The sequence below is a fragment of the Cupressus sempervirens genome, chromosome 3 (genome assembly GCF_028749045.1).
Source record: "Cupressus sempervirens isolate cs-2001-9-10 chromosome 3, ASM2874904v1, whole genome shotgun sequence".
NCBI lineage: Eukaryota > Viridiplantae > Streptophyta > Pinopsida > Cupressales > Cupressaceae > Cupressus > Cupressus sempervirens.
The window spans coordinates 121,785,755-121,929,933 of NC_143120.1; the positions used below are offsets into that span (position 1 = coordinate 121,785,755).

At 35.5% G+C, this 144,179-nt stretch overlaps 1 protein-coding gene across 1 annotated transcript; it reads left to right on the forward strand.

Annotated features, from left to right (window-relative positions):
- The first annotated feature begins 19,705 nt into the window (after positions 1 to 19,705).
- On the forward strand, positions 19,706 to 108,556 carry KEG (protein kinase KEG). The gene is made up of 17 exons (XM_089818630.1): positions 19,706 to 20,139; positions 21,588 to 22,372; positions 50,260 to 50,631; positions 50,762 to 50,992; positions 51,495 to 51,620; positions 51,710 to 52,046; positions 52,216 to 52,373; positions 65,943 to 66,100; positions 77,291 to 77,412; positions 77,601 to 77,735; positions 87,864 to 87,988; positions 88,076 to 88,180; positions 88,305 to 88,538; positions 105,585 to 105,918; positions 106,011 to 106,199; positions 106,508 to 106,813; positions 106,954 to 108,556. Exons 2-17 carry the CDS (start codon positions 21,672 to 21,674, stop codon positions 108,193 to 108,195), a joined length of 4,875 nt encoding a protein of 1,624 aa, XP_089674756.1. The 5' UTR covers positions 19,706 to 20,139; positions 21,588 to 21,671; the 3' UTR covers positions 108,196 to 108,556.
- Positions 108,557 to 144,179: the final 35,623 nt, after the last annotated feature.

The window sequence follows — 144,179 nt, forward strand, 5'->3', positions numbered from 1 at the left end:
CACATTTGTAGTGTCCTTGAAAGGTTGAGGGAAGAGAAAATGTTGGTTAATTTGAAGAAATGTAACTTTGTAAAAACATGTTTAGTCTATTTGGGGTTTTTTGTATCATCTAAAGGTCTCAAAATGGATCTAGAGAAGGTAAAAGCCATCTTGGAATGGCCTACTCCAAGGTCAACTACTGAGGTGAGATCATTTCATGGTCTGGTTAGTTTTTACAGGAAGGTCATTAAGAATTCAGTAGCATATGTGCACCCCTGACTAAAACAATAAGGGGGGATAAGAAAGAGTTCAAATGGACTACAACAACTACAAGGAGTTTTGAATTGTTGAAGAAGAAGGTGATAGAACAACCTGTGTTGGCACTTCCTAATTTCAGTAAAGTGTTCTAGGTAGATTGTGATGCTAGTGGTAGTGTTATTGGGGTTGTATTGAGCCAAGAAGGTAAGCCTATTGCATATTTTAGTGAAAATTGAATGATTCAAAGAAGAAGTATTTTGTTTATGATCAGGAGTTCTATGCAATCATTCAGGCCTTAAAGAAATGGAGGCATTATTTATTGCCAAAAGAATTTGTCTTGTATACTGATCACCAAGCATTACAGTACCTAAATAGCCAAGGTAAATTGAACCAGAAACATATGAAGTGGGTAGAGTCCATGGAAAGCTATACATTTGTGTTGAAACATAGAAGTGGAAGGTCTAATAGGGTTGCAGATGCATTGAGTAGGAGACAATTGTTGCTAGTAGTAATGTAGGTTGAAGTGGTTAGGTTTGATGAACTCAAGAATCTGTACCTAGAGGATCCTGATTTTGCTGAAGCGTGGAAGGCTTGTAATGAACTTGTTACTATAGACAGAACCAGGTGGCTAGATTATTTGATTCGGGATGGTATGTTGTTCAAGGGTAGTCAATTATGCATTCCAAGGAGTTCCATGAGGGAAAACTTGATCAAAGAGAAACACAGTGGGGGAATGGTAGGACACTTTGGTGGAGATAAGACCATTTCCATTCTTAAAGAACAATATTTTTGGCCTCAAATGTCACAAGATGTGAAGAAATTTGTGCAGAGTTGTCAAGTATGTCAAGCAGCCAAAGGATTTAGTCATAATACTGGACTTTATCAGCCATTACTTGTTCCATCAATGCCTTAGGAGGACATAAGTATGGATTTTGTTCTTGGATTGTCGAGGACACAAAGGGGTAATGACTCAATATTTGTGGTGGTTGATAGGTTCTCCAAGATGGCACATTTCATCCCATGCCACAAGACTCATGATGCTATACATATTGCAGATTTGTTTTTCAGCGAGGTGGTGAGACTACATGGTCTCCCAAAGAGTATTGTTTCCAACAGAGATACTAAATTTGTGGGGTATTTCTAGAGGAATTTATGGAAGAAGTTGAGGACAAAATTGAGGTTTAGTTCTACACATCATCTATAGTTTGACGGACAGACTAAAGTGGTAAATAGAAGTCTAGGCAATTTGCTGAGGTATTTAGTGGGAGATAAGCCCAAGGGATGGGATTTTATTCTGCCACAAGCATAATTTTCTTACAATAATTCTATAAATAGGAGTAGTAGTAGATCACCATTCCAAATTGTGTATGGAAGTAGCCCAAGGACTGCACCAGAATTAAGGAAAACGGAGTAAGGGGAGAGGACAAGTGCTGAGGTGGAAGAATTTGTTGAACATATCAAGAGCCTACATGAAGAGGTCCATGCACATATCACCAAGATGAATCAGTAGTATAAAGCCAAGGCAGGTCAAAGGAGGAGACATACGGAGTTCCAAGTAGGGGATCTGGTTATAGTACACTTACAAAAGGAACAGTTTCTAGTGGGTATGCATATGAGGTGGAGTTTCGAGATGGGATTCATATTTCTCCTATCTTCAACATTGCAGACTTAACAAAATATCATGATAATGGTGCAAATGAGGGGTTGATGCTAGAACCATGTCCAATTCCTACTTCTAAGAAGGAGGAGATAGAAGAGATTCTGGATAGTCGTGTGGGTAGGAGTACTAGAAATAGACAGTATGAAGAGTACCTAGTGAAGTGGGAAGGATGACCAATAGAGGACTCAACTTGGATATCAGCAGCGGAGGTTGCCCATTTGGGTTTTCCTCTACCATAAAGTGACAGGGTCACTTTTCAATCTACCTTGGGTGTCTGATGCAGGAGCATCCAATGGTGTAAGGGCAATCCTGTATCACCCAAAAATATGTTTAGAGAGTTTCTGTTTAATATTTCTAGATACCCATTTGGGTTAAATAAAGGTTCCAACTCTCACAGTTTCACTATTAGTTTTCTGGGTTAGAGTTTTTAAGCACCTTAGGATACGTGTAAATGCAAAAAATGGGTTATTTTGTAATAGAGCCAAAAAATGATGATTTAGAGGGTGTAATTTGGAGGGATGATTGCACTTGTAATTTAAAGCACTCCAAAAAAAGAATCAAGTTAAAAGACTATACGATTAGAAAGTTATTATAGTTTTAAGTTTCCTTGAGACCTCCTAAGAGTGCTTCAAAGTCATATTTGGGGCACTAAACAGCCTCATACGAGGCCAAAAAATGGGGGACAAATAAATCTAGTCCATAAGACTATAGAACACTTTGAGAGCTTTCCAAAAATGTAAACGGTTTGTCAATCGGAGTCTCGGTTCAAAAGTTATGCCTCCTAGAAGTTGGACTACCTTTTCTGGATTCTTCTAATTTTACACTGACTTCTAACGTGACTTTTGGAACCTTCTATTTTGGTGGTGGATGCCAACTAGTGTATTCTAGAATGTATTCCTAACCCTAAATGAATTGAGGTCTATTTAAGAACATTCCTGGCATTGTAAAGGCAGTTCTTAGTGGAGTTAGAGAGAAGGTACTCTGTGGAGGATTTCTTTCTCCATAATCATACTATTTTAAGCCCACAAGGTATTTTTCATAGATAATAATATGTCCCTTCTCTTGTGTGATCATTCTAGTCTTTAGTTGTGTCTCCATCACATAGGAATTTGCTATATTTTAAACAACCATAGGTATCTATAAATTTGTTCACTGATGAGGATGTGGGTCTTCCATTCAACATTCTTACACAAGGTAATGATCTCATGAAGTAAAAGGCCATACACATGATCAATGAACCAAATATAAATCCATAACCTTCCTCAACAAACATATTTACATCCTCGAGTATATTATCGAATAATATTTTGCACAAATCAAATTGAGTAATAGTTCTATCCTTTGTATGAATGATGTAAACAACCATAATGAAAGTGGTACCGTCTTGATTCCAAAAGCTGCATTTTCTAAGAGATGCCATAGGTGACAAATATTACCACCAAATCTTTAAGAGTATTGATCAAAAGCTTACATTGATCATGACAAATTATAGTTAATTCTTCCACCTCCTTATAAATTTTCATCATCTTTCGAAGTAAATATCTAATATTACACAACCCTGTAATGACTTTAATTTATTCCTTATCAATTGATATGATTTGTCAAAAACTTGGTTTGCCTCTTGAAATTGACTCAATAAGAACCTATTGAACTCCTTGTTGCTACACCAAGGAAATTCTCCCCATATACCTAGGACAAGATTTATTATCCTCTATAATAATTTTTTTGACAACCCAATCTCCACCTAATTGATCCTACAATGATCAATTACTTCCATCTTAGCCTTCTTTATCTTCCTTGAAAGAGATGGATTGACAATTTGAACTATCACTTGGGACTCCATTATTTCTCTACAATTTATCTCTTCAATGTTTCCCTACACTTTTTTTTTTGAATTTTTTCCTTTTTCAATTGTTCCAAATTACTTCAAAATTTTAGCTTTTTAACCAAAATCCAACATAATTGATACTCACCTCAAATTTAACTATTGTCTATGAAATCAAAATACACTGTGTACATCAATCAAGTAAAACATATACAATATTCAACCAACATACTACATAAAGTATAGTTTCTACCAATATCATTTTGGAGAAAAAAAAGTGAATGATATGGCATGTTAATACCTCCCTAAGGTTCAGCACTCAACTTTCTTACTAGAAGAGTTAGTATTAAGATCCAGTGCCACCAAAATGTCCACATTATCAGATTTATTCCTCCATTCTATCTTATGCTTCTGAGATTAATTCAATGTTCCACCATGATTATCATTTCTAGTATTTACTAAAACACCACTAGATCTACATGAGTTGGCATAGAGACCAATCTGGCCACATTTGAAACAATTAACATTTCTCTGACCCGATCTTCCTATTTGAATCTTAGATATTCATTTATTAGCCGTGTGACCATAATTATGTCACACATAGTAATTCCCATGAGATGTATTATTCCTTGCACTTCTCTTGTCCTAATTGGAAACTTGAATTTTGCACTAATATTTTTGTGAATACACTTATATGAAATAATGTATTGAACCTTTTATTCCTTTCACATCTTACATTCAACTTTCTTATGAGAAAAAATCTTTTAAATGTACCAATAATTGTTAAAAGATAAGCACCTTGGAGAATTCAATTGCCTTGCCAAAGGCCTTCTTTTGTAGATATACTCAAAAGTTTGACCCTGATTATTATCTCATCCTTTGCTTCATCCACAATTACTTTCTCTTTGATTTTGGTTTTTAAATCGAAACATTCATTGGTAAATCCCATTCCTTCTTTATCTTTATGACCTTCCTACAAAGTTGGAAGTTGATCTAGAATAGTGTTGCTTTCGCAAATATTTGCTTCAAATACTAGCATCTTCAATTCCAATTCCATCTTCTCATTTTGTGTTGAACTCTGCTTGATGATTCTTTGAGCTTGCCTTCTATCTTCTTCTATTCCTCTACTTTCTAATTGATAAAATTATTTTAGTCTTCTTCAATCTTTGTAAGCCTTCTGTTTGTGCTTTAACCCATATTTGACAAAATTCTCAGTATGTTCTTTCACTCAACTTATTTTCTAGATCTGCCACCTTTTAGTTTGATTCCTTCAATTCTTGATTGACTTCCTTATATATTTGTATGAATTTCATAATCTAATGTCTTAGCTTTGTGATAAATATATTTTCTTTCTTCATATTATCTTTGAGATCCTCATTTCCTATTTGGTAATATTCTCAATGATGTTCATAATGATTATCTATTCCTCATACAAGTAATATTATCCTCCCATCTGTTAAAACATCTTTGATCTCCCTCATGCAGTTAAGTTGTCTACAAGGGACCAAACTTTGATACCAAATTTTGAACATTTTGAATAACTAAGAGGAGAGAGGGGATTAGTTATTCCAAAAAAATTATGATTTTAGTAATCTCATAAACGATATATATGGTTATATTAAATTTCATTCTATTGATAACTGCATGAAAACATTTTGAAAATTATAATAGGTGCAAACAAGAGAGAGAAGGCACCAACATAATGAACATCAAAATTTATGTCAAAATCTGAATTGGGAGACAAACATAAAGAAGCCAACTCTCATGAATGAAGACTAGTAAAGTTTAGTTTGTATAGATGGCTAAAATTTGGTTTTCTCATCATGATTTGACTCACTCCTAATTTTTTCACTATGATTTTGCTCACTACTAGTTGGGATAGCTATCCTTATAAAATAGGCATATAACAACATAAATATTTTATGGATAAGACATGGACTAATAGAGTTGCATTTGATTATGCATGAAATAATTCTACTTTTTATCCTAGTTATCACATTCAATAATAATTTTGATTGCCTTCTCACTATAATTTAGCTCACTATCAATCAAGATAACTACCCTTACACACACACACACACACACACACAATCAACAATAGATGTGATTATTGATCTTCTCACTATATACCACTACTTGATCTATTGCAAATCCATATGTAAGACCCTTCATTAATTTTCTCCTTACATACATTACCATCAACTACTTACTTACAAACTCACACTATATCACCTTCAACAACTCTCTCATATCTTTCCATGTACCATCTCATATCTCTCACACCAAGGATACAAAAAAGTGTTCTTTATTTGCATAGACATCTGATCATACATTTGTCATCCACACCAAAAGAGTGTCATACACAATTCAAAAGATATTAAAATTATATTTAATGCACTACTATACTATTGATCCTAAATCTAGGTCATACTAAATACATCTTTACAACATGTTACTGCAAGACCTAAATATAGGTAACTCTTAAGATGCAAATGCACAACATTTATTGAGATATAGGATAATTATGGAGCCAAATTGTGTGATTTTTGACAAAGGACTATGAACAAACAAACCTATCTATAAATGAATATACAATTTTTTTGATAACTGTAAGAATTTCTAGTTATTATAAACTCCTATAAGAACATTGTAAGCATAGAAATCAATAGTTACCAATAGAAGAAAATCATTTAACTCTAATTACCCAAAGTGTACAAGTGTACCAGAACATGTCATTCATAAATTAAATCAATTACACCTAACACAAAGTACCAAAATTGTACATAGTTAACTTATTTATATAACCAAAACCTATGATACTTTACCGACAACTTACAAGTATCCAAACTGATACTGCCAACAACCAACCAACACCACCAAGAGTTTCTATGAAGGTTTTGACATCAATGAAAACAATGCCAACAACATCTCAATATGTCTAATAGTATGAGAAGAATATTATAAAATCTACTTATTCATGCAAACTATGATTAGATAAGTTAAGTTAATTTGTTACATTGTCCTGAATTTAAATAAGATTTATTTTAATTGATTAATTTACTTATAATTGAAGAGGTCCTAAAATAAAATAATAAATCAATGTTTTTTATCAAGGTAAAATCAAGTTTTAAAGAGGCCCCAAAACTACGTACGTAAAGGAAGGTGGAGAAATAACCCCACAAAGGCAAAATGATGACATTGATAGAACAAAAAATGTTTAGTAGCCAAATCACCCCAATAAAACATTGCCAATGATAATGCCACCCTAGAAGACCATGGTATGAAAAACAAGACAAATATATAATAAACTCATATTACACCAATGGAATTTGAAAATAAGGTCCCACAACTTGAAAAGAGAATCAACTAAGATTTTCTTTTTGTATCCTTCTTCTGAAATTGAAGGGTCATGTCAAAAGGAGAAGAATTCTTGGAGTATTTACCTATACCTAGAATCCAACCCTCTTCCACTTTAGTAGCCTCTCCTTGCCATTCAAAAAAATCCAAAATAGAGGATCCAACACCCTTAGAGAAGCCAATAGCTCTTCGAGAATAAGAGAAAACAAACAAGAATATAATAGGTCTTTGGCTAGATCCAACAGACTCAATAACCAAAGATCTAACAATAACACCATCAAAGATAACCACCAAAGGAGATTGAAAGATAAAAATAGTTGTATTAGAGACACAAAGAGACCCAACAATATTCATATGGTCAAACCCAACAGTCTCATTCGCAATAGGATTAGAGATTTAAAAAAAAAAAACTATAGATGAAGTAAGGATACCTATTAACAAATTTTTTTATCAAATACATTAGCGAGGGATCTAACATGGGAAGACCCAACATATACACCAATAGCATCAATAAGAGGGAAAATGACTACAAACTCACCCCCAACCACCAAATTTAGTTCATAGACATACGCAAAAGCCCCCAACATTGAATAAATACCTACCTCAAGCTCTTTCTCCTCCACTTAGGCATAAATTTTATACACCATAGAGTGCTTAAAAGAGACCTAGGGTTTCCTAGAATTAATCTCTCAAAATTACAGTGGCTTCCACATTTTTGTATTTTTAAATTTATGAATGCAATGAATAAAATAAATATCTAATTACCAAGATCAAACAAAAGGAGTTCTCACGTCAGTTTCACCAAGATGCTTAGAGGGAAAATGACACTAATGATAACAATGCAAACAAGACTAAGCAAGTTGAACACTTTCTCCTCGAGCCATTCAATAAAAGAGCCAAGAATAACTCACGATTAGCCCTAAATTTGATTAGCAAAAAACCTAAAGAGGAGAATGTTAATACAAAATCTAGAAACTTGTCAAGGAAGTGTGCTAGCAAGTTCTCTTTCATGCAATGTAAACAAGAGATATGACAAATATAGATTTGAAATACACATAAATAGCCCAATATAGATCTAAAAGTAAATGTATGCTAAGAGGAAACATAAGAGACAAGGTACTTACCTTGAAATATAAATAGGAAGATGAGATTTAGCTCCAAAATTTACAAATCTAAACTATTTCTAAACTTTCAACCATGAATCTCGCAATAAAACAATGAATGGAATGAAACCCAAAAATTTCCTTGAAAATGGAGACTGAAGGAATAGGTCAACTTGGAAAGACATCCTATAACTAAGTTAACGTAGTCTGATGAATTGAAACTGATTTCTCCATAAAGCTCTCAAAAAGTAGATTCTAGATCCGTAAACCTTTTAGTGATATCCTTCAAATCTATAACAAGTTTTGTGTGTGTGGGTGGCTATAAAGGGGTTTTCCTTAGCAACCCCCTATTTTGGTAATTTCCACCTCCATGAATAGCTACTAATAAGGATGTCGTGTGTATGTGAATATCCTATATTTATAGATCCAAAATGCAAATATGATAAAATGCTAAGAATCTAACCCTTGAGTAAAATCCTAGCATGTAAGTGTGTGTGTGTGTGTGTGTGTAAAATGCATGTAAGTGTATGAAGGTGCAAAAAATTAGATCTGAAGTGTGATGTAGAAATCATACCAAACCCCCAAGGCTAAAGTACTCTAACCATCTTTGAGATCCCTTTGCAACTCCATGTTTGATATATTCACCTTTGAATGCTTGTTGAAGAAAAATAACTTCACTTTGCAATGAAGAATAAGAAACCAACCCTTGCTTTCACCTTGAAATTTCTCTAAGTCAGATTAGGGTTTCCACATGTGCTTTCTCCTTGCTCCTCTCATGTAAGAATGAGGGAATGAATTCCTTTTTATAGTGGATTTTGAGAATATTCATGAAATTACTTTGCAAGGGCTGACTGCACAAGTGGGATTTTACCAGAGGAGTTAAATGTTACCAAGCCCATAATCACCAGAAGCTCTAGGACTAGGCCAACCTGGGTTGACCTAGTTTGGACCATGTCAATCTGGGTCAACTTAGTCCATGAATTCAACCTTTGAGGTCTCCCTATTCTAGATTCTAGAATAGTAAGGGTCAGGAGTGGAATTGGTGTGCCAAACTATCAATCAAAGATCCAATCTAGGATTTTGGGGTCCTAAGAGGAGAGGAAACTCACAAATTAAGTCCTATAGTAGTGAATGTGTGAAGAAGAAGGGAATTTGAGGAGCATTTTTTAGGTCCTTCTTCAGTTTCATGTAGGAGAAGAAGGAGAAAATAAGTGACATGTGTCCTTAAGGTGTGAACATGAAATGTAAACACAAAAAAGAGGAGTTGGAAGGTCTTAAATCAAAGTGCATCAAATTTAAGATGATACAATTTGATCAACAAATGTCTTACATAACAGTTCATTTCCTCCAATTATAATGTTATTTACGAATATTTCAGCAATCAACACCATAGTATCAAATTCACAATACAAATACAAATTATTATTTTCACTTGTTGTAGCAAATCCAATCTTAATCAAATAATAGTGTAACCTTTCATATCATGTTCTTGGTGCTTGTTTCAATCCATACAATGCCTTACTAAATTTGCAAACCATGTTCCTCTAATTAGGTTTAATGAATCCTTCTGGTTGTTTCGTGTAAACTTTTTCTTCAAATATTTCATTACAAAATATAGATTTGACATCCATATGATATAATTTGAATTTCTTGTAGGTAGCATAGGTCAACAATATTCTTACACCTTCCAATCTTTCTGCAGGTGCATTTCATCTTGTTATCTTAGCTTTCCTTATTTTTTATTTCTTGCATTTCATCTTATATTACTTTGCATTTACATTCGTCATTGAGATCTTCGACACTTACACTCTCATTGCTTGATATCTACTTAAATCTTTCATTCTATTGTGCACCTTGTAGGGATCTTGCTTATTGGGATAATTTGAGAGCCACCATCTTTATCTACATGATTCTTTCATGATATAGATGGGAAGCCACAAGCTGCCTTCTAAGACTCCAAATTCATTAGATATCTTAGAAATAAGGCTTAAATATCCTACATTTTTGGTATACAACTATTAGAAAACCTTTGATGTTTTGAAACTAACAAGAATCAAATCAAAATTTACTGTAATAATTAAGTCTCCAAAATGCTCATTTAGCAAAAGTCACAAAATCTTCAATAATGTTTGTTGCTTTTGGTAAAATGGTTGGTAACTAAGGAGGATTAGAATTTGAAGTACAAGGAGAAATGTTGGCTTAAATCATATATCCTATACCATTTATAGTGGCTTATGCAGGAGGATCTATAGGAAACTTTATTTCTTGATCTTGAATGCTAGTACCTTGTTGTCTTTATCCTTGTTAGGAAGCAATATCACATCCTATATTATAATAAGTCTTGATTTGAAGCTTGGGGAAAGATTTTATCTTGAAGTTCATGAAAGGTGCTAACTATAGAGATTAATAGGTGGATTGATCTCTTAAGGGAGATGTGTAACCTTATCATCATTAGTTACATCCACTTTAGGTTGGAAAGAAGAAGGTAAATCCATCTTTACTTAATGGTATGTCAGGAGATAAATCATGAAGAAAATTCATAACATCATCTTGATTTTAAACTGTTTTGATGACGAGGAATCACTTTGTGGTTAGCTGGTTGCCTTGTTAATGTTGCAAATAAAGTTCAAATCCTCAGTTGGCCCAAATGGTATTAATGCTAGTTTGGGCTCACCTTGCTGGTTCTATGGGAGATTGAAGGAGATAAGTGATAATGAGACAAGTAGAAGGATTTGGGTTTCTCTATTGTTATCAAGGAGGTGTTGATGCCTCTATTTGTTCTTGGGGATAGGGTCCCTCATTTTAATCTCATTGGTTTAAAAGCTCCATCAAAATTGATTATCATTGATAAAGAAAAATTGATGATAATATCTAAGAGAATGAAGACACTAAAGAAGTACTTAAATGAACACACTTCATCTCTTACACCAACCAATATTTGGGAGGAGAGGACCTATTCATGTCTAATTTATGATACTCATAATAGGAACATGGATTGTATCCTCATTAACAAAGGATGACCTAAGAGAGGTACTAATGTTATTTATTTATTTCAATGTTATCTTTAAGATTATCATTTTCTTTAAAGACACTTATGTGATCTACACATGTCATGCATTTACTTAAGAATATTAGAAAACCACATTCAACGTGGATAAAACCTTTAAAAACTTTAAGAAATGATCTACAAGAATATTTCAAAATGTAATCATGTCATATGCAAAACTACCATGAATAAATGTTAGTATTACATGAAGTGGAAGGAGCCATTATCTAGCACATTATTTGCATAGATGTGACTAAGATGATATGTAATCACATGTGAAATAACAAACTAACGATATATGTATTAGAGTAAAGCATTAATTTCATTTCATTTATTAAATTCACTTTATTCCCTTCTTAAGATTTCACTTTATGCACCTTTTGCATTCATATTTAATAATTAATTAGTAATTATTAAATAACATTTACCTTTTAGGTTACCCTTTTCAGGTTTCGATCTCATTCTATAAGGATTGATCTTTTGTAATTATCTTGCATCTTATTCATTTTTGAGAATATAATTTACATATTTTCAAAGAAAAACCAGTGCCTCCTCTCATCTTTTTCTTTTGTGAAAGGTTTTTACATGCAAGTATTTAAGGGGTTTGTGGATTTGTATTGATCAAATCCTTCATGGTATTAGAGCCAAATATGTTGTAGCTTGTTTGTTATTTGCAGAAAAAGGAGAACGAGGGTTTGACAAAACATATCTTGAGTTTTTCAAGTATTTCTTATGAAAATAAGGGGGTCTTTGATTTTTGGAGCACCTTGAGGCCAAACATACCTCACGGTTGGATTTAGAAGACATCGAAACCCCCATTTTCATATAAAGTTTGTCAATTTTGGACAATATTGATCTGGGAGACAATTTTTTTTTGCACAGCAGGGTCATATGACCTCTGCATGCAAAACAAGATGATTTAAAAAATAATAATAATAAAAATTGCATTTAAAAATGCGCTACAATTTTAAAACCACCATGGTTTATAGAAACCCACACAACCTTTACATTCAAACCACAATGGTTCTCTCCATCGACAGTTTGTTTTTCTTGACAATTCTGCTTTTTCTAGGTGGTTCTATTGTTTCCTAGTACCATTGTGAAGTTCCTAGCATTCACTCCACTCACGCCCACCACTTTGCTCACACCCGCTACTCTGCTCTTAGCCACAGCTCCTTCGAGTGACTCCTCCTTCGGCGATGCCTCCTAATTTCCACCACTACACCACCAACAATGGTGTAAGATTTTTTCTTTAAATTTATTCATTTTAAGAAAACAAAAACTTTTTCAAGTCATTATGGGGGCCTTGTTAGTTTTTTTGAGATATCTTGAGCATACGAGGATCTTTAAAGAAGCGCCATAAAGTTGGTTCCAAGATGGAGACGATGGATTAGGTATTTTTGAGAAATTTTCCCACTTTGATACCTTTTTTGGTGCTTAAAGTTTGTTGATGACTTCTATCTTCTAGGGGGCATAACTTCTTTATTATAGCTCTATTTTATGTTATGAAAAAAGCATCGAAAAACTCTTCTTAAGCACTTTCCAAATTTTGTATCATTTTACCAGTATTTTGTAACAAGTATTTGTGATTCATATATGAAGATATTTTTCTTTTTTCTTGTTTACGCTTTCCTTCTATAAGTTGGAGTTCAATTATTTGCATTGTGGATGGTGTTTTTATATTATTTTTTGTTATTATATCAACATATCAGAAAACTTTTAAAAGCCCTTTCTAAAATAATGACCAATATCTCTTCTAGTCTAGTACTTCTAAGCCCACACAACTATCATACATGGAAATCCCATATGCAACGACTTCCCTATTCAAAGGGTTTGTGGTCTTGTCTAGACATAGTGCAACTAGTTTTTCAGAGTTAATACCAGACTTTGCAACATAGGAATAAGATGGATAAAGCCATGGGTTTGATTTCTTTGAGTGTTTTAGATAGCTTATACATTCATCTTAAAGAGTGTTCCACTCCTCAAGAAATGTGGGACAAGTTTAAAGACTTGTTCGCCACCATCAATGAGTCTAGAGCACTTGATTGAGGTAGAGCTTACTTCTCTTGTACCTAATGCTTTCCCCTCTATTGAGGAATTTCTTATGAGGTTCAAACAATAGAGGACTTTGTTATAGGGATGTGGGAAAGAGAAGACAAATAAGGAGTGCATCTACCTAATTCTCTCAAAGCTTCGAGGAAACTTTTAGATTTTCTCTTCTACCTTCCATTCCATTATGGATGCCTTGGGTCCCAGATTTACCATGCCCACTTTTGAGGTCTTTTGTGATCGATTGACTAGAGAGCAATCCAAGCTTACGCAGTTGGATATTATCACTAGTTCAAAGACTTAGGCATTGGTTGCTCAGACATCTACATGGAAACAAAAGAAGAAATTGAAGCCCAAGATAGCTTCAGCAAGCAGTGAGAGTTCCTCTAAGACTACTCCAAATTAGATGCTCGGAAACCCTCTCAGAAGGGTAATTCTTCTAAGTCTGGTGAGTCTTCCTCCAAGACTAAGAAGTTCATAGGTGATCCTTGCAATTTTTGTGGCAAGGAAGGACATCTAGTTTCCAGGGGTTGGAAATATCTTGAGGCTTTAGAGGAGGCCATGCAGTAGCATAGTATTGCTTCTTTGAAGCCACCACCTCCTCCCTCAAGGAAAGGACATGCTCTTTCTGCACAAGAATTATCTCTACAACTACTTGGCTTCTTGATTCTAGAGCTTCACATCGTATGACATACTCACCTAATTTGGTTACCTCACTTGCTTAGAGTGTTACTATATAGATTACAGTTGGCGATTCTTCTCAGCTTTCAGTCACAAGTTCAAGAACTATCTCTTTAGAAGGTGGTTCACTACATGATATTCTCTTGGTTCTAGCCATTTCTATGAACCTCCTATCTATCTTTCAGATTTTTTATTTAGGCTTTAGAAAGACAGTTGAGTTCTCACCATATAATGTGGTTATTTGAGACCTCCACTATCTTGACTTGGTTATTGGTACAAGGAGTGTCGATCTTCAATCTCACTTATATCAGTTCAATGGCTTCGAGAGCTCTGATTCTACATTTGTTTCTCTTATTGCTCATGCAAACATAGTGAGCAAGCTTTGGCATGAGCGTTTTGGCCATGTCAACTATATATATCTACAACAAATGAGTACACAGGAACTAGTGATTGGGTTACCTCATATCTCTTGTACTAACAGTGTGTGTCAAGGTTGTGCACTTGAAAACATCATAGAGATCCTTTTTTGGTAGGTAGATCCACATGTTTAAGGCACCATTGGAGTTGATACACAATAATCTTATGTCATTTCCCACTCCATCCTTTTCAGGTGCTCGATATGTACTCACCTTCATTGATGACTTTCAAGATGCACATGGGTGTACTTTTTGAAGTACAAGTTTGATGCCTTTGATTCATTTCAAATCTTTAAGGCATTTGTGGAGAAGTAGTCTAGTCTTTTAGTCAAGCATATACGCACTGACAATGGAGAGAAATACATGAATTGGTCTTTCAGAGATTTTTGTACTAGGCATGGTTTGCAACATCAGTTTATAGTTTCCCACACCCCACAACAGAATGGGGTTGTAGAGAGAAAGAACAGGACATTACGGGATGACCAATTGCACGATACAATCTCAAGCTATGAGTTCTTCGTTTTGGGCTAAGGCTATCAATTGTGCCAACTATATTCAGAATTAGATGCCTCATAAGGCACTGTGACACTTGACTCTTGAGGAGGCTTGGACTCATGTCAAGCTTGATGTTTCTACTTTCTGCATTTTTGATAATGAGGCATAGGCATTTATTTTAGATGCTCAACAAAAAGCCATGGAGAAGAAGAGCTGAACACTCATTTTTGTTGGCTACTGTAAGGATCTAAAGGCATACAGGTTGTTTGATCTTGATTCCAGAGATGTCTTGTTTCAACGAGATGTTCAGTTTGATGAGCGTTATCCTCCATCTTTAGCTTCTTCCTCACTACCCAGTACTTCCTTTACTCCTCCACTAGATTATGCATCCTTTGAGGAAGATCTTGATATTGATCCCCCTTCACCACCTCCACCAAATGTTCCACAAGTGCCCAAGTGGGCTCGTGACATTGTTGATGTAGCTGGACCTTTGGTAGGCGATCCTATAGATACTTGTCGTACTCGTTCTTAGATTGCAGGTAGTGGCCTTTTGAGTCATGCTATTTTAGATGATCCTTAGAGCTTTTCACAAGCGGTAGGACACTTAGAGTGGGATAAGGCTATGGATGAGGAGTACTCTTCTTTGATGAAGAATCACACATGGGATCTCTGCCCTCTTTTGAAAGGAAGAAAGTTGGTTTGGTGCCATTGGGTGTATTGTACCAAGTATGCTATAGAAGGTTCTATTAATAGGTACAAGGCATGTCTTGTTGCAAAAGGGTTCTTCACAAGTTGACAATATTGATTACTCTGAGACCTTTTCCCCTATTGCCAAGATGAATTCTATTCACCTTGTATTCTCTTTAGCAGCTTCATAGGGATGGACAATTTTTTCAATGGACGTGAAAAGTGCTTTTTTGCATGGAGACCTTCATGAGGAGATTTATATGGAGCAACCTCATGGTTTTGTATAGGACTCTTCATTGATATGCTAGCTTCAGAGGTCTTTATATGGTCTTAAATAGGCCCCTAGGACTTGGTATGAGAAGATGGATTCCTTCTTGCTTGCTTCATAGTTTACTTGGTGTCATCTGATCCTACAGTTTACATTCAACGTCATGGGGCTGACTTATTGATACTTGTGCTATATGTTGATGACCTTATCATCATAGGAATCTCAGTCTCCATGATACAAGGTGTTCAACAAGCATTGAGAGAGAAATTTGAGATGACAGATCTTGGACTTCTACATTATTTTTTGGGCCTACAGGTTGTTCAGTCTTCACATGGGATAGCCATACTCCAGCAGAAGTATGCTCTTGATATGCCTCAGAGATTCAACATGCTTGATTGCAAGCCTGCTCCCACACCTTTTAAGTCACCTGTTGTTTTATCTACCACTTGCTCTACTCCTACAGTGAATTCCACTTTATACAGATACTTGTGGGTAGTTTGTTGTACCTAACACACAAATGTCCTGATATTTCCTTTGTGGTTGGATTTTTCTCTCGATTCTCTCATGATCCTCATGAGAGTCATTGGCAAGCTTCCAAACGTATCTTGAGGTATATTAGAGGTACAAAATGTTATGGCATTCACTACACATCAAGGGATCCTCACATTGTTGGTTTCACAGATTCAAATTGGGCTGGTGATATTGATGATTTCAAGTCTACTTCTAGTTTTTTATTCTGTCTCAGTTCTAGTCCTATCACATGGTCTTGCAAGAAGCAGCATGCTCATGCATTATCATCTACATAGGCAAAACATAATGCTGTTGTATTGGCTAGTTTGGAGGTTTTGTGGCTTCAACAATTGATGATAGAGTTTGGATTTTCTCCTAATAGTCCCACCTTTCTATGGTGTGACAATCAGAGTGCTATACACATTTCACGCAACCTAGTCAAGCATCAACGGACCAAGCACATTGAGCTTCACATGCACTTCATCAGACATCTCATTTAGGATGGTGCCTTGAGCTTGGAGTACATTCCTATTGATGAGCAGGTTGCAGACATCTTCATTAAACCTTTTGCATCCCTACGGTATCTTCAATTGCGTTCTATGCTTGGGGTGAAGGAAGTTGTCCTTGGGGGGTCTTAGCAATGAGTTCTTCCTTCCTTCTTTTTTATGCTATCTCTTTTTGGAGTAGAGTTTTCCCATGGGGTTTTCTCCATTTCTCCATTTCATAGAGATTTAGTTGTGATTGGGTACCTCATTAGGCCTTGTTGCGGAGACCCAAGTTTGCTTTCAACATTGCATTATAGTTTCCTTGCTCTTTCAACATTGTTGCTCATCTTAAGGGGGGGTGTTAGAGTAAAGCGTTAATTTAATTTAATTTATTAAATTCACTTTATTCCCTTCTTGAGATTTCACTTTATGCACCTTTTGCATTCATATTTAATAATTAATTAGTAATTATTAAATAGCATTTACCTTTTCAGTTACCCTTTGTACCTTTTAGGTTACCCTTTTTAGGTTTCAAACTCATTCTATAAGGATTGATCTTTTGTAATTATCTTGCATCTTTTTCATTTTTGAGAATACAATTTGCATATTTTCAAAGCAAAACCCTTGTCTCCTCTCGTCTTTTTCTTTTGTGACAGGTTTTTCACATGCAAGTATTTGAGGGCTTTGTGGATTTGTATTGATCAAATCCTTCAATCTAGTGATTTTCATTATGGAATTAAAGATACTTAAAAAAATTATCAATCAAAAGTGTAAAATAAGTGTTAGGATCAACAATATGTAATGTAGGAAACAAGGTTCACTAAGATGCCTAAACAAACTAGGAACACTAAGCCTATCTCCCACTTACATTGAAAGGAATGTGATTCACCAGGCCTCAAGAAATATGAGAGAATATAAGATTGAAAGTTGCTATAGAATTTTGGATGAAATACATTTTTATGTATAGAGAGACTAAGAACAAAGATTTGTTTGGAAAAGGCATGAAACCAACAAAATACTATTGACCTATGATTTAAGTATGAGACACAATGACAACAACATGGCACCCTACTTGACATATTCCTAAGAATAGGGTGTCTACCTCAATTAGGCCCCAACAAAATTTGATGAAATAATTTGCAAACTATAGCTCATCACTTGATATTTTTGTAGCTTTTTGCGTACATTTGTCACCTATGATTGCACAGAGAAAATAAAGAATCTATGTTATGTAGAAATGGGTTTGCCAAAGTCAAACCTTTATTTAGAAAATAACATTGAATTAAAACTAAATATGCTTCAAATATAAAAATATGGATATCTCACACCTTGATGATGTAATGCTCTTTGGATACAATAAAAAATGTTGGTGCAATAACATGACTTCATAAACATCTCAAAGGAACTCATAAAAACATGCATGCACGAAGGTTGTTGAAGCTTGTCAGGATGAAAAACAATTGTGGAAAAAAATGCTTTGAATACAAAAACTTGCTCCTTGAATGCTTAGATGTGAAATTGTAGTTGAGAGCTTCAACTGCACTTTAGAGATATCTCCAAAATGAGAGAGGGTGACTTGCTTTTACACCTCTTACATCATTTTACAGAGTAAAACTTGTAGTAGGTCGATTCAAGGTTGGAGTTCTTGCTCAATTGACCTAACCATTGCGTGGTCTAAATTTGAAGTGGAATTGGTAGGAACAAGGTGCCTTGATTGGCCCATTCCACCCAATTTGACTCAAAATAAACTTGAGGTCCAACATATTAAGTGACATTCTCTTTAATATGTAATTGGTCAAGATCAGAGACGACTTATGTCAAAAATAGGGCCTAGGCGAGTTAAAAATTGACGAGGGGGTGTAATAATTAAAGGGAACACCTATAATTAAGGGCCCATGTAGAATTTGGAGGTATTTAGTTAAAAGATGACTCATAGGACTTAGAAACTTTATAATGTGCATAATTTTAAAGGCAAACTCTAAAATATTGATCTATTTATGTTAGACAGTCTAAAATTCATAAAAGATAGGAAAAACCCAATTATGATTTGGGAAAAGCTCAATGAACTAGTTCACATCGGAAAAATATTATAGAGTTGATTTCAAAGGGTGTTTATATACTTGTTGAAGACAATAATATAAGATACCTGATTGAAAATACTCGACTTTAAGACAAATTAATGATATTAAATAATTTAAACTATATAAAAACATATGAATATTACAATATAATATTATTTTAAAACAAAGATCTTAAACCATACCTTAGCTCCCAATCAAAATGACTTTTGTAAAACAAAATTGAATTTAATATAAACCCTTCAAAAGAACAGATCTATTTAATAGTAGAATGGTAGAAATTCATGAAAGATGACACGACATTAAAGTCATAAAATAGTAAAATGGTCTCCCAATTATGACCTGGTAAAAGCTTAAAGGAGCAGTTCACACTGAAAAGCTATTAGAGCTATTTGGAGGGGGGTTTTTGATGGAAAAACAGAAATGCAATGGGCCGCAAGATACGGAGTGCTCATATTGAAGGCCTAGATCAGTTAAATAACTCTTGAATCCGGGTAAATAACTCTCTTTTACTGCGAGAAGGGAGCAAAAATAAAATAATAATAATAATAATGATAATAATAATAATAATAATAAAATCTGTCTTTCCCTCAATGGCATCGGATGCCCGACGACCTACACGTGGCCTTTTCGGCTGTAACAAACCGGGCACCGCCTGCGAAGGCTTAGCACTGCGGGTCCCATAGCTCCTCTACGATTGACTGACGTGGCAATGAGAAGTGGGAGTGCTAATCCTACACGCGTGGAGCGGATACTGAATTCACTCTAACCGCACGTGCTAGGTGAAAGGCTGGGAAAATAATTTACCATGGATCAAATACAATCTGGGAAGAACAGCAATTATTTCACGTAGGTTTATTATTATTTTGGTTGTACGACGAGGGTTTGAGGACTCCGATCTAGTCGCAGAGTAAATTGCACTGATCGTACCCCTTTTCTGCTGTTTATTTCGAGCCCACGGCGTTGAGGAGCCGTGGAGAATCCTCTGCAAACCGAGGCTTTGCGGTTTTACCAGGGCCATTGTCTGGAGGGCCATCAATTTTCTGCTTCCTTGGCTTTCAGGCTGCGGTTTCTCAAGCGAGTTACGTATCTGATCTAGTAATTAGGGATATTAGGGTTTCAGCTACGTGAGCGTGTCTGCAAGTGGCAGGAGGAGGAAGAGGCGCCATGACGCGGATCTGGAATGATCGCGATCCATGTTCGAATCCAATCACTGCTGCTGAAACCCCAGGAAAAGGAGCAGTAAGTAGTTGCAAGTAAAAGTCATTGCTGCTTGGCTTTCAGTTTATGCCTAATTAAACACCGGCGTTACAATTAGGGTCAATTTGAGACAGGCAGAAGACCTTTCGTCATTGTTGCTTTGCTTTCAGCTGACTTCTGGTTACATATTTTTGGGGGCAATAGGGGTTAACAGAGGAAGAGTTTGTCATTGTTGCGTTGCTTATTCTTTCAGCTAACGTAAGGGGCAGTTGGGGCTAACATAACGGAAGAAATTCGTTGTTTTTGTTTTAAATATTGGGGAAGATAGGGATGCTTGAGGCCAACTTCACAGATTAAGGTCTTCGTTGTTGCTTTGTTTTCAGGTAGCGTCTGGTTTAATATCGAGGATAGATAGATGCAGTTGAGACCAATTTGTCGTAAGAGAAATTTATCGTTGCGATTTTGTTTTCATATAGTATGATTAAATAATGTATAACTGGAAGTTAAGTTGCTGTAGAAGTAGAAGCTTAATATTGCTGCTGTCTTTTCAGCTGGCCTATGATTAATTTTTTTGGGTAAATAGGGGCAACTGAGACTAAAGTCGAGTGCACAGAAGAATTTAGGTCATCGGTACGTTGCTCACAGCTAGTGCCTGACCAAATATTAGGGATAAATGTGGGCAATTGGGGCGTATCTGCAGTATACAATGGAAAATATCGCGATTTCTATTTAGCTTTTAGTTAGCGTTTCAATAAATATTGGGATAAATGCTGGCGGTTGGAACTAATCTGCGGTATGCAGTAAAAGTCTGTCATTGGTGCTTTGCTATCTGACAATGACTTGTTAAATATTGGCAAAAGTAAGAGCGCTGGGACAAAGTTCTACCCAACGTCATTGATGCTTACTGTCTGCTGATATCCAGTTAAATATCTCATTTATGCTCGTGTGGTTGGGATTAATATTAGGCGCAGAAGCGTTTCGTCATTGTCCTTTTGCTCCTGCTAATGTTTATGTCAGTATTGCAGTAAATGGAGGCAATCAAGGTTAATTGGAGAGACTGCGATGAAGTTCTAAAGCACATATTAATTAAAAATATAGATTAAGAAGGAGTAATTAGGATCAACTGGGGAATCCTGGCAATGTTGCTGCTGCTGTGCCTTGTTTTCCACAAAAGTCTGAATAAATATTGTGTTCGTAAAGGGGCAATCAAACGCTAAAGAATCGTTTATTGTCATTTGCTTATATGCATTTTTTTCTTATATCTAATTCTTTCATGTAGTAAGGGCACTTTGGAATAGCTTGAGATGTGGAGTAGTACTAAATTAAAAATATTTAATTTAATATTGATTTAGATTGGATAATTGGGGTTGATTTGAGATACTCAGGAGAAGGTCCGAGTTTGTGTTTCTTTTAATTAAATTGAGACAATCATCACTGATTTGGAAGCCTCACAGGAGTATCTGATGTCTGAAGACGTGCTTTGGTTTCAGGGATCACTCATTTAAACATTGAAATTGAGGAGAATAAAGGCAACTGGGGCTAATTTGAAATACTTCTGTGAAGAAGTTGCGAAGATGAAGCCCCCATCATGTTCTGTCTGTCAGATGACCTACAATGAGGAAGACAGGGTCCCGATGATGCTTCAGTGCGGGCATAGTTTCTGCAAGGAATGCCTATCACACATGTTCTCTGTAAGCGTAGACAACACACTTCCATGTCCTAGATGCAGGCAACTGTCAAAGGTAGGCAACAGCGTGGAAGGTCTGCGCAAAAATTTTGCAATGATTTCATTACTTCATCATGCTAGTGAAAATTGCACACCAGAAGATGAATCGGATGAAGAAGATGAGCTTAATGCAGAGTGCGCATCCAACTGCAACAATTTGACCAATAATGGGTTAGGATGGCCTTCAACCTGTGGAAATGGTATGGTGATGGACGTGGGTTCACACTCAATGCGACTGATTCGACAATTGGGGAAGGGCCCTCGACCTGGGCAGGATTCTTGGTCGGTGCTCATGACTGGGCCAAGTGGATGCCGTCATAAAGTAGCAGTGAAGAGGATTAAGGTCTCAGAGGGGATGGACTTGGTTTGGGTTCAGAGCAGGCTTGAGAACTTACGTAGGGCATCCATGTGGTGTCAGAATGTCTGCACCTTCTATGGGGCATGCCAAAAAGAAGGTAAACTTTGTATGGTCATGGACAAGTATATGAGCTCGGTACAGGCAGAAATGCAACAAAATGAGGGGCGACTTACTTTGGAGCAGATCTTGAGGTATATATTATATGCTTTATTGCCCTGACTGTTAGCTACCAATCAAAGTACTAGCTTTGTTAGTTTGCATTGCTTTTTACAGATAATCATTTGTTAATAATAATAAAAAATGCTAATGAAGCTCATATTATCTTCTATGGTATTGTGTATTTGCATTGAATGATTCCTAGTTCCTGCAATGAAATGGCACAAAGTGCTGGCCTTTCCTTACTCTCACTGTTTGGTGATTAATTGCACCTGTTTAACCATTTTAAAATTATTTTTTCATTTAGCTTAATTTTGAAGCTTATATGATCTCAAATACAATGTCTATGACCTTCAATAAGATGGTTATTAAATTTAGGCCTTTACTTCGTATGTTCCTCAGTTTGGTTTAATCAGCTGCACTAATTCATTGAATTTATATCGACTTATGTTTGAGAGAATTATCTATTTATTTCTGAAAGTTATATTTTTGAAGTTCAAAGTAATCTCTTTTCAGCAAAACAAGCATGGAGTGCAGACCTCTAGTTACTACTAACTTTACTGTAAAGTGACCAATAGCACTAGAGTAATGAATATATTGGTATTTAATATTGGGAGAAGCATCCTTCTGTTGCCAATTTTGTAAATTTTTTTTGAAGACATTATATTTCTATAATGACCATTGCCTCCAACAAAATGGGCAAGCATTGCAGGCTTTTTATTTCTCACTTTGACCTCTGTAGTAAATTAGATTAGGAATATGCTATGGACTCTCCTGAAGATATATAATATTGTAAACTGGATTGAGAGCTTTCTTCAATTTGTGTTTGTCTGAAGATTTACTATAATTGCTCTGGTTGTGCAGACTATGTTATTTTGTCAATTTTGATAAATAGTAATCTATATGTAACACTTGAAGTAATACAAATTATTTATTTGAAATGCTTTTTTCCTCTAAAACTCCTGGTTCAGTTTATTCTCACAAAACTCAAGACTCTGCAAAAGAAGCTGGCCAAATCTATATATTCTCAAATATGATGCTTACGACCTCCAATAAGATAATTATTTAATGTAGGCCTTCATTCTGTATGTTCCTCAGTTTGGGGTAATCAGCTGCACTGATTCAATGAATTTATATCAGCTTCTATTATGAGAACTTCTATTTATTTCTGAATATCATTTTTTTGATGTTCTCTTAATTTTAAGTAATCTATCTTCAGCAAGACAAGCCTGGAGTGCAGGCCTATAGTTGCTACTACATTTATTGTTAAGTGACCAATAGCACTAGTGTAATGAATATATAGTATTTTGCATTGAGTGAAGCATCCTTCTGTTGCTGATTCCTTTTAATTTTTGAAAATATTATATTTCTATAATGACCATTGTCTCCAACAAATGGGTTTTGCAGGCTTTTTCTTTCTCCTTTTGACCTCTTTATTAAATTAGATTAGGAATATGCTATGGAGTCTCCTGAAGATACACAATATTGTAAACTAGATCTAGAGCTTTCTTCAATGCTTGTTTATCAGAAGAATTACTATAGTTTCTCTGGATGTGCATTATGCTATTTTGTCAATTTTGATAAATAGTAATTTATATGTAACACTTAAATAATACAAATTATTTGTTTTCATTTTTTTTTGATTGGTAAGAGGCTGAAGCCAAGATTAATTGTATTGTGTTGCAATTAATTATTATTATTTTAAAACTCAAGTGGACTCGAACCCAAGACCTCCCAGATAAGAGAGGCTCACAATTTACCGTTGCATTGTGGGCTTTTGCCTAAATGCTTTGTTTTCCTTTAGAAGTCTTGGTTTAGTTCATTCTCACAAAATTTCAGACAGCAAAAGAAGCTGGTCAGATCTTAGTAAAATAATGTCACTACTTCAGGTAGACCTTTGACCACACATGTTGGCTTTTATTCTTTGACTTTTGATGACTGATTCTCCTCATCAGAACTTGAGGATTCTCACCTGAACTCACTGTCGAAGAGTCCATGTATGTAAGCTTGTTTTGGGTCATTGGCACTCAAACTCAAGATCTTTATGACTGTTTCAAAGAGTCCCACAACTCTGGGTAAACGAAGGAAGCCGATCCCAAATAAACCAAGGTATCCAAAATGTATGCTCAAAGAAAGAAGAGTACCATGACTATATAAAATTTACGTCCAGCTGCAGCAAAATCCTTAGTGTAAGTTTAGCTTTTTTGTATGTAAGTTTTTGCAGAATTAAATATGGGTTTGTACATGGGATTCAAATCATTTTCATATCACAGGGTTGAAGGTCCGTGGGTTTAGCAAAAATATTCATTGAGAATAGTAGTTTGTCTAAAAAGGAAATACACCAAAAAGATCTGTCTGCAGCCTGTTTAAAGAAGTTTTTGGGGATTTGGTAAAATATACAAATATACATAGAAATTACAAGTAAACATATTCACAATCTATATGAACTGTAATGATATAACAACATACATATATGATATGTATATGTTAATAGGTTATTTTATGTGTCAGCCCAGTTAATAGTAGTCAAATGTAATGAAAAATGGCTTTTGAGTTGACTGCATGGATGAGATTAATCATTAAACACATCCCCCATTACCATCATTCATATACTAGTTCCTTTGATACTTTGATCTTCTGAAGAGGAGAGTTTTTAAATTTGAACCTGCATATCAATAAGGTTGCCATGTTAAAAATAAAAGAACTAAACACAGGACCCAATGGATAAGAGTGAATGCAACATCTAAATAGACTGACAATCTTGTCTTCATATTTAATGATATCAATACGTAATTAATTGCCTTAAGAGATTCTCACCATGTTTTTTTTGCTTCTACTAAACTTTGAATCAGAAATACTATAACCTTTGGCTGGAGATGTACTATAATGCGTTGCTCAGTTCAGTTGGGAACCATTATGAATCTTTATTAATCTAAATTTAATTTCATGCTTCACAAGAATTTCTGGAAATGATGCTTCATAAATGCATTTATTTGAGAAATTGCTGGATAACTTGCATGGTAAAGATACTTTAGAAAAGTAAACATATCATCAGGGTTATAACATAGGACTTAAGCTGGAGAAGTCCATAAATTTGCCTTCCAGAGTTCTAGACTTTGAAACTTTCAATGATGAAGCCTCTACATCTAAAAATCTTAAGTGTCATATCCCTGCCGTGACAGAAGGAAAAATTGTGTTGCCGCAAGACCACACTATTTTTCAAGGTTGTACAGAGATGGGGGTACTTGAAAACTCTGTAGACTGGTACTGATATTGTTATGACTGTTTTTTCAAGATAGAGATGGGGGGTACTTGGAGATGCCGCTATTTTTTTCAATCTAATATAATAAATTTATAGAAAATTTGAAAATATAGTGAACTGTAACTGAATATCTTAATGATACTTGGAGACTATAACACCAAAATCCCTTACCGACACTGAAATTTCCACTCATTTCCACTGTCATAGTTGCTATTAAATTCTTAAACCTCAAAATGGCATCCAAAACCATTAGATCTTTCATCACTAAACCAACAAAGTCTCTGTGGAAGTCTCTGGTACATGTACAAGGGGGGTTGGGACATGCCTATTTTGCAAACTCTCCTAGTGCTCCTGGAAATGCTGAGCACTCTCTATTTTGTTTTTTGCTGGGCACAAGTTTAACTATTGTGTTTATACACAACAAAACCATAGGTAAATTTTTGGATAAATCATACAGGTAAAACGCTGGTTAAAATGAGTATTTAACATGCCATTTTTGCTATTAACAATGCATTTTCTCTTTCAAGATGTCAATTTTTAATTTAGAATTTTGTAATTGAATTTTACAAAACAATTGTGTTTCTTTAGTAGATTTTAATTTTTATTTATTTCTAAGTTGCTGGGTTTTTGGTGAGTCCTCATCAAGTTTTCCCGAGTTGAAAATTTTGTGCTTGCCGAGTACTCTCTGAGTCCGAGTTTGCAAACAATGGGGACATGTTTCTGCGCAACTATGCTATTTTTTCCTAGAAGACCAACAGAAGTCGGAACCAATGAGCAGCAGCTGGATTATTAGACAGCATGCAATTATCTCTGTTAGTAGCAACCATTTACAATAACTGGAGCAGCGATCATTGCCAAAACTGAAGTAGCGATTATTATTAAGACAGTAATTATCATTATTATGTATTAGTGTAAACAATGACTAGCAATTAATTGAATTAACTAACAATTAATGAGGCAGCGATCTTGAATGCTTGTGTTCGTTTGTGGAGAGGTGGCTGTTTCAAAGGACATAACCCTTTATAAATGATTAGAAGATATAAGCATGGGGAACTGGAAGGAGAGTAAGGGCGGCAAGCAGACATAGATAAAGGATCAATCAGATAAAAGAAGAATAAATCAATTAAGCAGGAGCACTTATAGCAGGAGATTTACCCTCCGCATATAGATATAAGCAACCAGATCATAGATTGTTGTCTATTGCAGGCTGCGGCATTGCTGTTCAATTGTGATTTGCATAAATTTGTATGTGTTACGTAGTGTTGATATATGGGCTATAATATATGTATAATGATGTATTTGATGAATAATCCTTAATAAATTGATGCTGGCATATTGACAATTATGTGGAATGAGTGGAATTTCAATCTGTCTGTTGATTTGCTGTAAGATTAACCATGAGGTTAGGTAAGGAGTTCAAGGAGGGAGAAACTGTTATGCAGTCCTCTTCTAGGCATGCCACCTCATGGCGATGACAAATAGTCTCATGAGGCCGAGGGGGGAGAAAAAAGTGCCCCTCACGAAGGACAATTAGAACACTTTATTTTGAATTTCTCACCAACCTCAACAATGGTCGATGATGAGAATGGATTCAATGTGATCTCAATTTTCGATAGTGAATAAGGTGGCACGAGTAGGTAGAGCAGATACAAATGTCTCTGTAGGGTGGAAATAAAGGCACTAAATTCTTACATAAAGGCACTAAATTCTTATTCTATTTGTTCACCCATTGTGTTGTCTTTGCTTGTCACAATTTTCTTTTTTTTACCTCTTTAAAGCCCTTTGACTATGTTGCATTAATTCATTACCTGTGGCACAGGTTGGCGAGAAAATTGCTCTAAACCCCCTTATAATGTCCCCTTTTGGTTATCCCCTAATTTTTTCCCTCACAAACACTATTCCTAGCCAAGAAAGGAATGAAACATAATTAGACATATCATTTATCAATTAAATTGTTGAACAAGATAGATCCCGGATGAGATCCTGCAAATCATGTTAGGCAATCAATAAAAATACATACATAATATTAATCATTACTATTAGACTATCGTAATCATGTAATATCTATAATTTATTTTTTAGGTTCAATCATAATGGCTTGGAAAAGGAAACAAGACAGAGCGTCAGAAGTGATTCTACCCTAGGCCAAGAGTAGGTATACCATACCTCTTTGCAACGTGGCCTTCTGCCATCCATTGTTCATATGGTGATCTACCTACTGAGACCGTAGTCGGAATAAAGTAACTATTGTGCTTAGTACTTGTTAAAGCTTAGTTGCGCTGGGTAGTTAGGAGGTGAGGGAATGTGTCGGTTGGTTTTTCCAACCAACTGACCCTTCTATAAGTACTTGGAATATTGTCAATGTACTCATGATGTTTTTGGTATTAATAAAGAAACCATTTCCTCGCCTACTGGTATTGTGGTATTAAAGGTATATTCTATATTTTACTTTGTGTATCTCAATTGCATTATTTTGTATCATTTGCATATCTTTGTGAACTTGAGTCATATTTCCACTCTACATTTTTGGCGCCGTTGCCTAAGTCCGGACCTGGAGGTCGGTAGGATGGAGTAATGGGAAGGCCCTTTTTACTACTAATACAAGTAACAAATAGTGATGGAGAAGAGGAGGAAATAACTAGGGAAGATTAGTTGATACGTGATCTGGTGAGGCTTGGGAAGTTGTGGTCGATTAGTACATACAAAGGGAAGCCCATGAGAGAACAGTCCCTGAAGGTACTGTACGTTATGCGACAAACTTTCGGTGCCACTAGCGGTGTACGATCTCTTGGGAGAAATTCCTTGCCTGTTAGCACGCATTTTGTTACGGGCAGAGGAGGAAAGAGATGAGACACAAAGGGAACGAAGGAGACAACAAGTACTCCAACAATTTGTTGAAAGGAGGACTAGGGAACGCGACGGGGAAGAACATGGAAATTCCAAAAAGGAAAACCAACCGACACATTCCCTCAGCTCCTAACTACCTAGCCCAACTAAGCTTTAACAAGTACTAAGCACAATAGTTATTTTATTCTGACTACAAAGCCCTATGAAAGAAATTTGCCACAAGTACTACTAGACCAACAAAGGAATGAGAGAGATATCATTCCTTGCCAATCGAAAGTGAGAATAGAACCACCTTAGCATCAACATCAAGAATTGTTGAGCATCTCTTCTTAACTAGGAAAAGACTGTCAAGAGGAAACACGAAGATTAATGCACCCAATCCTAATATGAGTGAACTTGTTGAAGCATACACAAGGCTTGACCTTGAAGTGAAGAAGAACATCCAATTTATGGTATATTGTTAGGTTGAGACAAGAAGTAATTGTAGAAAAGAGAGGATTCAAACTAATCAAGATTTATAACTCAAAGTGGGGAGATTGGTGTCTAATTTTGACGGGTTAGGAAAAATCTTGGCCCATGCATGGATCTAGAAACTAGACACCTACTTGACCTTTAGACCATTGTTAGAGGAAGATGCCATTACATTTTCCCTATATCATCTAGGAGTAGCTAATGATTGGTGACATTGTGACTTCATCACCCAAGATCATTGAAGCATAAAGAAATATGATTCCTTAAGGAAAAAAACTCATTGAGCGATCTCATGAAAGATACCTCAAAGAATTAACAAGGATAAAACAAATAGGAACCCTTGAAGTTAATGTTGCCTTAAGAAACAAAACTCATTGACCGATCTCAGGAAATATTCCTCAAAGAATTAACAAGGATGAGACAAATAGGAACCCTTGAAGTTAATGTGGTGGAGTTCCAAATGTTGGTTGTCCCTGTTCATGAAATATTGGATAGAAGGCTCACTTACCTATTTGTGGAGGGATTATTGGATGCCACTTGTGCTCTAGTAAGTATCTAGAACACAACTTGATACTACTTAAACAAAGGAAAACAATCACTCTAGAAAGTATACATCAAAGTATAAGCACTACTATGCAAAGGATGTGCTTGAAAGAACATTCTTTCTCAAAGCGCTTTACAAGAACTTTAGAAGAAAATCTATGCTTTGATTACAAAGAGTAATGCGAGTGTGGATATTTTTGTGAAAAAGAAAAAAACTAAGAGAAGTTGTGCTTCTAAGTGTAAAGATTGGTGGAAGCTTGGGCATATGTAGAACCGATGGGACCTTAAAAGTAAAAACAAGTGTTGCAAGTGAAGAAAATTGGGAACCAAGACACTCATGGAAAGAAAAACCAAACATGTCGTATGTAGGCAATGTGCGACAAAGAAGCAAAAGGAAATCGAAGCAAGAAAATAAAATGTAATGAAAAAGATCTTAAGTCAAGAGAAAAAGGGACAATAAACAAATGAAGCTTTTTAGAGGAGATCTAATAGTGACATTGACAAGACCTAGAAATGGATTATCTAGCTAATCTACGTAGTAAAAATTGTAATATGTCAACTTAAAATCTCTTTAGAGAGCCCCTAAAGTTCCTTTAGGGACGATCTTCATAGAACATTGCATAAATGTGAGTCATGCTTCAAGTCTCTATTTCAAAATTTTTTGAAGGAAAGGGAAGATCTCGTTTATTTTGCAAACATGGTTAGTCCAAAATGGTCTTTATATCTACAAATGAATTGGAAAACAAGCTTAATTGTCAAACCTAGCAAATTTCATTTACACTTTGAACTTCCCACAAACCACCCATCCCTTATACACCCTAAACTTGCAAAGTAAAAACTTAATCTCACTTATATTTTGTTGCTACACTAGTTGTTGGTGCCATTGTTTTGTTGTTTCAAGGTGGTGTTTGCAAGTATTATAAAGGGGATTTGAAAGGTTATATTGAGGATGTTAGAAATAGATAGTACTGAGCGCAGGGTGGGGGGGGGGGGGCTGAATCAGTATTCTACAAACTTTTGCTTACAATTGAATATTATTGATTACTTTATAACTTGCATAAGAAAGTAAACCAACAATACTGAACATTAAATATAACCATACAAATAGAGAACTCATAACACCATTATTTGTTAACTCGAGAAACCCTGGCCATGGGAAAACCCTGGTGGGGATGATACCCACAAGATGATTCACTAAACAAAAGGATCCTATTAAGGATATTGACCTTGTTAGGAGTCTATGAAGTACATATAGGGTCTCAAGTCCTTGTTAGAAGCCTTAACCCTGTTAGGGGTTGCTTCAACCTTGTTAGGAGTTGTTAGATCAAATACAATATATGCAAGAAGAGCCCATTGCCCTAACATGCAGTTATACAATTAAGTTCTTCACAAGAGTAGATATACACACAATACTTTCTCACTGTTGCAATTTGCACTTTCTCTGATCATACATCGTATCTTGCATCGCATAAGGTTCATATATCTTTCAAGCTGTTTGTACAATAGTTCACATGACATATCTCATCTCATCAACTTCTCATGTCACACTCTCATCTGCGCAAGATAAGATCTTTACTTATACCTCGCAAATTAATAATTCTTTGCATCAACCTTCATGTCGTCACACGCTTGATATAATATAAAATAACTTATGGATTAATATCCACAAAGTTGGCTCATCATGACTTGGTAATTATTTTGTTACCAAAATGATTCCTTAAGTGGTACAACTCAATTCTCTGCTATGCTTTGTTCTGCTCTGTCAAATACCTGTATTGGTATTTCTACTATAACTTGCGCTGTACTGTCTGTACACATTTGTGCACTTAACCACGTCATCATGACATTGTCATAAAGCTATCCTCAACTGGGCATAAGCGAATTCCAAGTGTGTCATCTGTACACATCACATCTGTCTCTGTGCTGTTGCAAATTGTCTAACACTTAGACAATTTTGTAACTCTAAATGCATAAGATAAATGACAACACTCAAGACATCTAAATGACCATATTGCCAATAGAGGGTGCCTCTTCATTACATTTGTAAAGCTTAAGCATGAATACCAATTACAAATTTGAAGCCTAAGTTGAAGCTTGATGACAAGAATATACAATAGTGCCTAGGCATGCCATTTCTCCTCTATTTATTTATTTTTAGGCTTATTAGAGAGGGTTTGTAGTTGTAACTAGTTTTGTTTTAAAAAATGTGTTTTGGTTATAATTTGTGATGACAAAGAAACATCACAAAATGAACATCAATAGTAGAGGCATTGATGACAATATGAATGTATGTAGTGAAGAAAATGAAGTAGGTAGATAGACCTTTCTTTTCATCCTGAAAATCCAAACACAAGTTCTTTTGGAACTTCGCAAGACCGTTTTGAATGCCCTTCACCTTGTCTTCATAAATTTGCAAAAGACCCTTTCAGCCCTCAAAAACCCATTGCTTTGATTCGACACCAATTCAATTGCCAATAATTGTCAAAATACACGGGGAATAGGCACTGGCTATGTCATATTTGCAACATCGATTATTGTTGGAGCTATATTAGGGTTAGAAACCATCTATTGTCATGTAGTTAGAGTTTGTGCATACATAACATTGGAACAAGTTGAAATGACAAAGTTGGTTGGAATGAGTGAGGAATTTTTTTTTGTAATACTTACAATATGAAAAGCTTGTTTAAAACATTGCAGTCAATTGATTAGTGTGACTGCCCCAATGTATTGGTTGTAGAGGATTGTGATAGAGGAAAGAGGATGGCCATTTTTGGTAAATATTAGCAAGTCAATGATTGAGTGGCCAGATTTTTAATGCCCATGTGTACCTCCTTGACAAACAATAGCTGAAGGTGAATGTTTTGTTGGTGAAGATGAGACAAACATGGATTGGAATTGGCTGTTCCATTGTAATGGAAGGGTGGACTGATATTTGACGTTTGCCACTCATTGATATTGGTAGTCATATGTCCTATTAGTTCATACTTTTTTAGAGCTATTGATTGTTTAGGGAAATGTAAAGATGCTGAGTACCATTTTGAAGGAGGCCATAAAGGAGGTCAAGTCTTCAAATGTTGTGTAAGTTGTGATAGATTCAACTCAAGGTTGTATGTTAGCTTGTTTGATGGTTGAGAGAGCTTACAAACATATTTTTTGGATTTAGTGTTATGTGCACACTTTAAATAATACTTTGAAAGAAACTGGCAAAATAGACTAGGTGGAGGTAGTAGAGGTTGAAGCTAGAGACATACTAGTGTTTGTATGTGTATATGAGCAATGTTAGTATGCTAATAGAAACTAAATTTAAATAAAGCTTCTACAAACTAAACAAAATTCATAAACTTCAAGATAGACTAAGATGAACTCTCAATTGAGAATATGAGCCATTAATAGACTCTCTCAATGAGAAGCTCTCTTGTTGAGTGGCTTTGTCTAAATAGATAGGATGTATGCTCAAGCTTATGCTTCAAAAAGTGCTTCAAATGGAGTTGGAATTTGAGTGTGAGTGTATGGTTTTGATGTAAAATGGCTTCTCAAAATGGCATTATGACTTTACTTCATGGATTGTGTTATTTTGCAAAGGGGAAGGATCCAATTTATAGGCAAAAGGCTTGAGGGATTGAGGGCTAAGATGCAAGGATGGGAAAAAGCTCATGGAGGGCTTAGATTGCATGAGAGGAGAGCACATGGATTGTGCTTCCTTACAGCCAATCAAGGAGTGACACATGTCACATGGTGAGAGGATGGAGGAAAGGGGAAGGATGAGTCAACAAAGGAGGCTCAAAGGATAAAATCTTCATAAAGACCCTCATAATGACTTGTAAGAGCAATAAAAGGGCTTGTAAGAGTCATTTATGACCTAGTGGACTTCATAAAGTTTTATGGTTGAGATATTTTGAGGGTGATGAGAGCAATTTCGACTTGGACTTGATTAGGAAGGTTTTAAGCTTGTTTAGGCTTGTGCAAATGATTAGAGGATGGATTAGGATGGTTTAGGATTAGCTTAGGGATAGGCAAGTGGATGGCATTTAATGAGGGTGGGTGAAGGAGGAGATATTTGTTAACTTTGGCTTGGGTTAGTAAGTCTTAACCCATGTTTAGGGAATGTGACAAGGTTAGGAGGGGATTAGGATTAGGTTTAAAGATATCTTCTAGAAGAGTCTAGACTTTGGATGAGGATAAAGACTTTCTAGAATAGTCTAGAATTTCCTAGGATGAGGATGAAGACTTTCTAGAAGAGTCTAGAACTTCTTAGGATGAGGATAAATTAGATTTTTAGGAAATAAATAAAGTTTTATTTATTTCAAGGGTTTGGGTTGAGGAGATATTTATTAAAACTTTTTTAAATAAACATGAGGATTAATATTTAATCTTAATTAAATATTTTGAGTTGGGATTAGGGGTAGGAAATGATGGGATTAGCCTTTAATCGAAATTAAAGAAGGATTAGAAGATTTTGGAAGAGGTTATTGGTCATAAGGAAATTGGCCAAGTTTTGGGCAATAAATAAATTTTTTATTTATTTTAGGATTTTTGGTCAATTTATTAATTAAATAATTAATAAATAAGGAAATAATGTTTAAATAATATTTAAACATTTTGGGAGGGATTCCTTAATTAAATATTTTTAATTAAGATAAAGGGATTTAATGGCATAAAAATTAATTAATTAATTAATTAAATAATTAATTAATAAATGATGATGTCATCAGGAATTTTTGAGAGTGTGCCTGATCAAATTTAGTAGGCAATTCTTGTTAAGGATCTTGGATTCCAATACTATGAGGATCATGTTAGGCCTTTTGTCACAATGAGGTGGAACCCTTTTTCATATGGTTGCTTGTGCTCTTAATTCAAAGTAGTATGCACCTAGACTTGGCCAAGTGCTTCTTTTTGAGTTCATAAAATGTATTGCATTGAGGAGGCAACCACATTTTAAGAGAAACTTTAGTTTTCTGAGTTTTTAGGGTCCTATATTCAGTAGAGGCTAGTATGGACATGCTCATATTGAAAAGAAAACCCTAATGGATGGTTGAAATTTCATGGGAAGGACTCATTAATGTCAAAATGATTTGCTATTTTTTTTGGTCTCATAGATTATTGGTTCTTTTGCTATAGACAAGAGTTGGTCCACCTATGGCTTCATCCACTTGATTAAGAGTTGGAACATGCTTACATTTAAACAACCTAAAAAACTAGTTGTAGTTCATCGTACCCTAAGACTTTAGGATTTGTAGACTACCAAGTATTGAGAAACTTTAACATGTTGAGATTTTGATTTTGAAGATGTTAGGAAGATTGACGAGGAGGTGCAATTAGGAATGGTTGGGTTTCCCTTGGATGTTCTACTTTAGGTAAAGAGTGATAGTGACATGGCTAGCTCTTTTATATTGCTTCTATTGTATCTTGAAGTTTGAGAATTTGAGTTACATTATGTCTAATTTTAATATTTGATTGGCAAAATGCTTAAATATTGCTATAGCAAATCTCATGATTACATTTTTGTTGTTTATATTGTTGTTTTACTAATGTTATACTACTTTGTTAAAAATTATATTGCTGCTATACTACTATTGTCATGATTTATCTACATATTGGTTTTGTTGTTATCCCGATGCCATCTCTAAAATGCAACCTCTATGCCCCCCATTACTATTCTCAAAAGATCATGTAAATTAGTTGTTTAAAGTGCTTATTTTATTTTACTTTTATTATATAGCAATACTTGTATTTTACTTTTAGTAATTAAAAAATACTTTTTATTGTACTTTTAGTAATAAAAAATACATTTTATTTTAATGTGTTTAGATATTCTTTTGTTAAGTTAATATGATTATTTTAGTTGCCCCTTAAATTGAAAATTGCTAGGCCCAATGTAATATGTAATATAATCATTAATTATTTTTGTTAAAAGAAGGGGGCATGGCATCACATTCCAAAGTAGCATTTTGTTGATATTTGTAAAGTAATGTGAAATGCTCGTCTTTGATGTATAAAAGTTGTATATTTGCGTCTGTCGCAATTCTTTTAAAGCATTGTGGAGGATTATGTAATATCCCTTTCCGGATATTTTTACTAAAAAACCTTGATATAAAACTAACAAATTTAAAACCGAACAGTAAACCAATATTCCATATAAGTTCCAAAACTTAAATCGATTTGTAACCAACAGATTTGCATACAAGAAACTCAGAGAAGATTATTTTATTCCCCCAATATTGAGAAGTTCATACATAAACCAGCAATTAACACAAATAACTGCCTAGTAACATTACTGTATTATACATCAGCAATACAATAACATGCAACAGTCCCAATGATCCAATTTTATAAACAGAAATAACAGTTAGATTGGCAATGTAGATAAAACCTGTAAGAAGGCTAGGTTTGCATCCAACCTTCAAATGCTTCTTCAAGGGTTTGCGTCCTCGAAGAAATAACCAGCAAATGTTTCCAGCTCCCAGATTAATATTTGTTTTAAATATTATATTTTTCATGGCTTCCCATGTGGAGCCTATTGTACCTTTATCACTTTTCCCAATATGATGCACGTTCTTTTAAGCAATGTGGGATAAAGCACCTTTTTTGTCCTTTAGTCACTACCTTTTAAAAATAAAGTGACAAGTTAAATGAACTTTAATAGTCACTTAGTCAGGAAACCATATAATCATCATGCATTAAAATAGCTGACCAAATGAACTCAGATAAGCACGTGCAATAGCTTGTTGGAAAGCTCTCGGCGAGACGCTTCCAAACCAACACTGAAGTACCGAAAATACTGTGCTCTGTTTACTTATTAAATATAGTGAGCATCTGGACAACTTGCCAAAACTGCTCTGATGGGTTTGAAACTGGAAATGTCTAGGCCAAACCTCGAATTGAACCCCGTAAAGAACCGTTTTGCCCCCGAAACCTAGGCGAAGTGAGCTGGCAACACAGAATAATAATGTCCTGGAAAAAGGGGACATTACAAAGCCTCCCTTCTCAAAGATTGCTTCCCGCTCATACCTGCAGAAACCAAATGCCAAGATCCCATGCTCGCCTTGTGAATGAGATCCTACTCCTCAACCGATGTAACCCGGCATGCAACATCCCAAATCTGGAATGGTGAAACAGTACAATAAGAATCAATGTACCCAATAACTGAATGCCAGGATCCCAAGTCTCTGTAAAGTTTTATTATGCTGTGATCTTGATTGGTGTAAATCTCAATTTTATAAGTCTTGATAATGTAGATGTTAAGATATTGTTATTTTATTTCTGGGTGTTTATTGATGATTTAAATAATATATTGAAACAGTATGTATATCTCTAAATTTTTTATGTATTATCTCTATATTTAAATAATATATTGAAACAGTATGTATTTAAATAATATATTGAAACAGTATGTATATCTCTAATTTTTTTATATATCTGCAGTGTGAGAGTACGATTTCCACTGTGATTGATCTACTTCACATTGCAGATCATAATATATATACAGTATGGGCACAGTAAAAGACGTGATGAAAGGTCACGTCCAATATAACCCAACGATAAAGAGTTGGGTCACGATGGTTCGCAGCGGAAGGTAATATTAGTTTATACTCTTTTCTTAACGCTTCCACTTGCGGTGGTAAGCATGCACCATAATCTACGATTATAATGTGAGTATAATATGCCATTGATAGTATATGACAATAATTGTTTACGTGGACATTGATGGCAAAATATAATAATCAAGTGCTATCGGCAGTATAAGATAATCATCAGTAGTATAAACTGATTACATTACAATATATAAATGCTTAATCTTGAGTGTATATATATATATATATATATATATATATATATATATTACTGTAATCAGTTATGCAAAATTTATTTGATAATAGTCATAAAAAATTACAGATTCAATTTCACACAAGCTAACATTCTTAACACTCCCTCTTTAGCAAGGGAAATTGAAATAAGTTTAACTTACACAATAAGATGTAATCATCATTATGTTTTAAACTAAGGGAGGGAAAGAAGAAAGAAAACATAATGGATTTTCATGGTGTCCGGCTATTGCCCAAAAGACCCATGAAGGTTATCAATGTGTCCGGCAAAATCCGGCCCAAAGAACAAGGATAACCCAAACTTTTAAAACAATGGGTTTTCATGGTGTTCGGCTATTGCCCAAAAGACCCATGAAGGTTATCAATGTGTCCGGCAAAATCCGACCCAAAAGATAACAAGTTCAACCATTGTTTGAAAATGGATCAACTAAAATAAAGTCGTCACTTTATCATAGGATCAGAACACATGAAAGGTCGTCACCTTTCTCAAGAAAAGTCGTCACTTTTCACAATACAAGCTTGCAAGCAAAAAGAAGAAAATAATTTGTATTCATTAATAAATGCATTTATAATAATATCATACCAAATTTTTCTCGGAAGTACACAATTTTCAACTTCGCAAGAGGTTTGGTGAAAATATCAGCTTTCTGTTCATTTGTATTGATATAACTCAATTTAATGATATCTCAGCCGACCATGTCTCTTATGTAGTGATAGGGAGTCTTAATATGCTTTAACTGATTGTGGAAAATTGGATTTTCTGATAGCTTGATACAACTTTGATTATCGCAATGAATCACAGTTGGTTTTAGAGGTTTTCCAAATAGCCCAAATAGAAGTTTTCTTAACCAAACTGCTTCACGTGCTCCCATGGAAGGGACTACATACTTGGCTTTGGTAGAATTCAAGGCAACAACTGGTTGTTTTCTGCTGAACCAAGATATCATCGTTGACCCAAGACTGAAGCAACAACCTGTAGTGCTTTTGCGGTTAGAGGAACAATCTGCCCGATCTGAGTCAGTATATCCTTCCAAATTTATCTCAACATTTTGATACTTTAATCCAAAACCAATAGATCCTCGTAAATATCTTAACATATGTTTTGCAGCCATAAGATGGATCTTCTTAGGTTTACACATAAAATGACTAAGAACATTTGTAGCATAGCATATTTCGGGTCTAGAGTTCACAAGTTACATAAGAGATCCAATTATTTGTCTGAAGAGAGTAGGATCAATGTCCTCAGATTTTGATGCTTCTTCTTTTAGCGTGTGTAAGTTTGTTTCCATCGTAGTAGATAAGGGCTTACTATCCATCATTCCAAATCTGGTCAGAAAATCTTGAGTGTACTTTCCTTGATGTAAGAAAATGTAGTCTTCTTTCTGATTAACTTCTAATCCCAAGAAGTAGTGTATTAACCCTAAATCTTTCATTTCAAATTCAGTTATCAGACCTTGCATTTTTCAATTAATTTATCATCGCTTGTTATTAACAAGTCGTCAACATATAGAACAAGTATTACCATTCCATTACTTGTGGTTTTGAAGTATATGTTAGAATCGGCTTCATTTTTTGAGTATCCAAGTTTGGAAAGGTAGATATTTCATACCAAGCTCGAGGAGCTTGTTTGAGACCATAGAGTGCTTTCTTGAGTTTACATACATATAATTTTTTATCTTTTATGGTGAACCCTTCAAGTTGTTCTATGTCGACTTCTTCATTAATGACCCCATTTAGGAAAGTAGTTTTTTACATCCATTTGATGAATCTTACATCCTTTTGATGCAGTAATTGCAATAATTGTTCTTACAGAAGTGTAATGAGCTATTGGAGCAAAAGTTTTTTCATAGTCAGTGCCAACTTTCTGAGAGAATCCTCGAGCAACAAATCTAGCTTTGTGTTTTTCGATACTTCCATCAGTGGCGTGTTTGATTTTGTATAACCATTTTGAAGATATAACTGTCTTGTCTTTAGGCCTAAGTACAATATCCCAAACATCATTCTGAATTATGGAATTATATTCTTCTACCATGGCATCTTTCCACTCTTGTGACTTTGGGGCTTGCTTAGCTGTAGGTGGTTCGATTTTGTTTATCTCAGTTATAAGAGCAATATAACATGATTGATTTCGAGTTCTCTTGTTTTCTTTTGAGATCTCATCTAGTTCCACATTGTTTTCTTCAAACATCTTCCTTGCCCATAATGGTCTTTTCTTCCCATTTGTTATATCTGGTTCTCTCTCTTTAGGTGTATGCTGCCTCTGATTTTCAGTTTGTCTAATTTCCTCATCATCTGAGATTGGTTCATCTTCTATGCCGGTTGAAAGTTTAAAGCAGAATCCTCTTCAAAAATTAGATCTCTACTTATTTCAATTGATCTTTGTCCAAGAATGTAAATTCTATAACCCTTCGAATTTTCACAATATCCTATAAATATACCTCTCTTCCGAGAAGGTTCAAGTTTAGTCCTCTTTTCTTTGGGTATGTGAATGTATGCTAGACATCCTTATATTCTAAGATGACTTAGATCTGGTTTGATCCTTGAGAAGACTTCTTTAGGTGTGGTATTCTTTAGGAATGAATGTGGACATTTGTTTTGAATGTATACTACAGTCTTAGAAGCTTCTGCCCAAAATGAGGCATGCATATTTTGATCATGTAACATAGCTTTTGCAGCTTCAATGATGGTTTTGTTTTTCCTTTTTGTGACTCCATTTTGTTGAGGATTATAAGGTATTGTATACTCCCTCTTAATCCCAACAGAATTGCAAAAACTTTTAAAGATGTCAGATGTATATTCTCTTCCATTGTCTGATCTTAATGTTTTAATCCTTTTACTTGTCTGATTTTCTATTAATGCTTTGAAGTTTTTGAATTTTGATAGAACTTCATTTGATTCTTTGACTTTCAAGAAATAGATCTAGGTCTTCCTAGAAAAATCATCAATGAAGGATATGCAATAAAGGAAACCTCCTAGAGAAGGTGTAGGCATGGGTCCACAAAGGTTTCAATGGACTAGTTCCAAAACTGATTTTGACTTATGTTCACTAGAGGAAAAAGATTTTTTTATGATTTTCCCTAGAGCACACCCTTTGCAAGTTCCTCTATGAGATGAGTCTAGTTTAGGAGTACTAGAAGTTATCTTGTCTAAATTAGGAAGTGAACTAAACCCAATGTGCCCAAGTCGTCTATGCCATAATTCATTAAGATTGGATGTTTCAAGACTAAGAGCTTGAGTTTGAATATTGCTTAATCTATATAATGTTCCAAATTTGGACCCTATGATAATAGCATTTTTCATATTTGTGTTATTATGCCAATAAAGTACTTTGTCTTTGTTGAAGGTGACATGATATCCATCATCGGTTAGACTTGAGATAGAAATTAGGTTCCTTTTTATGCCTGGTACAAATAAGACATCTTTAAGATTAAGTGTAGTTCCATCCTTTAATTTTATATAACATGTCCTAATACCTTTTACAGGATAGGTAGATTTGTCTCCAATTGTAACTCCTTCAGTGATATGAGTTCCAAATGTATCAAACATATCTCTGAATCCAGAGATGTGACGGGATGCACCACTGTCTACGATCCAAGCTTCTTTATTTGAATTTACTTCACTTGAAAGTGCGGAATAGTATAGTTGATTTTCATCTTCCTTTGTTTCAGCAAGGGAGGCTAGAATTTTCTCTTTCTAGACAGTTTCTGAAGGTGTGTTCTATTTTTTCACTCTTAAAACACTTAACATGAGAATGATCTTTATTAAACTTCTTTTTATTATTATTATTGAATTTCCTTTTTCTTTTGTTTGAGACGGTGTGAAGAGCCTAATTTTCTCCTCCTTGATTTGAAGTGATCCCTCTGGAGATTAGCCTTGATTCTTCTGCTATGCTTTCATTTTTCAATTGATCAAAAGTAGGAATTGAAGGTCTGCTTACAACTTGTATGAAAGTATCCCAAGACATTGGAAGCCCTCTTAGAGCTATTAATGAGAGTTCTTGATCTTCGATTTTGTTTCCAATGGAAGATAATTGTTTCTTCGTTTCAGAAATTTTCTCAAAGAAAGAGTGAATAGAATCTCCTTTTTCCATTTTAGTATTCAGTAATTGGGATTTTAAGGTGATTAGTCTACTACTTGAGTTATTTATTTGAAATGTATTTTTTATGGTCTTAAATACTTCATATACACTTTTGATCTCTGATATGAAAGGAAGGATGTGATCTTTAACTGAATCAACAATGATTTTCCTTGCTTTATTATTACGTCTTTTCCAGGTGAGTTTTTCGGTTTCATCTTGAGGTACTCGGATATTTTTTTCAATGTATTCTTCAAGTTCCAGTTCTTTTAGAATCGTAATGATACGGGTTTTCCAAGAGAAAAAATTTGATGCACCTTCAAGTCTGTCTTCCACCCTTACGTTATTTGCCATTATTTCTTCTTTCAAAAAAAGTTGAGATTTCTCTACCAATTTGGCTCTGATACCATGTAAAGTTTTATTATGCTGTGATCTTGATAGGTGTAAATCTCAATTTTATAAGTCTTGATAATGCAGATGTTAAGATACCGTTATTTTATTTCTGGGTGTTTATGGATGATTTAAATAATATATTGAAACAATATATATATCTCTGATTTTTTTATGTATTATGATCTGCAATGTGAGAGTACGATTTCCACTGTGATTGATCTACTTCACATTGCAAATCATAATATATATATAAGTATGGGCACAGTAAAAGACGTGATGAAAGGTCATGTCCAATACAACCCAATGATAAAGAGTCGGGTCATGATGGTTCGCAGCGGAAGGTAATATTAGTTTATACTCTTTTGTTAACGCTTCCACTCGCGGTGGTTTATTCATCAAATTTGGATTTCTTTTAGCAAGTTAAAGGATTCTACTTTGTTGAATATTTTTTTCCTTTGTTCTTTTTCTTTCCAAGAGGACTATTATTCAAGGATTTGTAAGGCTCTTGGTTTTTGGGTTCAAATAGTCTTAGCCTTCAAAAATTGGCCTCCCAATCTCAACTAGTGGATGGAAAAACTGTTGTTTCTTGTCTTGGTTTGGTTTCTTGGGCTGCCATTGGAGTTTTGAAATGAAGATATTTTCAAGATAATTGGCAATTCTTGTGGAAAGTATAGTGCCATGAATAAGATTTATATGTTTAAGAAGCACTTTTATTTGTGAGATTTTGTGTGTTTGTGGATAAAAACTAGACTCTTCCTACCTATATCATCCTATCTTCTAAATTTGGGAAGTGGGTGCAACGCTTTGAGAATGACTATGCATTAGTTATTTGTCAGGCTTGCAATTTAGTGGGTCATGGCTACAATTCTTAATAAGCAAGACACAATGCTTTGTTTGGACAAAGGAGACAAGTAAATATGAGACTTGTATTTTTCCAAGGCTCAAAATATTGATCCTAACAGAGGGAGTTACCCTTTGGATGGTTCAAGGATAGATAATGCTTTGGGGCCTAATGCAGGATGTGCCAGTGGTTTTATGTCTTCTCATCTCAAGAAAATGCGATTTGTGAAGGGTCCTCAATCAAAGAGCTTTGGACCAATTTTTTAAGCCACCTCGATTTTAGGTTGATTCTTGTTTGCTTAGTTTGTTTTGTTCTTGTTTTGTAGCTATTTTGTTTAGTTGCTTGTTGTTATATTGTGCTTAATGCTCAATCTTTCTATTTGTTCAAGGGATTAGGGCCCTTTCAAAATCCTTTCTTAACTAATAAAAGGCATGTGTATAACAAGGCTAGTCATTGTTGTGAAGAGCATGAAACATTCTAGACATGTTAAGTTTCGAATTTTAGCACCTCTTGACAAGCTATTTGTTGTTCAGCTGGGCTTAATGCTTCATCTTTCACTTTGTACAAGAGATCATAGCCCTTTCAAAATTCTCGCTTATCTAATAAAATATGTCTACAACTAGGCTAATCAAAGTTCCGCATAGTATGAAATATTCCCAACATGTTATAAGCTCCAAATTTAAGCCCCTCTTGACGTTATTTTTGGTTTCCATGTTGTGCTATAAATAAGTACAAAGGCCATTAAATTGGACTAAGTGGAGAGATTCCTCCAAAACTGTTAACAAATGAAACATTGGATGAATAAGGGTTTGAGATACAAAAGGGTTTAATAGTCCATGTTGAATGTAAATGGTGTAGCCATCAAGTGGTGCATGATTTTTTTCATTATGAGTACATTCTGAGTCCTTACCTCTTGGTCATGTTGTAGTATTTTGTATTCCATTTGCACAAGTGTTACCAAAATCACATAATTTGATGCATCAACGTGTGCATGAAATTCTTGACTCTAGTTCAGGCATGTCAAGATTTAAAAACTTATTAGCCTTGTGTTCAGTTTGCTAGAAGCCTTCTCATGGTCTTTAGTCCATATAAATAGTTGGCCTTTTCTCATCCATATGTCTAGCAGGTAAGAAATTTGAGTAGAGTTCCTAATATATCTCCTATGGTAACTAGCATGCCCAAGAAATGACTTGACTGTTGGAAGTCTTATTGGGAAAGGAATCAGGATCTACAAAAACTCTTAACTTCTTGAAACAAATAATAAATCAAATGCATTCACCTTTAACCCATCTCATAACTAGATCATAAACCATATAAACATAAACTGTAATGATGAAATAAATACTAGTGTGCATCACATCCATAAACATGAAAGTAAATGTAAACACATAACACACAAGATTTGGTTACCCAGAAACCCTCCAAGGTGTAGGTAAAACTGGGCTGGGGATGACACCCACAAATCTTCGCTATTGCAGCAATAAAGTGTGCCTGTACTACAATGTTTGATCACTTCTGGTGATCTACCCTATGAGGGGTTTGCCTTGGTAAGAGCTTACAAGACTTATTTGGTCTACCTTGATTAAAGGATTTGAAACTTACAACTAAGCAAGCACTCTGTTAGGAGATTTATATAGGCATGTTAGGAGTACTCTGTTAAGAGATTTTCCTTGATTCACTTGCTAGAATGTATCAATACCCGATCCTTCAATGCGCACTTTGATGCTAGATTATGGATCTCCTCTTTCCAATTCTGGTTTGATCTCTTTATCATATATACTTTGTTATGTCCTTCACTGCTCTGCTTAGCTGCTCTGTCTGGTCTCTTTACTTCTAACATCCAAACATAGCTTCCTTCACTATCTCTTCATTTATCTTTGCATCTCTCTTGGTTTAGGGTTTTGGCCCTCCTTAAATACCCAATTGATGAACCTTCTAGATCAAGATCAACAATCTATATTCATCCCTTTTGCCATTTAGTCCTTCCATTTTTTTGATTGGCTGATGACCTAGTGTAGGGATCAGTGATCTCTAACAAAATGCGTAATTAACTCCTTGATCACCTAAACATGTGTGGAAGTCGACCAAAACAGTTTACCTCGTTGTTTGTGCCATTCCAAACATATATGTCAAAACTAGTTCACTCGGCACTTGTATACCCTAACGCTCGACCATAACTAAAACTCATGTTGTCACTTGACTTCTGAATGCTCCACACATATTGTGTAACTTGGTATCCATTGACTTTTGTCTTACTCGACCTGTACCGGAGTACTCGGCACATACTGGAGTACTCGTCAACCGAAGACTTGCACAGTTCAAACTAAAATGTGAACAAGTCTATTATACATCACTCGACCTTTACACTAAGTGTTCGACATTAATTGGCAACATGGCTTAGATCTCAACATTGACCCCTATGATATTCTTAGGTACTTTTATCTGTACGATCATCCTTAGTTTTTCTTGGGATTTGGTTTTAGTACGAGCGTGTAAACAATTCGACCTAGTAACTTACCCTAAGATACCATGAATTTACATGTCTTTGGTTTGAGTGCCAATTGTGCTGTTCTACACTGTTTCATACATTTTCTGAGAGCTCTAAAGTGATTTTCTTGACAAGTAAATGTTGATCAGTGATAAGAATTTCCTTGAACTTCTTATGGGCTTCTTGGCAAAAATCTACAAGATTATTCTTCGAAATGTTGCTAGGGTGCATAGATTGAGCAACATTCGGTTGTATGCATGTACACCATCTTCAGCCTAGAATGTCATCGTTTTGGGCGATTGATTTGATTGTACCTTGAGAATCCATCCTTGAATGAGTACGTCTTTTGACCAATCAATTCCTCAACGATTGTATCTGTGGACGGGATTGGTAAAATGTCTTTGATAGTTGCCTTGTTTAAAAGCTTCAAAACTTGATACATTCTAAATTGTTCTATCTCCTTCAGTGAAATCATGATCATTGAAACCAATTCACTTACCTCTGGAAATTATTGCTGCTTTCAACATCTTCTCAATTTCTTCTTGTATTTCGCTGCTTAGTTCTTATTCATTCTATAGGGTCTTTCTTTTATGGCCTGTTCACTTTGTACAAGAGGAAATCCTTGCACTCGTAGATTTGGAGGTATACTCTTAAGATCCTTGCACGTCCATGCAAAAGTGTCTTTATCATCCATGAATATTTTGAAGGTTATTGTCACGACTGTGATCACTTAACTCGCTGTCTTCGGCTTCTAGGTTTACTTATTTCATACTCAACTCTTCATTCTTTTTTGTCTTGTCTCATTGGAAATGATGAATCGATATATCATTCACCTATGCTGCTTCCTCCTTGTATTATTTGTTGTCCAAAGAAAATGTATGTCTTATTGTATCGCTGTCTCCTTCAATTTCTTTCTTTTGTAGCTTCTTGCATTTTGAGTGAAAAACTTCATAACCTTCCACTTGCTAGTGAAACAATTTCTTCAAGGAGCTTGTCTCATCTTGCAAACAGTTCTCAAGATTGAACACTCCCTTGTCATTTGGGCAACTTATTTCTTCATCTATACCGAATTCTTCATCTTACAACTTTGACTCGGGTTATGCCAACTTTGAGTTCATTGCTTGACTCCTCAGGTCAATGAAATGCACATCCTCTCATCGCTCTTGATTGAGAGCACGTTCTACTTGCAATTGTGGTCCATCTTTGCAACATCAATCATTCCCTCTCAAGCAATGTGCCAAATGGTTTCTTTGGCAAGAAAATGACTACAAATTCCAAGAGGAACCATTGTGTTCCGATCGTCACTTTCTACACCATTGATGTTTCCAATGATTTGAAATCATGTTAGTCGATACTAATCAATTGGATTGTTGGTGGCCACAAAATTGGTTTCTTGAGGCTTTTCCAAGTGTCTTCTAGTACCATGTTGATTATTGAACATCTTTTGATGACAATGTTCATCAATATCGTCCACATTATTCTTGTATCAACAATGACAAACTTTCTCCTAATGTTTGCTATTGACATCATAAGATTAGTCTATTAGGTCTCTTTGTTGCTTGCATTGGTTAACACCGACTATGTTGGCATTGACATTGTTTGTGTTTGCTACTATGAAATGAGGCATATTTTGTAGCAGATTTGTGACCTTTATCAATATTGTTGCTTGCAACATTGTTGTATTATGCTTTTGTCTAACTCCAATTTCAATGAGGTACTTGCAACTTCATTTAGGTTCTCTTGTTTTCTATCACTCATTGTACGTTGGCATTGACCTCTTAGACTTTCCTTCTTTATGCAAGGACTTGGATACTTTGCCTTCTTTGATTGTAATATTGTTATCGCCAAAACCTTCTCATTTAGTTCCTCCATTGCCAACACATTAATTCCTTTCTATTTTGAGCACGTAGTGTCTTTGTAATTGTCCAGTCCACATCACTTTCACAACATTATTGAATTGTTTTCATACTCTTGGGTGAATTGATGCCATTTGTTGCACTTATCGCATTGGATCATTGGTCTTTACTTAGTGCCATAGTGTATTCCGCTACTTGAACCATTTTGTTGTTGTATTGGTTATTGTTTTCTCACTTGTTTCTGTAGTTGTTAGGTGATGCATTAGAATTGTTTTTGGGTTTTGGAGGTGTGGTTGATTGTTTCCCTTGAATAAAGAGCACTTGTGTGTTTGTTGTCTTGAGATTGTATGAAATTCCTTGGTGGAATGTGAAATACCAGAGAAAGTTTGCATGAGTTTGTGCATCAAAGTTCTTTGATCTCCTTCTAACTTTCCTTTTTGGTCTTTAGTTCCTTCATCATGCACATCATCTATAGTTGTGGGGCTTGGCCAATCTTGGATTCTTCTCTTTGCCATTCTTAGTATAGTCTTGTTACCACTTATCTTTCTTTTTTCCTGAGAGAATGTTTTTGCTTTGTTCTTGATGTTAATGACTTGATTATAATCAAATGCACGATAATCAAGGTAATACTTTGATTTTCTTGTGTAGCAAGGAAATCAATCTATTAATGAGTCACCGCTTCTTCCAGCCATCAACTAGCTGATTCACTAGCAACCCCCCAAGCCCACCATTTTAAGCTTGTACATTCTTATTCTTACCTTGTGTAGTGTTGTAGATTTCAGCTAGAATCTTGTTTCCATCTCCCAAAGCTCATATTTTGCCTCCAATTCTTCCTTTAGTGCTTCTCGAGAGTTTGTGGTTTCCTTATCAATCTTTATGAACTAGTTAGCGGCTATTTGTTGTAGCGTTGTTGGAAATGTTTTAAGCCAAAAGTCTCTATACTTATGGGTGCTTGCTATCCAGATAGCTTGCACGTCTTGTAGTGCTTAACCTAGTCCTTTGACCCATTTCACGTGAATTTAGGGAGTTTTTGTTTATGGACATTTGGATTTGTCGAGGAGTTACCATCTTACTCACTCGGTCTTGGTTGATTGTTTTTCTCTTGATGTTTTGGTGCTTTATTGGTAGTCATGGCTATCTTTGAGTCCTCTACATGTCCACTTTTATTTTTCCTTTCCGTCTAGTTACCTTTTGCTCTGTTCTTGGATTCTCTTTTCCTTGACACCTTCAACACAATTCCTCCAATTCTTGGATCCTTTGATATGGATTGTTGTTCTATGCTCCTTAAATTACTCTTGAGTATCTTAGTGAACTTGTTCTCAAGGTTTGCTTCCTCCTTTTTTTGTCTAATGTTGACTGTATTAACAAGTTGCTTGTTTGGTTGACATGGTCTTTGTATGCTTTGTTCAGGAGCAGTAGGAGTCTAGCAAGTTCTACCTTGTTATTTTTGGTCTGCTCATTGTTGATGAGATTTTTTTTCTCCTCTCGACTATGACTTTGGTAGATACTTTGACATTTTCTTCTCGGGGGATGCAAGATTTTCATCAATAGTCCTTCATTTTCCTCTATGACAATTCCTTATTGTTTGTGGTTTATCCTATCTTTATTTGGTTGCACGAGCATGGATTTTTGGAGTTATATATTTTGTAGTCTGACACTCTTCTTTTCTTTTTGCCATACTAACACAGGGATGCCCAATTCCCCTCCTCCCAAAGAAAACCAAAGAAAAACTCAAAAAAAAAAAAAAAAAAATCTCCGAGATAGGGACGGGGGGATGTCGTTCTGACGTCTCCAGTGGTGCCACCAATCCGCTAAAGCAGAGATGTGGGGATGTCCTTACGTCCCTTGAGGAGATCCAAGGGGGGGCACAGGTCCCTCGTTCCCTTCCAACAAAATTAAGTTTGTTTACAAAAACTAGAACAATTTTTTAGTATTCTATTGGTTGTATTAAATATCATATTGTGTTGCTGAGAGTAATCATCTCTATGATGAGATACTCATAGTTTTGATATCTATGAGTATGTCTATTATTATTTAATATCTATATAATAGTAGTTAGAACTCTTCCATTTGCTGATTCAAGTATTTCAAATTTTAATATTTATTGTTCAGTGTTCCACTTTTATGTTCAATGCAATGTTCAAGTCGTTAAATTATAGTACATTAGTATTTTACATCTTTATGTCTTATATTGTTATATATCTTTTCATAACTAGCATTTTAAGTGCCACATGTATAGTATATAGTATATACACCCCCTCCCCCCTGCCGTCCCCTGCCGTCTCCAAATTGTGGCCCCTCTATCCTCTTGTCCCCTAGGGCGGTGTAACTATGCATTTTGCTGCTGCAATAGGAGATTCCCAACTTCGTTGGTTATTGTTAGGTTACTTGTATGGCACTATTTGGAACCTCTCAAGAGCGTTTGTTCCAATGTACGAGTTTATAGACACTTCCCACAAGTAAACCATGTCTTGTGTTAGATCATCTCTAGTTGTGTATTGCTCTTATTTGGTTTCAGTTACTTCCGATTCTTATAAAGGTCAGCCCATTACATCTCCATGCTTCATGTTTTTGATATTTCCTAGGATTCATATCAGCAAGGGCACCGAATGTTTATTGCCTGACTCTACCAACCACTGAAGCAAATGGAATTACAAATACAATTCAATTATACGTTTACAGTAGTACTTGACAGATTTCACCATTATCAGTCTTTGACATTCTTTATTATTAACTGATATGCAACGATTACAATATGCAACAATTACAATATTCATTTGTTAGTCTACTAGTCGGCCGTGAGTCCTCAACTATGAATCAATGATACAATACATAGTAGGCCAATGGTAGTTAAGATGACCATTTGTCGGTATATACTAGATGGCAACTGATGGGAAATTACCAATTACAATGCATAAGAAATGACTGGCCAAATAATTAGGAAATAAACTCTTGATTGACAATTATACTTACTTTTATTAGGAAATATTGCAAACTACATTTGTTTTGCTGGGGCACTGTCGTCTTACTTCTCTTGGTTGACAATATTTAGAAAATAGAATATGTTAAGAGGAATAAAATCCTCTGATTGCTTCTTTTGCGCTACTTTTCATCGATAGCTTGAAATGTTCTGATACTTTGTTTATAACTTTTTAGTGAATGGTCATTTAAACTGCAGTTTTAGTAAAATTTTATGGATGAATTTGTCTAATAAGGTGGTTGTGGAAGTGAGAAAGATGGTTTTACAGATTGCTTTGTAAACGGATCTTTTACTTTTTCCTTTGGTTAATATTAATTTATTAATCTTATTTACTCTTATGCAGATATGGTGCAGATATTTCTCGTGGTGTTGCAGAACTTCATGCAGCTGGTGTGGCATGCATGAATTTGAAACCATCTAATCTTCTTTTGGATGCAAAAGGACGGGCAGTTGTTTCTGATTTTGGTCTACCGGAAATTCTTAAGAAACCTCAATGTAGAAAGGCTCGTTCATTGCCAGAGGATGAAACTGCAAGGACACATTCATGTGTTGACTGTACTATGTTGGATCCTCACTATACAGCCCCTGAAGCATGGGAACCACTGAAAAAATCATCTTTGAACATCTTTTGGGATGATGGAAGTGGGATTTCTGCAGAGTCTGATGCCTGGAGTTTTGGCTGCACATTGGTTGAAATGTGCACTGGAGCAATTCCGTAAGCCCTTGCATTATTGTTTTAGTCATTGGTTGCTTTAGGTCTTAATTTTAAACTGCTTTTCATATTGACCATAGTGGCCTTGAGTTTAGAGAATTGTGTTGCACGACTGACTGGGTTCCTTCTGCAGGTGGGCAGGATTAAGTTCAGAAGAGATCTACAGGGCTGTTGTCAAGGCACGGAGGCAACCGCCACAATATGCCAGTGTAGTTGGTGTGGGCATCCCAAGAGAGTTGTGGAAGATGATTGGTGAATGTCTACAGTTCAAACCGTCAAAAAGGCCTACTTTTAATGCTATGTTATCTATTTTTCTGCGTCATCTGCAGGAGATCCCCCTTACTCCTCCTGCAAGCCCAGAGAAGTAAGATTAAGTTTTCATTTTAACTTTGCAGCAAACTTCTTTGGATTTAATTGTTATACTTTTCCTTTGGTAATGGTTGCATAATTAAATCATTTTGTACGCTTAAGGTGCTTGTTTCTTGAACATGGTACTAAGTTCCACTTATTGCTATTTGCCTCTACTGCTTTAAGAGTAGAAACAAAATTTGCAAAATAGCATTATCACATGAAATGAACACAATCATTTATGGTAGCTTCGTCAAAATGAAGTTGGATCAGCTATACCTTTATATAATATAGATAGTATAATGTAGATATCTCTTCCATTAATATGATCATTAAAAATCCTAGGTCATTAAGGTTTTTGTATTTTCATCTTTTCTGTATGCAAAGATTTAAGTTGGAAGTAGGTTTTGTCATTTGTTAATGAAAATGTCTATGTATGGTTTATGGTTATTCTTGAAATATGATGAGTATGTTATCAGGCATTCCTAACTAAGAGGGAGCATGGTTGTTTGTGGCAGTGATCCATCCAAGGATTCTGAGGCTACTGGTACAGAGCCATCTCCTTCATCTGTCCTGGACTTTGCACAAGACACCCCAAATGCTCTTCATCGCATGGTCTCAGAAGGGGATGTCGAAGGGGTTAGGTGATTAAAATTATTGCAAAATACTGTATTTAAGTACTATAATTCATCTTTGATCTGTTTGTTAAGTTATAATACCCTTTATATTTCAGAGATTTATTAGCAAGAGCTTCCTCTGGAAAGAGTGGAAGCTCAATTGGAGCTCTTTTAGAGGGCCGCAATGCTGATGGCCAAACTGCCTTACATCTGGCATGTATGAGAGGTTATGCTGAACTAGTAGAATCCATTTTGGAGTATCCTGAAGCAGATGTGGAAGTTTTAGACAAGGATGGGGACCCCCCCATTGTATTTGCACTGGCAGCTGGGACACCTGACAGTTTAAAAGCTTTGATAAGTAGGGGAGCAAATGTGAATGCAAAGCTCAAAGAAGGATTGGGGCCTTCTGTTGCTCATGTTTGTGCATTTCATGGGCAACCTGACTGCATGCGGGTACGTGCTTCCAATTTTTTATAATGATATGGTCGTATATGTACAGGAAATGATTTGTAATAATATTTTTGGAAAATAAATTTAGTTAAGACTGTATATGTTATTTTGTTCACTCCTTTCGTTGTAATGCTCTCCTTTTGAAGTTTGTTGACTAACTTTCAGACAACAGGAACTACTTTTGGCAGGGGCTGATCCTAATGCTGTTGATGATGAGGGTGAGACAGTGCTACACAGAGCTGTTGCAAAGAAGCACACAGATTGTGCAATTGTCATATTAGAAAATGGTGGATGCACTTCGATGGGCGTATTGAATTCAAAGGAATTGACGTATGTATTTTGTCATGCTTGTCTCAATGGGTTTGCCACTTCTCTTAGAGGGGTAATACATAAAAATGAAATTAATAATTTAATTCCATAATCTGAAGATTCCCAGACATAAATCTTTCCTCATCAAATTTCTTAAAAGTACTCATTATTTTTTCTTTGGATTAAAATATACTTTGGGATCCAAATTGATTAATTTAAAACAAGCAAATAAGATGCAGACATGCCCTCTGTCTATTAAAGTAAACAAGTTTGTTGCGTGTGCTTCATTCTTGTCATGACAATGGAGTTGAATATTGTGTCTGTGTAGGACATGATAAATAGTTGTGGGGTGACTAACTGTACTAAACCAAAACTTATAGATCACATGTGAAAACTAGTTTTGCACACATTTCATTAGTATCCGGATCTGTGATCCTCTGTGATGGATTATTATAACTGCTATTTTGTCTTTGATTTTCTTGAATCTACATAGTAGTGTTCACCTATTGAATATAAAATTTGAAGCTTTTTGATATTGATTTGGCAGATTCATTTAAATGCCTTATTTTATTAGGCTACTAGCTTGATGCCATTCCTTCAATGAACCAGAGCATGTTACAAACTGCCTTCCCTCTCTCTCAAAACACACACACACATTGCAGTTTTGTAGGCGAATAGTTACAGTAGGCCATGAAACCACGAGAATTACAAGTTTTAAAAGAGTGCTGGAAGATGTGCAAGGTCCGACTGAACAATATTTCTAGTTTTAGCCAGATGTATTTGAAGTACAAGATTGCATGAGGTGTAGACTATGAAGGAAAACACTCATTGGGTTATCAAGATTTGATCTTGTGAAAGAGGATGGGGATGAAAATGAAACAAGAGAAGGACAAAGACAGCAAGGAGTGAATTAATCTTGAGCATATTCTTAATTTTTCAATGACAAACTCACATCAATTAACCAACTTAACATCAAAGAAAGATAAAGCGATGGACAACATACACACGAACACCAGAGTTTTATGTGGAAAACCCTAGATGGGAAAAATCACGTGAGATCCAACTCACTATATGAACAACTTATTGCAATATGTTTTAGGCTAAGGGCAAGGTAACTCACTGCTCTGATTTGACTTGCAGGCTAAGGTGTACAGCCTTAGGGCAAGATACAAGGAACTTGCAAGCTGAGATGCATAATCTTAGTGCAAGATACAAAGTACTTGTAGGCTGAAGCTCATTGCTCCAAGACAAGATATAGATCTGTACAAAGCTGTTAAGAAGTACTCACTGTCATCCAGTAGGCACATGATTAATATGGCATGGAATGAGCAAGTCTTCAAGATTCACTATCTCAAGCAACCAACTTCAGGATAAATTTTACACACACAACTGTTGTCTCAAATTCCGGCTTTCTGAATGCTATGGTCATGAAAGCACATCACAAACTGGTCTTCACACTTTGCACCTTCACACTTGATCTTTATATTTAACCAACTGTTCTGATCTTCAATATATATGTCGCATCAACAGAAACCTCAATTAGGTTGGCCACATAGAATAAACATAATTCATATCAAGTCAACCACCAAATACAACTGCAGTGAATGTGACCCATCTCAGGAGTTCAAGAGGACCCAAAAACATCATATGACATCTTTCTAAGTAGCTTCAAATGGTTTGCACACAACATATCCTTCAAAATTGGCACTATTTTTAATGTGTATAAAAACAATGAAACACACATCTAGTCAGCCCAAAAATATAATGCGGCCAGCTGTCTGCAATTAGTAGATGTGGCCAGATTTGCAATCTGGGGATCTAAACAGTGACTGTTAACATAAACCTAAAGCTGGGTGCTTGAGATATGGTAGTGTGAGGCCTATGACAACAATTAGTAGATGTGGCCAGATTTGCATTCTGGGGATCTAAACAGTGACTGTTAACATAAACCTAAAGCTGGGTGTTTGAGATATGGTAGTGTGAGGCCTATGACAACATGCAATAATATGATCTATGACTGCGAAATTCAATTGGGATCAGCAGGGAATCGACAAGTATTTGTCATATGTGCCAATTTGAACCCAATACTCATACAGACTTTCAATTTTAATGGATTTCGTACATGCACATGCATGTACTTATTATGATAGACACTAAAGATACCACTGTGTTACATGGGTTGTGAGGGCAGTGGTCATGCAAAGGGTACATGTCAAATGAATACAGAACATGTACAAACCGTGTGAGTGAAGATTTGGAAGTAATGAAAGTTGCAAATTTTTAATTTTGTGTTAAGAGTTTAGGTGACTCTACAACACCCCCAAGATCAAATGAAAGATCAAGATAACTTCCGCAAGAGATTGGCAAGACAATTGCATTAAGATGCAAAACTGGTATTATTGATAATGGACATTATTGGACATAACAGGGCTGTATATATAGGCAAGGCAAAATGATAATGATATTGACTAGATACGTTATCACCTACACAAAGTTGAATCACACCCACCAAAGATGAATCATCCTCCATTATGCAATGAAGTAGGTGTCATGATGATGATTATAATGTGATATGTGCGCCAAAGGTAGATCTTACACATAAAGTGGATTGAGACAATAACTATCACTACCTAGAGTGGAATTATCCAACACCATGAGCTTATTTGAGGTGCAAACTCCTAGGTGTCTCAATGACAACCTACTATGCAATGCATTGTCCCAAGTCATCTTAAGTAAAGTGTAATTAGTGAATATTTAAATACACCAACACCCCCCTTAAGTGCATCTTAGGGGAATGCACTTAAACTCAACAATGTAAGATGAATAACGACTACTAGGTCATTTTAGATACCCATGTACAATGCAAATGCAATACATGAAATGCATTCTCTCAAAAAGCAGAGGAAGACGAAAACCTTATGGGAAAAACCTTCCTAAAAGAGAGATGAAAACACACAAGATACATGGATGGATGTGTTGAAGATTGTAGCTGCGATAGAGATCTTCATCTCTGCAAACATGGACGTTATTTCCATTATAGTCACTTTCAGGTGAAAAGGACACATTATTAAATTGTAATATTAAGTATAATGATGTGTCTTACAACATGCGTAAGACATGGAAATACGAAGAGTTGTAATTGTAATAATGAGTCATGCTTTGGGGAATTGGTTAGACCTTCGGTTGGAATGTGAAGAGTCTCTCCTTAAGTTATATGTATCACGTCTAGTGATAGGCATTGTACCCTTGAATTCATATAATCAAGAAAATAATCTTTTATTGTGTGGCTTGTGTTTTCCCTTCATTTTTGAAGGGTTTTCCTAGGATATCTTGTGGTGTTGATTGCATCTCTTTTATGGTTTCTTTATTGCTGTTTATCATCTTATTTTCTGGGCTCTAGCTTTAACATGGTATTAGAGCCAGGTTTGCTAACAGCAATGGAGGAAGTTCCTCTTCTTTTTTTCTAGTTTGTATTTCATATGAATTTGGATAAGTTTTAATGTTATGGTTTGCTGTAATATGATGATGATTGTTCAGTTATTGAGCTCTTTCTCAATTGTTATCAGTCTTGTTCTCATATCTATTTATGCCTAGTTGATGGCTTTGTATGTCTTCTTCTATTTTCTTGCATGCTCTCTCAGATCTTTCTGTTTTGAAATGCCATGCTGATTGAGCTGTGTGCATTTCAGAGGGAGTTTGGTAATAACGATAGAGCAAGTGTTGTAGATTTGATGTTCAATCTTTCTGGATATGTCTTACCTTTGTGTTTGATGTCTTTCTCGATCACTGGGCTTCATTATGTTTTGGATATTGGCCATCTCACCTTGGTAGTATTGTTTTAATTCCTTTTGGCGGCAATTGCTCATCTCCTCGTCCTTGTCAGTTATGTCTTCGTTTTTTCCTTCATTTTCATTTCCGCTCCACTTTTGGTTCAATATCGGTCCTCTATTATTTTTGGAATGGTTTTGTCGGTTTATGAACATGTGTTGGAGTATCTCTGCCAACTTTCTTTTGGCTCAATTTCTCTGCTGACTATCTTTTATTTTGTTTGAGCGTTGGTTTTTCTGTATGCTTTCCAGTGTGATTGTATAACGGCAGTCCCATCTTTATTCGTGACTTGGAGGCAATATAGTTTTTCATATGGCGGTTCATATTTTTTTTTCTTTCTTTTGCCATAATTATATTGCAACAGCAGTTGTAGAATGCCTTGTATCTATCTATCAGGAGAAAAATTAAATTAGGTAAGATATTTATTTTATGAGAAACAATTACAAAATAATGACAAAGGAAGAGTAATTAGAATAAGGGATTCCAAAAAGATGATGCTCATGACATTCTATGTGGAAGCAGGCATCGAAGCTGTTTGATGAAGTGAAAATCACAGAAATGACTAGCGTCTCACCTGATTTCTCTTCGTTACAGTCCATGAATACATCAAAGGCTGAATCCATCTCTATTATTTTCGGAATGGTTTTGTCGGTTTATGAACATGTGTTGGAGCATCTCTGCCAACTTTCTTTTGGCTCAATTTCCCTGCTGACTATCTTTTATTTTTTTTGAGCGTTGATTTTTCTGTATGCTTTCCTGCATGATTTTATAACGGCAGTCCCATCTTTATTCATGACTTGGAGGCTATATAGTTTTTCATATGGCGGTTCATATTTTTTTTCTTTTTTGTGCCATAATTATATTGCAACAGTGGTTGTTGCATGCCTTGTATCTATCTATCTAGAGAAAAATTAAATTCAGTCAGATATTTTTTTAATGAGAAACGATTACAAAATAGTGACAAAGGAAGAGTAATTAGAATAAGGGATTCCAAAAAGATGATGCTTATGACATTCTATGAGGAAGCAGGCATTGAAGCTGTTTGATGAAGTGAAAATCACAGACATGACTAGCGTCTCACCTGATTTCTCTTCGTTACAGTCCATGAATACATCAAAGGCTGAATCCATCTCTGGTTATCCTTATCCTTGATTGTTGACTCTATTCTTCTACTCATGAGGAGACCTGTAGTCATGGTGGAAGCACACAGCCTTTCTTCTTTGTCATAGGTCACACAAAAGGCTATATAATATCTCAGATTTTAATGTGCTGGTGGCTTGGCAATGGAAAGGTTACACTTGGGATGCCTGTCGGTCTCCTTCAGCTTTCTTGGCGATGATGATATTTGTGTTGGAAGAGTGTAAAGGAACCAAGTATGGATTATTCCAATTGACATCTTTTGTCCATCGTGAATTCTTTCTATACAAAGTATGGTCCATCTCATTACTCAAAAGGAAAATCAGTTTCTTTTATGCAAAAGATGATTGAGTAAAGGTCCAGTACCTTGTCTGAGTCATAGATGTATTTGGGCAGTTTTATAGTGATTACATTTGATTAAAGGAACAAATTGGATGCATTGTTTGGAGCAGCTGATAGATAAATTCTTTCATTGTAATTGAGTTGCTAAGGAAACCAGATAACTTAGAGATAAGTATTATTGATAATGAATAATTATTATATCATTGAGAATAGTTTATGCTTTTAGAATTAATCTATAAGATGGGTTGATTTTATGATCTCTCTCTATTACAAAATGAAGCAATGAGATGATGTTGCTTTGCATTCAGAGGGAGAGGTTCAGCCTTAGAGGCAGGATACTATTACGACATTTCTACATTAATCAAAATGGTATTGGATTGATCTATGTGATCAAAATAGTTCTTGATTAAGAGGGAGTCTTTGAATCCCCTCCATTCTCACATATGTTGTTAATATGTTGGTATCTAAGTCACAAGGTTCGAATTCGAATTCGAGTTCGTCGATCATAAAATTCGAATGAAATCCAGCAAGGGTAAAAGTTCGGAAAAAAAATTCAACATTAAAATTTAATTATATATATTTATATATTTTTCAATATTACTAATATATCCACAGAGTTGTTAAAATAGTTGAACATTGTTAAATAGTTTAACTAAATAACTCAATATCAGTTTAAAATTAAATAATATTATATTAAATTACAGTGTTATGTTAAAATTCATAAAATTCGGATGACATTCGGAAAGAGTTGAAATTCGCTGAAATTCGAATCAAAAGGATGAAATTCGGCAAATCCTGTGACTTAGGTTGGTATAGTAGATTTTGAGGCTCTTAATGGAAATGAGTCTTAACTTTGATTCTATATATTGCCAACTATGAGTTCTGATTCATAATGAGTTAGTAAGGACAACCTGATGACTCTTTCACTTTGGGAGGGGTCATCGTGTGGAGAGAATCCATGATGACATCATGTCGAGAGAATCCGTGATGGGAGTTGGATGTCATGTTGAGTGATTTAATGACAAATCACGTTGAGAGAGTCCATGATAAAATGCTGATTGTAAACTTTACTAACTTGTCATGTTAAGAGATTACATGACAACATCATGTTGAGTGAGTCCGTGAAGAAAGTTTATGAGTTCTCATGTTGAGTGATTCCATGATTATTAACAAATTGTTCTCTATGTTGAGAGATTCCATGACAATATCACATTAAGAGAGTCTGTGATGAAAGATGATTGTGTTTCTTGTAGGTTTTCCATGATGAGTGATTCCATGAACATTTGTGGTTAGATTTTATCACTAACATTTTGATTGCGGCCTTGTGTGATTGATCAACTAACGATCTCTCTCTTTTTAAGAGGGAGTGTTGAAAATTGTAGCTGTGATAGAGATTTATCTCTGGAAACATGGATGTTATTTTCGTTATAGTCACCTTCAGCTGAAAAGGACACATGATTAAATTGTAATATTTAGTATAATGACATGTGTCTTGCAACATGTGTTAAGGCATGGAAACACGAAGAGTTGTAATTGTAATAAACAGTCACGTTTTGGGAAATTGGTGAGACCTTCAGTTGGAATGTGAAGAGTCTCTCCTTAAATTATATATATCGCATCTAGCAATATGCATTGCACACTTGAATTCATATAATCAATAAAATAATCTTTTGTTGTGTGGCTGGTTTTTCCTTTCATTTTCAAAGGTTTTCCTAGGATATCTTGTGGTGTTGATTGTATCTCTTTTATGGCTTCTTTATTGCTGTTTATCATCTAATTTTTTGGGCTCTATCTTTAATAGGATGGAGTACTCAAGATCCCCTGAGAATTGCATACATCATGTATATACAAAGAATCCCCCCTATAAGAAAGATAGTCGGAGACATGATACCCCCCATAATGAAGAATCTCATGCAAAAGGTGTTTGAAGATAAAACATAGTCCAATGCCTACAAATAACATTTTTCCCCATGGGGAGAAGATGGACCAAGTACAAATGCAAAGCTGCCTATTCTAGTATGGAACTAGGAAGTGGATTCCAAATGAAGTATGATGATGATGCCACATCACAACTCATATCCAAGTGAAAGGAGGAAGGCGGTCTCCAAAAATACGTCTCTGAAGATTGAATAGGTATCTCCAAGATCAAGAAATCTATCACATCATCAAATTGAACCATGAAATATGATGACCCAAGTGAAGGAGATGAATCAAGAGTGGCAATTTCAGGCAAATCTGAAATGTGAGGCTCCACAAATAATGAATCAATATCAGGCAAATAGGAATCCCAATTAGGAAGACAAATATACATCTTTGAAATGTCCCCACTATTAGGGTTAGTTTGGGACAAGTAGTACCTGCCAAATAATGGTTAGAATCACAACAATAACAAAACTAACTATATTATTCTACTTTCTAATTTAACCCCAATCTTAAGGACATCTCAAGATTGAGCTTCCTAGCCCATAGCTACCTCGCCGTCTTCCCAGGAGCACACCCCTTAAGATTCTTCTTGGACGGGACATCCTCTATCCAAGGCCATTCACATATGCATATGTTGACATCATCAAGATATTCTAGCACATGGAGATTATCTATTGATCCCTTGTCGTGGTGGTTAGATGGAGATCTTAACATCTCACATAACCCATGCTTCGAGTCTCATTAATTTCCATGACGCTATCCCCAAAGGTTAACCCAACATTATCCAATTTCTATTATTCTTCATATAAAGAGTTGATTATTACAAATACGTTCATTTTGTTTCAATAAATAAAAAACCATTTATATTTATACTCATATCTACCATAGCCTTATGTCCTAACATAAGATATTAACAATCTTAGAATATTTAAATGATATATTTAATAATATGTCATACTGTAGAAATATAATTCTTTATACTGAAGTAATTTATATTTCTTCATATAAGGAGTTGATTATTACAAATATGTTCATTTTGTTTCAATACATAAAAAACCATTTATATTTATTTTCATATCTACCATAGCCTTATGTCCTAACATAAGATATTAATAACCTTGGGATATTTAAATGATATATTTAATAATATGTCATACTATAAAAATATAATTTCTTATATTCAAATAATTCATAAACATTTAATTATATCATATCATACCTTAAAACATAATATATTATTTCCTTTGAATAACATTAAATTTTATTTAGAAATAAAATAACACCTATGTTATATTCCTAATGGATAACTTAAGTGCAAAATGGTGTTTTCTAAAATGATAAATATCTTTGACAAATCTAATATTTTATTTAGTTAGAAGACCCATAAAAATAATAAAAACCTTACCAATTTTAATGAGCATACCTCATAATATGGTGGCTCCTATAATTATGGCTATTCCATAGGAAGTATGGAATATTGTACTTTTATTCCCTCCATTTCTATTTAAGTTCACCAATCACCTTTTCTTTCCTAAACACCTTTTCTTTCCTAAACCAAACAACTTAATTTATTTCTCTTTTTTCTTGTTTGTTGTATGCAAATAATGGTGGATCCTTCTTGTTTTTGTTTTTCATATTCTTATCTTTCCTTTTTTGTCCTCTCATTAAGGACCAATATTAAATACTTAAAATCTTGGGCCTACCAAATGGCATGACCCATGTTATACCATACGTATCTCTTTATTAGCATGTTTTAGTTTATTTCCACTTATTTATTAAGCAATTTGATTGGAAATATAGTGATAGGTTTATAGACCAATTCACTTGTATTTATCTATTATTATTATTTTAATTATTAGTTCTGAATAATTATTATTTACTATTCTATTTTATTATTGATAAATAATAAATATTGTTTGATTAGTTGTTAATTGTTATTCTATTCTATTGTTTTATTTGATCAGTATAAAATATTATTTAATGAAATATATTTGTCTAATTATTTTAACAAGATTAATTTGCATATATTTAATATTGATAATGAGCAACATCAAGTAATATTTGATTAATATTACTAACTAATATATTTAGATAAGGATATATTTATATGTCAACATAGGGCTATGACAATCTCTTGCAATCATAAACAAAAGATGAATGTGTGATCTCAACTGGAGAAGTAGGAGTCACTGGATCATCCTCGTTCTCAATATATGCATTATACTCAATCTCATCTAATCTATCATCTTCATAGGGAATATTATCAGCAGTGTCAAGTGGAATGAGACAATCTGGATCATGATCATTTAGGAATCGAGGAACATGTAGATCCCCAAAATGCTCCCTAACAATTTTTAAAATTGTGCGTGTGCAATAAATATCTTTTATTCTAGAGTAGGCTGAATTGTGTAAATATGAAAAAGACTCGTACCAATCACTCCTTTAATATGAGCATTTTTATCTTCCTTTTCTTCCACTTTGTCTTTGGCTCACGAATGAGTCCATAAGAATGAGGCAAGAGATTAAGCCATGTACAATGTGTTATGGTTCCTTTTGACCATGACTCAAAATTAGCCCTAGTCAAACCTACTACAAGAGGATGTCTACCATATCCCATGATTACATTAATGATATGCTTCTCGCATTACAAATTGAGATCAATAAATGAGTACACTCCACAATGAGGTTATAATAGACTTAGATCACTATGCAAAAGACCAAACTAAGGCCTATTGCATTACAACTTACAATTGCAAAACTAAGCCAAATTCTTAAAGTAGAATTTTTGATCACAGACACTCAAACCTGATAGCAGATCTGAAAATTACAAAAAAACTTATGTACTTAAGAAAAAAAAGCACCCTGAAAAGGAGTTCGTATGATCTCAAATGAAGCCCTAGGAGCTGCAAAAATGAGATTTGCAATTTAACAAAACAAGTCGGGAATGGAGGGTAGAAATCACCCGCACCATTGAGTAGATCATGAAACTCTACCCCAAAACAAGAACAAAATGCTCCAAAAAATGAGTCTGTATGACTAAGATATCACTATTTGAATTGCCTCTGGAATTATTTTTTCTGAATTGCGGCTACCACACTTCCAAAATTCAAATGACTTTAGATTTGGCCTCAGATGTTTGATTTGGATGAAACAAAATTCAATTTAGGGGTTTTTAGACCTCTATGTGATGCGAACCTTTGATTTTCACCAATAAGTTGCAATTTTCAATTGCATAGAAAGTCACAAAATACAAAACGCTAAACTTTCTCCAAATAGATTATGCAATTATGATGCCCAAATTTCATTTTTTGCACCCACAATGAGTCAAGCTAAGCTTGATATTCTTGAGGAGTCTTCATGCCTTGAGAGCCCTGATACCATGTAAAAATTGCTTTGACACCATATTAGAGTTTATTTGACTACAACACCCTTAGGATCAAATTAAAGAGCAAGATAAACTTCCACAAGAGATTGACAAGACAAATGCATTAAGATGCAAGAATGATATTATCGTTGATGGTCATTATTGGACATAATAGGCCTGTATATATAAGCAAGACAATAAGAGAACGTGATAAGGACTAGATAAGTTATCGCCTACACAATGTGGAATCACATGTCCACCAAAGGTGAATAGTCCTCCATTATGCAATGAAGTATGTGTCAGGGTGAGGATGATAATGTGATATGAGCACGAATGGTAGATCTCACACATAAAGTGGACTGAGATAACAACTATCACTACCTAGAGTGGAATTATCCAACACCATGTGCGTAATTGAAGTGCAAACTCCTAGGTGTCTAAATGACAAACTAATGCACTATCCTAAGTTAGCTTAAGTAAAGTGTAATTATTGAGTATTTAATTACACCAACAATACGACCTGGGTATTGGCAGAAAACACAAATGCATGGGAGAAGAATGTGTGACTATTATGGTTCATGCACAAAAAAACAGAATCAAAACAAATAGCCATATGAAGGATGAAGATCATCATCAAGCTATGTCTAGATAATGGCATCACTTGACATTCATTTCCCAAAGCGTCTCTGATATGAGATTTAAACCAATTCTTTTTCATCTCCTAGATCAAAATATATAGAAGTATTTACATCTCTCATGGTAGGTAGTTTTTGTGATTAACAATATCTCATGTCTTAATTGCAAATTTATATTACCGATTAATTGCTGTATATACTGGGTCCATAGGCATATAGTGAAACTGAAATGTTACTCTTGTGAGGCTGTTAAGAATTCAAGTGCCATTCAAACTTGTGAATTTTTCAGTTTGTATGTCATCAGAATTTAACATCTGATGAAACTTTTTCCTACAATCCTTCAACATTGATGAATTTATCATAGATTTTGAATGTGCTTCTTTTCTTCCCTTGGTAAAGATATGTTTCTTGTCCAATTTTCATCACTCTTAATTTTCAATCATGTTTAGCTTTACTTCAATGTATGATTGGCAGTGTGACCATGCTTTGTGACTTTACTATGAATATCATTTTTGGATATATTAACTTATTTGGATTTTTTTTTTCGCAAACACCATGATGACTATTTCCTGTTAGTAGCCATTTGTCTATTACACTTCAACTTATGGAGCTTATTTGTTAATACTCTAACACAAGGAGATCCACGCAGGACATATATAGCTCTAAGCATTTGGTAGTATGGGAGAAATAACACTTTTTAGAAAATCGACTCTCCAGTCTTTGAACCTAAGTCACAGGGCTCACAGTTTTTCCCCATAAATTAAGGAATATTTGGGCTTCATTTTTTGGCTGAAAGAAACCAGTGTGGCATCACTTAGGATCTTTGTCTTTGGATGTGGTTTAGTGGTGCCTGAGGAAAGCTTTCTTGTCTACCACTGCTAGGTGCCAATGCTGGCTGCTCTTATAATTCTGATGGCTTATTGAGTTATTTCTTACTGCTACTGTGGAGAATTGGTTGAACCAAACCATCTGTAAACAGTAAAACATTGGACAGAGGTGCCATTGCTGTCTGCATGAAGGAAATCTCACCTAGCAGAATGAGAATCAACCCTAAACAGGGGTGTTTGCCGCAGGAATAAACTAAGGAAGAGCTGTTGTGGCAAAGTAGTAACCAAGAAGCTTTTTAAAATATGCAATTCAGAGCTGATGTGAAGGCACTTATTTGAACTAAAGAGAGATAAAGTTTACATGGAAAGTTGGGAAAGTTTTAGTGTATCATCTTTGATAGCCTTCTTCTTAGTATTGTTTTTCTCCTAAAGAAAAGCTCTACAAAATGTTTTAATATTCTTTAGAAGATTTAACAGTTTATATTGAACTATATCATTTAAGAAATTTAATGAACTTAATTTTTTTGCCAAGTTTTTAAATTTAATTTTTATTATATAAACATTCAATAATAATTTAAAAGTGTGGAAATTTAGCATTCGTTAAGTTATCTTCAAAGAAATTGCATTTTAATGTATTAACTTTAAGCTCATATTTAGTATTCGGACATATTTTTATATGGATTTAAATTGTTTTTAGTAATGTTTATTTATTCCAACAATCTTGTGGATTTATTTACCATATTCAAATATTAGTTGGAAGTTTATATTCTTTGGACTCATTCATGGATTTTTTTTTTCCTGAATTTTATCAGTTAATTGAATCTATTCAGATTTTTTTGTTTGCCAAACCTGGACACCAGCTTGAATTTTGTGATGAAGTGTTACATCCTCTCATCGTTTTCCCTAGTGTTAAAACTTTTGTGTGGGTGTGTTTTGTTTTACATCAACACAACCCAACATTTATAATCATATTAATAGGGGCTTCTCTAGCGATTTAGCTTCCTTCATTTATTCTTTTTGTAGGTGTTTTTCTTAATGAACATCATCTTTTTGCAGGACCTTTTCATGTCTTTCATGCTTGTTTAAGTAGTGTTATGCATTTTCTGTCTACATTTCATAATACTGCTTTGAGTTGGGAAATAAAAAAATTCAAAATATGTGGACTTTTTAAGAAACAATAACTTTTGTTGGCATTTTATCAATTCATATAATAAGCTCTCTGGCATTGTTAATATCCAACAATGGACTACGCTTTTAACAATGCACTATGCTTTGTTTTTGAGATGATTCAATAGATTCTTACCAGATCATGGATTTTTTTGGTTGTGAAATTGAGAAAGATTATTTTCTATTTTCTTTTGCTATGATTACTTTGAATTTGTATGTTGCTGTTTCTCTGACACAAGTCTCACCGGTCAGTATATTTTTAGTATGATACTGACAATTTCATTTTGGGAAAAAAAATGTTGAAGAGACAAGCTATTAGACTGGATTGTGAGCCTTTTCCAATCTTACACGATTAATGTCATTGCAGTCCATTACATATGTGCATAGCAACATGGAATGTGGCTGTTGTCAAAAAGTGGGTAGAGGTAGCATCGAAAGAGGAGATCATGGATGCAATTGAAGTTCCAAGTAAAGTAGGTACTGCATTATGTATGGCAGCTGCCTTGAAAAAAGCCCATGAAACAGGTATACTATCATGCATAGATGCAGGTGGAAAAATAATATTCTGTATTTATTATTTGGTATGCTGATTTTTGTTTGTTTTTTGAGATGTGAAGTTATAACTGATTTATTTGCATGACAGAAGAAAAAATCTAGATTAGAATGACATTTAATTGATAGTTCAATGACATGCTTAGTGTAGGATGCATGCTAAATTTATACTTAGAGGTATACGATCAGTTTCACTTGATATTTTTTTTTCTGTTGTCTGCATATATGCTTGTAGCTGATACATATATAGTGAGGGTGAGGGATATTTTCAGATCCATGTTCATGTGCTTAAGCAGTACACTTAAATTATTATATTTGGTATAGTTGGAATAGATTCGGATATATATATAAGGAAAAAAAAAGTAAAATTGGAAAACTTCTTTCTTCTAGACAACCACTATGAGAGTTTAAATCCTCCCATTAAGCACAACACCTCTACATGATATCACTTTCTTTTTCTTTATTATATCCATTGATTGCTAGTTTGTTTTGAAGGGTTGAACAAAGTTAAATGTGATGCCCCCTTCTTGTGATTGGTCTAAATCTTGTTCAAGTACCTTGTAAATATCAAGTCTTCTGACATTCTCTCTTTAGATGCTGATCACTTCTCTCTTATATGAGTGTTACAGTTCAATGTCTTGATCTTCCTTGATTCATGCCCTTGAGGTATGGGTGAGTGATTATTGATAAGTTCTTATCAATGCTTGTAATGAATCCTCCTTTATTCTTCATTGGTGCATAAGGATTGAGTCACCACTTCTATTGTTGCCATTTAGAATAATGTTATTCCTTAAATTGATCTCCCTTGGATGTTCTTAAATCAAATCTTGTCCCTAATATATCCTCCAATGTGAGGGAGAGTCGCACCTCTTCATGATGGTCACAAGTTTTCACAATAATGTAATGCTTTCTAAATTCCTTTTAATTGCATTTTATTGCCTTCCTCCATTTATCCCCTTCGTAAGTGGAGTTCTCTTCTCTTCCTTTTATATCTCATGTTTGAGGGAGTCGCATCTTTTAACTTCATGCCATTTGACCATTCATTAAACTTCACTAAATTTTAAGTATATTAATTTTATTTTATATTGCGATGTACTATTTTTGAATTAATAAATCCCATTTCAACATGGAGACATTTCACCAAAGGGCCCATATATCTAAGATTATTATTAGAAAATCATATCAACCAGATCTCTTCTCTAAGTCAATTAAAATCCCAAACACTTGCCAAATCTATAATTGATGCCTTTGTTTTCGTCTTCAAAACTGAGCAAAAGAATTGTGACAAATTACAAAAAAATCTTGAGTGTTGGTCTGAAAGATAAATTTCTAAGCAAGAAATGACTGAATTTAGCAGCATGTTTAAAAAAGATGGAGCTAGCAGACAGCCTTATTAATTTGATTAATGCCATTCAAAAGTATTAACTTTACTGAATTAAATAATGCACCTCAAAATGATTAACTGTCTGTTCACTTTAAATTGAGCAGAGTTATTATTAAACACAATTCATATCATACCAGAAAGTTAGACTCAAAGCGTTTAGGAATCTATCTAGATGTGCATACTTGATCAAACTATCAGTAGAGGAATTTTAGATTGGTCCCAGAGTGAAAGATAGAGATCAGATTTGGAATTGGAAATCCATGTGATGCAAACCTGAATATTAGTAGATTGTTTGTTGAATATTTAAGGGTCAACCAGTGCCTCTGATTTGACCCTATCAGACTCTATAGACTAGAGGACTAGAAAAGAACAAATACAAGTTTTTCACTTAACCCTTGGGATCGACCAGAATCTGGTTATTGTTGACTTCAACAGTATTGTTCAGAATTCGACCAGCATTGACTCTTTCAACCATGTACACTGTCAAATCTTGTGCTATGTCTGCTCTGTTTGTTTATAGAGATTTGTTCCTGTTGTGTTGGCCAAAGATAGATCGGTATTTGACCAAGGCTTCAGCATTGCATGAGTAACAATTTACATTTGCTGCCATTGACATTATAAGTGTTGAGCTTCATTGCAATATTCAATCAGGTCTATTCTATTTTCGAGGTAGACCAGGATGAAGTATCACTAGTAATGTTTAAGTTTGGGGACTCATTTATCAGAGGTACTGATGAATTGAGGATGACAAAGAAACAAATTATATTTCTAGTGTACATAATGCTTCCACAGTCCACTATAATGAGAAAAGAGCCTCAGGGAAAACTGTGTTAGTATTTTACATCAATATTTTAGATCACAATCTGTGATCTGTGATTAGGATGAAAACAAAGAGGAGGAATTGTAGAAGTTACAAATATGAGCCAAAACACGCTGAGGAAAAGGCATGGAAATGAAGATGAAAGATTCTATTTAGTGCCAATTACTGTTGAATGGCAACACTACAAAAATCTCATCCATTTTTTTCCCTGGGCAACAAAAATTTAATGCATAAACACCATTTCTTCCGGTTTAACCTAGAATTTTTGCATCTAATCAATCTGCTACTGGAGGTTGGGACTCAAGTTGACAATAATTCAGATTACAAAATCTGACTGGCTGTGACATGCCCAATGGGATAAAGTCTTCAATCAGGTTCAAAATCTAAGCTGGTATGGGGCGTGGACCTGATATTTACATATATTATGTTTGACTCAGCCTTGGCTTAAACTAGAACACAAGGGCTTGAAATCTGGATTAACTTTGGGCAACTTGCACAGGGTTAACTTTTTACTCTTTCTTATAACATTTGGCAAAAGAGAATTGTATTTTATGTCTTCTTAGCATTGCTTGGCAATATATTTGTAACTACTACTGCAATTTTCGCTTCATTTTCTTTCATTCGGATGATGGAACACAAAAGTGTGATCCAAACATTCATGGCAACAAAAATAACACAGTTTTTCTAGAAGCTCTTCCTGAAAATAATATCAAAGTCAGTGAAACCTGGGGACTGGCACCACCCACCACCACCAAAATTTCGAAGTACCTGTACTGGGAGTATCCCCATCTCTGCCATTATGCAACCATGTCGCCACCGGATTGGTATTTGAATTTCTATTTTAATTTTAATTTTAGAATGATACTCTTGGGCATGCACTATGTTACTATGTTGAATTTTCAATGGTTCTGGTTCGTGTGGTAATTTTGCAATGTTTAAGTATTTCAATTTCGTATGTTATGCTGAAACATCATTTTATAACTAGCATTTTAAGTTCTTAATGTATGGTATACAACAACCCTTTCTGCCCGGCTGCCGCCCCAAAATTGAGGCCCTATATCCCCCTGTCCTGGAAACTTATCCCAGTGTCCCACCATCCCGATGTACCCCAGTGCTGTTGTTGCACTCATTAAAGCCCATGAATAACAGAGGTCACCTGGACTCAAAAAGTGCAATAAGCATGAAGGGGAAGTGCTAGGGTCAAAGGAACCTAAGTTATGGAAGATGACAGAAGAAATGTAAACATAAGAAATGGGAGTAAATCTGAAGTGTTTTAACTTTAAACCTCAAGCCATAAGACGTGGTACAAGTGTAGATAATCTTGCAAGAGCACAACCCTTTAAAGAAATATACAGATTATGAATATGATGCAAGAGACCAATGTTATAAGTAGAATATTATAACCTAGACCAATACAATGCGTGTTGGGTTTTATTGACTTGTAGACATGTACAACAGGTGGAGATATGACAAGAAGATGATTAACAGGTATTGGGAGTTCCATACTTTTTAACAGCAGAAATAACAACAAACAAGTCACCTTCCACCGAAATCTCCAAAAACCTTAATTATATGCCAAGATAATGTTGAAGTTTGTAGCTGCGATAGAGATCTTTCGCTTTGTTTTTATCAGATAGAAATGTGTTTGTTATAATTATTATGGTTATCTTCAGCTGAAAGAAATATTTGTGATTATATTTAAGCTAATATTATGCAAAAAGACGTGTCATATATCATGTGAAGAGGCACGCACATGAAAATGTGAAGTGTTGAATATGTGGAAATATGAAGGGTCTTCTTTTTGGGACTCAAAAAAACCATGCTGTGTAAGATGAAGAGTCTTATGCAATCTATTTATATGATTGCTTGGTATATTGTAAATTTATCATGTGGAAAACCATGTACTTGAATATTTTATGATCAATAAAAGACTTTGTTGGTGTGGCTCGGTTTTTCCCTTCTAATGGAAGGGTTTTCCTAGGATAAATGCTTTGAGTGTTTTGTGGATTGTTTATGCTCTTTTATTGCTGTTTATCTATATTTTTGTGCTAAAACATTAACATGGTATTAGAGCCAGGTTCTTGATAACAACAAGGAAGGTTCTCTTGTGTTCTAAATGTCATGGCCTCCTCGAGAAGGAAAGTTTAGTGATCAGCTTGGCATCTGTAATCTTCTGCCCACAGCCTCCACCAATCTGCCGTAAAGGAGCTGACCCAAGGTTTGAAATGGGCATTTTTGTAGATGGTTAACTGTCATGATGTTGAAGTTTCACAAGAGTTATGGATTGTAAAAGTCTATTAGAGCAGTAACCGGCAAAGAAAAAAAATGAGTTAGACGGTATCTTCCAGAGTATTATCAGCTATTATTACTTATGCTCAGGGAGCGTTATTTAAAACTGTCGTCTATATCCTTTTTTTAAAATCTTGATGTCTGTTGAGAGTGATGATTCATTATTGGTGAATAATATTGATCTAAGGTGTCACTACTTTTTTATTTTTTATTTTTTCTTGTGAGTGATTGGCTCTGCGACTGTTTTTTCTCCTTCTCTCTTCATCTTCTTTCGAAGAGCATGTTTCTTGTGCAGACTTTTCATCTCTAATTGCAAGAAGTTTCTTTATGGGACAACTGTATCAAAACCTCAAAAGCAAGGAAGGCAGAAACGAGGGCTCAAATCCAAATTGGGTGACTGCATATTCTGAGATTTAATATTTTCGTGTATGGTATTCACCATTATATGGAGTTGTTTCTGAAGGAAACCTTTCGTCCCGTGTCTGGAACTTTTGAAGGGTGGTTATAACTATTGTTGCCTCTTATTCCACAGGAGAATTCTCTTTTGGATTGCCTATATTATTATTCTTTGTTAACTTTTCTTTATGCTTTGCTCCTCAGTAAGATCGGGAGATAAAATTTGACAAGTTTAATATTTCATATTGGCAGAGTTCGCATGTTTCATTTGTTCGATTGCTCTTTTCATGTCTACTCTTGCCGTCAGATAATTTCTTGAGCTTAGTTTGTCAGCATTATAGGAGTGTTGAATTATGAGATGGCATCAAGATGGATCTCTTTCTCAAATTGATGTTCCTTGTATTTTGTTAACACGTCCCTTTTGTTACTGCTCGTGTGGCAATTTCATTCGTGTCTCATGATGTTTTCATATGGTGGGTTGCCCATTCTCAATTGTTTTTTTCTTTGCTGATCTCGTGTGACATAGCTGACTTTATGTTTATCATGTCTCTGACTTGGTCCTCAATTATTTCTTACTGCAAATTCCTTCATCTGTTCTTCTACTGTTGGCATCGGTTACTTTTCCCTGCAACAAGTGACTTTGCATCCATCATATTTGAAGTTATAAACTTATAAGTATTTTTTTTAATTGTTTGTTATGCTTTGGGAGTGGTAGTTTTATCAATTTAATAGAATAGGTTCTTTTGTTTCCCTGGCACTCATCATTCATGGTCACAATTGAAGGTTGTAAAGAGTACTATACTATTTATGCAATCTTGCCCATCAGTTATTTCTTTGATTGGTATCAATTCGTATTGTAACAACAGACTCTGTATGTTCCACGATGGAGACTCTTCCGGTATGGGAAGACTAATCGATATGGGCTCTCTCGTCAGCATATGGGCAGAAAAGAGTGGTGTCTCTCATTAGTATATGATGTGGTTGCTTCAGTGAATTCTTCCAGATGTCATCAATTCATGTTTTTTTTACCATAAATGCAAGAAGATGTGAGTGGGCGCTTGTATCGGGTGCTCTCTTGTATTCCATGATGAAGATCAATTGATTATGGAGTCTTTACAACATGATCTCTTTGAAATATTTTGGACATTGCTTGCGTTATTTTAAGAGGAAGTTCACAATAGGATCAATTCATAATGTCAGATTCTTTGCCAGGGGTGGCGTTGGCCTTACCCGATTGCCTCTCTTCATGGCCATCAACAAGTTTTGAGGCTTGGTTTTGATGATGTTTTTGCTATGAGGTTGAGATTATGCTGACAGTTTTTGATATTGCTCTCGTCGATTCACCGTGTGAAGACATCGTTTCATATTTGTATTGCTGAATAATGTTTGCCCCGTTTCATATTTTTTGCTGGATGTATTGCTATGCATGACAAGTCTTCAATTGTTTGCCTAATCAAAATCTGGTTGCATGGATTGCAATGATTATAGCATGTGGACATCATAGAAAGATGGAGGAGGCTCTTGAGCTCTTCTCGTAGATTGAGATTTCTGGCATGATTCCCAATGATATCATAGTTCTTTGATCCTCTTGGTCGTTCTGAGTAGTTGCAGGAGGTATACAAGTTCTTCAAACAAGTGCCAATGGAGTCAATTGCATCTGTGTGGGGTGCCTTTCTTGGTGTTTGTAGAATGCATGGCAACATGGAATTAGGTTAGTTTATTGCAGAAAAATTGTCTGAAATGTATTCGTCAATTCTGGAGCTCATGGGCTGTTGTCTACACAACTGCTGGAAGGCTGTCTGCTCTGGTCTGAGGAGTCAGCTAAGGAAACCAGACAACAAGGAGATGAGTATTTTGTATATGATTATGAAATTGGAAGAAAATACTTTGTTTGCATTCATAAAACTCTGGTCAATATTGATTACGAAACTTTGAAGGTTTGGTCATTATATAGCTCATCTCTGCAATCACCATCTCTGCTGAACCCACATTCAAGTTTTGTTATTCCGCAATAGTTCTTGCATCCCTTTATGTTATCTTTAGGCTGATGGGAAGGTAAGGGAAGAAGTCGGTGCTTCAAAATCAGTGTGCTGTTAATGCTCTGTGATTAACCACAACATTGGAGGCCTGTGATGTTCCTTCAAAAGCTTTACAGAGGTACTGTGAATAAGTCGACATGTGGATTGTGAGGAAGATCAGATGATATTAGTATCAGATTTTTGATGGTAAAATTTATCTTGATGCCATAAGCATTGGCTGTAGAGGCACAAGACAAAATCTTTTATGTGTGTATATTTGTGTGCATATTGAAGAGATAAGTAGATATAATTATATCTCTTGAATATTGATCTTTGTGCATATTGAAGAGATAAGTACTTATGATTATATCTCTTGAATATTGATTTTTAGATAGTGATTGCTTTTAGCATTGATAGTTATGAGTTATTGATATCTCTCATGGTTGCAGGGTGGAATGGGATGGTGAAAGATAATGCAACATGGTTTGCAGTCTTGACACTAAACTGATGGCACATTATTAAAAGGGTAAGATCATATTTAGAGAAAGAGACTATTGAGCTTTAGAGGGAGGTGATGTGATAGAGGGAGATGTCCAACCCTTTGCAAGTTTATGCAATAGTCAGCCATCTTATTGTGGTAGTTAAAACAATCCCTGCTAAGAGGGAGACTTTGTTATTAAAGCTGTCCCTGTTGAGAGGGAGATTTTGTTATTAAAGATGTCCCTGCTGAGAGGAAGTATTTGATAAGAGAAAAATCTCAGTTATTAAAGTTGTCCCTACTGAGATAGTCAGCCATCTTATTGTGGTAGTTAAAGCAATCCCTGCTAAGAGGGAGACTCTGTTATTAAAGCTATCCTTGTTGAGAGGGAGTCTTTGTTAAGAGAAAATCGCAGTTAGTAATGGATTCATCTTTGGGAGAGGTTTGAGGTGAAAGCCCTTGTTCCACCCTCTGCGAGTAGGCATGGTGGAAATGCATTCTTCTCTAGGAGAAGTTTGAAGTGAAAGTTCTCGTTCCACCCTCTGTGAGTAGGCATTGTGGAAATGTATCCTTTTGTGGGAGAAGTTTTGAGATAAAAATCTTCGTGCTACCCTCTGCAAGTAGGCACAGTGATATTCATGTGTGTGACTCCATTCTACGTGCTTATGAAATAACTATGGTGGATTATGTTGCGTTGAGATAACAAATGTTATGTGAATTTGTCATCTTTGGTTGTAGCTATGTGTGCATACTTGACTAAAGATCTTTCTCTTGCTAAGAGGTAGTGTTGAAGTTTGTAGCTGCGATAGAGATTTTTAGCTCTGTTTTGATGAGATAGAAATCTGTTTGTTATAACCATTATGGTTATCTTCGGCTGGAAGAAATATTTGTGATTATATTTAAGCTAATATTATACAAAAACATGTGTCATACATCATTTGAAGAGGTATGCATATGGAAATGTGAAGTGTTGAATATGTGGAAATATGAAGGGTCTTATTTTTGGGACTGAAAAGACCTTTGTGTGTAAGATGAAGAGTCTTATACAATCTATTTATATGATTGCTTTGTATATTGTAAATGTATCACGTGGAAAGCCCATGCACTTGAATATTTTATGATCAATAAAAGACTTTTCGCTGGTGTGCCTGGTTTTTTTCTTCCAGTGTAAGGGTTTTACTAGATTAAATGTATTGAGCGTTTTGTGGATTGTTTATGCTCTTTTATTTCTGTTTATCTCTGTTTTTGGGCTAAAACATTAACAGATAAGACCAGCTATAAGTACGTCCCATTCTGCTTCCCTACTGCTTTTTGACCGTAGAAGTTAAGAACCACTCATCAAGAAACTGTGTAGGGCATCCACTTTAGCCAACACCTGCCATATCTGGTGACATAGAAATTCCATTTTGCTTGCCTCCTACTATCTCTCAACTCTTGAAGGTGTTTATAAACCTAAAAAGTGCACCACCATAACAATATAGCTTGAGCCCCTTATCTCCCTATTAAATTTTAAAAGGATCAACTCCTTTCCCTTTAACTCAATGTTTGTCTTCCTTGAGAGCTTGACATGCATTTTCCTTAAATTTTTGATCACAACCCTTTAGTTTCGATATAAAAATCACATTAAAGAACTCTGTTGTGCAGCCTCCTTTGAGAAATTTCGTTACATTATTTTTAAGGTATTACTCTCATAACTATAAATCATCAATATTTCAATCCACAACTTACATTAAAGAACTTCTGTTACATAGCCTCTCCTTCAAACCGAAACTTCATGTTACTATTATTGTTAAGATTTTGTTATCATAATAATAAATCTTCAACATTAAACAAGGCGTTTCTCAATATTACTTGCAATTATGATGCTGGTAGGATAGTAAAGGTGTAAACACAGTCTGTAAACAGTGGTTTAAAATGGAACTTTAGTTGGGAATGTCTAGTTGGGCTCTATAGGCAAGGTGGGGACTCTAGTAGGGAAGGTAAATATTATCAAGCCGGGGATCAGCATGTAGAGGGAATAGATAGAAGGATATCCGATGTGGTGATGAATGGGACCAGTCATTAGTCGTATCATCTAATATTTTGAGGATAGTTAGGCCCGTCCTTCATTCACATATATATCGACTATAGAATAGAAAGCCCACATTTTTATTTGTTTGTTAATGAAGCAGCCGGGTATAAATCCATTCTGATGAAAGGAGTAGCTGGGATATACAGGTGGATGGCTAACTCTTGGAAAGGATTATGGAGTGAAGGAGAGGCCTCAAAACTAATCTACCTCTTGATACTATGGCTCCCATCCCTCCAAAAAGAATAGTTATCTACCTCTGCATGCATTAACTGGGGCATTAGTTATCTCGAACTTGGAATGGTTATTAGCCTCATGCGTGAATGGACACTGCCTTTGATGATTGGAATCCATTAAAAAATTGATGTTAGTTGATTCAGAATGGAATGAGAGTGCACTGCAAACCGAGTGATTATTTAATGAGGGGACACTGAGTGCCAACATAAACTCAACAACATACAGGCTGCAAATTTGCAACCTTTAATATAAAGGCCATTGTATCCTAAAGAATGATTGTGCTAACCAACAAATGCAGGGCAAACATATAATTTAGTCACATTTTCTTTTTTTGAGACAGCTAGCCACCCACAACTTCACCTATATCTGGCTCTAGAGCTACTCCTAGGAGCCATGAGAACTCAAAAAACAAAAAAATTTACCGTATGAATGCACAATAATATCAAGATACTAACTTGAGAGGATTATACATAGGGATAGATGTTACAAGTAGTAGCAAAAATCTATATAAACACCTTCCCTCATATAGCTTCTTTAACCACTGCTGGGAAATTGAGACTGGAACAACTAATGAACATATCAGCAAAACATTCACATTGACAATAAAATGCCACCTGAAATATTAATAAGGATTTAAAGGCAAAGGGGCTGTCTCACTAAAGAGATGCATGCCCCTCATACAATCATAAGATCATGTAAATTAAACAAAAATAAAAAATGGATAACGAAATCCAACATCAACTTCACTGTTAGGCTTCTGCCTAATTGTAAAGGTACCTTTTTTTGCTGTGTTGATAACATATATTCATTTTTGCCATGTATGAAGGATTTTGTCAATGAATGTGTCTTTTGAAATTGGGTTGAAATGTTAGTGTCTTAGAATTTGATACCTAGGTTTTTGGGTTTGTTTTGTTATAAGTTATTTTTTTTTCATCTTTTCTAAAATCACTGCCATGAGTGATTTCTGACTCACTGTGATGTGGGAGTCACTACTGATTGTTTTCAATTGTTATGATGCAAATGATTTCATCGATTTTGTAGTGCACTGCAGGTTCTTTATATAGCAATCAGTGAATATCTTTGGGGGTTGCAATTGTTGCTTGGCCATGTGTCCTACCTGTAATTTTTTAATGTCCTCTCATCATCTCTCTTCCTAACACTTAAGATGCTAATAAATCAACTCACATTTACTCTAGCATTTTATAATCTTATTCTCTGCGTTCCATTGGCGTTATTTTGGAATATCTGTGGAATGATAATATATTTATTGAATAACATTTAATGGCGCGGGAGATTTGTTCCCGGGTTTGATTATCTGAGTTACCTCATTAGGACTATGCAAATTATGATGTTTTTTCTGTTGGTTGCCTTACTTGGACCATTTCAATCAGGACAGTTTGCCAGTTTTTCATCTTCCAAAAATATGAATCAGAATTATCTTGCTTGATGGAATCTGTTGTTTTATGTTTGCAGAATGTAGGGAACTGGTTAGAATATTACTTGCAGCTGGAGCAGATCCTGAAACCCAAGATCTGCAACGGAGGCAAACAGCTCTACATGCAGCAGCAATTGCTAATGATGTAGAAATGGTGAAGGTGTGTTAGATTGTTTATTTACTTTTAACAATTAGATTTGTTTGTTCTGTGGCTTTTTATCAGATGCGATCTTTATAATCACCATGTTTTAACAGTGCAGAATGTAGAGTTCCTATGCATGTTTTGATATTATAGCTCTTCGGAAGAAACCCACAACCTAGTACTGATTTTTTTTTCGTTTATTACAGATCATCTTAGATGCAGGTGTTCATGTGGATGTTAGAGATGCACACAATACAACACCTCTTCATGTTGCCTTAGCTAGGGGATCAAAGGCATGCGTTGGATTGCTTTTGCAAAGTGGGGCCAACTGCAACTTGCAGGTTATCATCTATTCCTTGTTCAAACTTAGAGCTATCTGTCTTATTCATTTGAATTTTGCTTACAATTGACTTTCCATATTTCAATCGGATATGATCAGAATCTTTATTCATGAATCCAGAAACTATTTTCTTATATGTGCATATCACAAGATATGTGAACAAGTGAAATCCTAATTTTTCTCTCTTGTATCTGATAGTATTAGCTCTTGAAATATGAGTAGAAATAACAAAGGTGAAAACATTCTACAGCCTGCCATTGCATTGCACTTAGGCACTTGATTGAGAAGATTTGGGACACACAAGGAGGACATGTCTTTTGATGCTCTATGGTCTTCAAGAAAGCTTTTAACATGGTGCCGAGAATTAAATTGTGGATTAGAATGGAAGATTTGAAAAATTAGGGCTTCTGTTCATAGGTTATATGACCAAATCTGGGCCAAAATCAGAACAGAACCAAACAAGGCTTATCAGAATGTTTTGGAAGTGATAGTGGGGTCAACAGGACTGTGCTTATGCCCCTACATTATTCGGTATGTACATTGACAAATTAGAGGAGTGGCTAGACAAGCCTGGTGGTGGTTGGCTCCATTTGACCAGCTATGTAATAAAGCTGCTCCTATATGCAGATGTCCTTATTTTAATGGCAATAACAACGCTGTATCCGAAGTAACACCTGAAAGCTCTAGAATTATTTTTTCCATGAGGTGGGGATGCAAGTGAACACCAACAAATTTAAGGTCATGATCTTTAACTTGAAAAGAAAGAAAGTTCATAGAGAATTTATCTCTGAAGACAGCCCCTTGCAAGTGGTCAGTGAATAAAAGTACATGGGTCTTGATTTCCAAAAATAAACTCAGCTGGGAACATGCAGAGCAAAAAGGATACAAGGAGGATGAAAGTATTACACTTTGCCAAACAGATGCAGAAGTGCTGAGCTAAGGGATTAGAAAACTAGTAAGTGTGGTTTTAATTGGAAGGAGAAAGTAGAATCAACAAAAAAATTCTTGACCATTAGAGTACTGAAATGCACATTAATCGATATTAGAATGAACATAACTAGAACTTAGTTTAGTGTAACATGGAGTACATTAGCAACTGGCCATGGGGGTATTGCTTTGGTATGTACCTTGGGGTATACAGACATACTTAAGCCACCCAAAGGCATTGAGCACCAAAAAGTAACAAAAAGATATTTTTAAAACTATTGTTTGCAACTAAAACCCCTAAACACCCCTAAAGCATCATCTCACCCAATAAAAAGATCATTTTTCTCTCTTCACTATCTCATTTCTCTTTTTAGCATTTTGAAGGGCAGCGGGTATATGTTAAATGACATTTGGCATAATATTAGAATTTTGAATTATTATTTGACATTTAATATTTATCTTATTAGTACCACTTTGGCATTGATCAATGATGAATTATCATACTATCTAATAGATTTAGTTTTACAATGCTATAGAGTATATATATATCCTTGTTTGTACATATATTTACAAACACAAAAAAAAAAAACAAAAAAAAAAAAAAAAAAAAAAAAAAAATATATATATATATATATATATATATATCCAAGGGAACAATTGCCGTACCCCTACATTGTTCTAGCACTTGTATTGGCAATCTAGTTTGAAATCCCCACTTTCGATGATAGTCCTCATTGTCATAGAATTTATATCAGAAATTAAGGGTTGACGGTTCTTCTCAGTAGACCATAAAGAACAATTTCCTTGAGCTTTTTGTACAACACTTAGGAGATGGAAAAGAATGGATCATACATCATCAACAACCTACATTGACCACACAACATGATAAAAAAGGCGTGTAGGGGTTTTACAATAGAATTTGTAGTACTCTACGGTGTAATTACAAATGTAATAGTGATGGTAAGATAAAAGAAAAGAGGTTTAGAATAAATGAGAATGAGAAGTTTTACAGTAGAAAAGGTTTGAAAAAACCTTTTGATGGAAGTGTAATAAAAAGGTTGTACTATTTCCTGAATCCTCATAAGGCTGTGCGGCAACAATAGTTTGGATGTTACATTGTTGATATCGACATTTACCTTTTGTTCATATTTTTTATGTAGAGTATGTTTTTACAATAAGGGCTAATTATTTGGGAGACCATACAAGGAGGAGCACATAAGAAGACTACATAATCATGAGATGTGACTTGTTCTATCATTGGGAGTCATATGGTGGTAGAAGTTTTCAAACTTTCTGTTTTTAATTTTTGTTGGCATGGATGATTGTATGGTTAGATTGGGATATTTGGCATTTGATTTGTGTGCACAACAACAAAGTGGGACTTATTATTTATTTTTACATGCTTTATCATATATGGTTGTACCACAAAAAAATTTATGATTCTAAAATTTTCCTTTTTACCCATTTAAAAAGGCTTGAAATCAGAAATATTATTAATATGACTATTAATTAATAACTTCCTAATTTCCTTAGTTAGCTTTGATGTTTTTTGAGCATTGATGTCAATCACATGTACAACTTGTGAGCTTCAAGAATAAGCTATCAACTCTAAACCTTGTACTTCATGTTATTGTACTTGTACTTGCATTTGAGTGGTGGCATTTGTTGACCATTGGATGCTCTACCTTGCCTTTTGTTACATCAAACCCTATTTTTCTTTTCCCTATATGTACGTTTGGGTACACCCACTTTATTGCTCGGATCGAATAACAATGAATAAATTGTTGGATCGCTCTACATATAATCATGTTGATATTGGCCTTTTGCTTTAATCATATGTCATCAAGGTCTCTAGGTCCACATTTAGACAATTATCTAATTTTGTTTTGGTTTCTATTTTAATGTCTTGTGAAATGTCATGACCTTTGGAGTCTTACTATAATCAACTCTAACTTCCCCACTCTAATTTTAAGAGCTACCAAAAGGTACAATCATGTTATTGTGTAGCTCTGGTAGATTGCTAGGCGTGATAGATTGTTGTCCTTGATTTTGACTGAAGAGCACAGATTGTTGTCCTTGATTTCGACTAAAGAGCACTTGCGTGCTCCTACTCTTTAAGGTTGTTATGCACTATTTTATTGAATGATTTAAGACTAAACTGTTAGAATGTTTAGAATAATTGAGAGGGGGGGTGAATCAGTTAGTCAAAGTCCATAAGTACCATTTGAACAATCAAACAATTAAACATTATTTGTTTTGCTTATCCTACTATAACTCAGTTTTTACTGTAAACTTAGTAACAAAATTAAGTAGTAGTTCACTGTCCTAAGATAATAGACTTTGCTGAATGTAAATATGTAAATGTAAAACACTATAAAACATTGAACACAAGTTTGACACTAGGATTTAATGTGGAAACCCAATTTGGGAAAATCACCAACAACATGTCAACACTTTTTCACTCTCATTTGAAGTGAGCCCTGTTAGGAGCCAACTCTGTTAAATGTTACAATACACACTATTAAACGTGATCTAGTTAGAGGATTTAATCACCCTGTTAGGAGTGGCCTTGTTAGAGGACTTTAGATCATTCCATTAGAATGTCACCTTGTTAAAGGATTTACATAGATTGTTAAGTCCTTCAATGACTGTTAGGTCAACCTTTGATTAAAAGGATTTGAATGCAAACTTTTACAATGATTAGAAAGAAAACAGTAGGGTTTGATTGTAGTGCTTGCCCCTAGTTCGCATTTCTATTATTATTGCCGAACTCTTTTAGGCTAGTTTTATGCTTGATGTATAGTAGCATTACTTTCAGATTATCAGATATTGTTTCAGACTTAGTTGATTGATGATGAGATTTCTTGGTACTCTATACTTCATGTATGCATGATGATCATTACAGTGTTTTCAGTTATTGATGATGATTAGTTAGATGGTTATTTATCCTATGTGTTTTCTTATGGATACTTACCCCATACTGTATGTGTATGGTGTGCATGTTTGTTTTCTTTATGTATGACGTTTTTGATGTGGTTAAGGAAGGGAGTCGTAGTCACCTACTAGTCAAGATCTACACGATGCACCACTTCCGGCCATTGCCTGTTTAGCTTAGAATATTGTGTTTGTACATGCATGGATTTTATGCAGGTTACAAGTACTAGGTATCGACTTCCCTGAATTGCTAGGATGAGCATACCCTATCATATTATCTCAATGATAAGAGAGGGGAGATAAATTCTCGAGTCTAAATCATAAACCTTTAAGCCATTTGTCTTAATCATAAATTATGACAAGTATCTGAGTTGAGTACCCTCCAAATGCATCAAATGACGTTAATTCATGATTATAACCCTTTAGTTTGATTTTGTATGTGTTTTTCTTTGATGAGTTTTCGTATGTTGTTTTATGAGTTTTTCGTAAATTTTCTATTAATTAAGCCTAATTAAAAGATTAAATTAATGATTTAATTTAATGGAAAATTATTATGACATTTTAATATTTAATTATATTTAATTAATTGAGAAATTAATTAAATAAAAAGAATTAAATTTGAAGGTAAAAGTTAAAAGAACAAATTTAGAACGTGATAATATTTATTTAATTTAGTAATAATATATTTAGAGTTCATTTTTCAATAAATGCTAAATATTATTATTATTTAAGTTAATAAACAGTTTATCAATTAAGTTTCAAAAATGAATTAAAAAGTGAAAATATATTAATTTATGAAATTTTTTTAAGTTCGCATGGTGCATGCATGAGATTAAAATATAAGAAATTAATAAAACAAGTGAATTTAATAAAGATATTTTAATTGCATAAAGTGCACATGAGATTGAAAATTGAATAAATTAAATAAAAGTGAAGTCAAGTAAAAAGTAAATAAAGTTACTTAATAATTTAATAAACGTGCATAGAAAAGATAAAGAAACGATAAAGAAAAGAAAATTTAAAGTTAACTCTGGTGAGCATGGAGTTCTTCCAGGTGAACGCACAATTAGTGCCCCGGTTTAAGGAGAGAACTCCTTATCCCCAGTGGAGGGTTCATTTTCGGGGAAGATGATTCTGGACGTGAATTTTGGAAGCAAATTTGGAAGGGAAATTTTGGGAAAATTTTTAGAGAGAAGTTCTTGGATAGAAGCGAATTCTTTCGCAAATCTTCTGGGCGTTACATTGATTTGTATGATTACAACTCACTTTGCAGTTTCAAATCTTTGTTTACTTCATGTGTTGATTCCTTGATAAGCCTTCCTTGTCACCTCTGTCCTTGGCTTGTTTGGCAACCCTTCAAGCATTCACCCTTCTATTCCCAACAAACTTAAGCCTTCTTCTTAGATTTGCTCCTTAGCAACTTTGTTCCCTCTTATTGGAAACACGCATAGATTCTCTGCTCTGTTCTCTTCTTCGCATATCTCGTTTTCACTCATCACCTCCTCTCTAAGATTTGTATCTATACCTCCTTAAATAGGTAATTCTAGTCCTTTGTTGTTTTCACAATCATCGTAGATCTTGGGGTTCGTGATTCAATTCATCAGGTTCATTGTATATGTTCATCTTCCTTCTTTTATAGAAACTTCTCATCAAATTCATCTCTTAGATCATTTACCTAATCCTCTCCATGAATTAAATGATCCAACTCATCAATCCTTATCTTCAACACAATTTCCATATCTCAAGAAATCAATTGAGTTGGCTAGAAATCACGATTCCTCATATGCATTCAAAATACTGTCACTCCACCATTAACAACTTCCGACACTCGGTCATCATTGAATAATTGCTTGGTTGATATAGAACCTCTAGCTCGACATCAACTTCGTTTGCTCGGTCGACATTGATGCTCAGTCAACACTAAATTTACTCGACACTTACTATGGTCGGTTGACACTATAACATCACTCGGCATGAACTTTAAATTTCCTTGATCTTTTACTCTATTGCTAGGTCAAGTCTATATTAGTGATGTAACTTGTCTTGCACAATCAAGACTTGAACATCAACATGATTTAAACAATCATTTTGTCTTGTCAAAGTCTAACTAATCAAATGTCCATTGTAGCTTCCTTTTCATAACTCAACCTTTTCTCTAGGTGCTTTTGTTATGAGCAATTTCTCAAATCCTCTTCATCAATCAAATAAATATGACATTTAGATCTGATAACAACATGTCTCATCAGTAGATTTGACATCAATGGCAATGCAACAATTGTAGTTTCCAACATAGATAATTATCATAAAACATTTGTTAATGACCTAAGTTGCTTGTACAACTATGGGTACATGGGTTTGGGTCATTCATACACAAGTATATAAATATACTCACTTTTTTTTTAAGGAAACAAAATTGTAAGACTAAATAATTTGATATTATAATACTTAGTTATTGATCAATGACAAATGCTAAAATGGTTGTGATAAACATTAAATGCTAATTCGTGGTTAAATGTTTAATATTTTTCTGTACTAATTGCCAATTTAATAGTGATTATTTTAGTTGTCTAAGTTATTGATTTTGATCTCTTTTCCTGAACTCCCTCATTGTAATCAAATTTCTTATATGACAGAGATCTTACTAGCTAGTGGGGTTAGGAGTGGAGATCCTAATGGGTTTTAGGGGCAACAATGATGAGCTGCACAAGGTGCTAGATGTGGAAAAATACATCAATAGAAAATGAGAAAAGAGAGCAAGAGAGAAAAATGATCTTTGCATTGGGCGAAATGATGTTATCAAGGGCATTTTAGGTTTTTGCATGCAAAAATGCTTTTTTTAGTTACTTTTGGGTCCTTATTGCCTTTGGGCACACTTGGCATATAGCCCAAGAGTATCCAAACACATGCATACGTACCTAAATGCCCAGGTATGTACCTAGGGAATACCATTGGGTGAATTTATACCTAGCCATACTTGGCACTAGTGTAGCACGCCTTAAGGGGGTATCCATTTACTTAGCCTATTACAATTAATTTTGATTTGGCCTTCATCTTTGCATTCAGTGCATCACATTTCTTGGGTTCTTTACTAGTTTCTTTCTATACTATGAATTCCTTCATCATCTAGAGCAAATCCCTTTTTTAGTGCTTGTGTTGTTCTTGATTTAGTGTCGCTACTCTCATCCAAACTTTCATTTTTCATTCATTTTTTTGTAGATTGAGAGAACATTTTATCTTCTCTTTATATATCCATTGTCTTATTCTATGCTTCCTCATACGATGAGTGTGGTCTTATTTATTTTCTAATGAAAGAATAAGGTTATCAAGAAACCATCTTTTCGTTAAATCATTAGTAGGTTTGTTCTCTAGATCTACATCCTAAGATCATAAGCTCTTATATTTTTGTGTTTTCCATGTTTTGTTTAAGCATTGCTGCTGCGAGTCTTTATCTTGAAAAGTTTAAATTATTCTTCAAAGGCCTCCTTTAATTCTCCCATATTTTTATACATCATGATTCAATCTTATATTCCAGTTGATGAAATTTTTTGAGTGGTTGGAAATGATCACAACTAATACACTTTATTGTTGTTGCCATTTCCTATATAAATCATCTCATATGTCTTACTATGCTCTGTGAGATCCTCTAGTCCGTTACTTGTAAATTTAGGCAACATCTGCCTTTCTACGTTAGGGCTTGATGGTGGGCTCAGCATGGATTTATTGTGATGCAAGCTTAGTGGTGCTTGGAATTTGTTAGCTAGGGAGTTTTGACTCAAACATTGAAGTCCTTCAGCATCCTACACCCTTGTTTTAGTGTTGGGGTCTCTTTTGTGCCCTCTAATCTTTATTAGTCTTCATTTTCTTGTTTCAGTGTCATTTTCTATTAGCTACTTTTTACTTTCTGAGGGAGATCGTCTCCCAGCGAAGTCTTTTCATGTCTAGAGGAGGCTATAAGGATTTGTTGTGCAAAACTTAGTTTGCAAGGTTGACCCACTTTTCATATGGTAATGGGTCTTGTCTTGCTGTTGCTACTGTTGGAAATGTAATATAGACTGAGTGATTGAGGGGGGTGGGGGGTGAATCGGGAACCAATAAAACTTGTTCTTTAATTCACCAAGAAATCATTTTTCTTTAATTATGTAACTTTAAATCTTTAGCTCAAGCATATGAGCTTTGCGATTTTCTAGCTTTCCTACTCTTGCTCTTATTCTAGCGAGTACATATATAATATTTATAGTGTAACACGGGGATGCATCTTCCCCCTCAAATCCCCACGGACCCAGGTCAATGACTTGTGCTGCCAGGATGCTAGGATGTCCAGACGTATGGGAAGTATGGGGAAAGCCTAGGTGTCCCTCAACTGTTCTTGGGATCTAGATAATATGTTTTTTAATTGTAATTGGTAATTTGATAGTCAATGTTGTTCAAGTATAGTGTACTATATTCTGAATTTATGTATTGGGTATGTTATTATGTTGCGATTTTGGCATGTTCAAGTATTTTGTATTATTACTTCTTATACTATTATACATTATCTCATAAGTAGCATTTTAAGTACCATATATAAGTACTCTATATACATCCCAAGCCCCTGCCGTCCCCAAATTGAAGCCCTTTTTTCCCATCCCAATGTCCCCAAGTGCCCTTGTTACACTGAATAGTTACAATAGTTGATTCAATAATGTAAGTCAATTTACTTATTGAGTCCTGTTGACCTTCTCTAGATGTTTCCAGACAATTAGATGATTTCTTTATTTCCTTAGGAGACACTGTCCATGCTTGTTATACAGTTTACTACATGATCATAACTAGACAGTCAGCAGAACCATTTTTTGATCAGCATCTTCAACATTAGTATCTTTTAGGAATTATGATTTAAACTGAAACAGTGCTGTGGAGGACCACACTTAGTTGCAGACAATTCATAATAAAATATTGTTCTTTTGTACATATATGGTAGGGAGGCAAATCCTTTTGCTTTGATGGGACTTCCAAGAATTCAATTTTTATACTTGTGACTAAAGACTCGATATGGCACATATTCTTTACTATTATAATTGAATAACAGGAATAAGGCCTACAAGTGGAATTTAATGAAATACTTTTTTCCAATAAACATTAGAAAAGTAAATGAAAATGGTCTGTGGAATCAAAGAGGGGGAAGTTGAAAGGAAACCATAAAACAAGGTTTATTTTAGTTTATATGCCAAAAATCTAAACATAAGCTACAGCTATTAGAAATTGATGGACCCAACAATACACATTCAGTAACTATAGAATTCTTTTTGCAGGATCAGCTACAATAATTGTGATTCTTTTCAGTTATGAAAGGTGTTGAAACTTTTGACAGGGAATTGTATAATGGAAGTAATTTGGCCAAGAATCATAACCATAACAAAATTATGGTAAATAAAAAAATGAGAGCAAAAAGTGCAAATGGTTTGCGAAAATAAAAGAAAGGTCAAGAAAGTTAAATTCTTAGCAGTTTATATGGCATATCCTTCAATATAAGCATATGCATTCAAATGTGACAAATCAAACAAACTGTATCCAATCAATATCCAGGGAGTTATGGAAAAGAATTGCAAACAGTTAGAATGACTATATTTTCCTAAAAAGTATGATTTTAAATGTTGAGAAACGTATATTGATGAATTTGGATGATGGAAATAAATTTGTGATAGTTATGAAATTTCTTGGTGGAGAGCTTGGGACTCTTGAGAAATTCATATTACGAGGACAGAGAAGATGAATTTGAAGTGTGGTATGGCTCTTCCACCTTTCATGTGTAGCAGGAAAAAGTTAGGTCAGTATGGACATGACCTTGTAATTATTGAACTCCCAACAATTGTAGGAATGGATTAGGATGTCGTAGATGATTAGCTAGAGATTGATGCAGTTGTATGCTTCACTTAGAAGTTGAAATCAAACTAAGACATTTACTGTATACATTTTGATTTAAAATTTTATGTGGAAGATTTTGTCTTCTGCTCTTTCAAATTGTGTTTTATTGTTGTCAATATCCCAAAGCATACCTATTTTTTTTAGTTTATGAGATTTACTTGCATATTCCTGAAATAATTGTGCATGGGGTTTATGTTGTCGATTTTAGAAATGATAAGAGCTTGGAATTTATTCAGCAGATTTTATAATAATGTTGGCTGTAGTTTAGCTTCGCAGGATACAATATTATTTTGAAACCATGAAAGTAGATTGGCTTAAAGTAACACCTTCTTTTGCATGTGAATTGGTTTCTTGATTTTTGTAGGATGATGAGGGGGACAATGCATTCCATATAGCTGCAGACACCGCAAAGATGGTGCGGGAAAATCTTGACTGGATAGTTGTTATGCTTCAACAAGAGGATGCAGCTGTTGATGTTCGAAATCATAGGTTATTTATTTTAATTTATTAAACTTAGAACCTTAATATTTCATTTTTCTTGGAATAATTTGTTTGTATTTTTGAAATGTGAAGCAGTGGAAAGACACTTAAGGATTTCATAGAGGCACTTCCTCGAGAATGGATCACAGAAGATTTGATGGATGCTCTTTTAAAGAAGGGAATACAGTTATCTATGACAATGTATGCAGGACTTCGAAAAACTCAAATATTTTCCTTCAGAAACCTGACATCTTTTGTGTGATTTTATAACATAATTAATTCTATTTATTGGTATAGTCTCATAATGCTATTATTAATAATGCAGATTTGACATAGGTGATTGGGTGAAGTTCAAAAAAAATGTTAAAGTTCCAAAATATGGATGGCAAGGTGCAAAGCATAAAAGTGTTGGTTTTGTCCAGAATGTACCTGATAAGGATCACCTAATTGTGTCATTTTGTTCTGGAGAAGCTCGCGTATTGCAAGAAGAGGTTTTCAAGGTCATTCCTCTTGACAGGGGACAGCATGTGCAGCTAAAGGCAGATGTTAGGGAACCGAGGTAACATAGTTTTATTTTGTGGGAACCCTTGAATTGGTATGGATATAGCTCTAATCCACTGTTAAGTAAATCTCACTTCTCAATCTGACATTTTTTATATTCTTGCGTTAAATCATTTATAATAACCTGTTAAGTTGATATTTCAATCCTGTTGTGTGGGCATAGGCATTATAAGTCTTTTAACTCTCAACAATCAGGCACTCTTACACCCAACATAGAAATCTCATGGATTCAGTGAATACTAAAATTTCAGCGAGCTTAGCTAAATACAGCTGTGTAAACTGGAACTTTTTTCTTTAAGTGGGTATAAACAGGGTAACTGTCGAAAGGTTTAGGCCACCTCATTCAAAACCAGTGCCAAAGATATGCTTGGCTATGTAAAATGTACATAAATAATCTCTTGATGCCCCTCTTCAAAGTAAATAACATGGGATACATAGAAGTGGAGAAAGTGTGCTTCTTAGTGCTAGAAACCCAACTACTTCCTTACTTGGTTTTGAAAGCTTGGTCATATGCAGAAGCTATGATATATCCCATGTAGGACTTACTCGATAATTTTCTACTATATCCAAAGTTCCTAAGGAATCAAATTACTTCTCAGTGTGGTGGGCCATATCATTAAGGGGAAAAGTTGGTGTTGGAGATGCAGAAGGAAGTACCTGTGACTGTACCTTTTTGGAATCTTTTTTCCCTCACTTTATTCTGTAACTACTTCAGATGCCATGTCTTCTGCTTATATGTTTTCTTTTCTCTGTGTAAGTATTGGTTTCCTTATGACCTTGAACTAAAAATGTTGAGCTCCCAAGTATTTCCATTGTAAAATAAGTGCGGTCATGAATCGTTGCGAAATTATTGGGTCACAGTTACCCGTCTGCTTGCCTGAGTGTATTTTGCATGGTGGATCGGTCCTATGACATTTTGTTTTGTGTTGTTTTTATTCCCATACGTTTGATAGACATAATTTCATCAGTTTTGGTGCTCAACAATTCATCCCAATTAAATATTTCACCTTTTTGGAACCTTACCATGTATTTTGTCATCCAAACTGCAACAGCAGAAGTTGTTGCACCCACTTGCTTTTGATTATACCTACATTCTATTGTGGCCAATTGTTTTTCTTGAGGGCATGATTTTCTTTTGCCCACCTCTTATTCACCCAGTGGTGGCCCTGCGTATGTTTTGCAATATCAAATCCTTCTGTGTCTGCATGCTAATAATGTTGAGTTACTGAGCTAGGGGACCTACGCATTGTCCTTCAAAAATCTGAATAAATCTGCAAAAGTGTAATTAATCTGGATTTAACAGTCCAATTAGGGTGTAATGGCTCTTTTCGTCTTTGTTTTAGCTAGACACCATTTGAACCAGGTAGGTTTTAAAGCTGAAAACTAAAACAAAGCAGCAACAAAATTTTGTCAATCTTGAGTGCATTGATCAAGGATCTTAAACTGGATTAAGAATAATTTTTGTGGTGTTTATCTTCTTTTTCCCATGTAAGCTGTCTTTTCTTGGGCTTGACCATCCAAGAGAGTGAGTTTAGAGGTAAATGAACTGAGATCAAGTGTAGGTTAAGGATTCTTCTGGGCATTGTTGATGTGAGTTTTGTTCCACTACAACATGCATCACCAAGTACTTAAATGTTTCAGAGAGACATCAAACCCTCAATCCTCTCTTGATATAAGGTCATCTCTCATACTAAGCTTGCAAAGTAAGTTCATGAAATGATTTGAAGGTTTCTTCTATTGTGGACACTCGGTCAGTGAAATGATGTGATATGTTGATTATCATTTAGGGACTTAAGCTATTCATTCAATAGATATCAAATCATGCACTTCTAAAGATTTGGCTTCACAATGTGCGATGAAAATATAGTTTTGGTTTTCCAGTTTCTACTTCAACTCAAACTTTAAGTTCTACTTCTACTCCTAATTATGAATGCGAGGAATCATGGATGGACTTGGACTCTGATAGATGCAACTTAATCAATGACTGCAACCACCTAATGCAAGCTTCTAAGGAACACTCAAATGGTTTTCACATCAATAGCTCCTCTTCAATCCCATCAAATGAATGTAATCTGAAGACTAAATATCAATTGAAGTTAAGTGCTTTTGTTAATAATTGGTAGCTTCAGTTAGGATAAACTATAGTGCAAATATATATATATATATATATTATATATAAGTGTGAGGCATAATATATATATTTAATTTATTAAATATATTAGATATTTATTTGTCATCATAGTAATTACATTCTAATGAATAGACATGTCCCGTAAAGAGACATGTCTATCCATACTTCATCCTATATTAGAGATATGGCTGTCATTTGAAAAGCACATACCAAATACAATGGTAGTGCTATTACATTTGCAGCAGATCCAGAAAACTCAACATGGTATCAAAGCCAGAAAGCAAATGTTCTTGCAACAGCATATGAGATTCAGAAAAATAAATAGATTTTAACAATGAAAGGTTTATAATTGTCATGGACATTACGAATGGGCCAACAAGGAAATATTTGAGCACTGTGCATATATTGAGCATATAGTTTGATAAACATGGAGTTCAAAATGTGATATATTAATGGGAAAATGTATTTTGGTAAAATTGTAGCAATGACAATAGAAGTGGAGTACACGACTTATTCACTTGGGCGAAATTTGTATTGGGGTTCAAAGTGATATGTTCAGTTACAGAAGATTGAATGGAATCATTTATTGCAGGGTCTGATTATTGCCTTCATTGACATTGGGTAATAAAATTGTGGTGTAGTATGATGTTTGCTATATAATATTTGAAGATATTAATATTTGAAACAGTAATATTTAGGAAAAATATTTTCGTAAACTATAGAGAAATATTTGAAATAATTATTTGCAAACTATCATGGAGAAAATATTAAATGAAAGAGTTGGTCGAGAATTCCTTGACACAAAAGCTATGGTAGTCGCACATGCTTCGATTAGGAGTTAGCATCTCAGAAATATGTTAGTACAACTCCCATATTTGTAGGGCGAACAATGATGCTAATAATATTGTTGGCCACCATGTGAAGTGAGAGCACAAGTATCATGACCATGATCTTTGGAAGCGAGTGTTGATAGAGCCCTGCAACATTATATCATTCTTCGATATGTCGATTAAAATTTGTAATCTCGAGGAAGAAATTGGTACCGGATGTAGGATTTGGGTGACTTATGATTGTCGGATATGGATCTTGTGATGTTGGTTTCACATTATTACAAATTTGCAAATTGTCTCTCCCGTCTCCCTAGATTTTGGTAGGCTCGAGAAGTGAATTGGCAGCGAGACCAGGTTATGGAGAGAGTATACAAAGGGGAGGGCAGAGTTTACATTTTAAATATCTCAAATTATGTTAGTTGCAAATCTATCAAGTTGTGGCCTATAGCATTATTTAAATATAAACCCCTTGAAAATCTTGTAAAACACTATCCAACGCTAGCGATATATGGACCACCTTAGGCAGGGTGAAAGAGTTATGGTCATCGCATATTGCTAATCCAGCAACATATATCTACAATAGAAACAAAGAATGAAACTTAACAGCATCTCGATTCTTGAAAGGAGTTGCATGAGTTGGTGTCTATATTGATTAGAGTTGATTCTAAATTTGTGATTTATGGTTCTTGTTTGACAAATACTTATGGAAAGACATTTTCTGATATGGAGTATTGAAGCATCTTGTATTCAGGAAGTGTAGATAAGTATTTATTATTTGTTAATATTACATTTATTTACTCGTGGCCTCTCCTCTATTTGCATTTCTATATGTACAATTGGAGCTATTTGCCTTGATCTTTCCTCCGAGAATGTTCTTGTAGGAAAAATAGAGTTTGACACTTATTCAAAGAAAAATAAATAAATAAATAAAAGCTTGGAAGATTGATGTTCAGAGGGAGTTTGACAGATTTATATGAAGGAGTAGATAGAGAATATAATTCAGTCAGCCTTCGATGAAAGTCAATCATTCACATAAATATTTATTGAAGGATGAAAATTGATTCATGCATTATATTTCCTATATGGGCTAACCTTATGAAAGGAAATATTTGAAACACAAGGATGCAAGCATATGGAATTCAGATTCAGAGGGAGATTCAGAGAGAGTTTGACATCTTCAAAGAAGTCTAAATGTCGATGAACTCGAGCTTCAGAGGGAGTAGTTGGGTTCAGTCAACTTGTGACAATCTTGATCATAGTGATTTAGAGGGAGTTTCATTGTTGAAGGTGAAACACTTATGAGGTAAACTTGATTTAATTGATTATTATACTAGTGAGATCATTTAATGCCTTATGGGCACTGTGTAAATCATGAGGAAGTGACAATTTCCAAATAATTATCACTTGTATTTGTTGATGTTAGTAGAAGATGAAAATCATACAATAACTTAATCTTCTATCATGATAGACATCGTATGATGACTGAAACAAATCATGATAGATGATTTCTAGCATGGTGGATTTGGTTCTTTAAATAGATCATGACCTTCTAGATTGTGATAGACATCGTGTGATGGCTGAAACCAATCACAATAGATTATGAATGTTCTTATGGTAAGTGCACATTACCTTTGAACAATTGTGAGTTATGGTGAATATCATGTGACTTGATATTCTTGGTCAGACCATATCTTTGATATCATATTGAGATGATATCTAAAATTGGGTATCATGTGTTAGGTGATTCCTCATATTACGTGTTAGGTGATATGTAAAATTAGGTATCACATGTTGGGTGATTCCTCATATCGCATGTTAGATGATATGTAAAACTAGGTATCATGTGTATGTGTTAGGTGATTCCTCATATCACGTGTTAGGTGATATGTAAAACTAGGTATCACATGTTCGGTGATTCCTCATATCACATGTTAGATGATATGTAAAACTAGGTATCACGTGTTAGGTGATATCTAAAACTAGGTATCACATGTTGGGTGATTCCTCATATCACGTGTTAGATGATATATAAAACAAGGTATCACATGTTGGGTGATTCCTCATATCACGTGTTAGATGATATGTAAAACAAGGTATTACATGTTGGGTGATTCCTCATATCACGTGTTAGGTGATATGTAAAACTAAGTATCACATGTTAAGTGATTCCTCATATCACGAGTTAGGTGATATGTAAAACTATGTATTATATGCTATATGATACTTCATATCATGTGTTATGTAATCACAAGATATGTAATATGATTATACCATTTATCTTCCCTAGCTAAGAGGGAGTGTTGATGTTTATAGCATCGATTGGATGTCATATGAGTTGACATTCTAGAAACCATTATTTACGATGAGGTAATATGTTATTCATATTGCGTATGAATCTTGTTTATTCTCTCTAAGCTAAGAGGGAGTGTTAATAATTGGTAGCTTTAGTTAGGATAAACTATAGTGCAATATATATATATATCTCACTATATATATATTTGTCATCATAGTAATTACATTCTAATGAATAGACATGTCTCGTGAAGAGACATGTCTATCCATACTTCATCCTATATTAGAGAGATGGCTGCCATTTGAAAAACACATACCAAATACAATGGCAGTGCTATTACATTTGCAGCAGATCCGGAAAACTCAATAGCTTTTAGTCAATAGCTTACCACGCAAGACATTTAATATTATCAAGAGGCTAGTGGCCCAAACTTGTTCAAGTCAAGCAAGTAAACATCCACAGGTACTTCTGTTCAACTAAACTACTCAACAAGAAATGAAATCTACTTCATGCGAAAGATTGAGGAAATCATGCAACACTTAAAGGAATAACAAGTAATTCACCATTATAGCCAACAATGAACTATATATTACTTTAAAAACATCATAGTTACAATTTGATCGAGTCTCTCCCTTAGCTAGCATACTCTGTTGTTAATTGACAAAATCATTTAGAGGTCATTAATGAAGATTTTGGAGAATGATTGTCATTGCTAGCAAATTATGAAGAAGTAAAGATCACAATTGAGTAGTTAAGCCAATAAGTAAATAGATAAGTGTTATTAGATGACAAAAGACACTATTGATAAAGGTGATAAGGAGAATGCTATCGGTAAACTTGACATCAAACATTATCGGTTAAGTAGCATTATCGACAAACAGTAAACATGACGAACAGGTAAAAACTAGGAATAATTTTGGTAAATTTGTTGTGTGATAGTCAAGGAGAGAGATCTAGTGAATCTAGACAAAAGATAGTGTAGAGCACGGGTCAAAGAATCAAAGGAAACATTTAATAGAGATTTTTGAAAAGATCCGAGTGATGAATTCAAGGAAGGATTAGCGGATGGAAATAACGTTAGTTTTCTTGAGAATGACATTACAAGATTTGGTGGAGCTGACCTAATGTCAAAACGTGTTACATGTAACCCTAATTAAGTTTAGGCAAACATGAAAGGTGAAGGACAAGTTAGAATAAATAGGAGATCAAGCAGAAGTATCAAAGAGGTACAAAATTGAGGAATGATAAAAGAGCAAAATAGTTAAAGGGCAAAGGAAGAGCTTAAAGGATTTGACAAGTTTTTGGTGTTAAGTTTTGAGCCCAAAAAAATAAAGAAGAAAAACAACAATGAGAAAGAGCCATAAGTGAAATCATAAACACCAGAATTATCTTGGGAAAACCCTTCGAGAGTGAAGGGAAAAACCCAACGACACAACACAAATATAACTTTATTGATAATGAAATGTTAAAGTGTACAATATCCTTTGCTTGATGCAAATATATAACAATAGGAGAGACTCTTCACATTATAACTGAAGGTCTCTTAAGATTCTCATAACTCCTATAATTAATTATGACTCTTCGAATATTCATGCCTCTATGCATGTGAATGACACATATCTCTCTACATTTAATATTACAAATTAAATTTAAGTGTCATTTTCAGCTGAAGATGACAATAACGGTAATAACGTCCAAATTTTGAGAGATAAAGATCTCTATCGCAGCTACAAACTTTAACACTCCCCCTTAATAAGTGAGAGATCTTTAGCTAAACAGTCACACAAAGCTACAACCAAAAATGTCAATGATAAATTCCGATCATACGAATTCAAAACATAATTCGTGTACTTACTCAAACATGAAAACCTATAACAATGAGTCATATTCATGGAATCACTCAACGTGGAAACTTGTAACGAGTCATATTCATGGAATCACTCAACATGAAAAGATTTGTAAGACTCACAACTAAGCCTTTATTCGCGGACTCTCTCAACGTGAACTGTCATGGAATCTCTCAACATGACATCCAACTCCCATCACGGAATCTCTCAACGTGATGACATAATGGACTCTCTCAACATGATGTTCGCTATCGCACAGTGAAAGAGTTATTATAGCTGATCTTACAATCTCATTTATTCACACAAGAATAAAATAGACAATAACAAACTAAGACTTGATTCCATTGAAGTCTCAATTTTTATAAATACCACAAGCATTACAAGCATATGACTTTCATAAGCAATCCCTCTGAAGCTAAAATCTCCCTCTCAAACTCAACCTCTCCCTCTAGAGCTATAATCCTTATCTTGTTGCATCCTGCAACCAAGAAAGATTATTAAAATCAACTATCAATGCTAAGCATAATCTCTTTTCAAGCAATATAACCATAAATACTCATCTCTTCATGGTCTAATCTCAATAAACACACATACAGAGGTTCAGAATGATGCCTCAATAGCTACTGTAAATTTCATAGCATCAATACAATTATAAGAATATAATATAAACATCACAGTAATACTTATCTCTTCAACTCTATGCAATACTATTTAACACCGAAGTCTCATTTTGTAGCTGAAGAATGCAATCAAAGTGTCGACTTGACACAATCTTGCATGAGATAATGACCAATGTGCACCCATGGTGGCCATGGATAAGATCAAGCTTTCTTAAATCATCCAACAATTGTTGATCCTCCTACAATCTTTAGATAAAAGAGCTTTGCACAAAGATACTCTTAAACTATTCCTCAATATTTTATCAAAATTTGAAGATTGTAAGCAAATATCACAAAAGAATATGCTGGAAACTTCTCTCTGAATGTGACTTTGAGTAAACATTCTCAAAGATCCTATAGCATCCATTTGCAACCAAGAGAGATTAGTAAAATAATCTTGTCAAACTTTCCAAAACTAACCATTTCATATATGACAATATAGTAGATGACTTTAGATAGGAAGATAACATAGAAAATACTTAGCTTCCTTTTTACGTTGAAAGTTATGCAAATCTCTCCATATGTAGCACTGCGTACAAGTAATCATCACCATCGACAATTATTGAAAGCAACGGATCATTAACGCATGAAAACAAGAATATGAGGAGAGGCTATTAGTTTTCCAGACGCACGTGTACATCTTATATTTCCAACATCCTTAATAATTTGTCACCTCTCATGGGAGATTAAGAATCTAACAGTACACAAATTTGTTCACTTCCCACAGGGCCAAACATTGCTCATCGGGTATGATTGATGCTTCAATCCTCGATAGCAGATTCTCCCTAGCACATGCACACCTCTTTTTGAACAAATGGTATGTTCTTTTCAAAAAAAAAATCAATTGCATACTGCAAGAGCCATAAAAAGCCATATATATTTAACAATATCTTCCCACATGACTTTTAATCAGAAAGAACCAAAATGTTGCATGAGATTCCCCCCGACGGTTATGCTAAAATCGACGGACTTGAATTTGTCCAAGAATTGCCTCAAGAAAACGGACAAAATTCCTGATACCATAACATCTTTCATATTGAGTGCAAATAGAAGAACGGTGATTAATGGAACTCTCTGTGTTCTATAAGGCATGTTGCAGATGAGATAATTATCATATATGTTGTAGGCAATTCATCGTAAAAGAAAATGATTTTGGTATTCACTTTGAAGACAGTTGTCTGCAACTCAAAATACGTGAACATACTCAAACATCCCTCTCAATAATCTTGATGAAGCCGCTACGAGCTATGAATTACAATCACGCTGATGCTCTACCAGCGACCAAACCTATGATGCGAAGGAGGAATAACCCCAACTCATGGACCTTTGTTCGGTATTCCTGCCATTGATTTTCTATTGGATTTAGTGACTTCACCTAAAATTAAAATAGCCGCTTACTTTCCTCTTTCGAATATTAGTGGGCATGAAAAGCACTAGGCGTATCCATGCTCCCCTTGACCAACAGAAATGAGAATAAGAATTGCACATTGAGATCATCACCAGGATAAAAAAAACTTTCTATGATCCAATGGCTTGCACAAACTCCATCGAATATTGTCCTGAACTTCGTTATAAATCCGATAACTTTTGGTGCTCCTGCCTATATGATGATATTATTTGCAGATCACAGATATCCCTCCAATTGAAATATTCAAATGCTCCAATAGATAAAATCAGGAACCGACTAATCTACTCTGAATCATTCAATATATATTCAGCAATAAGTTAAATCAAAACTTATCTTTATATTCAAGCGTTGATAGTTACAAGGACTATGGGCTATGATACTTTCATCGTTACTTAAAATTCTGTATCCAAACTTTAGATACTCTGACCAAATAAATATTCATCCACCTTTTAAATTTGCCAGGCAATACTTGGTCCTGTAACTCCATTTTCGAGCATACTGATGTACAGATATGCAAATCATTGCTTAGGCTCTTCCCTTGAGTGCTATCCTCATATGTTTCGTGAATGATTTACTTTTACTGACACATGTGAACACTCTCCAACTAGCTTTGATAGCATGTTAAGTTTTGAGCCCAGAAAATAAAGAAGAAAAACAACGAGGAAGAGCCATAACTGAAATCATAAACACCATAATTGCATTGGGAAAACCCTTCGAGAGTGAAGGGAAAAACCTAGCAACACAAGACAAATATATCTCTATTGATAATGAAATGTTCAAGTGTACAATATCCTTGGCTTGATGCAAATATATGACAATAGGAGAGACTCTTCACATTATAACTGAAGGTCTCCTGAGATTCTCATAACTTCTATAATTAATTATGACTTTTCGAATATTCATGCCTCAATGCATGTGAATTTAATATTACAAATTAAACTTAAGGGTCCTTTTCAGTTGAAGATGAGAATAACGGTAATAACGTCTAGATTTTGAGAGATAAAGATCTCTATCGCAGCTACAAACATTAACATTTGGAGAAAACAATCACACATCAAACTCTTGTTGATTCATTCTTAACCATTTAGCAACAAGATTGTGAATCCCTTAACCGAGTAGTTTTTAACAGGATTGAAAGTCTTCTATATGATATGCTATATAAAATCTCTAACAATGTGAACACTATATAAGTGGGATAAAATCTCTTAACAAAGTAGTCTTAAATAGGATTGTAGATACTTTTAATAGGGTATCAATCACTCCTAATTGTGTGAGTCACTGAGAAGGTGACAAACATTGTAGCTCTTAACAGGACATACTTATTTCTACAGTGACGTGTTGTGGGTATCATCCCTACTGCAGTTTTTTCCTCTAACCGAGGGTTTTTTGCAAGACCAAAATATCGCATTAGGAGTTATCTGTGTATTGTTAATGGTACATGTTTATTACTTTCAAAGCTTTACATTTCAGCAATAGGCAATCAATTATTTTATATCTACAAGTCTATCAATTTGGGATTAAAAGATTAAATAAGTGAAAATTTTTGAGGTACTGATTCAATTGTAGTTTGACAATGTAATGTTCAAGTAAGATCAAATCAGGGTGATGCTCGTTGTGTTCTTTGCATATTTTATTGTGGTGTATGCTTTATCTGCTTCGTAGCCTTTCTTTACCGATGATGAATAACTATGGATTAAAAGATTAAATAGGTGAAAATTTTTGAGGTACTGATTCAATTGTAGTTCGACAGTGTAATGTTCAAGTAAGATCAAATCAGGGTGATGCTTGTTATGTTCTTTGCATATGTATTTTATTGTGGTGTATGCTTTATCTGCTTCGTAGCCTTACTTTACCGATGATGAATAACTATTATGCTAGCGGTAATTTTCTAGTCTCGTTTTCTTATATGGCATTTGTTGATTCTTTGGCATTGTTTGCTATTGACAATCCGCTACTATCTCCCTTCATCTCCTATCCCTGAACTTTGTTGTCTTTTCTATGACAGTTTAGGCCGGTCTATAAAAATATTCATGAATATATTATGTGTTGGTTGATCATTGTTTCCCACTTTTATAATATATACATTGTTGGCGTAATATATAGTATTTGGTTGTTTCCAAGGGATGACAATTCCCTTGCAATTTCAGAAAATAATATTTTGTGTCATTTGTTGCATCTCTGAGTATTTCACCTTTTTATGGTTCTCAATTCCTTGACTATATCCTTGTCTCATGCGGTGACAATCCTGTTCGAACCCTGGAGTAAATTATTTTACTGTCTACCTGTACTTCTCTTTCCAATTTATATGTCTTCGTCTCTTATCTTTGTCCAGTCCTCCCAAACTCCTCTCCCCCGTTAAAGTTGTATTGAATGTCTTACTATATCTTGTTGAGTTGTGTTAATTTTCCTGGATCTGCTGCAAATGTACTAAGCACTGCCATTATATTTGGTATGTGTTTTCCAAATGGCAGCAATCTCTTTTTTAAATCGAGAATAAGCCATGAAGAGCCATGTCCCATGAATGAGACATGTCTATTCGTTAATTAGATAATTAATATAATAAAAAATTAATCATTGTTATATATATTATTTTATTATATTATTATATTAGTTTCTCTCATATAACAATGAACTTATATATATAAATTATATCTAATATATAATTATATATAGGTTTATTTGACAGAGGCTACCAAACATCAACACTCCCTCTTAGCTAGGGAGGATAAACACAAGACATATTACACCATTGGTAATATTAGGAATGACAAATTTTAAAGATATCTTTGATCATATTATGTCCACCATTTTGATATCATATTTGATATCATAAGTATTGGCCTTCAGAATATCAACATATGATATTCACCGAGTACTTTGAGTAATGGTCTCCAGAATATCAACACTTGATATGCACCATGTACTCAATAAGGTAATGGTCTTGATATCACGTTGCTCTTGTTGTTGAATTGCAGAGATCCTTGTAATCTCATAATGTGTGAGAATAGCAGGATGAACACCCAATGTCTCATTCTGAGTGAATGCTGGAACATTGAGATTTCCTGGCGTCAATGCCATGATCATTCCTGGTCTCCTGGGTACCAGGGTTACATTCTGGATTCTTTCAACAGCTTGCAGGAAATCATGCAGGCGTTCAATTATGGGCTGATCAAATCTTTCTGCGTATGACCCATAAATATTTGCCTAGCCGTTGTCGATGACAATTCCTTGAAACTGTCGAATTGGCGGATGACATTCTTCCTTTATGATGTTGCGCCAAAAGATGAAGCTGGTTCTTCTCACAGTGGGAAATTCTCCTCCTTGTGTGATCCTGAAATCATAAGAGGTCAGGACATATGAAACAATGCGATTAGTGACACAGAGAGAATATCCTTCTTCTTGGTTTACACAATTTCGAACCCTTGGTCTGAATCTCCTCCAGTGTGAGATTTGGGCTTCGCAAGATGGATACAACAACCATCTGAGCTCAAGGATATTGGACCAAAACCTTAAACAGCTTCGGCTACCATCTTCAGTATGCATGTGTGCTGGCCATCCGAGCAAATGATACAAGAACTCAACATCTCCTATATCTGTAGAATAAACAGAGAAAGGTAACAAGAGATGCTGATTAGTAAACTGTAAAACATTTAGGAACTGGGTATTGAGATACTCTCGAAGATCTGCAAGAATCGACTGTGCTTCATAACGGCTGATACTGCGCTCCTGCAGCCATCGAAATGCATTGCGAGCTATCATTCTACGATAGACATGATTAGCTCCCAACTGAGAATTCAGATCTCGTTCCCAGGGCTGACTGGTTTTGCTTTCTTCCACGATCTTGCAGTAGATGAAACTGATTTGTCGCTGAGCTTCCATGATTCGTTGAACTCCTTTCTTTCTTCTGCTGATTGCCAAGACCGATCCTTCGTGAGATAGGAAATCTGCAAGCATGTTCTTTGTTCCAGGGATATGTTCGAACTTTATAGAGAAATGGTTGATCAGGGTTGCCCACCGGAGTAACTGGTTGCGTTTAACTTTATCCTCGGATTCGCCCTTCAAGAAAAATGCCAGGTGCTTGAGATCAGATCGTACAATAAATTCTTTATCAGCTACGAAGGCTTGAAATCTGACAAGACTTCTGACCAATGCTAAGAGTTCACGATGAGTACTTTAGTAGTTTTTCTCAGTGCCTTGGAACATACCGCTTTCATACTGGCAAACAACTTCTTTACCGTCCAGTTTCTGCTCTTTGAGGACGCTGCCCCAACAACACTCAGATGCATCAGTCTCAATGATCTTTAATCTGTTGCCTGGCAAGTGTAAAGGTGGGAGTTTGGTACACCATTCCTTTATCTCATTAATTGTACGATCATGAGCTGTCATCCACTTAGAGTCCTTTCAGAATAGTGGAGTTAATAATGCTTTCGCATCTGCTACTTTTTGGAAAAATTGAGCCACATAGTTAATGAGACCTAGAAACCATTGAAGTGACTTGCGGTCTTTTAGTCGTACATTTTGAAGCTTGCTGAGAATGTGATCTTGCGCGGTTATGGTACCTCCACGTTTGATATGAAGGCCGACATAGATAACTTCTTCAACTGCCAATTTGAACTTCTGGGGATGCAACAGTAATCCATTCTCAAGACATATTTCTCTGAATTTAAACAAACAATGAAGATGGCTTTTATAGCCTTTGGTGAAGATCAAAATGTCATCAATGTAGACAAGCAGCCATTTATCATAGTTTCTAAATATTCTGTCCATATGATGTTGAAATATACTTGGTGCAGTCTTCAATCCAGAGGGCATAACATTCCATTCGTACAATCCCTGAGGGACTGTGAATGCAGTTAACCATCTATCTAATTATGCAAATTCAATCTGCCAAAACCTTTTAGTAAGATCAAACATAGAGTAAACTTGGGCAAAGACAATCTTGTTCATTATGTGCTTCAGGTTAGGAATGGATGCTGTTTACTTAACAGTATTTTGTTCAGAGGTTTGTAATTAATTACTAACCTTTTCTCAGGAAGCACTTTACCTTCTTCGTTGTACTTAGGCACATACATTGCAGCACAAGCAAAATGAGTTTGAGTTTGAGAAGCTCATCTATTTCTTTCTTACAGGCATCCTGTTCATCAGGAGTCTGTACTATATAGTTTGCCGTGGTCTTAGGAAGATCAATGCCTGATTGTATCTGCAGTTTACAAATGAATCCTTTTTCATGCCTAAGCTTCTGTCTTACTGACAAATCTTTAGTCATAACTGGTTCATTGTTTTGATTTTCTCGTTTCTTACCAGTTATCACATCATAATACTTTTCTGGATGATTCTCAAATTCTTTTCCAATCTGACCAATCTCCCCCGCCCCCAAAAGTGTCTGAAGGTATTTTTCGAAATGAGCAGAAAACTCATGCTTGTCTTGGGCAACTCTAAGAGGGTTTGGTATCTTTTTCATGATATTGGGATACTGGAATGGCTGGTAGGTGACAGTGGTAGGAGGCTGAGATGTAAATGAAGCAAAACCAAAAGGAAATTCTATACCATCTGTCCTGACATTGACTGGTAACCATTCTGGTGGTAAACCAGATCCTATAATGCCATCTACCCCATGATTATCATATTGCAAAAAACATACTGAACTTTCAAAAATTTGAGAACTGTTTGGATAATGATACCTGAATGGGATTATTGCAGCTTTTGTCATCTTTGTTTCTTGACCATTTCCAAACGTTATTATTGTGTCTGCATCAATATTCCAGTAATCTTCTGGAAAACACTCTCTTCTGGTTGTATTGACAGATGCGCCAGTGTCATACAGGAACTTGAGCTGATATTGTTTCTGATTTGGCAACTTGATTGGTAACATTACAGTCATATGTTGATACATAGCTCGAATATGCTCCTGATGTGCTTGCTCTTCAAATTCATTTCTTTGATGCATCATTTCTTTGAAAGATTGAGTCATAGCTTCTCCTGTGTCTTTGCACTGAAGATGTGAGATATCTTCCATATATCCGTGCCTCTGAGATGACTCAATGGGTTCAAATTGTTCTATAACTGCTGCTCTTTGCTGGGCTGTTTCACATGCAGTTGTTTCTGCACAGAGTATCAAATTCTCTTTTTGCTTATTCATTTACTTCCTTAAGGAAGTCCTATCTTCAATTTTGATTTCAAAGAAGGACAGAAGGAACCTGTTTGGGATGAAAGTCTCATTGAGGAAACCTACAGATCCCTTGGTTTGAGTGAAATTACAGAAGCCAACTTCATTACTTACTCACCAACCAACTTTAATTGTTGATCTTCTAATGGTTTACAGTTACATTAACAACCACCTTAAAGTTCACAAGTTTTTACTAGCCAAAAAAGTTTGAGTCCTGATCATTATGGTCATTGTCACAGTGAAATCACCAGTGTGGGCATGCTACCTTACTTGTATCGCTCTTTGTTTTCTATATATTGACAAATTTCCTAAGTTACCAAATTATCAGATTTATTGGCTGATTCCGGGTATGGTACGTGCCAGAATATGGTACAATTTGGAATCACTTTGGAATTGAACTAGGTTCAATTTTTTAGGGTTTGAAACTTTCTTGACTTTTAAGCTGAATCCTGATGATTGTGATGCCAATTAATTATTGGTACAATAGTTTAAAAAAATCACTTTTGTAGTGCTGTAAAAGAAAATCCTAAGCTGTAAAACAAATTGTTTTTGTTTTCATTCTTCTTAGGCTTTGTTTGTTGTGTGCAACTGCGGGAAAACATGGATTTTCCACTGGTAAATGCCATTTTTCTACATCTTGCTAAAAAGAGGATGTGAGTAGGACATGAATGCCAAGAGGAGGAATGCACCATTCATTTCTTGGTTGAATAGAAAGATGTGGATGGTAACATCTAAAATTATAATAAAAAATCTTAAGTTTGGAACAAATTGATTAAGTCATCAAACCATTCATTTCGGATTGAAAGTTATAAATTATAAAATATAAGTTTATAATTTATATAACTGTTTTTTAAGTATTAATTTTGAGTTTTAAATTTAAATAATATTGTACAATTAGGTAATAAATTTTCAGCTAGGTTCATGGTAATCATATCATTGTCCTTCAAAATTTGTGTGAAAGTGATTTTTTGTTTCTTTATGATATCATTCCTCATACTTACCGATCATTAAGAGTCCGTATTTGCAATCAACTTAAATCCTTTTTAAGTTAATTTCAATTTAAAGGCATTAAATGTTAATTTTTCATTGTTATTGAATTAGTGTATTTTTTACTGATGTGGACATTCACTTTTGGTTATTGACAAATTGCCACTATGTTCAGTGTAATCATGTTATGCACCAACTCCTAAATTTGTGTGTGAAAGTCATTGTTTGATTCTTAAATGTCGTTTTGTATACTTACAATCTAAGAGTCATGGCAAATTGATTTAAATCCCATACAAGCTATTGGAAAGATAAATTTTCAGATACAAAATTTTGTAATAATATTTGCAATCAACCTCGATCCTTTTTAAAAGTTGGTTTCCGTGTAAAAGCATTAAAATGTTTGTTTTTCATTTCTATTGAATTCGTGTATTTTTAATTGATGTGGGCATGGGTTGGCTTCTATATTTGGGGATGCAAACTTTAATTTGTTAGAAACATAGACACCATGAATGATTAAATGGGCTAGAATGTTATCCTATCAGGGCACATTTTATGATATGCATTGATTTTGTGGCTATATAAGCAGCAAGATATGCAGATTCATTGTGAACAGCTAGTGTTGTACAAACTTGTTTGATTGTTTTATTTATAGTGTGATCTTTGATTGTCATTGTAATGTTTCTTGTTATAAAGGTATATTTACTCATGGGTTCGAAATTCCAGGTATGGATGGCGTGGACAGTCTCGTGATAGTATTGGGACAGTCCTATGCGTTGATGATGATGGAATTCTCAGGGTTGGATTTCCTGGAGCATCTCGGGGCTGGAAGGCTGATCCTGCAGAGATGGAAAGGGTTGAAGAATTTAAAGTTGGGGATTGGGTGCGGATACGACCTTCACTTACAAGTGCAAAACATGGTCTGGGGTTAGTAACTCCTGGTAGCATCGGAATTGTTTACTGTATAAGGCCAGATAATAGCTTGTTGCTGGACTTGAACTACATGGCAGGACCATGGCATTGTGAACCTGAAGAAGTGGAACCTGTTGAGCCATTTAAGGTACTAATTTTTTTAATCACGACAGATTTACTACTTAAACTTAATTTTTGTGCTTGTAATGTTTATTTCTGGTTCTGGCCATTCATCTTCAGGTAGGAGATAAGGTTTGCGTCAAGAGGTCTGTAGCTGAACCGAGGTATGCATGGGGTGGGGAGACACACCACAGTGTAGGTAGGATAAGTGAAATCGGCAGTGATGGCCTTCTCCTCATTGATATCTCTGGTCGTCCCATTTCATGGCAAGCAGATCCATCAGACATGGAGAAGGCTGAAGATTTCAAGGTACTATATGTTTTTCTTGAATAATCAAAGATGAAGGGAACAATGCTTCTGCAAGAGCTTTAGAACTTTTTTCTTTCTTTTTGTTGAGCCTATATCATCCTTTCCATCTTCCAATTATATTGCATCATTAATCATGTATTTCTCTTTTAGAGTTAATGACTGAAGTGAAAATATTTTATAGATTAATGAAAATGTGATTGAGATAATATTCTTTTTGGATTCTTCTGTTGGTCCTTTTTTTTTTTTATATAATATGAGATACTTGTTTTGGCTGGGTTTGCTCTCTTTGAGAACTGTTTTGAAAACAGGTTGGCGACTGGGTTAGAGTGAAAACATCAGTTTCTTCTCCAAAATATGGATGGGAGGATGTCACGAGAAATAGTGTTGGGATTGTTCACAATTTAGATGAGGATGGTGATATGGGTGTAGCTTTCTGTTTCAGAAGCAAACCGTTTTCTTGTTCTGTGACAGATATGGAAAAGGTTACACCTTTTGAGGTTGGTGATGAGATACATATTATGTCATCTGTCACAGAGCCTCGTCTAGGTTGGGCTCGTGAGACATCAGCTACAACAGGAAAGATTGCAAGTATAGATATGGATGGTACATTGAATGTAAGCTTTTTGATTTAATCAATTTATAGCATTTTCCTTTTATCATTCTCTGCATGATACTGGATTTTGATCTGTATATTGAGTTTGTATTGCTTTGAGAATATTCCTTTTTTTGATATAAAAATATTCATGCTGTTTAGGTGAAGGTAGCTGGCAGAAGCACTCCGTGGAAGGTTGCCCCAGGAGATGCAGAAAGGTTGTCAGGATTTGAAGTTGGTGATTGGGTCAGACTTAAGCCAACTCTCGGGATTAGGCCAAGCTATGATTGGCATGGAATAGGTAAAGACAGTTTCGCAGTGGTCCACAGTCTATCTGATACAGGTTACCTAGAGCTTGCAGGGTGTTTTAGAAAGGGGAGATGGATGACTCATTACACTGAGGTTGAAAAAGTTCCTAGCCTTAAAATTGGTCAGCATGTTCGTTTTAGGTCAGGCCTAACTGAGCCTAGATGGGGATGGAGAGGTGCTTCTGCCATTTCTCATGGTGTAATAATTGGTGTGCATGCTGATGGGGAAGTGTGGGTAGCATTTTCAGGCCTTTCTGTGCCTTGGCGAGGTGATCCAGCTGATCTGGAGAAGGAAGAGATGTATGAGGTAGGTGATTGGGTAAAAGTAAGATTAGACTTGGTAGAACCTAAAAATGGATGGAGGTCAGTAAGGCCAGGGAGTATTGGCATAGTGCAAGGGATCTCATATGAAAATGGAGAGATTGGGGAAAGAACCATTCTTATTGGGTTCTGTGGCGAGCAGGAAAGATGGCTTGCTTTACCTCATGAACTTGAAAGAGTTGGTGCATTTTCAGCTGGCCAGCAGCTACGTGTTAAATCCTCAGTAAAACAGCCAAGGTTTGGTTGGTCAGGCCATGGCCATCACAGCATAGGGACTATTACTGCCATTGATGCTGATGGAAGGTTGCGTGTGCATACGATTTCTTGCACTCAGAAAGCTTGGATGCTTGATCCTGCAGAAGTGGAGGTAATAGAAGAACAGCCTATCTGCATTGGAGATTGGGTGAGAGTGAAGTCATCAGTACCTACCCCTACTCATCAATGGGGTGAGGTTACACACAAAAGTATAGGGGTGGTTCACAAGATAGATGATGATGGGGATTTACGGGTTGCTTTTTGTTTTCTAGATAGGTTATGGGTTTGCAAGCCTTCAGAAATGGAGAGAGTCCGACCTTTCAAAATTGAAGACCAGGTGAGAGTGCAACGCAATGTTGGTAGTCCGAGGTGGGGTTGGGGCATGGAAACCTATGCAAGTAGAGGACATATTGTTGGCGTTGATGCAGATGGGAAGTTAAGGATAAAATTTGCCTGGAGAGAAGGCAGGCTTTGGGTTGGAGATCCTGCAGATGTTGAACTTGATTCAGATGGTTCATGATACCAGGGACTCTCAGTTCTGCTTTTGTATCTAGTTTCATAAGTAGACGATGGATTTTTGTCTGGTAGGCATGTGATCCTTACACTTCTTCTATATTTTCTGTAGTCTTTAGTAGGGAAGGTGGAATCACATTCCTACCAGGTCCATTGTCTACTCAAGAAACCTGGATGCTGAGCTGTGTATAATACTGAATTGTATTTAATGGGGTGTGCCATACTAGAGAAAAATTTCACGTTTATTTTCTTGTGCATTATTCTGCTATTGTAGGTGTTTGTGTGTTTAATGGCTGATTGCCAATTAACTTGTAATCTTGAATATTACAGACATTTGCCATCCTTAATGGCATACTATTTTTTAGCAATTATTTTCTACCATTCTTAAGGTTAGCTGCTCACACGTTGTTCGAGGAGTATGCATAGATGTGTAATTTTGTTCCATTTATATTTCTTATAAATTTAGTAATTCATTTTTCTATTTGTTTTTTCACCAAGGGTTACAGGTGAGAATTTTAGTCTATGCTAGTTTCAGGAGTTTTGCTTGACCACTGACAATCTTGTAACAATGTCTCTTTGGGAGATGCAAGTTAATTGCTGTTGATGCTTTGGCTACAGACAATTTTCAGTACCATTACTATCAAGATTCACAAAATTAGAGTCCTGTTTTGTTGTTGACCGGAGCCCCCTTTGCCAATGTGTAGGAATGCATAAAAATTATTAACAATAACACAAGTTTGGAGGTGCCTCTCATCTATGTGCACATGGTCCCTTGGCATTGAAAAATGAACCTTTCTGTTACGTTATTTTTATTGAGACTTATGTTCACCTAATAGGAGATAGGAACTGAATAAAAAATTGCAACGTGAATAATAATGTTTTACAGTTTTTGTAATTTGCGAAAATACAATTCAAGGATAGATTTAGTTGATTGTTTCACCCCATATATCAATTCCTTTTTCTGTATAACAGTATAGTTTGATTTGAACATTTTACGGACTATTTCTTGTCATCTCCTATTTGTCACTTTCTAATCTCACCTCAGAAGTTTTGTAGCATTTTAATTTTAAGCTAATGTCCACAAGAAAACCTGGTATTCCTGGTAAAGGAAGCGCAATGATGGCGGACTGAAGTGTTTCATGGAAGCACTAACTAAATGAAAAAATTATTTTGAGCATCATCATGAAGCTAACTCTGACATAATTGTTTTGTAGAAAACCTCACCAAATTTCAAGGGTGCAAGCTCTTGGCCTAAACAGTTCAGAGATCTGGAACTACGCAGGATAGATTTCCCTTTGGACTGATTTTTCATTTATTTTATTTTGCTTTTTAAATTTGGTTTTAGAGAGAATAAGAAGGTGGTTTCTGTAATGGGATAAATATAATTCCTCTATTTGAAAGATCTACCGACATATCCACATGCAAGCACATAAAATTTTAGCCAATGGTTAACTTGGGTGTTAAGAGACCAAGCTGTTATATGGCTTGCATTCCTCGTAAGTTTTGTACGTGCATTTTCTTCTTCTTTAGACGCTCCAAAGTCGAACAATATAAGATCCCCAAGAATTGACGGGGCATTGCCAAAGCATCAAAGATTGAGGAGAAAGATGACAGACGACAGACAGAGTGTAGCTTCTTTTTACATGAATTGAACGATTATACAATAGTTGTTTATAATATGAAAATGCTGTATAGTTATTGTATATCCAGTTGAAGTTTTATTGGTTTATAGTCTAGTACTGGAGATTTATGAGTGTATGATCAAGATTGATAAAGATGTGAAACTCGGTTCCTTATGAATTTCAGGATGTAACCTGAATTTATTAAGGTGACACTACATTCCCAGATCCAAGTTGATTTTAGATATGAACCTTCCCTATCATTGAGCCGTCTCCATATGGTATATAACTTTTTTATTTGAGACTATATCGTTGTTTCCACTGCTTATCTTCGAGTGTCTGTAGGTTTTAAGTCATTGTATTTGTTCACACTATTTTCCCACTTTCCCTGCAAGTCAATCATCAGGAAAAAGTAGCACGGGTACTGTTCTCTGTTTGCAATGTAGGGTGAGAAAGAAGTCTAGTTGCCCCTATAAAGAGCTTTAAGCTATACTGCCACAAATTTTGTTTGATAATGATATAGAGTTCATGACTTGCCGGAACTTTTGCAGTTTTGCCCAATATTACACTCCAGGAGGCTTCTCTTCACCCCTTACCGTGAGAAGAATGGAATTTCTCATCACATCAAAGCACCGTTCACCTCTGGCGTTTTCAGAATATACAGAAGGTTTTTTAGTACATCTACAAGGCAAAGCCATGCGCTCTTAATTCGGTTGAGTCTGGTGGATATTTCTAATTCTCAATTTTACTAGTCTGCACGCAGATTTCGATAAATCACAGAATGTGCAATTAAAATTCTTGAAAATCTTAGCTGGTAAATTGTTGTGCTATATAAAGCGCCGGACAATTTACGAGAGCTATAACTACAAAATATATGGAGAGGATGCACTTGGAGATGTCTACATGCTAGGATGGACTTTGAGATGTCAAACATGCATAACTGGTAGACAAGATATTATTTGACAATTTTCTGGGTAGATTGTATAGGATTTTTTTCATCAACATTTGGATCACATTCCATGATGATGTTATTTGACAATTTTCTGGGTAGATTGTATAGGAATTTTTTCATCAACAGTTGGACCGCATTCCATGACTCGTCATCAGGATGATTAAGAGAGTATAAAGAGATCAGAAAAATAAATAAGAATTGCAGATCCAACATTATCTATAAAATGAAGGGGATGGGAGGTGACCCGAGAACCGAGGATGGAAAAAACAATAATTAGAAACCAAGAGAGTTGGGAGTTAAAAATATTAAAATAAGATAAATGAGTTGGTAAACATGATATCGAGTAATTATCTTGTAGCTTTTCGAAAAACAGCAACTAACGCTTGAGATTACTGGGACTACCAGAACTTGGAATGAACTTAATTTGATAATCTCTGCCCCTGTAATTGAAAATAAGTGTGAGCCTTATAAGTGGGAACATTTTATGTTTCCACACGTATTACGATTACAAAAATAATATTACGATTATACTGTTGAGAGGGAAGCAGTGGGAAAGCTACATTCACTGAAGGCATATGATACTGAATGAACAAACGATTTTAATGACGTACACATGACTATAATGAAACAGTAGAGCACTGAATGAGGCAACATGGAATATTCATGAAAATAAAGGCGAGGGAGTAGAAAGACGCGGTAATCTATGTCCAGAATCATGTGTCGATTACATACATGTTTGCACGCTTGATGTGAAGTTTTAGTCTGTTATTTAATCACACGCGATTCCAATAAAAAGGTGGGAAATGAGTAATAGATGAGAGCCAAGAATCATGAGTCGATTCCATATAGATAGATAGATAGATAGATAAAATTTTAATGTCCACGAGGCTAAAAATAGCCTATGGGACAGCAAGACAACTCAAACAGATTTAAGTAACAATGTTCGTTGCTTGTGTAGGATGATGATGAGTCCACCCAATTGCACAATGTACTCTTCGTTGAATAGGTTATGCCAAGAATTGTCACATATAGTGTCCGCAAATTTATCTCTACTACTCTTGTAGGCTTCACATTCTAAAATAAAGTGCTGTTCAGTTTCCACTTTTCCAGAATTGCAGAATCTGCAAATTCTCTCTTCCCAAGCCTCCTTTGGCCTCTTCCAACGTCCGGTCTAACAACGAAGTTGGTGAGAGTTGGTTCTCAGCTGAACATTAAGAATTTTAGCCCTCCAAGAAATGTTGGCTCCTATGTATGCTTTTTGGAGTTGATCACAAGAAGGGTTGAACTCATTTATATAATATAATTTCTTCCTTCCGATCTCGCTTCCCCAATTTCTCTTGTAGAATTTCTCCATGACAAAGACCTTTATTTCTTTATTATTTGTGGGGCACATATTGAATTGAATATTCCATTTACTCATCCATTTGATGTTTTGTTGCATTCATGTCCTTTTTCGCTGACATAGTGTGTCATTAAAGACCACTTTAGGCCATCTATCCTCTTCCATTTTTTCGATTCTTTTTAGATAACTTAGAAGGCGAACCATAGCAAGTGCCTCAATAGGAGCAACCTCCATTTCAGTTAGCATGATATCATATGGAATAGTGCTTTTGATTTTAAACTTGCTTGTGATCAAGCGCTTTTGGATTCCTTCGATTTGTTTCCATTGTGCTATAGTAGTGTTGCTGGTCCGTAATTCACACCCGTAAAGAATAACTGGCAGCACAAGAAGATCGAACAAGGTTTGAATAGTTTTCCAATCCCACAACTCTGCTTCACGACACCTATTTTGAAGAGCATAAAAAGCCTTCCACCCACTTAATATCCTTTTATACCTGCAGCTAGACCAGCTTAGTTTTTTGATGAAATCGATGCCAAGGTATTTATACTCCGCAACTTCTTCAAGAACACTTCCATTGTAATAAAATTCATGTTGGTGTTGTTTTTTATTATTAGAGAAAATCATAGCCTTAGTCTTGCTGATATTGACTTGCATCCCCACCATTCCGCAAAAGCGCTCAAGGGAAGATAGATGATCTTGCAAACCATAGGAAGATTTGGCAATTAAAATGAGATCGTTCGCATATAGGAGCAGCGTTATAACAAATTCACTTAGCTGAATGCCTTCACCCTTTTGCATGTTTAACCACTCTTTCAGTTTGTCAATATATAAACCAAACAAAGTAGGAGATAAAGGGCAGCCCTGTTTGACCCCGATATCGCTCCTAAAACATTTTGAAATGCCATCTGAAGTTTTGATTTTAACTTTCACCTCTTCGTACATCCTATGAACAACAGCTCTGAGATGCATAGGAATTCCCAATTCTTCCATCTTAAACCAAAGCTTGTCTCTCGGGACGGTGTCAAAAGCCTTTTTAAAGTCGACAAAGCAACAAAATACCTCTTCCTTTTTCTCCCATTCTTTATCAATAATGTGTCTCAGAGTGACACAGTGATCCACTATCGAGTGGTTTGGCCTAAAACCAGCTTGCCCTTTAGCACATTTATGGTTTTCTTCTGCCCATTTGCTGATCCTAATTTCTATCATGCTGCCAAAGAGTTTAGCAAAGAGGGGATTGATCATTATAGTCCTATAGTTGGAAGGATTGTTAACATCACCACTCTTAAAAAGTGGTATTGCAAGGCTGATTATCCAATCTTTCGGAAACCCTTTTTGACAAATTTTGTTGAAAATTTCAGTGACGTGCGGTGCAAGAGTTTTCATACCCCACTTCAGATATTTTGCTTGGAGCGCAACAAGGTCTTTTGCTTTACCTCCACCTAACTTCTTAATCCCTGCCTCTATCTCTTGCACAGTGAAAAGATTTGTATCATCATTGACCAAAGGTGGCTGTCCCACTCCACCCTCTTGTTCATAAAGTTTCTTAGCATATTCAAACCATTGGGTGGCAGTAATATTATTATTTTCAGTTTGTTTTTTCCTTGGTTGGAGTTCTTTCCAAAAATGTTTGGGGTTATTTCTGCCCAAGAAAATTAGCTCCTCTCTCCTTGTGAACATAAAATCAGTTTTTTTCTTTTTTAGGATCTGTTTGTAGGCCTTAATGTCAAGGTTAGTTTTATTTGACCCCCTTAGGTTTCTCCTAGCCCTCTTGCATTCCTTATCAAACCAAACATTGGCTGGAAAACAATTAGTTTCAGATTTTCTATTTTTTGCTCTCTTGCATTTTGAAAGAGCCTCATGAATCAGATTTGATAAATCATAACTGTTAACACCATGTTTATACATAGGGTGTCCCATACAAAGTTCCTCAAGAGTAGTTCTGAAAGTGTTACTGTTTTCTGAAGTTAACAAAATTTTGCCCTGAGAAGGGGGGTATTGAAGGCCTTGGGTTTTTGCTCCAATCCACCTATCCTTTGCCCAATACAAATTTACGTACAGCGGTCCATGATCTGATTTAAGATCCCAAATGTGTTCTCCAATTTCAACTTATTCAATATTTTCATACAAATTCTGCGAACAAATTACATAATCTACCACACTTGCCCCATTGTATGTGTTGCAAGTGAAAGTGCTTGACTTAGCCCATCTAGCGAAACCATTACAAATTATGAGATCAAATGTGCCACATAGAGTGATCAATTCTTCCCCAAAATGATTGCAGCCTTTAGCATCTTCGGATATTCTTTCTCATTGATGATTTCTTTCTTCTGTGAGCCAAATAGGGTTATCATTTACTTTGGAGCTGAAAATACTTGCTTGCCAATTTGCTGTCCTAGCATTGAAATCTCCAACAAGAAGAACATCCCCATGCTGCGAAAAAATAGCAACATCTTTCTTTAACGTAGCATAGGGGTCATTGTGATCTAAGCCACACTTTTTATAAGTTTTAGATACTTGTGGAGCGAAGTAACAGGTTGCAATCCTGATAAGAGTGTTATTTTCCACAATTTTGAGCCATATAAATTGTTTATTAGAATTAGTCTTTTCCAACTGAATGGCACGACCTTCCCTTTCTTTTACTAGAACCATTATACCTCCATGACCTTTACCATTTCCCACTACCTCATTCCACACTGCCATCTTCCAGTAGCCTTCAAACAATGGGGTCTTACATCCCTCATGCTCATGTGTCTTTATGAGACAGATAATGTCTTTGCCTTCCGCAAAAGGTCCTAACCCAGGCCCACGTCTCCATGGATAACCTCTACAATTCCAACAAACTAAACTTAAAGACGCCTGGGTTAAGTTTGATTGCTATTTGTTTTGATGTGAAAGACTCGAAGTTGAGTTATTATCGCTAAGCGTGATTGCCGATCTTGTTGTATCGCTGTATGCTAATGTGTTTGTTGTCACACCTTTGTTGCCTTCTTGCTGCCCTTCACTGGAGCGGTAGCCAAAATGAGCAATAATTACTTTTCCCTTGAACATCCAAGCTCTTTTGCTTTCATTTCTAGCTGTTCTGATTGTTTCCATTTCCATTCTTCTTTCTACTTGCTGTCTCATGGTTAAATCCTCCTCTATAACGAAGCGAGAACCCTTCAAGAGCTGTTTTTTGTTAAGTAGATTTTGTTTGTCGCTAATGCTGGGCATGACTACCTTGATTGGCCTATTTCTCTCAGCTTGTGGTTTGCCAACCCTCCAAGCTTGACAGATTTGTCCTTGCCACAACAACACATTTTGTAGGAAATCCCTTGTTAAGTCGAGGGTGTGTTTACCTTCCCCATAATCTTTTATTCTTTTGATAATTATATTGGATGCCCTACGCTGCCTTTCCTTGACCTCTCCGTCTTGTGTGTTCACACGAATCTTTGCCTCTTCTCTTGCCATATAAAGGTGTTTGCTGTTTTTGTCCCAAGTTTTGGTGACTTCTGAAAAACTTCTCCTCTCCTCTTCAACCCCTACCTTTCCCAACGAATTAGTGTGAAGAATCAGTCTCTCCTTATAATGAGATGACTCGATATTTGTTGTGACCTTGTTTGTTTCCAATGTAGCATTCAGGTTTTTCCATTCATCCTTCATGTTCTGCCATTCAAGCTTCCCTGCTAAAAGTGTTTCTTGCAGCGTTGAGATTTGAGCTTTTAAAATGTTGTTATTATCTGCAAGAGTTTTATTTGCTGCAATTAACACCTGCATATTACGATAACTTTCTTGTTCCTTAGCCTCTAGGAGTTCCAACCTCCTCTTGGCCCTCAATAGTTCTTGCATATAAGATCTGGGCACCAAGCGAGAGGTGTGGAGGTAGGGCTGTAAGTGACAGAATCAACAAAGTTGCTGCTACCACGCAAATGACTGTCACCATCTAAGTGTGGAGGGGGGTACATTTTGACAACAATCTTTTTGTTTTTTTTTTGGTTTATGCAATCTCTGCCTGTGCTTCTGCTTTTCATGTGACCCTTTCAAGTGAGCAAGTCTACGTTTTAAAATGCTCTTGAACTGTTTAACGTTGACCCAAATATATTTTCCTGTCTTGCCCAGTGATGCCATTTTGACTTGACCTAAATGGTTAGTTTCAAAGTGCACTAGAATTTCTTGACCATTTTTTACCAATGATATGGTTTGTTTTTCCAATGCTTGCATATCCACCGTTTGTTTTCCCATTGTTTGTGTATACAATTTGTTTTTCCATTGATCAAAGGAAAGAAGCACGAAACAAAACTAACAAGAGCAAATATATAAAACAAAAAAGTCGGAAAGTGCATCTTGAAACCCCTAGCTTAAAAGCCTACCCCTATCTTGCTGTGGGCTGGGCCCAGTTGTCGTTTTTCCCTTGGAAATGAGCCTGTCTGGAATCTGAGTCTGTTTGGTATTGTGTTTGTTGCCTAGTCCCACTGTGATGCTCCGGTGTGATGTCCTGGTCCCACTGTGCCGTTATCTACTTAGTGCCCTGTCTTTTCTGCCCTTATTTTTTTCAAAAAACACTCCAGAAAACCAATTCTCCAAACTGAAATTCTGCAAACCCCTTGTCGTAAATTCTCGTCACAACAAAACAACGCGGTTGCAGGCAGAGTTGTCGTAAATTCTGCAAACTCCAGTCAAGTAGTGAAGAGGGAAAAGTTGTGGTGCGCGAATGTAGGCCGTTAGATGACGTTAACAGACAAACGGATAGGGGTTTGCACGTTGGTCCCAAAAGAAAAGCTGGAATACATTGTTCTCTCTGAAATGAAATGAAAGATGCCATTGCCATCAGATTTTACCCAACTGTTTATCTGATAACCGATCAAAAACATTTCTTCGCTTTTTCCTTCTAGCTCTGCCCCTCAAAAACATATAATCTGCATGCTTGATGTGAAGATTTAGTGGAAATATTCTGTTATTTAATCACACACAATTCCAATAAAAAGGTGGGAAATGATTAATAGATGAGAGCCAATAGGCCAACACTCTTAAGTTGCTCACAGGCTTTATAGGAACCGATCAAGAACTTCATCTTTTCAGAAAAAGCAAAAGAACTTGCAACAAAATGACAACTATAAGTGTTTTTCGGCCTTATCATTGACTAAAATGACTGCTAGGGTAGGTTTGAACGGGCCACATACAGAGAACAAGGCTTGATGATAAATAGTAAATCTTAATGCACACGTTAAAACTGAAATTCTGAACTTCTCATGTATGAATAAAAAGTGATTGCAAGCATTGTCTTGAGCTAGGGTAGCTCAAAAGATTTGTTTATTATATTGATGTGTTTGTGTAATTTTTCCTGCAATGTTGAGCATTATAGGTTGCAATTTTCTAATTCTTTTATATTTTGCCATTGAAGCTAAAAAATTAGAAGTGCTTTGCAATAAGCTTAAATAGTCTAGAGTGCTTATTGCATATGTATAAAATATCTCACTACAAATTATCTGAAATAATCAAACATCTCTCTTTTTAGGACGTTGAATAATTAGTAGTTACTTTTACCCATTTTTATCACCATGCACAAAATGGATAGGTTGACCAAGTCATATTTCTTAGGGTGGTGAAGATAAATATTTTTTGATGCCATGCAATAAGAGGGATATGTAAAATATTGACCATGTTGACCATTTATATCCCTAAGTTTTGAACCCTTAATCTACATGCCTTTGTTGCAATTAAAACCTTATTATAGCTTGTATTGTGGATCCTGCTTTGACTTTCAAGGGAAGAAATCACACTTTTTTTGTTCCACCAAATCCTTCAAGATCTATAATAGGCGCATGCCCGCATTTTGAAGTTGCTTGATGTCTAAGCAATGCGGGCAAGTGCCTTGCTGCTATGTAGCATGTGGGACCTATTTTCTTGTGGGCTGCAGACAAGGTAGAATGTTGACAGGATGAGTTAGCATATGAAAAGCTTTTAATTGGTTGGAATACTGACATAGTTCAGCGGGTGATCCATATTTCATCCACCATCAGATCAAAGATCATCAACAGTAGGTGCTTCCCTGCCTAATGAAGTTGCAAGATGTTTAGGCAAAGCGAGCAAACGTCTTGCCGCCATGTGGGCTTCATGATGTCACTCCTGTGAGAGCCGCAAAAGGAGACTAGTCAAAATCACGTGGACATGTCAGGACAGTGAAAATATCGCGTTGTTTCATTGGCCGAGGTGCTGATTATGTAAAAAAGTGGGCCAGTTTATGTTTCATTGTCAGATGGAGGAGGATCTACGGTGATCACATTTTCACATTTTGAAGTTGCAAGGGCTTTAGACGATGTGGGTAAGTGAGAGTGTGCTGCGTGGCCATGTAGGGTTGTCTTTTTCAGAGGGTGACAAGTTTGCTGAGGTGGAATATGTGCTAGGTACTGCATGATGATCCACCAAGGTTTTATGTGTACGCGAAGGTGGATGTTGTGTCATGTGCGTCTAGAGATAATAATGGCATGCAGAGAAATAATGAGGGTCATTTGTGATTGTCGGTCACTTAGGGATCGACGCTTACCTACTTTGCGGGAATGATTGAAACTTGAGCAATGCAGGGAAGTGTGTGATGGACACATGTCCAAGTGGCCCACATTTGTAAGGAGCTAGTTGTCACGATTAAAAGGGTGCCGCAGTGATAGTAAATATGTTTCCGGTCATGGTTTTTGGTGGATGTAAAAGCTATAAAGAAAAAGGTGGTGAGCCCGACCTATCATGTTGTGACACGTTGATGTGTCTTAACAATTAGTTGAAGTTTGAGCTCGAGGTGGCAAAATTTTAACACAAAAATGACACAAAAATGTTAATACAAAAATTGACATCGATTGAAGAGATGAGTTGATGATCCAAATGACCTAGTTTTAATGGATATCTAATTTACAATTATGGAGATGATGGAGATCAGATCAGATTGTTTCCGTGTGATAATCACCAAGAAGATGTGATTCATTCTCGAAGGCAGTTGCAGTAAGCAAATAAGCCATTAAGACAATCTTGTAACAAGAAACACCTAGCCTTACCCATGATGGGGAGAGTGTAGAAAATAAATGTGAATGTAAGTTCTTAAAAATATCTATACTCTTCTAGTAAATTTTTGACATGTGCCCATCCCATCTGAAGCTTGTTGCAATCTTGGTCTATTTAAGGATTCCCAAGATGTGGAGAAAGGGCTGGCAATTTTGAAGTCTTATGCAAAATAGTATTGTCGAGATCTCCTAGGAGTCCATACTTTTCCTTTGCATATCACTTTTCTTTTACAGTCAATTTGGATGAGTGTTGTTCAATGACCTTTGAAGTTTGAATGAAGGAACAATCTTAGAACCCCTATTGTGTCTACTTGTTGCTCAAGCTTTCGATTTATGAATTTATTGAGATTTACTCTTTAAATCCTTGGGTTTCGTCTCAGTTTTAAACTGCAAGTGAGATTTGATTGTTCATGTAGGTTGCTAGTTGAGATACCCTACTCTTTTTTCAAGTTGTGACATTAAGAATGTTAGCATTCCCTTCAACTCCTTGTCTGAAGTACATCCTTCTTGTGAAATATTTATATGTGAATGATTCTTTGCAATATTGAGTTCTTGTTAGTTGCCCGGAAGCATCTCATCGAGTCAAGCCAACAATATCGTCATCCCACCATCTAGTGTATCGCCCCATTTTACCTTTTTATTTTCAAGCAATCCTTCTAACCCTTTCCCCTTGAAGTTTATTTTCTCGCTTGAAGAAGTAAATTAGTGAAACATCAAGAGGAGCCAACCTATAACCCGAAGATTGACTCCTAACTTAGGTACTTCCCACTACCTAGGAGTGTTTCCATTTTACTCAAAGTTGACTAAGTTAGAATCTAGACATAGGACAACTTTTAGAGATAACAATTCTGGGATGCCCATTGGGATGACATTTCAATTGTACAAGTCTGTTGGAAGCCAATATAATCTTTATTCATGGAGAAGTTGGGTGCTTTTCTCGGTGCAATTAATCTTTGGAGGTGATTAACTAACATCATGGCAATTCTATGCATTTGTCGAGTTCAACAGACCAAATGCTGGTATGACTCTCAGTTCAATGTTTTCCTCATTTTTTCTATGAAGTTATTCTCTTAGATGCTTTACCATGGATCCCATCTATTGTGATACCTCCCATTTTCCCTCATATCATCAAGAGGTTATTCCTCAGCTCTCTCGTTCTTTATGTCGGCCATAGCCTGGTTATAACCAACATGGTCACTTAGAACATCAATAGGTTGATTTTATTCCAACCCATCATGTCATCTTTGGCCATGCATGTGTTAAGGTTTCCCCCTCCAAGTTCATCACAATCCAAGAGTTCCAAGAGTAGCAAGAGAGGAAGGAAAATTCAGGCCCATATGTTGATTCCTCTTTAGGTTTAGTTCCCCTTGCAATATCAAATGATTAGTCTACCCAATCTTCCTCAGACCCCTACAATGATCCCATATCAAAGGTAGAAGAATTTTTTTACCACTTTGTTGCCCAAGTTTCAGTTCATATCTTTTGCCTTAAGGTTTTGAGTCAAGTAAAGTGTCAAAGTAACGAGTCTGAGTCTAGATTGCTATAGGATGATCTTGCTTCTCATCATTCCTTTGAGTTAACTAATGCGAGAGTCATATGAGCAATACATTAGTCTAAAGCTAGGTGATTAGGGTTTTGGAGGGTTTTTGTTATGCTTTATCCCAATGAGAAGAAGGTTTGGATATTCTATTTATTCATATTTTCTTGTTCCTAATAATGTTGAAGGCAAAGATCCATGTTGAGCAATAGTTCTTCATGAAAGCATTCCTACAAATTTTTGAAAAACCCTAATTCTATGATCAAGTGTTCCATTAAAGACATAACACTGGCAGAACAAAGATATCACAGATATATTTAGAGAAAAAAACAACAGAGAATATCAAGGACTAAGGCTTAAAGACAAAATGCAGAGCATGAGAATGAGATACAAGAGAAATTAGTTGAATTCGATGCAAAGTGAAGCACTCAAAAAATGCAGAAATGGTGAAAGAATCAGGTCAAAGGTGGCGAAGACCAAAGTTGGAATCAATTCGATGAATCAAACACATTTAATTATCCACACCACTATGTTGAAAAGTCAATTGAATGAAAGAACACATGCTATTGGCTAGTTGAAGTCAGATGCTTACTTGTCATCTTGGGTCCCGTTCAAATATTTAATGAAAGTTAGATGCCTTCAGCCTTCAGATCAAAGAAGATCTACAGAGGTCGTAATGTCGCTATATAAAGATTCAAATTTGTTAATTTATGCAACAAAGAGATGTGAAGACATGTGTCTGCTGGGTCATCACATTTCACAGAGCGCAATTATAATCTAGTCACTAAGTGCCACGAAGGAAAGAAAGTCAATCTCAAAATTTTCAAGCAATGGAATGGTACCAATTGTTCGCCACATTGTGACTAGTTGGAAAAAGGGACCCGCATCGCAAAACAAAGAGACTTAACATCATTTTATTATCACTGTCATATTAAGAGATCCATGGATATCACTATCTTGCTATATGAAGTTGCTCGATCATTATTCAATGCGACATAGCGACGATTCGAAGCATGGAACTATGAAGCCAAATTCAGTTTGTGAGCCACAAAAGGTAAATGGGTTCTAGATTGGCGTACTGTGATTGGATAGATTCTTTGATAGTGATAGAGGTGGGTTAGTTTTGCAATCGCCGTTAGATCTTAAAAGATAAATGCTTTTCTCTATGTCGCTATGGAGAGATGCGTAGAAATTAGTCTTAGTGACAAAGTGACAAGAAGACATGTGTACTCGATGGACTACAGTAGAAAACATAAAGCAAAGTCTCAACGTTTAAATCATAATCATTGATTTAACATTGATGGTCAAAATTTGAAAATGCGATGACCGTTAGAATATAAAATATATGTATTTGGTGCGAAATAACATAAGATGAAGAATAAATGATTTTCATAGGATTTTCTGAGATCACATGAAGAAGAACAATCATCGGGCATTTTTAGGAATATCATGGATTCAAAATCGTCATTAGAAGAGATACTGCGTGCTTGTATCATGATGTAATTCGATAATTTTATATTTTATTCTTTTTTATTCATATGACTGTTGCTCTAACAGAAATAAGAATGGATAACAACAAACTATAAATGAAACCCCATTTGATAATGAAAGGGTCAACAAACTTGATGGTGAATGGGTATGTAATTCCATTCACCCTATTTGCTTGTCATGTTTTCTTGCCCATGCATAGGTTAGTTCTGCATTAAGAGTTAAGGACAATTATATGTGATCCTATGATAATCAAGGTGGATTCCATTTCTGATAGTTGTAGTTAAGGTGATTCCATTTACTTCATATATGATTTTGCTTTCTCTCTTGTTCATTTCATTTCATATTATGTTAGATAGTTCATTGGGAATTGAATGATAGATGTGTATGAATCTATTGGTAACTTGCTGCATTCTATTTCATTCAAGTCTTGTAGTCAAAGCAATTCCATTTTCCCTCATGTGCATTTTTTCTTCCATTCCTCATTGCATTTAGATTTAGATGATCAACACTGCATTCAAAATAGAAGTTAAGGGTCAGAAACCTCAATATAGTCTATTACAGTCATTCCACTGGGTGTGATAGGTTGTCCAAATCTATCTTGCCTGGATTGTTTGTGCCTACAAACAATTTTGTTATCCTTTACCACTCTCAAGTTAAGAGCTTATAATGTCAAGACTTCTGATCTCACAAAAACATATTCATTGAATATTATTGCAAACCATAGGGAGCTATACCTAATTAATTCAAAGGGCAATGATAAAATACATACACTGACCCATTTTTTGGTAAACATCCTTTTGTCTCTCCAAGCATTGGGTATCGAAGAGTTAAGATTATAAAATCTAATAGAAAGACAAACTATTAACCAATAGTTTTTGGCGACTCCGCTGGGGAGAATTCAAATCAAAGTTCTGATGAATTTCCCTTCATAATCAATTACACTCAAAATATATATTTGAGTTGCAAGAAAAGACTTGTGATATTTAGGTGTTTTCCATAAGGACTTAATACCAATTTACAGCCTCAACTTGCCAAAGAAGTGGAGCAAATTCAAAGTTGAAAACTGTTAAGATAAATTTGAAAAACACCATTTATCTAAACATTTAATAGACTCTGGATTGCAAATATACCAGGAGTGCCAAGGAGAAAGGAAAGATTGGCCCAATTTACAAAGAGCTCAAGAAGGCTAACTTTCCTATCCTGGAAGACCTTTATAGAAGAGGAAGAACATGTGCAAGGGAATCTGTAACCAAACAACTTCAAGATACTCTCTTATTTGTAGTTGTTCCTTATAATAGAACACAGAGAGGTCATTCTTCTGCTCCTCTGGTTGTCAGAAATTCCATTCCTCCTACTTTTGATGCTTTGTTATTGATTGGTGCAACACTTCCACTTTTTGTTACTTTTTAGATCATAATATTGTACTAGCAACTATGGCATAACCATGGGGAAATGCTATTGGTCCTCTTGCCCTCGGGGCTAATAATGATTTGCCAAGAGTATCAAGGAAAAACTTTCCCAAATTCAATGGAGATGGCTCTACTTCTGTAGAACAACACTTGAGTTCTTTCTATAAGGCTTGTGGTGTAGTAAATCCTCAACATGAGGATGTGGCAGTCAGGATGTTTGTGGATACATTGGTGGAGAATGCTGCTGATTGATTCCAAGACCTACTTATAGGATGCATCACAAATTGGGACACTATGAAACAAAGCTTTAAGGAGCGTTATAAAAGTACAGAGGATGCACAAGTATTGTTGTTGCAGTTGGCACAAATTTAGAAAGAATCATCAATTTCCATGAGAGATTTTAATCCAAGATTCAATAAACTCATCAAAAGAATACTTGCTGCAAGTGCACCTACAAATGACAATAAGAAGACTTTCTACATCAGTTCTATGCCCCTTGATTTGGGATATCAAATTAGAAGAGCCAATTTAGTAAACTTGCAAGTTGCCCAGACATTAGCTATGGAGATGGAGGATGACATGATAGCCTTTGGTAATTGGAAAAGAGAGTTTCAATCTGGAACTATGAGCAATATAGCTAGTATTTCTAAAACTACAGAAGCCATGCTTCAAAAGTTGTCTAATGAGCTTATCTCATTGAAGAAACAAATCAATATACTTGCTTATGAGACTCATCAGGTAGGTTACAAAAATAAAAATGGAGGTAAAGCATTGCAAATACCACCTATTCAACAGAGACTAGCAATTGAACCTGCTCCAAAAAGACAATATATGTGTTCTTTTCACCTAAGAGCAGATCATGATGGAGATACATGTGTTGATATGATTAGATATAGACAGATAGTGAATAACAAAGAACAAACAATTGAATATCTTGAAAGTGATGATGATTATGCTCCTTGTGGCAAATCTAAAAATTATTTCTTGAATTATGAATCAGATTCAGAAACAGGAGGTAACTGTTTTGCTACTCTAGAAGGACCTTAGTTACTAGTAATGGCCAGAGGTTAGAAAAATAGAAATCAGAACAACAATTCAATCCTTGTCAAGAATAATGCATCATCAAACAAAACTTATCAAGATAAAGGCATGACAACTTCAACTTCATAGAAGGAACACAAAGGCAAATCATTTGATTCTTTTGACATAATTCAATACTATGAAGAGACAAGAATTCAGATCTCTCCATTGGATACTTGAAAGCTAATCCTGATCAGTTGAAAAGGTTAGTTGAACATTGCAATAAAACAAAGAACAAGTTGGTATTAATGCTAATATTGATTATCTCAGTAAAGCTAGTACTATTGGATCTTCTTTAACTAACGAAGATTTTGCACTCCCTAAGTTGTTTCAAGAAGAGGAATCCATTGTCTTAGCCAAATGCCCAAAGAAAAGGCTAGATCCTTTTTATATTTCTTTGTTCATCAATGGAAATAGATTGAGTAATTACATCATAGATTCAGGAGCCTCTGACAATGTAATGCCTGCCTCTCTAGCCAAAGCTTTAGGTCTTCCATTGACTAAAAATTTTGGTAGATGCTATTGAATGGATGCTAAATAAGTGCCATTGCTAGGACAGATTAAAGATGCTCAAGTTTTCCTTGCTGCTTACCCCTCTAAGAGATTGAAACTTACCATTCTGGTAGAAAACATCCCTGCAAGCTACGAAATTCTCTTGAGTAGATGGTTTTTTCAAAGACATGGGGGGAGAAATAAAATAAAAGTGGTCTAGAGCCACTATACAAGTCAGAGACAAAAAGGTGAAGCTAGAACCATAAGAGAAAGCAAAATTCATTGTTTTGAAATCAGATGATCCTAGATCTCAAATCTTGTATCATGTAATGCAATTTGGCAATTATATGTTGTTCTCTAGTACCCCTGAGATCTTAGTGTTGGAAATCTGATTGAAAAGATCATTGTGAGAAGAAGATTGATTGAAAGAGGGAAATTGTTGTTAAAAGAATGTTTTCAATTATTATTTTTTCATTGATGTCAAACCTGCTATTTGTAGGAATGACAATTTCTTATAAAATCCAAGTACTATCACTTAGTTGATTGATGAAGAGGATTTGATCAACAAGATGTAACAAAAGCACCTAAGGGAAAGGTTGAGCTATGGTTTTGTAATGAAGTGCAAGGATCAGTTAAGAAAATGGTTAAATGATGTATTGGTAACATATTAAAAAACACAGAGGATGGTCACACTTAGAAACACTAGAGGATTAAGTTGTAAAAAAGTTGACTGCAAAGCTTAAACTAAGTTCATCGGTAAATGCTGAGCAAGCTAGTTTAAGTCGAGCAAATTTTCAGTTGGAGTCGAGAAAATGCAAAATCTAGTGTGTGCCAAGTGAACTTTAGGTGCCAAGTGAAGTTCAAGTGCCAAGTGATATATAAGGAGCTGAGCATCAAAAAATCTTAGTAGGTGCCAAGTAAACTTCTGGTGCCGAGCATCAGTAAAACATAGTTGATGCTGAGTAACACAGTATGTGCTGAGCACCAGAATTTCAATAGTGTCGAGCTACTGCATTATTGGAAATGTCAAAGATTCGCCAAATTTGAGCCGACAAGTTTGTTACCTTGAACTTTGTGAACCAGTTGGAGGATAAGGATGAGGAGTTGGTGGCACAAAATTCTATGTAAACCATTTTTGAGAAAATGCAAGAGGATTCTTCATGATGTTTCTAGAAGAAACAAAATATGGGTTAGATTCAATGAATCCTACCTAATCCATATGAATTAAAACTAAAGGAGGGAAGAATCAAACGAGAAAAGAAATTCTAGATTTCTATTTAAGGAGTCACAGACCAAGAAGCAAGAGCTGCTGGAGTGCCAAAGTTGCGAAGTGGTAGAAGGGTGTCAAAGAGAAGGCATCTAAGAGAAAGAAGAACAGAGCATAGAGACTCTACTTCGACAAGTGGTCAGAAAGAGAGGATTGCATTGGTACATTGAGCATGGAGACTCAAGGAGACTAAGTTTGAAAGGAGGACAAGCTGTCAAGAGTTGCAGAGACTGAAAGCTAGACAATGATATGAGTTGAGAAGTGATCTAAAATCTGCAAGTTGAGTTGTATGCTGTAATCAGGTCAAAACCCCTTATTGTTACTCTCTAGCAATTGTATTAGTTAGGGTAGAAGAAAATTCTATGGACTTAGGTTGGTTTAACAACCATTTGTAAATCCTTTAATAGGGTGGCCTTCCAAGTGAATGTTCTAAAGTCCTCTAACTAGGTCCACTTCTAACAGGGTTTAATAGTGTGTTGTAGCCTTTAACAGGGAAGACTTTTCACAGGGTAACACTTCAGAAGAGTGAGAATTGAGTAGCATGTTACTGGTGGTTTTTTTCAAATTGGGTTTCCATGTAAATTACTATGTTATGTGTTGATCTTTTTATGTGTTATGCTTGCATGTTGATTTATAGTAACTTGTTGAATAGGAAAGTGATGAATGAATAAGTTTGATGGGCACACTTTACTTCATGAAAAATTTTGAATTTGACATTTGGACCTTGAATAACTAATTCACCTCCCCCTCTTAGTTATTCTAAAGCATTTCTAACACTAAGAAGAATCAGAACCAAATAAAGGTGATCAATTGTGGACTTTGGAATTTGATGGCAGTTGTGCAAATGCTGGCTCAGGTGTAGGTGTGGTGTTGATATCACTTGATGGAGAAATGCCTTGTTTTTCTTATAAGTTAGATTTCAAAAACACTAATAATACTATAGAATATGAAGCTCTCTTTCTTGGTATAATAGAAACAAAACAAAAGGGAGTCAAGATGCTTAAAGCACAAGGAGATGTAGAGTTGGTAGTAAGACAAGTCAGAAATCAATATGTGGTGAAGAATTCAAGATTGAGAAACTATCGTAGTAAGGTGTGGGATGAAATTGAGGGTTTTGATGCCTTCTCAATTACATCAGTGCTTAGAGAATTCAATTCAAGAGCTGATTCTTTGCTAGTCTCTATATCATTGCTCTTACCACACCTTGATTTCAAAAATCAAAAGTATAAAGTAGAAGTTTTATTTAGGCCGACGACAGACTTATTGCCATATCCGAGCACCCACAGATGGGATCATTTCTCTCACCGTCTCAAACCTCCTAGTGCTGCATATACTCAAATTCATTGCAGAGAAGGATCCTTTTGAATGTTTGTAGTTTGAAGGAAACACTAATGCAAAAAGTAATGATTCAGTGGCAAGAGATGAAAAGAAGATAGGAAATGATGTGTTTCAGTTGAAAGGTAATAAGATTTCACCTCATTTAATCTCTTTAGGGAAACTCTTTGATAGCCATGATGCATATATAAAGAAAGAAAGAGATAAGAAGGGAAAGACCCATGGTGAATATGATGGGAGAAACATAGGGACATAAGTCAACCTTAAGATGATAAACATAGGCAAGTGTTGCACACTAGAAGAGAGAGTAGAAATCAAGAAATTGTTCATTGAAATTCAACATGTATTTTCTTGGAATTATAAAGACCTAAAGAATTTCATGGGTGAGAAGTTCAAGCATGAAATCCCTCATAAACTAGATGCAACACCATTCAGGAAGAAGCAGAGGAATTATAATCCTATAGTTGAAGGGGCAATCTTCAAGGAAATTGACAAAATGTTGTAGGCCAGGATTATATACCCTATTCATCATTCCACTTGGGTGGCTAATATTGTACTAGTGAGGAAAAAGAATGAAGATATAAGAATTTGTGTATATTTTAGAAATATAAATTAAGCCTCATTGAAGGACAAATTTTCTCTTCCTAATATGGATCATCTTTTACAGATTGTTGTAGGATCATAGATGATGTCCATGTTGGATGAATTTTTAGGATATAATCAAATCTAGGTATATGAAGTAGATCAGTTCAAGACTGCATTTACCACACCATGGGGTACATTTTCATACAATAGAATGTCTTTTGGCTTAATCAATGTAGGAGCAACTTTTCAAAAGTCGAATGAATTTGGCTTTTGAAGGTTTGAAAGATAGAATTATTGTCATATATCTTGATGATTTGATAATCTTTTCTAAGAAGAGAAAAGATTATATCAGGGATCTAGAAAAGGTGTTACAAAGATGTAAAGAGCATGGCATCTCTCTTAACCCAAAAAAATTAGTATTTTGTGTTAGAGAAGGCAAGTTGCTTGGTCATATTGTATCTCAAGGAGTGAAGATTGATCCAAATAGGGTTAAAGCTATTCAAAAATTAAGTTTACCATTGAGAAAAACAGGAGTGAAGTCCTTCTTTGGCTAGGTAAATTTCTTGAGAAGATTTGTTCCTAATTTCTCTGAAATAGTTAAACGTATAGTTGATATGATGAAAGGCAATAAAAATTTCAAATGGAGTGATGTTGGAAAAAGGGCTTTTGAAGATATCAAGGATGCCATTGCTAAAGCCCCTATACTTGTCCATCATTATCACACAAGAGGAGACATGCGCATCACTAGCCACACCATCATAGCCGGCCCCTATTGGCCAAGAGGATACAACTATTGCAGAGCACAACAATGAGGTCAAGGCTGATTTCTTAAACCTGAAGCTATCAAGAGGATTCCCCATCAGACATCTAGCTCTGCATCAATGCAAGTTTCCCCTAGTCATGCTCATTCTAGAGTATGAGGGAGAAGGCCATAAGGAAGAGTAAGCACGTTTTTCTCAAGTTGACAATGTCCCAGTGCTAGAGAGTAGTTTCATTATTTTTTAGCATTGGGAAGGTGCTTCAAGTTACAACAGTGTATTTGTTATGCCTATTGCTATTTTCAGATGCCCTTATGCATGAGAGAAGAAATCAACTGGTGAGGAAGGGGAGCTACTTCAACAAATTAGTCAATGGGTTTGTTTGATATTCTCTCTATAAATTTATGTATATAGTTAGAGTAGTTTTTGTTTTTAGTTTTCCTTTTTTCCAAGAAGTGCACGAATGCAAGTTGTTTCTCTAGCGATAGTTAAGTTTTGAATTTTGTAGTTGTGGAGGCTGCAGTATTTCTAGTTTGATGCACACAGATCTCATTCCTTGATGACTTTATACCCAATAGGTTGTTTAAGGCTACTAGTTTGATGTCTAACATGTAACCATTCAGTAGAAGTCGCCAAAAGTGTTACCCATTTTTATCACCATGCACAAAATGAATAGGTTGACCAAGTCATATTTCCTAGGGTGGTAAAGATAAATATTTTTTAACACCCATGCAATAAGAGGGATACGTAAAATATTGACCATGTTGACCGTTTATATCCCTAGGTTTTTAACCCTTATTCTGCATGCCTTTGTTGCGATTAAAACCTTATTATAATATGTATTGTGGGTCCTACTTTGAATTTCAAGAGAATAAATCACACTTTATTTTGCACCATCAGATCTTTCAAGATCTACGATAGGCACATGCCCGCATTCTGAAGTTGCTAGATGTTTAAGCAATGCGGGCAAACGCCTTGTTGCCATGTGGCATGTGGGTCCTACTGTCTTGTGGGCCATAGAAAAGGTAGAAAGCTATTAGGATGAGTTGACATATGGATGAAAAGCTTTTGGTTGGTTAGAATATTGACATATTTCAACAGGTGGTCCATATTTCATCCACTGTCAGATCAAAGATGATTGACTACAAATGCTTCCTAGCTTTATGAAGTTGCAAGATGTTTAGGCAAAGCATGCAAGTGCTTTGTTTCCATGTAGGCTTCATGATGTCATTCTTGTCAGAGCCACAAAAGGAGACTGGTCAGAATCACAACATGGACATGTCAGGACATGGTGGAAATATCACGCCATTTCATTGGTTGAGGTACTGATTATGCAAAGAGGTGGGTCATTTTATGTTCTGCTGTTAGATGGAGGAGTATTTACAGTGATCACCTTTTTACATTTTGAAGTTGCAAGGGCTTTAGATAATGTAAGAAAGTGAGAGTGTGTGGTGTGGCTATCTTTTTCAGAGGGTGACAGGTCTGCTGAGGTGGAATATGTGCCAGGTACTGCATGATGATCTGCCAAGGTTTTACATGCACATAGAGGTGGATGTTGAGTTTCATGTGGGTCCATAAATATTAATAGTAGGCACAATAATAATGAGGGTCATTCGTGATCATTGATTGCTTAGGGATTGGTGATCGACGCTTACCCAATTTGTAGAAATGATAGAAACTTAAGCAGTGAAGGGAAGTGCTTAATGGACACATGTCTAGGTGTAATGCAGTCCAAGTCTGGATGTACCCTAAAATGAGGTGATTCAAAATCCAAAAAACAAGCAAACAATGTAAATATAACAAAAAATAAATAATAACACAAGATCTGATACCAAATCACAACTCTTTATTCATAGATATAACTGATTACATGTAATATGCCCAGCTGTAAAGCCTTCCCGGTTAGGGCCAAACACAAAAAATAATTACAAAATCAGTTCTGCAAGATCCAAAATGATCCAACTTACAAACCCAATCCCAACTAGTCCAGCTACACAATTGGATAATAACACCAAGAAGAATCTACACTTGTACCCTCAGGTCCACCAAGCAATTCTTGAGTTTCTCAAGCTGCAGCCCTAGCTCTTCAAAATTTGCATCTACACTTCCTCCCCTTCTTAAAGTTGGAATGATAAACCTTTGCCTCATCCTCCTCCTGCCTAAAGAAATTACAAGACCCCTTACTTATATCTAATTAAGCCATAAGTCGACCCAAATCATTACAAACTAAATTAAATCGCTTACATTAAACATAGGTAGAGCCACAAGTCAGCTACAACACTAAATTAAATACCCATACATAAATTAAATGCCAAAGTCAGCTCACAGACAACTTGGCACCAACAAAAATCAAGACCAGGCTAAGCACCAATAAATTCCTAAGAAAAGTTGAGCTTCATAGACAATGATGAGTTCCAAACCATGCCGAGCAACCACAGACCATGTTGAGTTTGTAGACCCTGTCAAGCTCCTAGACCATGCCAAGCTCCTAGTATCTGGAAAACTCCACAACACTTAACCAAAATCCCTCCAAACATGTAGGATTGCACACAAACCCAAGATGCTCCTGCATCAAACACCCCAGGTTTGAAAAGATGTTCTTAGCAGTTGGAAGAACATCTTCTAGGATTCAACACATAAATCCCAAACTGGTTCCTCACATATGTATCCTCCAAGTCTTCAACTTGTACAATCTTTCCTTTGTTCTTTTGTTGCTTCTTCACATCCATCTTAGGTGTACTATAGGTCTGCTTGCCACACTAATCTCAAACCTTCTCAAAATCTGTTAACTCGACTACCAATACTCAGGTTCTTCCTACTGAGCTCTTCATTCTACGAAGGAATTAGGAAAAACTTCCTGCCACCTTTCTCAATAGTAAATACATTCTTGGCACAATCATGCACAACCCTACAATCATATTGCCAAGGTCTACCAAGAAACATATGACAACTATTCATGTCCACAATATCACACAACACTTGATCCTTATACTTCCCAATTTGAAAATCAACAAGGCATTGCTCCCTCACTTCTAAAGCATTCTCACCTTGAAATCGGCCAATCGTATAAGGATATGGATGTCTCACTCTCTTCAAAGCAAGTTTTTGAACCATCTCCTCAGCAACAAGGTTATTAGTACTACCACCATCCACGATCACCTTGTAGACTTTACCATCAGACTTACAACAAGTCTTGAACAAACTAGTCCTCTGACAGGAATCTAATGTCCTCTCACCAACAAGTATTCGCCAAGTCAGCACAATTTCTCCTTGCTCAAGCTGACTATCTTGAACTACAACCTCATTCACAACAACAATTGTCCTACCAAGTTGACATTCAAAAGATCTATGCCCTTCTTGCCCACATCTGAATAGTTACCTCTGAAGCCACCTCCACCTGTTCTCTCTTTCGGATCAGTAGGTTTTGGTTCACCTTCAACAATTAGTTTAGCTTGTGCCAAGCTATCCTACTTCTCCTTCCCTCTAGCATTACCTTGACCTTTCCTTTTCAACTTATCCTCTTCCTTTAGGGCATACTAATAAGCATCCTCAATTGAAGAAATATTCAACATACCAACCTCATCCTGAATATTGAATCTCAAACCATTAATGTATCGAGCTACATTTTCCTTCAAAAATTCTCTATGACTAGACCGAATGGTCAACTCGTAGAATTCTCGGTATAATCTTTCACAGACATATCTTTCTATTTCAGATTTTGTAATCTCTTAAACAACACAAGGTCATAATCAATAGGAATGAACTTATCCTTTAACTTAGTCACCATCAATCTCCATTTAGAGATCTTCATTTCACCTTCCTTCTCTTTGTCTCTTTGCAATTCCTTCCACCAAAGAGAAACATGTCCTTTCAACTTAGTTTGTGCCAACCTCACTCTAAGTGGATCCTCAATATCCTCAAGCTCAAAGTAGTCTTCTAATTCACCAATCCAATCAATTAGGTCATCAAGAGTCAAAATACCTAAGAAATTAGAAACCTCCATCTTATGCTTCGGCTTCAACTGAGATCCAGGTCTAGTAAACTGAGCATCCCTAATTCCAATAGGTCTCTCCACACGATTAGTTCTGTCCTTACCTCTAGATCTAGCAACTTCAAAGTCTTCAAAAATTTCCTCATAACTATCTTTAGTACCCACATGCCTAGGTACACCACCTAAAGCACTCACAATTTCAACAATCATGTCACGCTTCATCAATGCTATATGAAATTTGAACTCTACTCTAACCTCCTCTATTTCAGATCTAAAATATGGTTTAACCCTCTTTGAGATCCTTTCTTCCACAAAATCACTAAGATCATCAATAGCCCTAAGGTCCAATCTTCTCAGAGGCATCTTCCAAAATTTTAGCAAACCCTACGCAATAGATCCACCAATCTAGAAGATCAATCAGCCACAAGATCAACCTTTGCAATTCCTAGTGTAAATTGCCTCAACTTTGATAATTTTTCAACACACTCAGGAACAACCTTGCTTTGATACCACTTGATGTAGTGCAAGTTTGGATGTACCCCAAAATGAGGTGATCTAGAATCCAACAAAGAACCACACAACGAAAATATAAAAACAAAGGAATATTAATGCAAGATCTAATACCAAATCACAACTCTTTATTCATAGATATAATTGATTACATACAATATGCCTGACTGTAAGGCCTTTCAGGTTAGGGCCAAACACAAACAATAATTACAAAATTAGTTTTGCAAGATCCAACACGATCCAACTTACAAACCCAATCCTAGCCAGTCTAGATACACAACTAGATAAGAACGCCAAGAAGAATCCATACTTGTACCTTTAGGTCAACCAAGAAATCCTCTAGTTTCTCAAGCCATAGACCTAGCTCTTCAAAATTCACATCTACACTTCCTCCCCTTTTCAAAGCTGGAATGATAAACCTCTGCCCCATCCTCCTCTTGCCTAAAGACACTTCAAGACCCCTTACTTATACGTAACTAAGCCATAAGTCAGCCCCGCTCATTACAAACTAAATTAAATCTCTTACCCTAAATATAGGTCGAGCCACAAGTTGGCTACAACACTAAATTAAATGCTCATACATAAATTAAATGCGAAAAGTCAGCTCATAGACAACTAGGCACTAATAGAAACGAAGACAAAGCCAATCTCCATAGACCATGCCGAGTTCCAAACCATGCCGAGAAACCACAAACCACATTGAGTTACTAGACCATGCCGAGCTCCCAGTATTTTCCAAACTCCAAAACACTTAACCAAAATCCCTCCAAACATACATCATTGCAAGAAAAACCAAGGTGCTTTTGCATCAAGGTGGCCCACTTTTGTAAGGAGCTAGTCGTCACGGTTAAAAGGGTGCAGGTGGTGATAGTAAATATGTTTTCTGTCACAATTTTTGGTGGATGCAAAAGCTATAAAGAAAAAGGTGGAGAGCCCAACCTATCATGTTGTGAGACATTGATATGTCTTGATAGTCAGCTAAAGTTTGGCCCTAGGGTGGCACAATATTAACATAGAAATGAAGTGGTGTAGCTTGACATTGATCGAAGAGAAGAGTTGATGATCCAAACTTCCTAGTTTTAATGGATATCTGATTTATAATTGAGTATGGAGATGATGGAGATTAGATCGGATCATTTTTGTGGGATGATCACCAAGAAGATATGATTCATTCTCGAAGACAGTTGTAGTTATTAATGGCTACACTGATGGGGTGGTTGTGGATTTGATCATTGGAAACTACAGGAAGCAAAGAAGCGATTAAGGCCATCCTGCAACAAGAAACACCTGGCCTTACCCATGATGGGTAGAGTGTAAAACATAAATGTGAATGTAAGTTCTTAAAAATATCTGTACTCTTCTAGTAAATTTTTGACATGTGCCCCTCCCATCTGAAGCTTGTTGCAATCCTAGTCTATTTAAGGATTACAAAGATGTGGAGAAAGGGCTGGCAATTTTGAAGTCTTATGCAAAATAGTATTGTTGAGATCTTCTAGGAGTCCTTCATACTTTTTCTCTGCATATTACTTTGCTTTTATAGTCAATCTGGATGAGTGTTATTCAATGAACTTTGAAATTTGAGTAAAGGAACAATCTTAGAACCCTTATTGTGTCTACTTGTTGCTTAAGCTTTTGATTTGATAGAATTTCTTGAGATTTACTCTTTAAATCCCTGGGTTCTGTCTTAGTTTTAAATTGCAAGTGAGATTTGATTATTCATTTAGGTTGCAAGTCAAGATACTCCACTCTATTTTCAAGTTGTGACATTGAGAATGTTAGCATTCCCTTCAAATCCTTGTTTGAAGTACATCATTCTTGTGAAATATTTATATGTGAATGATTCTTTACAATATTGAGTTCTTGTTAGCTGCCTAGAAGCATCTCATTGAGTCAAGATAGCAATATCGTCATCCTACCATCTGATGTATTACCCCATTTTACCTTTTGAGTATTTATTTTCAAGCAATCCTTCTAACCCTTTACCCTTCAAGTTTATTTTCATGTTTGAAGAAGTAAATTAGTGAAATGTCAAGAGGATCCAGCCTATAACCCTGAGATTCACTCCTAACTTAGGTACTTCCCATTGCCTAGGAGTGTTTTCATGTTACTCAAAGTTGACTGAGTTAGAATCTAGTCATAGGCACAAGTTTTAGAAATAACAATTAATTTTGTAAAGGAATGAAATTCATTGCATATAAATCTAGGATAGTTAAACATTGAATAATCATAATTATTTTTGTAAAGGAATGAAAACTCCTTGCATATAAATCTAGGCTAGTTACACAAAGTCAACTAATGAGGTGACAATTATCTTTGATTGCTATGAGCTATGATTGATAACTAAATTATTTACATATTGGATAAGAAGAATATGGTATAGCAATTATGCTAAACAATGGGAAAGGAGGGAAGACACACAACACAGTGAAAAACTCCTCAAGGCTCTAGGATTCACTAAGAGCAACCAGGTGTGACAAGTTTCAGACACTTTGAGAGTCTTTCACTTTCATCTCTTTTTATTCCTATTGTAGACAATATAGATGTCAAAGAAAACAACCACATAAGCCTTCTACACTTTATGTGTGATTCCCTACACCAAAAATCAAATCTCCTTAAACTATAAAATATAAAGCTTATACTGCCCAATATGGAGGGAAAAGAGGGGAAGATGAACTAGATCCTAGAGTTCCTCAGACAATTGAGCAAGTTTTAGGGCATACCAACATGGGGGATCATATAGAGATAAATGAATCACAACCAGTCACATATACACACCGCACCTTTTATCCAGTTGAACAGGATTTTGGGTTTATTACATCAGAGATCTAATTAAAGGAAAATATATTAACACTAGTCATAGAAACGTTACACACCCCTCAACCAGATTCTCAGAGAACTAAATAGGTTTCAAAGCATAACAAGATAGGGGATCATATAGAGATAAATGAACATCAACCAGTCATAGACACATAGCACACCTTTCATCCATTTCAACAGGGCTTCAAGCATATCATAGTAGTAGGCCAATCAAAGAGCAAGATACCAACACCAGTCATAAACACATTGTACATTCCTCAACCTGCTAAACAGAGTATCATACATCTCAGACTAGGTGGCCACTCATAGATAAAGGTATTACATTCAGTCACATACACATTGCATAGAGGGGAAACTGGTAATAACTCTGCTTTGATTAGAGGAAATAATCTTTTGCAAAACTACACACTAGGGATGACCCAATAGGGAGGCTTTTTTATACTTCCAAGAATGTTCCCTCTAGTTGGGTCAGGGAACTCATTCAACTTAGGATTAGCAACCAGTAGTTTGACACAGGGCCTATTGAACTTTCTCCAAACCAATGCATTGCTGCCAGGAGGAAACTATATCTATGTGAATGCAAAGTAGTACAAAGGTATAATGAGAAGAAGGAATGCTAGAAAGGTTAAATATACAAAGACGGGAAAGCTGGCAGTCATTTTACTAAAACTTGTACAGAAAAAAAGTAAGAAATAAGACTCCACAATAGAGACAAAAACATTAGATAAGAAATGACACGAGCACCAGAGAAATATCTTATTCAATGAAAGCAATAGAGGATGAGGTATCCAAACTCTACAACCCTAGAAAAATGCTCATGTCTTGGCTCTTGAATATTTACATTAACAACCTAGTGCTCATGAAAGAGAGGCTGTTAGCATTAGTGGAGAAGAATCATATGAAATATAGTAGGGAGAGATAGATAAAAAAAAGTAACTAGAGGCTAATGAAGGAGGTCAATATACTTAGAGAGCAAGTGAAAAAATTACAATTCAACTTGGAAAAAGGGCTCTATGGAGGAAAGAATTAGTAGAGAAAAAAACAAAAATAATCGCAGGAAACATGGGAGGAGGAAAAGATGGAGACAAAAATGAGAATTAACAAATTAGAGAGATGCAATCAACCATGGCTAACATGGAACACAATGAGATTAAGATAAGGGAACAAATAGAAGAAGTCAAATCATGGGCCAACATAGTAAGGGGGACAACAAAAACACCCAATGAAATCATAGAAAAGAGTATAAGGAGTCAAATTAGGGAAGAAAAAGAGATAAGCAAGAGAGCAACCAACCTCATTATCAAAGGGCTAAGAGACTATGGGGAACATGAAACCACAATAGAACCGATATAGGACTTCCTTAGAGATTAATTAGAGTAGAATGGAGTGGTTATGTAAACACGAAAGATTAGAAAGTGGATAAAGGGCTGCAATGATAAACATGTAAGAGTGATAATGAAGAGCGTAAAAGACAAAAATAATATCATGAGAAGAAAAGGACTTCTCAAAGGAACACATATCTACCTTGATGATGATCTCACCATAACTCAATAAGAGGAAAAGAGGAAAGAATGGGAAAAAGTGAAAACAACAAGGGAAAGTGGAAAATGGGCATGGCTGCAAAATGGGAAGGCCTAGATCAGCGACAAAATTACACATGATAGATAGGAACTTGGGCCCACATAGAAATCCTTAAATGTAGTTAGCTAGAATTGTAGAAGATACCCGTGGAGGAGAGGACCTAGGTTAGGGCCCATAGCTAGGGATAGGGATATTATTATGCTCACAGAGACACACAAACATGATGGCTGCAAGGTACTAGAGTTTGAAGGTTACAAAAAATTCTCAGTGTGGAACAAAAGGTTAGAAAGTGACAAAGGGCACAAAGGTATCAACATTTTGATCAAGGAGACATGCGATAGATTTATTAATATGGAAATAAAAGACGCAAACAACTTATTGGTGTTTGAAAATGTTACCAGTTTCTAATTACCTTGATGAGAACAAGACATATCTAGGGGTAGTTAACTCCCATTTTCAACATGCCCTTTCAGACACTAGCCCAACTATAAGGCTAGACGCTTCTTCTTCTTTAGGCTCTACAAAACTAGGCGGGTGGACCTATAGATTCTTTATATGGTACCAGTTATCAAAACATATACTAAATCTAATATAAAACAGATAAACCCCTTATTTCTCCTATTAACTCATGCAATAACATAGGTCTACAATAGCTAAATGCAAATCTATGACATTCATAAGCTAAGTGAGGGCATTCTATTTTAGGTTCTTCAACATAAAATGTAAAGATGATTTGAATTTGATTTTGATTTTATGTGGGTGGGGAAAGTGGATGAAAACTAGGTATGAACAAAAAACTTATGATCTTGTAACAGATCAGTGCCTCATCCATTGGGCAATTCATGAATCTCCCTCATGCATTTTGGATATCTGATACTTATTCATATATTCAGATAAATGATCTATCCATTCACCTTGTAAATAGACATCAATGTTCAACTTAAATCTCATTCTTACCTAATATCCTCCTCAATAAACTTGCAACCCTACTGAATTTCTGAAGCATTTACATAATTCCTTGAATTACAAGCAACAATGAAGCAACATATAGCCTTAAGGGACTACACTTATGATCTAGGCTCTTTGTTCAAAGACCATAAAACATCATAGCTCAACTGAGAAAGGCGACAAGATTTAAACTGAAACTAAACACTTGCTGTTCCTTGTATTGATTTCCTTGAAACAATACATAAACATGCATGAAATTAACTCACAAAGAACCTAATAAACCAGACTATTAAGTGAACAAATGCTATCATACAAGAGAGAAAATGGTGGGAATGAGAAACTGATGGGATGGGAAGGGGGTATCACAGCCAGAGCAAAGCTTCATGGTCTGGAACTAGCACATCTCAGATCTTCCATGCAAAATTCACCAATTCCAGAGCTAATTCTGCTAAGTGTTTTCATTCCAAAGAAACTTTCCAATATTTTCCAACACTTACAAAAGAGAAGAAGAAAGTATAAATATCAAGAGGGAAATTCTTGGATTCAACTTGCAATTGACATGTGTCCCCTCTAAATTACTTCCTAAAAAGTTGAAAAAGCCTCTCTCTACCTTCTCTCTATAACTGAATATCTAATTCCATCATTTGGCCTCTACAAGGCATCAAATATCTCAGAAATCTCATGATGAAAGAATGTAATTGATTTTGGTGTTAAAAATGAAATCACGGTAAAAGTGAAAAACTAGTTACAACAACCTCAAGAAGCCAAGAAAACATCTCAAATTGATTTTCTTCAGTTTTAGACTTCACCAAGCCCTCATATCTGCTCTTTAACCAATTTTGATGATCAGTGTTTAAATTTGCCTGTTCTACTACCAATACCTTAGGAGACACAAATTGACCTATAACATGAACTAGTGAATACCTGTGCACAAACTAACCTCAAAAATGGAAAATTTAGATTCTCCCGATTCTGATGGTATATTGGAGTGCCCATTTTGGTTAAAAATTGCCCTTGATATGGCCCTCTGAAGTTTAGGTCTCCTATTCATGGCTCCATGGCATTTGAAAATTTCAAATATTTGACATATTATAAAGTTTGAACTATGCAAATAATCAAACATTATTTAAAATGTTGACCTATGTGCATTTGAGAAAAATCAAAATTTTAATGAAATTTGAAATTCCTTCACAATCCCCATTCGGGTCAAACCTAGTTGATCGACCTTGACACGTGGCTAGTTCTAATTGATTCAATTTTTTCCACATCATCCATCCACCTCACTGCTAGCTGGGCAGTCGCCATGTTTCTATGTTAACTTCCCTGCAACTTTGTCATGGCGACATGGCGACTACCATTGGATCTGCTATGTGTCACCATCTGGTGACCTCTGATCATGGTCTGCCACATCAACATTTTATCCAGTCAGCGACCACTTGGCACTACCTGATTTGCTAATGGTGCCACATCACCACCACATGGGCCCATGATTGTCTCACAAACTTCACCAAATTTCTATGTTCTTTCACTGACTTGCTATGTCGCTAGTCGAAAATCTTTAGATTTTTTGGTTAGCGACATAGCGGCTAGCCAGATTTTTACTTTTTTACTTTTTGGGCACCTGCTTTCTCTGCTTTGTTGGTCAAAATTTGTTTCCTTTTCACGCCAGTTGTCCTCCACGTGCATGTTGGTCCCTCCACACAAGAGCCATTGGTTTACAAAACGTCACAAGTCTTAGACGCTATGACGTAATGAAAAAAGGTATTTAAACATTTGATAATATTTTCATACGTCGAATGTGGGAAAAAAGGCTTCAAAGGAACTGTATGAGGCTTTCTATATTTCCCCTGTGCACGTGAGTCTCTTCCTTAGTCGCTGCAAATTAACTGCTCTTCTTGTGCATAGGCCTGCTCCTGCTATGGCATGTTTCCTGGGGGTCTTCTTCTTTTGTACATGGAAGCTTCCTTTGCGTGGTGTCTTGTCTTCGAATGCCTGTTGTCCACATGAATGTAGGCTTCCCATAGCGACTCTCTCTTTCAATTGCACTGAGCCTCCTCTTAAGACTCCTTGCTTGTTGACTGCCACTTCTTGCATGCATTGACTGTATTCTTTTATGCTTGCTGGGCGGTTCATGCTTCTCAAACGTGGGTGGTTCTATTTGATTCAAGCTACAATTTTTTGCCTCTAATGTTTGGTGTAGTCTTCTTTATTAATGCGTGAATGCACTGTGTCATGCTCAACCATGGAATCCCTTTCAATACTGTGTTCCCCTGTTGTAGGCTGTAGCTTATGCTCAAAATATGGGCATTTAATTGTCTAGTCTCCCTTTTTTAAAAACGTGGAGATCCCCTGCATGCACATGACTACAGCATTAGAGGTGCTGCCACTCCATTTTCATTTATGCATGTGGATCTCCCTCAAAACATTGGCCACATTTCTTCTTATCCAATTTGTATTTTGGATATATAAAACATTAAGACCTTCACACATGGGGGGAGGAGCAGAGCTAACCGCCCCTTGAGGTAATTATACCTCCTTTGAATATGATCTTGTAGATTTCCTTCCCATGTACTGCCAAAGATTTGAAGGGACCCCCTTACTCAACACATCCACGACATAAGATCTGAAAATGTTAAAAACTTCTCAGGCACATGCCTTGGTGATTAGAGCTTCTTAACATTTCCTCGGGATTTCAATATTTCACCATCAAGAAACTATATCTTCAATCACAAAGTTCGAGATGCATCCAGTTATAGTACATTGATCAGATTCTCTACTCTATTCATGCTCCCAATTAGAACATCTAATAGATTTTATAAGTATCTACTAATCTGATGAAATCAGTCAAGCCCCAAAGCGGGTCCGGCTAATTTTTTTTTCGTTTCTGAACAATTGATATGCAAACTGATTCATCGATCACCTTGATCTGTCTAGAATCAAAAATTGATCACAAATTGATCATTAAAAACTCCTCTTACCTTTTTCTTTAAACTATGATTCGTTGACAAGAAGGCCTAATAACCAGCTTTAAAAACTAACATAAACACTTGATCGGGCTCCGAAACTCTGGATCTCTGTTCTCTCCGACACATTCAACAAACCTGCCAAATTTTGTCGTATGAGGACATTAGGGTCAAAAGATATTGACCTCCGAACATGCCTACATAAAATCACTTGCAAATAAACATGTCAGAAAGCTAGAAATCGCATTTGGTTTTGGTCTTGAAAACTAGGCAAACGTGCACTTGAGATTTTGAAAACTGGGGCATTGATACTTTGTCATGAGGATAGTGTACTTCTACGATTTGGGCTCATGACAAATAAAAGGACGCATTTGGCCAACAGTCAAAGTAGGCTACTTGGAATTTGCAGATTGAAACAATGGTAGAAAAGTGGTTTTGCCAAATGGAATTGACCTAGAAAAGTAATCAAATGGATTTGTCAAGGCTTGAAAATTGACGCACTTGGAGAATTTTTAGAGGACAACACAATGGTACAATCCATTTGATCTCACCAATCACAAATCTCAAGATATAACATTACAAATAGGGGTACCAATCAATCTACAAATGCTGACACCAGTAAAACTTTAGAAATTCCATTTGGAATCGCGCTTGAAAACTGATCAAATGGATTCATCATGAGCTAAAACTTGAAACATAACAAGTTTTTGATGTCTACAATACAACACAAAATGAATTTTCATATTTTGGTCAACTGGTCAAAAGTTATTACAGGTCAAATAGGGCGTTCCAAAATTTTGAACATTTCATATCAGCATGACATTGATAACTAACCAACTTTGAGAGATTCAAAACCTAGGCAAACGGACTTGAAACGACTCGAAATATGAAACATAGGCTCTCAAGTATGGACACTAGATATTTTCAAAGTGGTAAATCACAAAACTTTTCTGGGTGCAAGATATTCAGATGCAAACATAGCCTCATGTCGTTGTTTGACACTAGGTGAAAATGTAGATTTGAAACTAGCTCAAAACAAGACTTCACGAAATGGCTCAAAATCTCAATTTTTCTTCATGGAATGCTTAGACAAGCTGAATGCAAGGTGTTAGAAACATTAAACACCTTAGGGGCCTCAAAGGTACAGTCAGGTACATACACATTAAAAGCGCTCATAGGGCTTAATTTTCTCAAAAGTGCTCAAAATTTGAGCTACAATTTTGAGCGCCAACACAACCAATACATATGGATAAAAATAACAAAAAATTAGGTTTCTACTTAGGTGGCGACAAGTTATTTTGCTCCTAAAGGATCAAAATTCTATAAGAAAAAGCATCTAGACCGAGAAGATCCATTTGCCTCACTCAAAAAGGACATCTCTATATTTAGCACCTTAGGGGAAATCATGTTCATAGGTGAATTCAATGCTAGGACAAAAAACAATCTAACTCTTAATCTGGAAAGAGGGTATAAAGAAAGCAATGACCCATTATAGCTAGAGGAAGAAGGGGCCCAACATTGGGAGAGGTCATTGCAGGACGACAAAGGCAAGGTCAACCATTTTGGGGTAGAACTATTGGGGATATGCTACCTTCACAACATGGTCATTTGTAATGGAACAAAGAAATGACCTAATTCAGGAAACATGATTACTTGTAAAACCTACAATGGACAAAGTGTAGTAGACTATGTCATTTTATCCCCAAACTACATCTCAAAGATATTGGAGTTTGAGATAGAGGACTATCCAATCAGACTAAACTTAAATCATAATCTGATCTCACTCAAGCTAGCCAATCACATAAAAAATCAATAAAATGATCAACATATCTACAAAGAAAGAAAAGGTCCCCAACCAGGTAGGATCCTAATGACTGAGGAGAATCAAGAAATTTTTAGAAATTCTCTTTGTAGGACATCCAACAATCAGCTAAAGAACTCAAGTGTTTCCAATCGACACCATATGAACAAAGAGAACCTCATTCTTATTATTAGCAAGGCACTTGAGGAGTGCAAAAGATCTAAACACAAAAGAGATAATAAGAACACATTCCCAGCCAACCCATGGTTTGATGAGGAAAGCAAGAAGGAAAAAAGCAATATGAGAGATCAAAGAATGATGAAAAAAAAAGGAGTATCTCAAGTTGCTAAAATGGAAGAAGGAATAATATATGATCCTAAGAAGACTTGAGCTGATAAATATTAGAAAAAATAGCCCCAAAAAATTCTAGAGTGAACTTAAACATAAAAAGAAACAAATGAAGAATAACATAACCAAAACTCAATGTC

What these genes read in the sequence shown, in the direction of transcription:
- KEG (XM_089818630.1), top strand. Translation starts at nt 21,672, where the DNA reads ATGAAGCCCCCATCATGTTCTGTCTGTCAGATGACCTACAATGAGGAA. An exon ending in GCAGATGTTAGGGAACCGAG is followed by an intron (nt 88,539 to 105,584) that starts GTAACATAGTTT and finishes TCGAAATTCCAG; the next exon opens with GTATGGATGGCGTGGACAGT. An exon ending in ATATGGATGGTACATTGAAT is followed by an intron (nt 106,814 to 106,953) that starts GTAAGCTTTTTG and finishes CATGCTGTTTAG; the next exon opens with GTGAAGGTAGCTGGCAGAAG.